Consider the following 144,179-nt stretch of genomic DNA (forward strand, 5'->3'; position numbering starts at 1 on the left):
CCATGCTCATGGCTCATAAGCCCTCCTCCGCAAGAATTTACCACCTTACTTGGCGGTCTTATTTTTGTTGGTGTGAAGCTCAGGACGTATCCCCTGTAACCTTCTCGGTTCCCCGTCTTCTTTCCTTTTTGTAGTCTGGTTTGGAACTGGGGTTGTCTCTCAGTTCCCTTAAAGGTCAGGTTTCGGCCCTTGCTATTCTCTTCCAGCGGCCCCTGGCTTCTAATTCTCATGTCCGGACCTTCCTTCAAGGAGTGGCACATGCTGTGCCTCCTTATCGGTCACCCTCTCCCCCTTGGGACTTGAATTTGGTTCTGAGTGCCCTCCAGGGTGCACCCTTTGAGCCCCTTAGAGAGGTGTCTCTCCGCCTCCTTCCTTGGAAAGTGGCGTTTCTTGTTGCTATCACCGCCATTCCGGAGGGTCTCTGAATTGGCAGCTCTCTCCTGCCGTTCTCTGTTTCTGGTGATCCACCAGGACAAGGTTGTTTTCCGGCCAGATCCTTCCTTTTTGCCTAAGGTGGTTTCGGCCTTTCATCTTAATGAGGACATTGTCCTCCCGTCTTTTTGTCCTGCTCCTTCTCATCCTAAGTAGCGCTTACTACACAAGCTGGATGTAGTTCGGGCTGTTCGGTCTTATCTCTCTATCACTTCTTCGTTTCGTCAGTGTGATTCCTTTTTCGTCCTTACGGAAGGTCGTCGCAAGGGAGCACCTGCTTTAAAGGCCACCATTTCTCGGTGGATTAGGTCCGCCATTTCGGAAGCCTATCGCTGTAAGGGGAAGATTCCTCCTTTCAGGGTTGTGGCTCATTCTACCCGTTCTGTTGGGGCATCTTGGGCTCTCCAGAATAGAGCCTCTGCCTCGCAGATTTGCAAGGCGGCTACCTGGTCGTCTTTGCACACTTTCTCGAGGTTCTACCGAGTTCATACCTTCGCATCGGCTGATGCTAGTCTGGGACGTAAAGTGTCTGCCCACCCAAGGGACAGCTTTGGTACGTCCCACGGTCTGTGTCCTCCAATGGAGCCGATAAAGAAAAGGAGATTTTTTAACACTTACCGTAAAATCTCTTTCTCGAAGGATCCATTGGGGACACAGCTCCCACCCTTTTTGGGGTTTCCTTTGGTTCTCTGTCCGAGGGTGTGCTCAGTTATGTTTTTTCTTTTGGTTCTCGGACAGTTTTGGGGTTTTTCTTTGACCTGTTGGTCTCCTCCTATTGCTCTGGAACTTAAACTGATTACCTCAGGGCCTGAAGGCGGGTATATGCTGCTGGGAGGAGCCGACTTTTTTTATTACCATAGTGTCACACCTCCTAGAGACAGCAGCATACACCCACGGTCTGTGTCCCCCAATGAATCCTTCGAGAAAGAGATTTTACGGTAAGTGTTAAAAAAATCTCCTTATTAGTTTTTCTGCTGTATACTTCTTGCCACCAGTGGTCTCCCATCTTGGCCAGAACACATTCCGTCTGGTCAGAATCTGATTTTGGTCTCTTGCTTGTAATGGCAGGAGACCAAACTCAGGAAGTGTTTCTCTGCACTGAGCTTGATTGACAGCTGCAAAGACTAAAAGCTGCACAGAGCTTGAGGTCTTCTATTCATCACAGCACTACAACCATGTGAGGGCGGAAATGGTCCCCCAGCAGGCTTCAGTTCTGTCATGTCTGCTGGGAAACACCCACTTTCTTCTGCTGGGAGATTGTACTATGTGAGCAGGAATAAGGAGTAAGATACACAGCTTTTTAAAGCTCTGAGATCTTTTCTAAGGGTGGGAGGAGTGTTAGGACTAGTTAGGGAACATAGCCTGAGTTAGTTTAGAACAGTTTATTAAGTGACAGGTACTCTTTAAGCATATTGTAACTTTGGACATTTTACCCTTTTAACCCCTTGAGGACAATTATCATTGCTGTGGTTTTGTTTAATAGCAATTTTGCAACTTCGGGGGTTGTTTTTATGCAGTGCACTTTACAGTAAAACAAACATGTTCTCTTTATTCTTTGGGTCAATCTGATTAAAATGATACCCATCTTTACACACTTTTCTATTATTGTACTGCTTTAAAAAAAAAAAAAAAAATCTAACGTTTGAACAAAAGAAGTATTTTAAAATTGCTGTATTCTGACTCCCTATACCTTTCTTATTTTTCCATATACGGGCTGTATGCAGATTATTTTTGCACCATGATCTGCAGTTTTAGTCAGTTCCACCTTTGCGTATATGGAACTTTTTGAGTACTTTTGGAAATTGATTTATATCATTTTTTTTTTTTTACAAAAAATGGGAAAAGTGGGGAATTACATTTTTTTTTTTTGTTGGGAGGGCAGACCAGAATATAATAGTGCAGCAGGTGAGCAGTGCTCCAGTGGCCATTTTTACTCACAGGACCCCCATGATTGTTCTGTGGGTGGTCCGATAATTTTCTGTGCGCCCCCTGCATACGTCAATGGTGGACGCCAGTGTGGTTGTTGATATCTGCCATTAGCGGTGAGCTCCTAGGCTTGCTTTATAGCCGTGTGGTGAATATACAGCACTGTGAGTGAAGTACCAGCTTGCAGCACAATATTTATAGTGATCAGATGAATCGTACCCCTGTTCCCTTTGCTTTACCTAAGACAAGCAGTGCCAGTTGTGCTAGGCAGCCACTTATCACCATAGTATATACATATTTATGGTAACTGCCTCCTTGTATTACCAGACTCCCTTCTCCCCATATAGACTCTGCAGGCCCAGGAGACGTCCAGCACATCGCAGCTGAATGAATTACTGATGGCGTCCCAGACGAGTCTACTGACCGAGGTCCCGCTGGATCTCCCTGCAGAGGCCACAGTCCTTAAAGGGTCCTTCCTCATCAACCTGGAAGGTAGGAACATTGCACCTTTACATTCATCATCATTTTGGACAAAGACCATATTGGTTTAACCCCTTCTTTTCTCTAGGTGGTGACATCTGTGAGGAGGAGACCTATAAAGTCATAATTCAGCCCAGTACCAAAGAACGCTGCCCGCGCTGCAGGAAGTTTACCGCAGGGTCAGCCCTTGCCCCCTGCCCCCGCTGCCTGGAAACCATTGCTGGAAAATGGAGTCAGTAGTCCGAATACTGCCGTAAAGCAGGTGCCTTGTGTCTCCTCTCCCTGTTGGAGACTTACAGAAGCCATAGCAGAGCGTAGACACCTATAAGTATGCACTGATTACAGGACATGTGACGTCTTCTGCTATGTCTGTACTGACGCCGGCAGCACTGCATCACTGGGGTTTGGTCTTTGCAGCCCTTTATACACATAAGATCATTAATATTCTTTATTTTCAGATGTAATATAACTGCGCACTTAATAGTACATTCTAACTTTGCTGTAGCCGCGTCTGCGTGCAGTTATACCGGGAAAATTTGGCAGTCATCGGGTGTGGTTTTTCGAAATGATAGAACAAACCCTAAATCATTTAAAGGGGCTGTCCGAGGTCATAACAGATACTTAAAATGAAAAATAAAGTGCCACACCTGTCCTCAGGTTGTCTGTGGTATTACAACTCTGCTCCATTTACTTCTATGTACCTGAACTGCAGTACCATACAGAGCCTGAGGACAATAGTGGCAGTTTCCCCTGTTATGCTTTAATATGAATGACCCCTTTATAAAGTTATATCTCTGATGGTTCAGAGGCAGGATCCCTACAGCGATCAGAATACGGATTTGCCAGAAGTTCCATAGGCTTGCATAGGACTTCTGGCAAATCCACATCCTGATCACAAGCCCATCATCAGATTTACGCTTTCATATTCCTGTTTATAGTGTCAGGTTCTCTTTAAATAACATCCATAATGCATCTGTGGGTGCTCTCCCATATTGATCATGGTGGATTGTAGGAACCATATTTTCAGCCATATTGTGACTTTAGCCGATTTAGAGCTGCAATGTGATGCACAAACCTTGGACAACACTATGAAGCAGGATGAGACCATATTGTTGTCGGGACGCTCTGCATAAACTGAGAAGTCGCTGCTCCGCAGTCAGTACTGGCCGGCCCCCTGGGCTCTTCAGTCAGTACAGACCCCGCCCCCTGGGCTCCGCAGTCAGTACAGACCCCGACCCCCGGCTCTTCAGTCAGTACAGACCCCACTCCCTGGGCTCTTCAGTCAGTACAGACCCCCGGCTCTTCAGTAAGTACAGACCCCGCCCCCTGGCCTCCGCAGTCAGTACGGACCTGCCCCCTGGACACCACAGTCTGTACAGACCCGCCCCCTGGGCTCCTTTTAATCCATGTACATCAGGCAGACACTATTGATCTGATGGTATAAGCCTCTGGGATCTGTACAGATGATATATTGAAGCACTTCCAGCTCTCACACACGTTGTATATTTATATATTGGGAAGGACAGAGACGTCCGTGTGTGCGGCTCAAGGATCTAAATAAAGTGACTATTTTATTATGTGCAATGTGGTGTTGTTTTTTTTTTTGTTTCAGTGCAGTTTTTGTCCTTCTAGTTAAAATATTAGTTCTGCGATGACCGATGCAAGATAATGGTGACTAAAGTAGCTGCCGATCCTGGTAAAAGAGCCGCACGGTACTGTAGAGAGGTACTAGTCAGCCATCACTGCATGCACCTCAGTAAGGCTGAGTTCACATCACGATTTAGGGGTACAGAAGCCAGATCAGATGGGATAATCTGAAAACCGACTGTTTCTGTATCCCTGCTGTACTCCATTTAATTAGATGAGCCGAACATTCAGCTGGTGCCTCCAGTCGGCTTATATTTGAACCGTATCAGTTTTTGTTGCCAGACTGAAACCGAAGCAGAACAAAGTATTCAATCCGGCAACAAAAACTGAGATTGTTAAAATATAAGCTTATCAGAGTAGCTGACTCCGTCCAAGTTGTAATACCATACACAACCTGAGGACAGGGGTGGCGCTGTTTTTGGAAGAAGTCAGCTCTGTTTTAATATTTCTGGATAACTCCTTTTAAAGGATTTGGGGCAAACTTTACTTCTCCACCCCTTTTGGGGCAATGTGAAGTGACGTCTGCCTCTTCTCAGCAGAGAGCGGTATGCACAATCCATGATGTACACGTGTAGGATAAGTGTCGCTGGCATTGTCGCAGGCTGTAAGCGGAGTCCTAAGCAACATATAACAGTGTCCAATGTGCCTCCAGCTGTTTCAAAACTACTACTCCTAGCATGCCCGGACAGCCTCCGGCTGTCCGGGCATGCTGGGAGTTGTAGTTTTGAAACAGCTGGAGGCACCTTGGTGGGATACACTGGCTAAGGCTGCTTTCACACCACATTTTTGCAATACAGTTCCCGTTTTAGGTTTTTGATGAAAAACTGATTCCTCAAAACCGAACTAAACTGTATCAAAACGTGTGTACAAATTTGAATCCATATACAGTTTGAAAAATTATGTCCGGTTGCAACCGTTTTTTTAAAGAAAAAACAAGGATATGTTTTTAACTTTTCACTCCATTATGAATAAAGTTTCACTTGTTGATTGAAATTCCAAGAAAAAAAACTGTGCAAAACCGTATAGTGCAAACCGGATGGAACCGTACGCACATGTTCTGTACGGTTCCCACGTTAAAAAAAAAACGTATACAGTTTAATATGGTTTTTCACCCGTACCAAAAACCGTGGTAAGCTACCGTTTTGGGTACGGGAAAAATAACGGACAAAACCGTAGAAGACGCAAAACGGATGCAACCGGACGCATCTTTCGGCATACGGTTTTCAATACGGTTCCGTAAGGTTTTCACATTGAAAATGTATATGGGAACTGTATTGCAAAAATGTGGTGTGAATGCCGCCTTAGAGGCTGTTCCTAATGAGAGTAAGTGATAATTAAAAAAAAATAACCTGACCGAAGTAACTGACTCCGAATGGGGTCCAGCGGAGATATGGCAGCAGACGATTTTGAAATTCTCCAGCTACCGTACCCCTTGTGATGTGAATGCAGCCTAATACGTGTTCACATTTGTGTTGGAGCCCCATTTGCAGAATCCATTCAAATAGCACTGGAAACAAAAATACAGCAAGCAGTAATTTTTTGACAGCTAAAATCCTAATAAGCAGACACCAGTTGGAATCCAGGCGGACCCCAATACCCCACTGTATTTTGAATGTGGTCCCAAGAAATGGTGGTCTTGCCTGAGCTTTTGTATGTGGAGGCCACTGTGTATATACAGGATACATCTGCAGCTAGATAGGTGTGGACTACAACTACTAATCCACAAAAAAGAGGCGAGAGCCGGCACTGCGGCAGCTAGTAGCCATCAAATGAACACACCCCTGCATTAGACCACAAGGAACCTCTCCTAATCCGGATACATGGGGTGCAAGTGCAAATCCAAGCAATGGAAATAAATGCAATAGAAATAAAGGCAACTGCACTCACCAATCAGTGAAAAGGAATTCTTTACTGTAGTCCATTAGGCATTAACAGCAGCGTGACAGGTATATTAAAGAGCGGAGGCAGAGGTGGTTACGGCCCCCCCTCCGCTCTTTAATATACCTGTCACACTGCTGTTAATACCTAATGGACTACAGTAAAGAATTCCTTTTCACTGATTGGTGAGTGCAGTTGCCTTTATTTTCTATTACATTTATTTGGACTACAACTAGGCCTGGGTGGTATGACCAAATGTGTGTATGACGGTATTTTTGTAACTTTTGGCGGTTCCAGGGTATATAACGGTATCGCGCCCCCCCCCCCCAAATCGGGGTAAATACTCACATATCACCCGCAAGTGCTGCCCTCCTCGTCCTCCTGTTTGTTGCGGCCGCCGGCGCTGACATTCTATATTGTGCGGTATCCCTATGCCCGGGCTGCAAAAGGTAAACAAAATAAACTAACGCATGTTCCGACGTCGGCCTTACGCTGGGGACGGGAACGTCTGAGAGCAGTCAGCCTATCACCGGCCGCAGTGATGTTCCACCTTGGCCAGTGATAGGCTGAGCGCACTGTCATGTAAGGAGCCGACTTCTTACATAACAGTGGGCTCAGCCTATCACGGGCCGAGGCAGAACATTGCTGTGGCTGGTGATAGGCTGACGGCTCTCAGACGTTCCTGTCCCCAGGAAGAGTGTACCGGACCAACGGGAGGTGAAAGTTTATTTTGTTTATTTTTTGCAGCCCGGGCATAGGTATATCGCATAGTATAGAGTGCCAGCGCCGGTGGCCGCAACAAACAATAGAAAGAGGAGGGCAGTGCTTGCGGGTGACATGTGATTAGTTCCCCCGATGGGGACAGCGCAGCGCTGATAATTAATTTGTGGAGGGGGGGGGGGCAGAACAGCGCTCGCGGGTCACATGTGATTAGTTCCCCGATGTGGGGACAGCGCAGCGCTGGGCTGATAATTCATTTCCGAGGGGGAAGGGCCAAACCACCACACCCCCTCCCATAGACTTGCATTGAGGTGGCTGGGCGCGACATCACGACACTCCGGCCCCTGTATCACTCGTCATCAGGCATGGAGCAAACTTTACTCAGTGCAGCAGATGACCGAAGTGTTGCAGGAGAGATTGTGGGGGTTCGCAGCGATCATTTTTTCCCTTAACCTTTGGCTAGGGGCTAAGATGTCCAGGAGTGGTGTACCCCTTTAAAGGCAAGTATTTAGTGCAATTACAAAAACCACCACTGGGTGTCAGTAAAGGACTAAACACAGGCACTGGATGTATAATACATCTACCAAAAAGTCTGCAATATGGAGTCCGCGTGCGCTATGGGGTCTGGAGTCCGCGTGCGCTATGGGGTCTGGAGTCCGCGTGCGCTATGGGGTCTGGAGTCCGCGTGCGCTATGGGGTCTGGAGTCCGCGTGCGCTATGGGGTCTGGAGTCCGCGTGCGCTATGGGGTCTGGAGTCCGCGTGCGCTATGGGGTCTGGAGTCCGCGTGCGCTATGGGGTCTGGAGTCCGCGTGCGCTATGGGGTCTGGAGTCCGCGTGCGCTATGGGGTCTGGAGTCCGCGTGCGCTATGGGGTCTGGAGTCCGCGTGCGCTATGGGGTCTGGAGTCCGCGTGCGCTATGGGGTCTGGAGTCCGCGTGCGCTATGGGTTTGCTGGCCGTATGATATAGAATGTTTGAGTGATTGACAATATATATTGACAGCTAACAACATGACTGATAAGTCAGATATCCTTGGCTATCCTCCCCGAAGTTTGTACATATGTCACCCATTGTATCGGCTCCGTGCAGCAGGCTGTTTATTCCCCGCTCCTGCTCCATCCGCAGCCATCACACTAAGAACTCGCATCCCGTTAAAATATTGTCCGTTTATTTAATACTTTGTACTGTTAGCAATGCAGATTAATGATTGAAAAGACAAGTTTTCCCATTCTAGCAATCCCAGGGGGGGGAGGGGGGCCTGATCAGAAGCGGCACTACAGAGGGGTCCCCACAGCTCCCTACAATGTCTATGGCTGCTATTAAGAGCACTTTGATTGTGGGCCCCAGCAGTGGATCAGGTCTTCAGTAGCATCCGGCTTCCTTATATCCAGAGACAGGAAGGATAAGGGATTGTGGGTAATCTGCTGTATAAATATTGGGGGATCTTCACGTAACAGTTCGTCCTTTATCTAACATATTTGCATATTATCCGGGGACAGAATATTAACAGCGATTGTATTAATTACACAGGGATTCTCACATAGACATCATGGCTGGTATAGACTTAGATCATTTACAAAGAGGTCACAAGGCAGACATGGCTTCCACCGCTTCTATGAGGTTCAAGGCGAGGCCGTACTGGCCGTGATTTTCTGGCAACAGTTCCACCACTTTGTCCACCAGTTTAGCTGTGGTCGGGATGGGGACGTCCGTGTTCTGGAGATCGTGGGGATCCTGGAGGAAATTGGATTACAATGGATTTAGATTGGTGTTTGCATCTACAGTTAATTGTGTCTTACTGGAGCGAACAGGTCTGACTACGACTACAAGACTCATTCAATCTATTAATCTGACTGATCTCATCCAATTTACTACATACTGATTAGCTGGATCAGGCTGAGTTTTGTAGTCGTAGTCAGACTTCCAGCCAGTCAGTAAACAGTAAACTGAATGAGAAGTCTGACTACGACTACAAGACTCAGTCTGATAATCGGTCGGATCTCGTCCAATTTACTGCATACTGACTGGCTGCGGGTCTGACTAAGACTACAAGACTCATTCAATCTATTATTCTGTCTGATCTCATCCAAATTACTGCATACTGATTGGCTGCAGGTCTGACTACGACTACAAGACACGGTCAATTTACTACTCTGTCTGATCTCATCCAGTTTACTGCATACTGACTGGCTGGATCAGACAGAGTCTTGTAGTCATAGTCAGACCGGCAGCCAGTCAGTATGCAGTAAATTGGACGAGATCCGACCGATAAGCAGATTGATTTAGTCTTGTAGTCAGATTTCCAGCCAGTCAGTATACAGCAAACTGAATGAGAAGTCTGACTACGACTACAAGACTCAATCTGCTAATTGGTCGGATCTCGTCCAATTTACCGCAGGTCTGACTACGACTACAAGACTCAAGCTACTAATCGGACTGATCTCATCCAAATTACTGCATACTGATTGAGTCTTGTAGTCAGACCTGCAGCCAATCAGTATGCAGTCATTTGGATGAGATCAGTCCGATTAGTAGCTTAAGTCTTGTAGTCGTAGTCAGACCTGTAGTAAATTGGACGAGATCCGACCAATTAGCAGATTGAGTCTTGTAGTCGTAGTCAGACTTCTCATTCAGTTTGCTGTATACTGACTGGCTGGAAGTCTGACTACAAGACTAAATCAATCTGCTTATCGGTCGGATCTCGTCCAATTTACTGTATACTGATTGGCTGCAGGTCTGACTACGACTACAAGACTCATTCAATTTACTAATCGGTCGGATCTCGTCCAATTTTCTGCATACTGATATCATGAGTCTTGTAGTCGTAGTCAAACCCTCAGCCAATCTATTAATCTGTCTGATCTCATCCAATCTACTGCATACTGATTGGATGACGTGGATTTAAAATGGCAACAACTCAAAATATTCCCCTATTTATTAAGTAGTACAGATTATTTATCAAAAGTGCTATATAGGGACAGGTAGTCTCTTATAGACCATACAATGCTCCCTGGGGGAAAAAATATGCAGAGCAGACCTTCTCCAGAAGGAAGAGCTTGTTCTCTGGTGCCGCCTATTGGGGGGATGCATTGATTAGGAGGTATGCAACCTCCAATAGGTGGCGCCAGAGAGCAAGCTCTCACTTCTGGAGGTTTACTTTGTAACCTTATGCCAGTGTTAATCAACCAGGGTGCCTCCAGCTGTTGCAAAACTACAACTCCCAGCATGCCCAGACAGCCTTCGGCTGTCTGGGCATGCTGGGAGCTGTAATTTTGCAAAAGCTGGAGGTACCCTGGTTGGAGAACAGGATTAAATGCCGGCACATTTCAAAAGCTTAATTCTTCTACGTTTGCTGTTCAGTGTGTGAACCCGGTCGGTGCCGCTCACCATTGCTTTGATCCACGTGCAGAGTGTCGGTGGCAGTCTGGCCAGAAGTTCCATCCCCTCTTTCGTCTGAGTGTGTAATAGTGCGTGCGCCAGCCGCTGCCCGGTAAGAACGAGAAGCTGAGAGGCTAAAACCTCTTTGTCCATGACTTGAAGGATAGCCTGTGAGGAGAGGATGAAACAGACTGTGTCTGCAGATAAGAAGCATTCAGCCCATCTAGTCTGCCCAATATTCTGCTTATATAAAGAATAACCTTACGCCTCTCCCTATCTTATATGAAGGATAGCTTTATGCCCATCCCTATCTTATATGGAGGATAGCCTTATGCCTATCCCTATCTTATATGAAGGATAGCCTTATACCTCTCCCTATCTTATATGAAGGATAGCCTTATTCCTATCCCTATCTTATATGAAGGATAGTCTTATTCCTATCTCTATCTTATATGAAGGATAGCCTTATACCTATCCCTATCTTATATGAAGGATAGCCTTATTCCTATCCCTATCTTTTATGAAGGATAGTCTTATTCCTATCTCTATCTTATATGAAGGATAGCCTTATATCTATCCCTATCTTATATGAAGGATAGTCTTATGTCTATCCCTATCTTATATGAAGAATAGCCTTATGCCTATCCCTATCTTATATGAAGGATAGTCTTATGCTTATCCCTATCTTATATGAAGGATAGTCTTATACCTATCCCTATCTTATATGAAGGATAGCCTTATACCTATCTCTATCTTATATGAAGGATAGCCTTATACCTATCTCTATCTTATATGAAGGATAGCCTTATGCTTATCCCTATCTTATATGAAGGATAGCCTTATACCTATCCCTATCTTATATGAAGGATAGCCTTATACCTATCCCTATCTTATATGAAGGATAGCCTTATACCTCTCCCTATCTTATATGAAGGATAGCCTTATTCCTATCCCTATCTTATATGAAGGATAGTCTTATTCCTATCTCTATCTTATATGAAGGATAGCCTTATACCTATCCCTATCTTATATGAAGGATAGCCTTATTCCTATCCCTATCTTTTATGAAGGATAGTCTTATTCCTATCTCTATCTTATATGAAGGATAGCCTTATATCTATCCCTATCTTATATGAAGGATAGTCTTATGTCTATCCCTATCTTATATGAAGAATAGCCTTATGCCTATCCCTATCTTATATGAAGGATAGTCTTATGCTTATCCCTATCTTATATGAAGGATAGTCTTATACCTATCCCTATCTTATATGAAGGATAGCCTTATACCTATCTCTATCTTATATGAAGGATAGCCTTATACCTATCTCTATCTTATATGAAGGATAGCCTTATGCTTATCCCTATCTTATATGAAGGATAGCCTTATACCTATCCCTATCTTATATGAAGGATAGCCTTATACCTATCCCTATCTTATATGAAGGATAGCCTTAGGTCTATCTTATGCATGCATGTACTGAAGTAATACAGTTTATACACAAACAAAATGGTCAGTATTATTTTTATGAGAACTATTGAAAAACGTGAAAAATTTTACATTTATGAAGCAAATAAAATGAAAAAAATAAAATAAAAAAGGTGCATAACCCTTATACACAAACCATGATCCAACCTGCTGAAATCATATGCTGAGTAAACAGACTGAATCCAGGGTGAGTACCCAATGTCACCTGCAGGTGGTGCTGTCTCCCCATAATAGAAACGACTCCTTACCTCTTCAGCAATATGATCAAAGCCGTAGTTGTACAGCTCGTACACATAATGTCGCCGCAGCGTGTCTTCGTTCACTTGCAGTTGTGTTGCCAGGTCCACAGCGACTGTCGGCCAGTCCAAGGGCTTCTGCTCCACATCCGATTTGGCATCTTCCGTCTTCACCGTAATCTGTGACTGGAACTGAGCCTGGACGGCCGCGCTGATCAGCTTCATCAAAAACTGTGACCGGGACAGATCATTTTATGCACAGACTCATCATTCGGTCCTATGGCTTTAAAGTGGTACTCCGGAGGAAATATTTTCATATCAACTGATGACAAAAAGTTATACAGATTTGTAAATTACTTCTATTTAATAATCTTAATCCTTCCAGTACTTATCAGCTACTGTATGCTCCAGAGGAAGTTGTGTAGTTCTTTTCTGTCTGACCACAGTGCTCTCTGCTGCCCCCTCTGTCTATGTCCTTAACTGCCCAGAGCAGGAGAGGTTTGCTATAGGGATTTGCTTCTACTCTGGACAGTTCCTGACATGGACAGAGGTGTCAACAGAGAGCACTGGGGTCAGACTGGAAAGAACTACACAACTTCCTGTGGAGCATACAGCAGCTGATAAGTACTGGAAGGATTAAGATTTTTATACAGAAGTAATTTACAAATATGTAAAACTTTCGGGCACCAGTTGATTTGAAAAAAAATGTTTTCCCCTCCGGAGTACCCCTTTAACCTATTACACTTATTATCATAAGAAAGGGGTCGGACGAGGCTGCCAGAACGTACCTGTTGTCGTAGACTGACTATACTGGGGTCCGGGTCTCCGCTGGGTAACAGCTGAATTGACGTAAGATCTTTGAAGAAGGCGTTTTTCCCCTGAATTTAGAGATAAAAATGTGACAGCTTATAATACTGATAAACGAAATAAATTGGAAAACAAAGATGGCCGCTTATCCAATATCATTGAGAATATAAAATGTTCATACCATGACACCAAGATCCAGTATGGAATTGACCAGACCTTACACATTGGTCTAGCACAGTGTTTACCAACCAGGGCGACTCCATCTGTTGTAAAACTACAACTCCCAGCATGCCCGGACAGCCAAAGGCTGTCCGGGCATGCTGGGAGTTGTAGTTTTGCAACAGCTGGAGGCACCCTGGTTGGTAAACACCAGCTTAAAGGGATTATCCAGGAAAAAACTTTTTTATATATATATATATATATCTCAACTGACTCCAGAAAGTTAAACAGATTTGTAAATTACTTCTATTAAAAAATCTTAATCCTTTCAGCACTTATGAGCTGCTGAAGTTAAGTTGTTCTTTTCTGTCTAAGTGCTCTCTGATGACACCTGTCTCGGGAACCGCCCAGTTTAGAAGCAAATCCCCATAGCAAACCTCTTCTTCTCTGTGCAGTTCCTGAGACAAGCAGAGATGTCAGCAGAGAGCACTGTTGTCAGACAGAAAAGAACAACTCAACTTCAGCAGCTGATAATTATTGAAAGGATTAAGATTTTTTTAATAGAAGTAATTTACAAATCTGTTTAAATTTCTGGAGCCAGTTGATATAAAAAAAAAAAAAAAAAAAAAAAAAAAGTTTTTTCCTGGAATACCCCTTTAACCCCTACAGGACCCATGACGTAACGGTACGTCCCGACACCCTGGGTCTTAAGGACCAGGGACGTACATTTACGTCATGGGCAGTTTTAGTCCCCGCCGTGTGCCGGGCGGGGATCGGAGCGGGATGGCTGCTGAAATCATTCAGTAGGCATCCCGTGCAAATGACCAGGGGGGTCATCAGACCCCCCCATGTCGGCGATCGCGGCAAATCGCAAGTGAATTCACACTTGCGATTTGCGCGATTCCGGGTCATTACGGGTCTATAGTGACCCGGTGACCCGCAATGTAAGGGGGATCGCGGGTGTCTAAGACACCCACAATCCCCCTGAAGCGATAGGAGTGAGGTGGCACGGGTGCCACCCCTCCTATCCCTGCTATTGGTGGTCTAGACGCGACCACCCATAGCAGATCGGGGGCGGGGGGGTTTACTTTCGTTTTCCCCGTCCTGCCCTCCCACAATAGGCGGGGCAGGACGGGGAAACGACGGGGACCGGCGCCGAAGATCCACTTACCGATCCGGGCGGGCGTCGGAGGCTGCAGGCGACGGAGATCGGCGGGCGGCGATGACGTGCGGCTGGATCCGACGGAAGCCGGTGAGTTGCCTAGCAACATCTGGAGGGTACAGTTTGAGACCATTATACAGTGGTCTCTAACTGTAGCCCTCCAGATGTTGCAAAACTACAACTCCCAGCATGCCCAGACTGCTGTTTGGGCATGCTGGAATATGTAGTTTTGCAACAGCTGGAGGGCTACAGTTTGAGACCACTATATAGTGGTCCCTAAACTGTAGCCCTCCAGATCTTGCAAAACTACAACTCCTAGCATGCTCAAACAACTGTTTGCTGTCAGGGCATGCTGGGAATTGTAGTTTTGCAACAGCTGGAGGTCCACAGTTTGGAGATCACTTTGCAGTGGTCTCTAAAACTGTAGCCCAACAGATGCAAAACTGCAAATCCCAGCATGTCCAAACAGCAATCAGCTGTCTCGGCATGCTGGGAGTTGTAGTTGCGTACCTCCAGCTATTGCATAACTACATCTCCCAGCATGCCCTTCGGCGATCAGTACATGCTGGGAGTTGTAGTTTTGCAACAGCTGGAGGCACACTGGTTAGAAAATACTGAGTTAGGTAACAGAACCTAACTGAAGGTTTTCCAACCAGTGTGCCTCCAGCTGTTGCAAAAGTACAACTCCCAGCATGCACGGTCTGTCAGTACATGCTGGGAGTTGTAGTTTTGGAACAGCTGGAGGTTTGCCCCCCCCCCCCCCATGTGAACGTACAGGGTACATTCACACGGGCAGGCTTACAGTAAGTTTCCTGCTCCAAGTTTGGGCTGCGGCAAATTTTTCGCCGTATCTCAAACTTCTAGCGAGAAACTCACCGTAACCCGCCAGTGCGAATGTACCCTAAAAACACTACACTACACTAACACCTAATAAAGAGTAAAACACTACATATACACCCCCTTACACTGTCCCCCCAATAAAAATGAAAAACGTATTGTATGGCAGTGTTTCCAAAACGGAGCCTCCAGCTGTTGCAAAACAACAACTCCCAGCATTTCCGGACAGCCACTGACTGTCCAGGCATGCTGGGAATTTAGCAACAGCTGGAGGCACCCTGTTTGGGAATCACTGGCGTATAATACCCCTATGTCCACCCCTGTGCAATCCCTAATTTAGTCCTCAAATGCGCATGGCGCTCTCTCACTTTGGAGCCCTGTCGTATTTCAAGGCAACAGTTTAGGGCCACATATGGGGTATCTCTGTACTCGGGAGAAATTGCACTACTAATTTTGGGGGGCTTTTTCTCCTTTTACCCCTTAGGAAAAGGAAAAGTTGGGGCTACACCAGCTTGTTAGTGTAAAAAAATAAAAAAAATTACACTAACATGCCGGTGTTGCCCTTTACTGTAAATTTGTAACGCAATTTCTCCTGAGTACGGACATACCCCATATGTGGGTGTAAAATGCTCTGCGGGCGCACAACAAGGCTCAGGAGTGAGAGCGCACCATGTACATTTGAGGTCTAAATTGGTGATTTGCACAGGGGTGGCTGATTTTACAGCGGTTCTGACATAAACCCCCCCCCAAAAAATACCCACATGTGACCCCATTTTGGAAACTACACCCCTCACGGAATGTAATAAGGGGTACAGTGAGCATTTACGCCCCACAGGTGTTTGACAGATTTTTGCAACAGTGGTCCGTGAAAATGAAAAATTTTATTTTTCATTTGCACAGCCCACTGTTCCAAAGATCTGTCAAACGCCAGTGGGGTGTAAATACTCACTGCACCCCTTATTAAATTCTGTGAGGGGTGTAGTTTCCAAAATAGGGTCACATGTGGGGGGTTCCACTGTTCTGGCACCACGGGGGGCTTTGTAAACGCAGATGGCCCCTGACTTCCATTCCAAACAATTTTTTTTCCCAAAAGCTCAACGGCACTCCTTCTCTTCTGAGCATTGTAGTGCGCCAGCAGAGCACTTGACGTCCACACATGGGGTATTTCCATACTCAGAAGAGATGGGGTTACAAATTTTGGGGGGTATTTTCTGCTATTAACCCTTGCAAAAATGTGAAATTTGGGGGGAAACACACATTTTAGTGAAAAAAAAAATTTTTTTTTTACATATGCAAAAGTCGTGAAACACCTGTGGGGTATTAAGGCTCACTTAATTTCTTGTTACGTTCCTCAAGGGGTCTAGTTTCCAAAATGGTATGCCATGTGAGGGTTTTTTGCTGTTCTGGCACCATAGGGGCTTCCTAAATGCAACATGCCCCCCAAAAACCATTTCAGAAAAACGTACTCTCCAAAATCCCCTTGTCTCTCCTTCGCTTCTGAGCCCTCTACTGCGCCCGCCGAACAATTAACATAGACATATGAGGTATGTGCTTACTCGAGAGAAATTGGGCTACAAATACAAGTATACATTTTCTCCTTTTACCCCTTGTAAAAATAAAAAAATTGGGTCTACAAGAACATGCGAGTGTAAAAAATGAAGATTGTGAATTTTCTCCTTCACTTTGTTGCTATTCCTGTGAAACACCTAAAGGGTTAAAACGCTGACTGAATGTCATTTTGAATACTTTGGGGGGTGCAGTTTTTATAATGGGGTCATTTGTGGGGTATTTCTAATATGAAGACCCTTCAAATCCACTTCAAACCTGAACTGGTCCCTGAAAAATAGTGAGTTTGAAAATTTTGAGAAAAATTGGAAAATTGCTGCTGAACTTTGAAGCCCTCTGGTGCCTTCCAAAAGTAAAAACACGTCAATTTTATGATGCAAACATAAAGTAGACATATTGTATATGTGAATCAAAATTTTTTTTATTTGGAATATCCATTTTCCTTACAAGCAGAGAGCTTCAAAGTTAGAAAAATGCAAATTTTTCAAATTTTTCATCAAATTTGGGGATTTTTCACCAAGAAAGGATGCAAGTTACCACAAAATTTTACCGCTATGTTAAAGTAGAATATGTCACGAAAAAACAATCTCAGAATCAGAATGATAACTAAAAGCATTCCAGAGTTATTAATGTTTAAAGTGACAGTGGTCAGATGTGCAAAAAACGCTCTGGTCCTGAGGTGTAAAATGGCCTGGTCCTTAAGGGGTTAAGGGAAGGCAGTGCATTCTGGAAATTGTAGTACTACTCAACCAGGAAGTACAGGACTAAAGCTTCCAAAGCAAATAGATTTTTGCTAGGGGGCAGGGAGCACCCTAGTTGGGGGGAGCAGGGAGCACCCTAGTTGGGAAACACTGTGCAAGTGAGCATCAAACAATCAGAGGCAGTGTAATGCTGTACAGGATCAGTATAGGAATCAGCAGCTCCGCGGGGGCGGGGTCAACCTGATAACTTGTAAGCCTGTTACTTTGTTGTAGGCTGCAGGGAAGAGCCTGATCAATTTAGAAGGCTACAAACATAACAATATCCAGAGTGGCTTCCAACATAAGCAAACTTTCGGGGACATAAAGGTATTTAAAGAATATATCCTGTATAGAGTTTAATATTCTCCCTGCACAGCTGTGGGGTCAGGAGAGTTTACAGACATCATGTTCCGGCAATGGACACAGAACATTAATCAGGTTAATAGCGCCTATAATGGCCTGGACAGAGGATTAATGACGACGATGAGTTCAATGAAATAAGAGCCAAAATGAGTCGTAAAATCCCCAAATTACTGACTGTAATTGAATAATGCAAGGTTGGTGCACGACCGAATGACATCATAGAGACTGGACTCGCAACGGCGAGCACAGACTGAGCTAAACCCGGCAAAGTGATGAAGAGATTATATGATCGGCCTTGAAGCTCGTGGTCATGTGTTTCTCAGCATAAATCCATGTCGTGTGTTCGCTCATTGCAGCAATTCTTAACATTAAACCACGGTATGCATTAGTACTGCGCCATTTTCTATACCGCTGCCCAAATGTGTATCATCTCTTTCTCTCTGTGCCTGCTCCTGGTGGGCGGGCTCCAGGTTGAATACTAGGTCTGGGGCCAATCAGAATTCATCCCACTCCAGCTCCGCCTCTCCTCACAGAGAGAGAAGCTGCAGCTGCATCCCCCCCCCCCCCACTACTCTCTTCTTTTCCTATTAACCCCTTAAGGATGGACCCATTTTTTTTTTTTTTACCTTAAAGGGGTACTCCGCTGCTCAGTGTTTGGAGCAAACTGTTCCGAACGCCGGAGTCGGGAGCTCGTGACGTCATAGTCCCGCCCCCTCATTATGTCATGCCCGCCCCCTCAATGCAAGTCTATGGGAGGGGGGCGTGAAAGCAGTCACGCCCCCTCCCATAGACTTGCATTGAGGGGGTGGGGCATGATGCCATGAGGGGGTGGGGCTAAGACGTCACAAGCTCCTGGCGCCAGCTCCAGCAGTTAGGAACAGTTTGTTCCAAATGCTATGCAGCGGAGTACCCCTTTAATGACCAGGCTCTTTTTTTTTTTTTTTTTTTTTTGACATATTGTACTTTATATAAGTAGAGCATTTTTGTTGACACACGCAGCATTTTTGGTAAAAAAAAATTATCCAAAATATAGTTTTTTTTTATGGTGTACACTGTGCGGTAAGAGTGATGTTATATTTATTCTGTGGGTCAGTACGATTATGGCGAAACCATTTTATGTCTTTCTATGTTCTTTTTCCTTTTCTGAGCAAAATTCTTTATCTGCCATTGATTTTCCAACAGCCGTAACTTTTTTATTTTTCGTCCGACGCCATTGAGTGAGCGGTTATCTTTTGTGGGATGAGCTGTACTTTTTATTGGTATCATTTTTGCAATATGTGCTACCATTTGATCTCTTTTATTCCGCTATTTGTACCAAAATTGGCCAATTTTTTTTTAATTTTTTTTAACGGCGTTCACCGTGTGGGATAATTGACATTATAGTTTTATAGTACACGTCATTACGGACATGGCAATACGCAGCTGCGGCGGGACTCCGGCTGTGATTGACAGCCTGGTGCTGCCGCCGATCTCCTGAGCTGCAGGAGATCGCTAGGACGTATGCACCCGACACATTTGCGCGCTGGGACGTATGCATACATCCTATAGCGGGAAGGGGTTAAAGAGTACCTGTCACCAAACTAAACTTTTAATATATTATCTAATTATAAGACACTTTGCAATTAACTTGCTGTTAAAATTCTCAACCTCTATATGTTTTCATTGTGATTGAAAAAAATTCCACTAGGTGGCTCTGTTCTGTTCCCTGCCGCAAGTCAAACAGTTAGTTTGGTCTCCTCCCGGACTTGTAGAAGTCCAACCTCAGGAAGTGGGTGTGGGGCATGACGAAGCACAGCTCTCACAGGTTTTAGTGACATCGCACCTGCTGGGGAACGCCCACTTTCCCCTGCCCGGAGCTCACACAATGTGAGCAAGGGGAAATGTATGATACACAGCTTTTTAAAGCTCGGAAAATAATTTTAAGGGCAGGAGGGGTGTTAGGAGAAGTTAGAGAATATAATCTGAGTTAGTTTAGAAAATATGGTTTGATGACAGGTTCTCTAACTGTATTACTCTAGATCAGTGTTTCCCAACCAGTGTGCTTCCATCTTGTGCAAAACTACAACTCTGTACGCCGAGGACAAGCGGGGCTCTGTACGCCGAGGACAAGCGGGGCTCTGTACGCCGAGGACAAGCGGGGCTCTGTACGCCGAGGACAAGCGGGGCTCTGTACGCCGAGGACAAGCGGGGCTCTGTACGCCGAGGACAAGCGGGGCTCTGTACGCCGAGGACAAGCGGGGCTCTGTACGCCGAGGACAAGCGGGGCTCTGTACGCCGAGGACAAGCGGGGCTCTGTACGCCGAGGACAAGCGGGGCTCTGTACGCCGAGGACAAGCGGGGCTCTGTACGCCGAGGACAAGCGGGGCTCTGTACGCCGAGGACAAGCGGGGCTCTGTACGCCGAGGACAAGCGGGGCTCTGTACGCCGAGGACAAGCGGGGCTCTGTACGCCGAGGACAAGCGGGGCTCTGTACGCCGAGGACAAGCGGGGCTCTGTACGCCGAGGACAAGCGGGGCTCTGTACGCCGAGGACAAGCGGGGCTCTGTACGCCGAGGACAAGCGGGGCTCTGTACACAGAGGACAAGCGGGGCTCTTTTTGTCACTTAAAAAAATACACATTTTTTGTCCAATATATATTACAAATATACATATAATGGTATTATCTACATTATATAAAATGTTTTTATTGACAACAGGTACACTTTAAAGAGAAGCTGCAGGAGGTAAAAGGGGAATAGGCTGCTGAAAGTTTTGGAAGAGGGCGCCACCTTTCCCTGATAATATATATTATACAGTTTCACATTGAGGCGGATTCTTTTGGCCGTGACAGAGCTAGACAGAACCAGAGATATAATCCACTCACCTTACTGTCAAAGAGAGCCAGAGGTTTCACAGACTTGAGGGAGCAGCTCATGATGGAGTACATGATGGCGCACAACACAAACTGGTGCTCCACTAAAGGATAGTGAATGTGCTTCTGCTCCAGTGCGAGCTCCACGATAGAGTTGGGCCCCTCCACCGATATCCATGCGTCTTCTACCTCCAGCAAAGGGGGAGACATCTCCTCACTGCTGACGTCAGCCTGCGGACAACAAGAGACAGGAGATGACCCATTGCCAAACCATGGGAACGAAGGGCAGGGGAAGTGTAATTCAGGACTAAGCTGTGATGTTTGAGGACCACATCACTACAGTGTTATATCCAAGTGGATCCGCGCTAGTCACCAAAATCCAGAATAGAACGTTATCTGCTGTATGACAATATAGCAGTGTTAACCCCTAAACGCACATCCCTGTATATGTACAATGGCTGTGTTCTGACTGGGCTTGTTTTATAAATGGTGGGTGTCGGCTGCTACCAGCAGCTGCCACTCACCTTTAATAACCAACATCAGTGATCATGCACCATATGTTATTAATTCTGCACATGAATTGCATAAAAAATGCTAAACACCAGAATTGATGATTTGTGGTCATATAACGTACCAGAAAAAAAAATTATAAAAATCGATCAGAAAGTCCCATCTACTCTACAGAATCAGCAAAATTACAGATCACAGCGCAAACAATAAGCCATGAAATTGGAAAAATATAAGAGTTATAAGTAAAAAAAATTGAACAGTAATACAATGATATATATAGCTTTTCTTTTATTCTAACAGAACTGGTCCATAAAGATAACATGACTGTTTTACTGTACAGTGCACTGCGTAAAAAGGAAAAACACCTTAATTAGCAAAATTGCTATTTTATTTTCAATTTCATCACACATTTTCATACTATACAGTCATGGCCATAAATGTTGGCACCCCATATATTTTTCAATAAAATGAAGAATTACTCACAGAAAAGGATTGCAGTAACACTCATTTTGCTATACACATGTTTATTCCCTTTGTGTGTATTTGAACAAAACCAAAAAAGGGAGAAAAAAAAGCAAATTGGACATAATGTCACCAAACTCCAAAAATGGTCTGGACAAAATTATTGGCACCCTTAACTTAATATTTGGTTGCACACCCTTTGCAAAATACAACTGAAATCAGTGGCTTCCTATAGCCATCAATAAGCTTCTTACACCTCTCAGCCGGAATGTTGGACCACTCTTCCTTTACAAACTGCTCCAGGTCTCTCTTATTGGACGGCGCCATTTCCCAACAGCAATTTTAAGATCTCTCCACAGGTGATCAATGGGATTTAGATCTGGACTCATTGCTGCCATTTCAGAACTCTCCAGCGCTTTGTTGTCATCCATTTCTGGGGGCTTATTGACGTATGTTTGGGGTCATTGTCCTGCTGGAAGACCCAAGATCTCGGACACAAACTCAGCTTTCTGACACTGGGCTGTACAGTGCGACCCAAAATCCATTGGTAATCCTCAGATTTCATGATGTCTTGTACACATTCAAGGCCCCCAGTGCCAGAGGCAGCAAAACAACCCAAAACATCATTGACCCTCCACCATATTTCACTGTAGGTTCTGTGTTCTTTTCTTTGTAGGCCTCATTCGGTTTACGGTAAACAGTAGAATGATGTGCTTTACCAAAAAGCTCTATCTTGGTCTCATCTGTCCACAAGATGTTTTCCCAGAAAGATTTTGGCTTCTTGCTTCTTTATGTCTCGGTGTCAGCAGTGGGGTCCTCCTGGGTCTCCTCCATAGCGTTTCATTTCATTTAAATGTCGATGGATAGTTTGCGCTGACACTGATGCTCCCTGAGCCTGTAGGACAGCTTGAATATCATTGGAACTTGTTTGGGGCTGCTTATCCACCATCCGGACTATACTGCGCTGACACCTTTCATACATTTTTCTCTTCCGTCCACGCCAAGGGAGATTAGTTACAGTGCCATGGGTTGCAAACTTCTTGATAATGTTGTGCACTGTGGACAAAGGCAAATCTAGATCTCTGGAGATGGACTTGTAACATTGAGATTGTTGATATTTTCCCACAATTTTGGTTCTCAAGTCCTCAGACAGTTCTCTTCTCCTCTTTCTGTTGTCCATGCTTAGTGTGGCACACACAGACACACAATGCAAAGGCTAACGGAACTTCTCTCCTTTTTATCTGCTTTCCGGTGTGATTTTTATATCGCCCACACCTGTTACTTTCCCCAGGTGAGTATAAAGGAGCATCACATGCCTGAAACAATCTTATTTTTCCACAATTTTGAAAGGCTGCCAATAATTTTGTCCAGACCATTTTTGGAGTTTGGTGACATTATGTCCAATTTGCTTTTTTTCCTCCTTTTTTGGTTTAGTTCCAATACACACAAAGGGAATAAACACGTGTATAGCAAAACATGTGTTACTGCAATCCTTTCCTGTGAGAAATTCTTCATTTTCTTGAAAAATTTCAGGGGTGACAACATTTACGGCCATGACTGTATATTAAGGCAAAATGAATGGTGTCATTACAAAGTCTAATTGGTCCGGAAGAGTTACGTTCATTAGAAGGCGAGGAGGAAAAAATGAAACCTGGCCCAGTGGTTAAGGGGTTAAGCTTAAATATCTAGCGGAGCCATTTACAAGCCACAATTATGTATATGAGCTAAAGCACTGTCTCTCTATTACATAGGTTTCAACCCCATTTATTTCTCTTTGTGATAGTTACCTCCATCATTGTCTGTAAGAGGTCATAGCAACTTCCCAGGAAGGTGGTCAGAGATGTATCGCTCATCCCAACATCCTGAACAGCGTAAGGAAAAGACAGTCAATGTAATGTGTAAGAGCCGTATACAATCATATCCACACACTCCTGATAGGGAGGAGGGGGCCTGTAAATGCCTTAAAGTGGTTATCCAGGCCAAAACTTTTTTTTTTATATATCAACTGGCTCCGGAAAGTTAAACAGGTTTGTAAATTACTTCTATTAAAAAATATTAATCCTTCCAATAGTTATTAGCTTTTGAAGTTGAGTTGTTGTTTTCTGTCTAACTGCTCTCTGATGACTCACTTCCCGGGAGCTGTCCATCTCCTATGGGGATATTCTCCCATCATGTAAGGGATATTCTCCCATCATGTAAGGGATATTCTCCCATCATGCACAGCTCCCGGGACGTGACATCATCATTGAGCAGTTAGACAGAAAACTTCAGAAGCTAATAACTATTGGAAGGATTAAGATTTTTTAATAGAAGTAATTTACAAATCTGTTTAACTTTACGGAGCCAGTTGATATATATATTATATATATATATATATATATATATATATATATATATATATATATATATAAAAAGTTTTTGCCTGGAATACCCCTTTAACTACAGAAACATGGCACTGGAATCATATAAAGATAGATAGATATGAGATAGATAGATATGAGATAGATAGATATGAGATAGATAGATATGAGATAGATAGATAGATATGAGATGGATAGATATGAGATAGATAGATATGAGAAAGATAGATAAATAGATATGAGATAGATAGATAGATATGAGATAGATATCAGATAGATACATAGATATGAGATAGATATCAGATAGATAGATATGAGATAGATAAATAGATATCAGATAGATATCAGATAGATATGAGAAATAGATAGATAGATAGATAGATAGATAGATAGGAGATAGATAGATGGATAGATATGAGATAAATAGATATGAGATAGAAAATAGATAGATATGAGATAGATAGAAGATAGATAGATAGATATGATATAAGATAGATAAAAAGAGAGGGGGGGTGAGAGGAGTAGGAGTGGGTAGGAGAGACACAGTAAACCTATATACACTGAGAGAAAACTTATATACAGGAGGTATTAAAGAGTAGCTCCCACCATCCTTTTTTTTCTGTCCCTGCCTATTGCCCATCTATCCCTAACCCCCTCCTCCCTGCCTTACATTTTTTTAAACAATTTTAGAAATAGCTTTTTGTTTACCTGGTAGTGTGCTCACTTACCAGGCAGACTTCCCCAGCAAGCACATCATCACTGATGCCTGCTGGGGCCCGACTTCTGCCCTTAGCTCATCTATACACCCTTAGCTTATCTATAAAGGCCATGATTGTTTTCCTAACAGTGTACCTCCAGGTGTTTCACAAACACAGACTCCCAGCATGCCCTGACATCTATTGGTTGTCAGGCATGCTGGGAGTTGTAGTGGTGAAATAACTGGATGCACCCTCTGTTGAAAGCAATCTATCTTTGTTACGGCCCCCGAAACAACTCCCCCAACTCCCATGCAGTGATTATATTGTTTTCTTTTATTTTTTGAAATTTTCTTTCATATAAGACCTCAGATCAGAAATACCAAAGTATGAGGCAGCAGCAGCGCAGCACTGAGATTCAGTGCACACTGCCGCACATATATTCCGGGAGGCGGGGCTGGCGCACGAGACCAGGGAGCCAATGCGGGCAGCCCCGGCGTTCACATCGCTCGCTCCCGCCTGTCTGATTGACAGGCAGGGAGCAAGCGCAGGCTGACTGAATTCGGACTGATGCCCGGTCGGGATCAGTCCGAATTCAGCTGTGACGTCACAGCAGGCTGCAGCCAGCCACTAGGAGGGAGACCCCTAGTGGCCAGATTTTCAACAGTAAATTAAAATAATTGACACAAAGAAAAAATAATAGAAGTATATTAGAGATATATTGTAGTACATGAGTACTACAACACACACACAAACATATATATATATATATATATATATATATATATATATATATAATGACAGTGCCTATTTAAAGGATACCTTTGCACTCTGTGTATTAGGTGGAACAAAGCATTTTTAAAACTGGTGTCAATTCAGTTTTCATTCCATTTTCCTTCAGCAGCTTATATGTAATATAATACAATACAAGCTGCTTAATGCCATTCTGTGTCAATCTCAACAGCTTACCCCTTTTCAGCTCAGTCCCCACTAACTTCTATCATGAATGCTGATCTAAGACACTATTTTATCTGAAGTTAGATGAGCACTCAGGAGAAAACAGGAGGGTCTGGAGACTGAGCTAACAAGGAGCCAGCTGTTGGGATTGTCACTCAATGGAATCAAGCAGCATGCAATGTATGGTAATACATGCAAGCTGCAGAATAAAAATGAAATACAAACATGGATTAAAACAAACTGCAGAAATGGTTTATTTCATGTAAATACTTGAAAAGCACACACAAAAAAATGCAAATGTGTCTGTGACCTGTCTTATGAAAAAAATAAAATAAACTTTTGGTATATTGTAGAAACATATATGTTTTGGTTGGTCAAGATCTGAGTGTTCAGACTCCATATAAGTGAGGAGTATTGCTCTAAGTACATTCTTTCCCAGCTATGTGTCACTTGACCTGGATGGATTTATTTAAGTCTATGGGGTCGTCCAGGTCTCATAGACATAGAAGGGTGCAGATTCCCCACCCTGCTCCTTCTTATCAATGGTCATGGTGTAAACGAACGATAAACACTTTTGACATGTCCCTACGTCAAAAGTTTTTTTTTTTTCTAATTGATAGGTACAACTTTAAGCCTGATAAATATGGGGCACCGAAAGGGGAGGTTTCACATACCACCACAATTGTCAGCTGTACCTACCCGTCTACACAACCGATCCTTTGGCGATTTCCCGACCTAAGAAGAAAAAAAGCCCCAAAAAAAAAAAAAAGCAGATAAAATAGAGGTCCAGGAGGCCACACTCCAACATTTTGATACTTTAGTGCAGTGTTTCCCAACCAGGGTGCCTCCAGCTGTTGCAAAACTACAACTTCTAGCATGCCCAGACAACCAACGGCTGTCCAGGCATGCTGGGAGTTGTAATTTTGCAACAGCTGGAGACACACTATTTGGAAAACATTGCTTTAGTTATACAGTGACAAATGGCAACATGTGGGCCTTGGGCCCCCAGTGAGCCATTCATGATATTATACATTGTCATTTGCCTAAAAAAAAAAAAATAATAATAATAATAAAAAAAAGACACTCACCTTATCCATGAGATACGCAGCAGCTGAGAATCGCTTAATAATAAATGTATTCCACATCATCAGGGACAGCCCTGAAAAATACAAGTACACAGAGCAACGTTTTAACACAAGACCAGGATCCTCACTCATAAATATGAAACTAGAAGGTATATAGACGACGTTTTTCATAAAATACTGTCTATTTTTGTACCATCTGATACAGACATATAGCAGAATTGTACATTACGGCAGCATGTTATGGACAAATCTGCAGGCATAACATATAAAACCGAACAGCCATAACATTACAATCATCTGCCTAATGCTGTGTAGTTTTCATTCGTGTTCTCCATAGACTTCTATAGATGTTCTGTCGTATCGGCAACAGATCCTGTAAGCTGTGAGGCGAGGCTTCTATGGATCGGATGATCAACAGGATTGAGATCTGTTGTGCTGCTCACATACCCGATGTAGACATTTTCGCTGGTGGACAGGGGTCTGCACAGCTTCAAGTCCATTATTGTCACTTGAGATGAGCGAACTTACAGTAAATTCGATTCGTCACGAACTTCTCGGCTCAGCAGTTGATGACTTATCCTGCGTAAATTAGTTCAGCCTTCAGGTGCTCCGGTGGGCTGGAAAAGGTGGATACATTCCTAGGAAAGAGTCTCCTAGGACTGTATCCACCTTTTCCAGCCCACCGGAGCACCTGAAAGCTGAACTAATTTATGCAGGAAAAGTCATCAACTGCCGAGCCGAGAAGTTTGTGACAAATCGAATTTACTGTAAGTTCGCTCATCTCTAATTGTCACTACCGACAATAAGGGACTGATCCAATTAACAGTCCCAGCTGTCTCTTAGGTAACTGTGGACCGAACCAATGCACAGTCACTACCTACAATATGGGACTGATCCAATGAACTGTCCCAGCTGTCTCTTAGCTAATTGTGGACTGAACCAATGCACAGTCACTACCTACAATAATGGACTGATCCAGCACAGCAGCACATAAGCTTATATCTAGGATACTTGAATTCTTCCCCTTCTTCTTGACTGATTTCAGCCAAATGTGATAGTGTTGTGTATCCACCTCCAATATGTTATAATGTTACATTAGAGACAAAGCTATCAAGGTATTTTCATGTTATCACAGAATATACACACAACATATCACAGAATATACACACAACATATCACAGAATACACACACACAACATATCACAGAATACACACACAACATATCACAGAATATACACACACAACATATACAGTGGGGATCAAAAGTTTGGGCAACTCAGGTAAAAATTTGTATTAATGTGCATAAAGAAGCCAAGGAAAGATGGAAAAATCTCCAAAAGGCATCAAATTACAGATTAGACATTCTTATAATATGTCGACAAAAGTTAGATTTTATTTCTATTATTTACACTTTCAAAATAACAAAACAAAAAACAAAACAAAAAATGTCGTCTGCAAAAGTTTGGGCACCCTGCAGAATTTATAGTATGTTCTGCCTCTTTGCAAAGCTGAGACCTGCCAGTGTCCTGGATTGTTCTCAATCATCATCTGGAGGACCGGGTGATGTCAATCTCAAAGGTTTTAAATGCCCAGACTCATCTGACCTTGCCCCAACAATCAGCTCCATGGGTTCTTCTAAGCAGTTGTCTAGAAATCTGAAACTGAAAATAGTTGACGCTCACAAAGCTGGAGAAGGCTATAAGAAGATAGCAAAACGTTTTCAGATGTCAATATCCTCTGTTCGGAATGTAATTAAGAAATGGCAGACATCAGGAACAGTGGAAATTAAAGCAAGCTCTGGAAGACCAAGAAAAATATCAGACAGAACAGCTCGCAGGATTGTGAGAAAAACAATTCAAAACCCACGTTTGACTGCACAATCCCTCCAGAAAGATCTGGCAGACACTGGAGTTGTGGTACATTATTCCACTATAAAGAGATACTTGTACAAATATGGTCTTCATGGAAGAGTCATCAGAAGAAAACCTCTTCTATGTCCTCACCGCAAAAATCAGCGTTTGAACTTTGCAAATTAACATAAGCCTGATGCATTTTGGAAACAAGTTCTGTGGACCGATGAGGTTAAAATTGAACTTTTTGGCCAGAATGAGCAAAGGTACGTTTGGAGAAGAAGGGGAACAGAATTTAATAAAAAGAACCTCTGTCCAACTGTTAAGCATGGGGGTGGATCAATCATGCTTTGGGGTTGTATTGCAGCCAGTGGCACAGGGAACATCTCACGAGTAGAAGGAAAAATGGATTCAATAAAATTTCAGCAATCTGTGAAAAAGCTGAAGTTAAAGAGAGGATGGCTTCTACAAATGGATAATGATCCTAAACACACCTCGAAATCCATGGGGGATTACATCAAGAGGCGTAAACTGAAGGTTTTGCCACGGCCTTCACAATCTCCTGACCTCAACATAATCGAAAATCTATGGATAGACCTTAAAAGAGCAGTGCGTGACAGACAGCCCAGAAATCTCAAAGAACTGGAAGACTTTTGTAAGGAAGAATGGGCAAAGATACCTCAAACAAGAATTGAAAGACTCTTGGCTGGCTACAAAAAGCATTTACAAGCTGTGATACTTGCCAAAGGGGGCAGCACAAGATATTAACTCTGCAGGGTGCCCAAACTTTTGCAGACGCCATTTTTTTGTTTTCTATTATTTTGAAAGTGTAAATGATGGAAATAAAATCTAACTTTTGTTGACATATTATAAGAATGTCTAATCTGTAATTTGAGGCCTTTTGGAGATTTTTCCATCTTTCCTTGGCTTCTTTATGCACATGAATACAGATTTTTACCTGGGGTGCCCAAACTTTTGATCCCCACTGTAGCAGAATATACACACAACCTATCACAGAATATACACACACAACCTATCACAGAATACACACACACAACCTATCACAGAATACACACACACAACCTATCACAGAATACACACACACAACCTATCACAGAATACACACACACAACCTATCACAGAATACACACACACACAACCTATCACAGAATACACACACACACAACCTATCACAGAATACACACACACACAACCTATCACAGAATACACACACACACAACCTATCACAGAATACACACACACACAACCTATCACAGAATACACACACACACAACCTATCACAGAATACACACACACAACCTATCACAGAATACACACACACAACCTATCACAGAATACACACACACAACCTATCACAGAATACACACACACAACCTATCACAGAATACACACACACAACCTATCACAGAATACACACACACAACCTATCACAGAATACACACACACAACCTATCACAGAATACACACACACAACCTATCACAGAATACACACACACAACCTATCACAGAATACACACACACAACCTATCACAGAATACACACACACAACCTATCACAGAATACACACACACAACCTATCACAGAATACACACACACAACCTATCACAGAATATACACACACAACCTATCACAGAATATACACACACAACCTATCACAGAATACACACACACAACCTATCACAGAATACACACACACAACCTATCACAGAATACACACACACAACCTATCACAGAATACACACACACAACCTATCACAGAATATACACACACAACATATCACAGAATACACACACAACATATCACAGAATACACACACAACCTATCACAGAATACACACACAACATATCACAGAATATACACACACAACCTATCACAGAATATACACACAACCTATCACAGAATATACACACAACCTATCACAGAATATACACACACAACCTATCACAGAATATACACACACAACCTATCACAGAATATACACACACAACCTATCACAGAATATACACACACAACCTATCACAGAATACACACACAACATATCACAGAATACACACACAACATATCACAGAATATACACACAACAAATAACAGAATATACACACAACAAATAACAGAATATACACACAACAAATAACAGAATATACACACAACATATCACAGAATATACACACAACATATCACAGAATATACACACACAACATATCACAGAATATACACACAACAAATAACAGAATATACACACAACAAATAACAGAATATACACACAACATATCACAGAATATACACACAACATATCACAGAATATACACACAACATATCACAGAATATACACACAACATATCACAGAATATACACACAACATATCACAGAATATACACACAACATATCACAGAATATACACACAACATATCACAGAATACACACACACACCAAATGACAGAACATACACACACACACACAACATATCACAGAATACACACATATCATATCACAGAATATACACACACAACATATCACAGAATACACACATATCATATCACAGAATATACACACAACCTATCACAGAATACACACACAACCTATCACAGAATATACACACACAACATATCACAGAATACACACACACCATATCACAGAATACACACACACAACATATCACAGAATACACACACAACCTATCACAGAATACACACACAACATATCACAGAATATACACACACAACCTATCACAGAATATACACACAACCTATCACAGAATATACACACAACCTATCACAGAATATACACACACAACCTATCACAGAATATACACACACAACCTATCACAGAATATACACACACAACCTATCACAGAATATACACACACAACCTATCACAGAATACACACACAACATATCACAGAATACACACACAACATATCACAGAATATACACACAACAAATAACAGAATATACACACAACAAATAACAGAATATACACACAACAAATAACAGAATATACACACAACATATCACAGAATATACACACAACATATCACAGAATATACACACACAACATATCACAGAATATACACACAACAAATAACAGAATATACACACAACAAATAACAGAATATACACACAACATATCACAGAATATACACACAACATATCACAGAATATACACACAACATATCACAGAATATACACACAACATATCACAGAATATACACACAACATATCACAGAATATACACACAACATATCACAGAATATACACACAACATATCACAGAATATACACACAACATATCACAGAATACACACACACACCAAATGACAGAACATACACACACACACACAACATATCACAGAATACACACATATCATATCACAGAATATACACACACAACATATCACAGAATACACACATATCATATCACAGAATATACACACAACCTATCACAGAATACACACACAACATATCACAGAATACACACACAACATATCACAGAATATACACACAACATATCACAGAATACACACACACAACATATCACAGAATATACACACAACATATCACAGAATATACACACAACATATCACAGAATATACACACAACATATCACAGAATACACACACACAACATATCACAGAATACACACACACAACATATCACAGAATACACACACAACATATCACAGAATATACACACAACATATCACAGAATATACACACAACATATCACAGAATACACACACAACATATCACAGAATACACACACATACATGAGTAAATCCATCTGGGGTAAATAGTGAGAGTATTTTATAAAAGACCCCCCCAGTGTTGTATGGTCAGATGGGACAAAGATCGACAGAACTGATGACTTGTATTCCACTTACCAAACTGTACATGAGCATTAGTAATGTTCTTTAGATGATCCACAGACCGGACAAGAAAATGCGCCTCCTGCGGGGATAGAATGGTATCTTCTGACTCTATTTACATACACAATATACAATCAGAATCTACCATCAATTGTTTGCTTTGCCTTCTAGTAAGAAACATACTGATAAAGTAATAGTGACAGTAATTAGGCCCCTTTCACACTACAGGTATCATCCGTTATTACTCCCGGCAAAAAGTCCTGAAAACGGGTGTCAAAAATTCTCATTCATGTCAATGGGATTTTTTGAACATCCTTTTGCATCAGGTATGTGCGTTATTTTTGCCGGCACAAAAGAAGGTGCATGCACAAATTTTGGGTCCGGCAAAAAAAAAATCGTGAAAAACCGGACGTTAAAATTTAAACATTGAAGTCTATGGGAATCGGATGTTCAAAAAAAAATAAAAAAAACATACATTATCAGTTATTGTCAGGGTTTTTTAACATCTGTTTTTTGTACTGAGCATGCTCAGTACAGCTTTACAAAACAAGGGTTAAAAACCTGATAAAACGGATGTAACTGGTGATAACGGATGAACAACATCAGGTTTTTTAAGAATAAAACCCATTAAAAATAACTAGAGATGAGCGAACTTACAGTAAATTCGATTCGTCACGAACTTCTCGGCTCGGCAGTTGATGACTTTTCCTGCATAAATTAGTTCAGCCTTCAGGTGCTCCGGTGGGCTGGAAAAGGTGGATACAGTCCTAGGAGACTCTTTCCTAGGAATGTATCCACCTTTTCCAGCCCACCGGAGGACCTGAAGGCTGAACTAATTTATGCAGGATAAGGCATCAACTGCCAAGCCGAGAAGTTCGTGACGAATCGAATTTACTGTAAGTTCGCGCATCTCTAAAAATAACATATGATGGTCATCAGTTATCATCCGTTATTACCAGTTTTTGCATCCATTTTTTTTTTTATCCGTTATTGTAAAATAACGGCAGTAAAAAAGCAGGATGATAACAGTAAGTGTGAAAGGGGCCTAATAAAGACAACACATAACCCTACTGCCGGAGCCTCCACATCAGTGTTTTTTCAACCAGGGTGCCTACAGCTGTTGCAAAACTACAGCTCCCAGCATGCCCGGACAGCCAAAGGCTGTCCGGGCATGCTGGGAGTTGTAGTTTTGCAACAGCTGGGGGCACCCTGGTTGGGAAACACTGCTCCACACATAAATATATAGATGTATCACTGAATGTAAGATGAGTTTGTTACCTCTGGATCCTTGTTCCATTGAACCATATACTCCCAGCAACAGTGGGCGAGCAACACGTCTAGATCCAGACTACACGGGAAATGCTGGTAAACCAGATTCATCAGCTCCACCACTGAGGAGAAACACAATACAATCAATATGGATCAATATGTGGTCAACCACAGTTTTAGGTCCGGTTGTAAAAGCGCATACGGCGCAAAAATGAGCCGACCGGACCGAACGTTTCACTCCGGCCGGCTCATTGAAATGAATGACATACGGGAGCGCATACGGTGACATACGGGAGCGCGAGGTTTTAGCTCCCCCCTGCCGTATGCGCTCCCGTATGGGAGAAAACGTAGTGTGAACCCAGCCTAACTCTTCCTCATCTTGTAGCTTTATCGAGGCAGTGGCCAAAAGTTACAGCTGGTATTTTATCATATAGTTTCCCTGTCTCCGAAATAGAACACAGTCCCCCTGCCGCCACCGCTTCCTTTTCTCTCATCTATCTGGGGGGGGGGGGGGGGCTTCCACTGAGGATGTTCAACCTTAAAAAGGGGTATTCCGGTATCAGAAAAATGTATTTAACCCCTTAAAGGAGTAGTCCAGTGGTGAACCCAGTGGTGAACAACTTATCCCCTATCCTAAGGATAGGGGATAAGTTTGAGATCGCGGGGGTCCAACCGCTGGGGCCCCCTGCGATCTCCTGTACGGAGCCCCGACAGCCCGCGGGAAGGGGGCGTGTCGACCTCCGCATGAAGCGGCAGCTGACACGCCCCCTCAATACAACTCTATGGCAGAGCCGAAGCGCTGCCTTCAGTAATCTCCGGCTCTGCCATAGCGATGTATTGAGGGGGCGTGTAGGCCACCGCTTCGTGCGGAGGTCGACACCCGCTATCTGGCCGGAGAGCCTGGCCCCCGTACAGAGAGATCGCAGGGGGCCCCAGCGGTCGGACCCCCCGCGATCTCAAACTTATCCCCTATCCTTAGGATAAGGGATAAGTTTTTCACCACTGGACTACCCCTTTAAGGACTCAGGGTTTTCCCATTTTCATTTTTTTCCTCCTCACTTTCTAAGGCTGTGTTCACACGGCAGTCTAGACCCTTCCCGTTCTTCTGCCGTCAAAAAAACGGACAATAACTGATGTAAACGGATGTTATCTGTTTGGATCAGTTATTGTTCAGTTAATAAAGTAAAAAAAAAATATTCTTTTTGTTCTGAGCATACTCGGAAGTAAAAACGGATCAAAAAAATTGACTGAAAAAGTGGATGCAAACGGATGACATTAAAGGCTCATCCGTTTTCCATAGACTTCAATGTTTTTTTCTTCTGTTTTTTTTTTTGACGGAAGAAAAAATACTGCATGTGCCGTTTTTTCTGCCGTCAAAAAACGGAAATTAGTGCAGACGGGTACAAACGGGTGTAAACAGATTGTAAAAAAAATCCCATTGACATGAATGGGATTTTAAAAACAGTTTTTAAACCGTTTACAAAAAAACGGGGATAGACAGCCGCGTGAACGCACCCCAAGGCTGCTTTCACAATGTAAAGTTGCTCATTTTTAAAAGACCCGTTAGAAAAACCCTTCAAAACATTAAAAATCCTATACGGCAGTTACAAAATTCCATTAAAGTCCCGGGAGCTGTGCAGTTCCTATGGGGATATTCTCCCATCATGCACAGCTCCCGGGACGTGACATCATCATTGAGCAGTTAGACAGAAAACTTCAGAAGCTAATAACTATTGGAAGGATTAAGATTTTTTTAATAGAAGTAATTTACAAATAAATTAAATGATTAAATGATTAAAATGATAGCCATCAATATAGGTTTGATTCGTTTTACTTCTGTTAAAAATTATAACTTTGTGCACGAAAATAAGTACATTTAAAAAATGTCCTTTTCTGACCCCTATAACTTTTTTAGTTTTCCACGTACGGGGCGGTATGAGGGCTCATTTTTTGCGCCATGATCTGTAGTTTTTATTGGTACCATTTGTTTTGATGGGACTTTTTAAACATTGTTTTATAGTACACAAAATGACCAAAAATACACAATTTTGGATTTTGGATATTTTTATACGTATACGCAATTGACCGCGCGGTTTAAATAAGGTTATATTTTTTAAAGTTTGAACATTTACGCACGCAGTGATACCACATGTTTATGTTTTTTTTTTCACTTTTTTTTTAAAAATGGGAAAAGGGGGGTGTTTCAGGGGTTAATTAACATTTATTTAAACTTTTTGTTTTATTTTTTACACCATTTTTTAGTCCCCATAGGGGACTATTACATGCAATCCTTTAATTGTATACACTGATCAACGCTATGCCATAGCATAGCATTGATCAGTGTTATCGGTGCTCAAATACTCCAGGCTGCTGAGACCTCCTGGAGCAAGAGAGCACCGATTGGATGGTGAGGAGGCAGGTAAGAGCCCTCCCGCCATCTTCTCAGCTGATCGGCACACTGAGATTTTACCGTGGTGGTCCCGATTAGCTCCACTGAGCTGCCGGGAATGTTTTTTTTATTTTTTTTTATTTTAGATGCCGTAATCAACTTTGATTGCGGCGTCTAAGGGGTTAATGCCGCGATTAGACACAGGTCCCGAAGGGTTGATTGCCGCCAGGACCACCCCGCTATGACAAGGGGTCAGTATCTCCTATCTGAATCTATCACTCTCCTTCACAGCGGAGCACCACGTCCCCTCCATATAGCTCTATGGGGAGAGCCGTTCAGCAATCATCTTCTGCAACGAAGGAGAGCCGGGGCTCTAAAGAGGAGATCGTGGGGGGCTCCAGCACTCAGACCCCCCCCCCGCAATCTTTTTTTTTTTCAGCATGCTTGTCCTTAAAGAGGTTAAATATAACAATCACCAAGATATATTACTTACTAATATAGTGTTATCACAAATTGTACTGGCTTCAGCATGCTTTTGCATGAATTATACTTGTCAGGAAGTTATGTAGCCCTCTTATTGACAGTGTGGTTCTGTCTTAATAGCTTCTGGCTCCTCCCTCTCTCCTGTCAGTATAATGTTGTCTCAGCAGCTCTCAAGCTCATCCCTTTCTCCCAAGACAACGTATTATCCTCTGCTGCCTTGTATCTGGGAACTAACAGGAGTGCTGTGGGAGGACTGTGGTAAAGAGCTTAAGGCAGTGTTTCCCAACCCGGGTGCCTCTAGCTGTTGCAAAACTATAACTCCCAGCATGCCTTTTTATTAAATGGGAAAAGGGGGGGGGGGGGGGGGGGGGCGATTCAGTACATCCTAACTTCCTTTGTGCATATCATAGGATTGCAACCAATACCTTGTGCAGTGAACATCCTGCATGTTATCTTCTCACCTTGACATTCCTCCTTGGCATCTTCTGATTGATTGGTCTCCACAGTAGCTACGGCCATACTTGTCTCTTCTGGCTCCGGTCCACTGCATCCCTGTGATTCCCTCTTCTCCTTAGCCAGCTTTAACAACCCAGGGCATATATCTTGTTTAAATACCCACTTGGCCACTGTGTCCGCTACACCGCCTGGATAGAGTACAGCACAATGTGAGGATTATAATAATATATATATATATATATATATATATATATATATATATATATATATATATATAGCTCACTGTGTGTGTGTATGTGTGTTTAGGGAACACCACTTCTGGTGTATGGAGATTTAAAAAAGGCCATTAGCACTCCAGGGGCCTTCTGGGAAAAGGAATATGGTAGCATCACAGGTAGCATTCACGAAAATCAGCTTTAGCTCCAATTACAGAGTCTCAGAAACTGATCGGGATTTTATGCCAAGCCAGAATTCTCCCCAGAAGGGAAGAGGACCCATCTGCAGACAGCTGTATATGTGTGTTTATATATATATATGTGTGTGTGTGTGTTTATGTTCCAGCATAACATCCAAATGGCTGGAGATATTTTGCTGAATCTTGGTCACATGTTTCTTATATGTCAACTAAAAATATAGAATACTTAAATTAACCCTAACCCACCCCCTCATGCAAGGGTGGAGTTTTTTGTCTGACGTCCCATGCAAGTCCATGGAACTTTCGATACTTCCCTTGATAGTGTTACTCTTGGGCTGCAGAGATTGCCCGGGACTTTTAAACATCCTGTCGACTGTCCAACAGGCAGGTGCAGAGAATAGTTAGTGTGAAGGACGGGATGGGGGGACGGGATGGGGGGACGGGATGGGAGGACGGGATGGGAGGACGGGATGGGAGGACGGGATGGGAGGACGGGATGGGAGGACGGGATGGGAGGACGGGATGGGAGGACGGGATGGGAGGATAGGAGGACAGGATTGGAGGACGGGATGGGAGGACGGGATGGGAGGACGGGATGGGAGGACGGGATGGGAGGACGGGATGGGAGGACGAAATGGGAGGACGAAATGGGAGGACGAAATGGGAGGATAGGAGGACAGGATTGGAGGACGGGATTGGAGGACGGGATAGGAGGATGGGATAGGAGGAAGGGATATAAGAACGGGATAGGAGGATGGAATGTGAGGAAGGGATAGGGGGATAGCATGTGAGGGCAGGATAGGAGGACGAGAAAGGAGGATGGGATATAAGAACGGGATATAAGAACGGAATAGGAGGACGGGATGTGTGGACTGAATATGTGGGGGGATATGAGGACGGGATAGAAGGAGGGCATTATAAGGATGAGAGCGTCATTGTTGCTTTTCCTCTCCCACAAGGTTTAGGTAGGAATACTGGGCAGTGCTGGATACTCTGCTAGTACACTATAAAACAGTATGAGAGTTATGTAATAAACCAATAGCTCTGTTCACCTTTCCCGCCTTCCAGCAGTTTCTTCACAGAGAGTTTCCCGAGAGGCTCCGCCTGCAGGGAGGATATTTTCGTCGTCTTTGACAACCCCTTACAGTGCAGAAGGGTCTGGAGGATGAGACAGTCTTCCAGCTGCTTCAATAAGAGCTTCCAGTACTCCGTGTCTAAGGAGAGAGCTTCCCAGGAGTCGGTCATGGACTCGCCGTCATCTTCCTGAAATGATTTTTGAAACTAGGAAAAGATCTAATGTCAGGTCAGTGGGAACAAGAGGCACAATGACTGGTACTGCTTCCCTCCGCTATATACGTCCTGACTCCAAGCCATCACCACCGTAGAGATTCTAGTACCAAACTAGACATTACGGTAAGGATTCCTTCTAAGGAGACGCAGCCTGAGATCTAACAGGAAGCCAGCGAATATGTGAACGCAGCAGTGACCGGGTAATGGAGAAGAAAAGGTAGTCATAAGTACTAGTAAAGCAAAGTATGAACAAGCAGCAGCTATAACACCATCTATGCTTACCCTATAGCATTGTTTCCCAACCAGGGTGCCTCCAGCTGTTGCAAAACTACAACTCCCAGCATGCCCGGACAGCCAAAGGCTGTCCGGGCATGCTGGGAGTAGTAGTTTTGCAACAGCTGGAGGCACCCTGGTTGGGAAACACTGCCATATAGAGAAGACAGAGTTGTCAAAGAACAGAGTAAGACTTTTCCTATGATATAGTATAGCTCACGTCTTGCTTTGCAAAGAGAAGACCCCTCACCAGAAAAATAATTATCCACTTAAAGGGGTACTCATGTGGAAAACATTTTTTTTTTTAAATCAACTGGTGCCAGAAAGTTAAAACAGATTTGTAAATTACTTCTATTAAAAAATCTTATTCCTTCCAGTATTTATTAGCGGCTGTATACTACAAAAAAAGTTCTTTTCTTTTTGGTTTTCTTTTTTTTCTGTCCACAGTGCTCTCTGCTGACACCTCTGTCCGTGTCAGGAACTGTTCAGAACAGGAGCAAATCCCCATAGCAAACCTATCTTGCTCTGGACAGTTCCTGATACAGACAGAGGTGTCAGCAGAGAGCACTGTGGACAGAAAAAAAAAAAAAAGAAATCCAAAAACAAAAGAACTTTCTCTGTAACATACAGCCGCTAATAAGTAATGGAAGGATAACGATTTTTTAATAGAAGTAATTTACAAATCTGTTTAACTTTCTGGCACCAGTTGATAAAAAAAAATAATTTCTCTGATCACGTGACCAGTTTATGTCCAAAAAGCGTAAATCTGCTTTTACAACAGAAGTTGACAGCAATAACCCCCTAAAAGAATAAACCTCATGACAGAAAATGTCAGTAATATATTACCATATACTGGTAATCTATATAACTGATAATATATTACCTTCTTCTCTGCCAGGGCATTAGTGATGTTGGCGGCCACGGAGTGCCCAACATGGGCAGACAATAAAGCGGCTCCGTTGCTGGTTGACTGTACGCATGCAGTTCGCATCTTCTGCCACCAGGGGGAGACAGACTGCAGATCCCAAGTCTCATCTATGGCCACTAAATAGAAAAATAAACAGTATTATGCAAAATTACCTGCCAAAGATTGTATTAGAGAAGCGGTAATCACAAAGTATACCTAATAAAGTGGCCAGTAAGGGTATCCCCCGCATCACAGAGTCCAATATCCCCCTGTCACCCACCTTTCATGTTGCTCAGTCGAGACAGCATGTTATGGAGACAGCAGAGAGACTTCGTGTTTTCCAGGATCTCCCTCTCCTTCCAGAGCCAAACTTTGAGAAGCAGGGACTGCAACGAGACACATGTAGAGAGGATCAGTGAACAGGACGGAGCTGCCATACTAGGCTCAGCCACTACTAAAAGTATGGCGCTGTCACGCCTCTCCCTGGAGCACGGCAGCATTACAACAGGCAGATCGGGGAGGCTGTTAAAGGGTTACTCCGCTCGCCAGCATCTTGAACTCAATGTTCCGAACGCTGGGTGCGGGCTTCCGTGTTCACGCAAACCCCCTCGTGATGTCACGTCCTGCCCCCTCAATGCAAGTCTATGGGAGTCACACCCCCTTAACATAGACTTTCATTGAGGGGGCAGGGTGTGAAGTTACGGGGCAGGGCGTGATGTCACGATGGGGCAGGCGTGAACACGGAAGCCCGCACCCAGCATTCTGAACATTGAGTTCCGAACGCTGGGGAGTGGAGTAACCCTTTAAGAGTCGGACCCCCATTCATCTAATACTGATAGCCTGTTTGAATGTTAGGTGTTAAGTGCCAGATTGGTTGAGATCTGACTGCTGGGACCCCCATTGATCATGAAAACAGGTGTCCCATGACCCCGTGAGAATGAAGCGACAATCTGTCACGGGAGCTGCCTAGAAGCAGCGTCAGATTGCATACTCAATCGAAGCTTCATTCACACAGAATATACAAGGGACCCCCGGTTCTTGTAACTGGTGGGGTCCCAGCAATCAGAATAGTCGTGGCAAAGTGATGCACAGTGTTGCCCAATGATCGCTTGCTATACCAATACATCAGTGTTACGTGGTGGCACAACTACAGTGTAACCTGACCTAGTCCATGATCTATATATATATATATATATATATATATATATATATATATATATATATATATATATAAACAAAGAATAAGTTGGCCAGCACTATTGATTCCAAACTATTATATGGACCTGGCTTACAGGTGCACGCTGCTGGGCTAAATATACAGCAACAGGAGAATACAGCAGCACACTGCTAGCACAAAGATATAGATAAAACATATAATAGTTTGGAATCAATAGTGCTGGCCAACTTATCCTTTGTTTGTATTACACATATGGGGGAGTGGCTACCTCCATGTTGGCTCTTGCACCCCACCCACCTCTATCAGGTGTATATAAGGTGTATTGGATGTTTCAGATCCTGCAATGCCTGCTGAACTGTTCACACAGAGGCATATTCACAGTGTAGGGTCCGTCCCAATGAGGTTACCTTACCGTGGTGGGACGGTCCAAGCTATTTGGCCGCCAAATTGCAAGCTAAGTACCTCATAATTTCATAACTTCATAATTTTATCTGTCCATTTCTGGCACCATAGCTGTATAGTTTTCATGTTTTATCTATATACTCATGTTTTATCTATATCTTTGTGCTAGCAGTGTGCTGCTGTATTCTCCTGTTGCTATATATATATATATATTTCACCACTCCTGGTGTGACGGAGCTTTCAAGGGCCACTAAGCACTCCGCAGGCATTCTGGGTAGGGGAATATGCAAATCAGCTCATCCCGATTAGCTTTTTATATTCCGTAACTGGAGCTAAGCTAATACCAGGGAACATCGCCTGAAAAGGTGATGTAATGAGCTGATTTGCATATTCCCCTATATATATATATATATATATATATATATATATATATATATATATATATATAAATAGTTACTATATACAGCAGTGATTGTTAACCAGGGTGCCTCCAGCTGTTGCAAAACTACAACTCCCAGCATATGTGACATTATATCATATAAACACACGTAGGATGCCATGTAGGATGTAGTCATTTTGGGGGAGATTTCTTAAAACCTGTCCGGAGGAAAAGTTGCTAAGTTGCCCATAGCAACCAATCAGATCGCTTCTTTAATTTTTAAAGAGGCCTGTGAAAAATGAAAGAAGCCATCTGATTGGTTGCTATGGGCAACTGGTCAACTTTTTCCTCTAGGCAGGTTTTGATAAATCTCCCCCTTTATGGTTTTGATATTAATAAGCTTAGAATGTGTGTTTCGGAGTGGATTTGGCGACATAACATACCAGTAGTAGCTGCGGGCTCAGTCCTGCCTTCTCCAAGGTCTCGCACATCTGCTCTGTGGAACATTCACCGTGTAGACACTTCCGGAAAAAGAAGGATCCTGTGCGAAATACAATGAATAACAATCACACAGGGCACGGATGCTGTTCACGCTGCATAACAATAATGTACAAGGTAAAGGAAAAAGACAGAATAGTTACTATATACAGCAGTGTTTGTTAACCAGGGTGCCTCCAGCTGTTGCAAAACTACAACTTCCAGCATGCCCGGACAGCCTTCGGCTGTCCGGGCATGCTGGGAGTTGTAGTTTTGCAATAGCTGGATGTACCCTGGTTAACAAACACTGATATAGAGTATATACATGTTGGGGAAACATTGCTCGATTTATTGGAAGCACATGGCTAATGCCCTAACATACAATGCCCAGCGAGTTACATACACATGCCACTGGGCACGGAACTCGCTGGGTGACATACAGTTGCCTTGGTAACCCAATCAACATAGCGTAAGCTGCTTCTTCCCACATTGAACTGTGCAGCGTGCATAGCACTGCACCTCTGGAATTCTGCTTTAAAGGGGTACTCCGGTGGAAAAAAGTTTTTTTTTTTGTTTTTTTTTGTTAATCAACTGGTGCAAGAAAGTTAAACAGATTTGTAAATTACTTCTATTGAAAAAAATCTTAATCCTTCCAGTACTTATTAGCTGCTGAATACTACAGAGGAAATTATTTTCTTTTTGGAACACAGTGCTCTCTGCTGACATCTCTGTCCATTTTAGGAACTGCTCTGGACAGTTCCTAAAATGGACAGAGATGTCAGCGGAGAGCACTGTGGTCATGATGTCAGCAGAGAGCTCTGTGTTCCAAAAAGAAAAGAATTTCCTCTGTAGTATCCAGCAGCTAATAAGTACTGGAAGGATTAAGATTTTTTTTTTATAGAAGTAATTTACAAATCTGTTTAACTTTCTGGCACCAGTTGATTTAAAAATAAAAAATAAAAAAAAGGGTTTTGACCGGAGTGCCCTTTTAATCTCTTTTCACACTTGATATCAGCATCCGTACGTTTGCGCCGTGATCTGTGGTTTTGATCAGTACCATTTTTGTTTTGATGGGACTTATTTGACCTCTTTTTATTCATTTTTTTCTGGTATATGAAGTGAACGAAAATCAGCAATTCTGGACTTCTTATATCTGTCGACTTCAGTCAAGCAAGGTCAACGACTCGCACAGAGCCGGGGATAGGGGACAAGTGTCTAAGACTGCAGTACTCCTTTAGTCGTAAGATAGTTAACACTGTAGCAGTGATCAATATTATCAGTGCGCCACTTATACAAGTTGCCTGTATTCTTCAATCGCCGATCAGATGGCACAGAGGCAGGTAAGGACCCTCCGGCCTTCATCTCAGCTGATCGGGACCCTGTGATTACCCCTCTGTTTATATCAAGATTGGAGTACTATACACAGGCACTAGGGGGAGGGGCATTTATCATTGTCTTTAGAGCTGTGTGTATATTTGTTTCTCCTTTGGCGCAGCACTGCACCTCAGGCTATTATTTTTTTTGGTTTATACTTTTTTAAATTTTTTTTTTTTTTTTAAGTGTGTACAGACTAGCTGTTAGGGTTAGTGTTTTGCAGTGGTAATGAATTTAACAACGGAGACTTTTTGTGAAAAGGCACAAAAAAAAAAAAAGACACCAAAAAGTCTCAAAACTACACCAGCCCAGACTTAGCTTAGCTTTTTGGTGTACGTGAAGAGTGAAATTTCAGAAAATGTGACCTGCACAAAGTGTATCAAATGTCCTGCAACAATTTAATAAAAATTTGTTGCTCCTACACACAAAAAAAAGGTGTAAAAAAATGCTTCACTTACACCTACAATGATGAATGCTTCACTTACACCTACAATGATAAAAGCTTCACTTACACCTACAATGATAAATGCTTCACTTACACCTACAATGATAAATGCTTCACTTACACCTACAATTATAAATGCTTCACTTACACCTACAATTATAAATGCTTCACTTACACCTACAATGATAAATGCTTCACTTACACCTACAATGATAAATGCTTCACTTACACCTACAATGATAAATGCTTCACTTACACCTACAATTATAAATGCTTCACTTACACCTACAATGATAAATGCTTCACTTACACCTACAATGATAAATGCTTCACTTGCACCTACAATGATAAATGCTTCACTTGCACCTACAATGATAAATGCTTCACTTACACCTACAATGATAAATGCTTCACTTACACCTACAATGATAAATGCTTCACTTACACCTACAATGATGAATGCTTCACTTACACCTACAATGATAAATGCCCCCCTAGGTCCCTAAATGTCACTGTGTATACCATCAGTCCTTAACTTGACACTTCGGCATAGTTCGGTAGCATACTGTACAAGAAAACTGCACTGGAGTCGGTGCTGATAATACATCTGTCCTAGTGAAAGGTTCTGTACCAGGATGGTGCTGCTGTGGATGTGCTCACCTAATGCAATATATTCCTCCTCACTTATCTTCTTTACATTGATCATTTTCTGCTCACACTCCAGGTACTCCAGGAACGCCTTTACTGGCAACACTCCGTCCTCATCGTCAGCAAAGCGCACGCCTGTCCTAGTGTGCTCCTGCTTGTAGTTCCGTATTAGAGTCTGTAGTCTTGTCAGCTCCTTCTCCTCCAGCCTCAGCAGCAGAGCCAGCTCCTGGAAGGAGAAAACCGTGTGCGACACTCATGTACAGTCACTAGGATGTGCAGCAATGGCTTCTGTCCCACTTGCCTCTAATGTGTCTCGGACGAGACCGGACCCAAGTCTCATGTACTATGGAAGACAAACGAAAATGTCCAGTCTAAATGCAATACGTGTATTTTTATTCAGCAATTAGCAAACATGATGAACAGGTGACGCGTTTCAGCCACAGTATGTGGCCTTGAAGAGTACCTCTCATCAAAAGATTTTTTTATATTTTATAGTTTAATATATATAGATTAAGTTTGTAATTGGATTCTATTAAAAAAAGGTTTTCCTTTCATGTGCTTTTTACTTTTGAAAGTAGGAGTCTCCCTAGGAGTCCCCGTTTCAGTGATTTCGGACTCCGAGTGCCGAGTCCGAAATCGCATACTAAGTGCAGCTCCCAGCCTGTCAATCAGACAGGCGGGAGCGAGCGGTGAGCGTGAATCCCTGCAGGACACGGCAGCTCAGTCCTCCGACATTCCTCCTCTCTGTATGGCCGGCCCTGGCAGGCATCAGATGACGTTGCGCCTGCCGGGCCACGCCCACTTCCTCCCCACGCACACAGCTCCAAACTGAGCTACCAAAGATAGATGTAAAAAGGTATTTACTGGGGGGGGTTAAACTTGAAATAATCACAGGGATAGAGATAGTTAGAGTCAGCGACAGACGGGGAGGGGGATTAGGGAAAGTTTAGTTGATGAGAGGTACTCATTAAGGCCACATACTGTGGCCGAAACGCGTCACCTGTTCATCATGTTTGCCAATTGCTGAATAAAAAGACACGTATTGCATCGAGACTGCGCTGGACATTTTCATTTGTCTTCCAAGTAACTAGGATATATCCAGTATAAGATCCATATGTACACATTTGTAGCATCAGAAGCTTTCCCGAGATAGATATATATATATATACACACACGCTATGGGCCACAGTTCACCTATTTTTCCTACTTACTTTGGTAGAAGGCGAGTTATCTGTTTCCACAGCAAGAGAACTGATATTCTGGACAGATTCATAGATGTGTAGAAGTTTCAGTCGGTCCTCACAAAACCCAAGCAGACCCTCGTCCACATAGTCCACCTCTGCAGGAAAATATACATTGCAAGAATGAGCAAAGCCTTCATCAATATAAGATATATGTCTTTACAGTACAGGGAGGTAAAGGGTTATCTCGTGTAGAAAACCTATAGTCATATAACCTAATAGGAACATGGTCCTCGGCTCAGGATCCTCCTCTCTTAGCCAGAATAGAGATCAGCTGCATAAAGAGTCTCTTGCTCTGGAGCAGCGTTTCCCAACCAGGGCGCCTCCAGATGTTGCAAGACTACAACTCCCAGAATGCCTGGACAGCCATCGGCTGTCCAGGCATGCTGGGAGTTGTAGTTTTGCAACACCTGGAGGCGCCCTGGTTGGGAAACACTGCTCTGGAGGACCTGTCCTGTGTTGTATTACATAGACAACACATTGATGTTTGTACAGTGCAATGCTTCATTTATCCTGTGGTGGCGCTGCAGGGAAGCTGAACACTTACTCACAGGTTTCCTCACTAAAGGCTGCATTCACACCACGTTTTTGCAGTACAGTTCCCGTATACGTTTTCAATGTGAAAACCGTATGGAACCGTATTGAAAACCGTATGCATTGACTCTCCATTGAAAACCGTATGACAAACGATGCATCCGGTTGTGTCCGTTTTGCACCTTGCACGGTTTTGTCAGTTTTTTTCCCATACCCAAAACCATAACCTACCACGGTTTTGGGTCCAGGCGAAAAACTGTATTAAACCGTATACGTTTTTTTAAAAACATGGGAGTCTATGGGAACTGTACAGAACTATATGTGCATATGGTTCCATCCGGTTTTCACCATCCGGTTTTTGACTTTGCACAGTTTTTTTTTCTTGGAATTTCAATCAAACAAGTGAAACTTTATTCATAATGGAGTGAAAAGTTAAAAACGTATATGTTTTTTTCTTAAATGGGCACTCTCATTAAGACTAATTTTGGCTATGGCACTCCTTATGGTAAATAAAAAATATTTCTAATATACTTTGGTTAAAAAAATGAAGTTTTCTATGTTTTATTTGTGCTTAAAAAAGCTCAAGAGCACATTTTCCCCCATCTCATCCACAGACTTTGGACCAAAGCCCAAACACAGGAAGTGCAGCCTGGAGTGCTGAGGGGGGGGGGGGGGGGGTCCAACCAACAGCATATGGCAGTTAAGTGTGAGAGGAGCTATGATTGGATGAGGTTGGACCCCCCCCCCCCCCTCAGCACTCCAGGCTGCACTTCCTGTGTTTGGGCTTTGGTCCAAAGTCTGTGGATGAGATGGGGGAAAATGTGCTCTTGAGCTTTTTTTAAGCACAAATAAAACATAGAAAACTTAAGATTTTTCAAAGTATATTAGAAATATTTTTTATTTACAATAAGGAGTGCAATAGCAAAAATAAATTTTAATGAGAGTTACCCTTTAAAAAACGGATGCAACCAGACATTATTTTTCAAACCGTATACGGGCTAAAATTTGAACACACGTTTTCATACAATTTAGTCCGGTTTTGAGGAATCCGTTTTTCATCAAAAACCTGATACGGGAACTGTATTGCAAAAACGTGGTGTGAATGCAGCCTAACTACAACTGACCGCTGGAGGTCCCAACAAAAAGACACTTTGGGGGGAGATTTATCAAAACCTGTGCAGAGGAAAGGTTGCTGAGTTGCCCATAGCAACCAATCAGATCGCTGCTTTCATTTTGCAGAGGCCTTTTTAAAAATGAAAGAAGCGATCTGATTGGTTGCTATGGGCATCTGGGTAACTTTTCCATGCACAGATCTTGATAAATCTCCCCTTTGTGTCAGCTCACTGTCAAGAGACCCTCCTTACCCAAGGATTGTCCAAAGTTTTGAAATTCCTTTTCCTTGATGTGAACTAAAACTTCCACAACAGGCCAGAGCGAGGTGCATTTTCAGTAATATTTTAATGTGTTTTCAATGACAATGTTACCTTGGCTCCTGAGAGAGTCCAGCAAAGTCTGCGTGATGCTGGTGAGTGAGGAGAGCGGCACGCGCTGACTGGCGAGGATGTTCTCCAAGGCCTGAAGACCGGAAACGCCATTGATTAATATTCTCTTTATAGGAGTATATCAAGCGCGAAATAGAAAAGCAACAAAAACTCCTGAAAAACAATCCAGGACTCTACCTGTTTCTTGGTGGCAGGATATTTAATATCTAGGAGAATCTCCTTTGCTTCGGCTTCCAAGCGGTCTACAACATAAGAGAATAGATATAACAAATTCACTATCAACATAACCTTCATCACAATCCTTACTGAGGTTATATGTTAACGGCTTTTATTTTATTTATTTATTTTTTTTAAATCAACTGGTTCCAGAAAGTTAAACAGATTTGTAAAATACTTCTATTTAAAAATCTTAATCCTTCCAGTACTTAGCTGCTGTATAAACAGAGGAAGTTATTTTCTGTTTGAATTATTTTCTGTTTTTCTGTCTGAGCACAGTGCTCTCTGCTGCCACCTCTGTCCATGTCAGGAACTGTCCAGAGCAGGAGAGGATTGCTATGGGGATTTTCTCCTGCTCTGGACAGTTCCTAACACGGAGAGAGGTGTCAGCAGAGAGCACTGTGGACAGAAAGAAAAGAAATTCAAAAAGAATAGAACTTCCTGCGGAGCATACAGAAGCTGATAAGTACTGGAAGGATTAAGATTTTTTAAATAGAAATAATTTACAAATCTGTTTAACTTTCTGGAACCGATTGATTTAAAAAAAAAGTTTTCCACCGGAGTACCCCTTTAAAGGTTATATGTTACACTATTTATATCAAATTGTAGACATTTATGACAAATACACAGGGTATTTCATGAATATCCAATTGGTAGGAATATTTCCAATTGGGAGTATGAAGGTCCCTGACCATAGTTCAGCAAGGAGAAGCGGGTGACCACTGCGTGGTTGTGCATGTGTCAAGTCAGCCGAAGCCATCAATTTCAGAGGGATCCATAGTCCTTTGTGTATGGGAGCCTTCTGACTGACAGCTGTCACGGGACAGAAAGATGTCTCTAATCCTGATCCTTTTGTTCCTAAAATGCCCCCAGAAGTCTAGCAGCATCTTATCCCCCTCTTCCAGTTCAGAACACATGCATGCTCAGCCAAATAGAAGGTGCACGTGTATGAGGAGAAGTGGTTGACGGAAGGAATAGGTGTCAACTAAAAGCTATGTAACAATTGATGCCAGCCTTATAGTGATAATCCCACTTACCATGGTTTGTAGCTTTAGCTTTTAGCAATGTGGTCAGCTTCTTTACTAAATGCATGTCTTTCGCCCTTTCACATTTCTTATCACTGAAAAAAATAAAAGACTTGTATATACAGCTCCATTATCCTTAAAAACATAACCATAATGGCAAAGATACAATATTCTGGATACGACCACTGCATCCTGGCACAGAAACATTTTAGGTGTACCTGACGTTATAAAAGAATGTTAATGTGTCCTAGGGACAAGTCAATAGTTTTTATCCGGTCGGTGTCTGAGGATTCAATCTTTAACCCATCATTAAAACAAGTCAGGAAAGAAGTGTGTGGCCTCAAATTCTCTTCTTGCTCGGAGTCTATGTGAGCGAAATGGCCCCATAGACTTACATAATAAGTCCTCCCTGGTCATGTGACAGAGTCAGGGGACTTCTCCTGGCTCGTTCTTGTGTTCGGTCTGTACACTCAGCCCCTGACCGTCAAAACTTTTAATACGTCTCTTTGACATATCAAAAGTGTTTGCTTAAAAAAAAAAAAAAAATCAGTGCCCATTGAAAATAAGGTTTATATAAGGGTGTAAATCAAAAAATCTAGGAGCCCAAAACATTTGAAAGGGATCCCGCTGGTGCGGCAGGATCATCCCTGATCATGCAAGTTTCTGGATTTTCAATGCTATCAGAATTGTCCTATACAGGTCCTAGCAGGACTTTAAATGGGTACTCCGGTGTAAAACATTTTTTTTTTTTTTTTTTAATATCAACTGGTGCCAGAAAGTTAAACAGATTTGTAAATGACTTCTATTAAAAAATCTTTACCCTTCCAGGACTTTTTAGCAGCAGTATGCTACAGAGGAAATTCTTCTCTTTTTGAATTTCTTTTTTTGTCTTGTCCACAGTGCTTTCTGCTGACACCTGATGCCCATATCAGGAACTGTCCAGAGCAGGAGAAAATCCCCATTGCAAACCTATCCTGCTCTGGACAGTTCCTGACACGGACAGAGGTGTCAGCAGAGAGCACTGTGGAAAACCCAAAAAACTAATTCAAAAAGAATAGAATTTCCTCTGTAGCATACAGCTGCTTATAAGTACTGGAAGGGTAAAGATTTTTTAATAGAAGTAATTTACAAATATGTTTAACTTTCAGGCATTAGTTTATTTAAAAAAAAAGTTTTCCACCGGAGTACCCCTTTAAGCCTGCTTGTGCTGGGACTCAATGTCACATTGCTGCTCAGCCAATTACTGGCCGAGGTGGGACACAGCTGCGGCGTACGATTCACTGAGCTGCACTGAAACACATTGACCCCCGTCACCAGGAAGCGGATAGCATTGGGCACTGGACCAGTGATACCGGAGAAGTGTGGGAGGACTGGGCATCTTTATTAAAAATAAATTAAAAAAAAACACCCTTCTGCTGGAATACCCCTTTAAGCCTTGGCCAAGCCACATGGAGTTGTTCTTTTTGAGTAATAGTGGTCAGTCGACTTACCTGAGAGCCAGATGGAACGGGATGTTGACCGTCCTCACATTCCCAGACACTGGGTCTATCAGGCAGATCTGATATGTCTGCGGCTGCCAGCCTTGGCTTGTCACATTGTTCAACCCCATGATCTTATACCCGGGGTACAGCAATCTAAAAGGGGAAGCATCCAGTCAGTCTACATCTAGGGACAGACACTGTCATTTCACTTCACAATCTAACCTAGATTAATGTTAATATCAGCCCGCACCATCCATTACTTAACGCTATGCCTCACAATACACAACTTAAAGGGGTACTCCGCTGCTCAGCCTTTGGAACAAACTGTTCCGAACGCTGGAGCCGGGAGCTCGTGACATCATAGCCCCGCCCCCATGATGGCATGCCCCACCCCCTCAAAGCAAGTCTATCGTGGGGGCCGGGCGTGATGTCACGAGAGGGCGGGGCTATGACATCATGAGCTCCAGCGTTTGGAACAGCTTGCTTCAAACACTGAGCAGCGTAGTATCCCCTTGAGGGTGCGTTCACACGCTATTTGTTTTTGCGGGTTTTCTGATGCGTATGTGAAAGGGTGCGGGCTCTTTTTGGCTGTCATCTTGCGATCACGGGGCCGGAGTATCTTGACATTACGACTCCGCCCCCGTGTGACGTCATGCCACGCTATGCAAGTCTATGGGAGGGGGCGTGACGGCTGTCACGCCCCCTCCCATAGACTTGCATAGCGGGGGGTGACCATGAGCGATTGTGTTGTAAGGAGGAGAGCGAGTATTCACACATACACCTCCTGCAAGTCTATAGGGCTATTAAAGGGAATGTGTCATCACAAAATGATCTATTGTATAAATGATGTTTTTTATGTTAACCATAATCTTTTAGAATTTTTTTTTTTTTTTCAATTTACCTTTTTACTATCTATGCTTTAAAATAATCCTGAAATGTTGCAGTTTCCATTCTGGCCACTGTGCCTAATACTAAGCTGAGACTTCCTGTTCTATACAGATCACTCCCCGGCAGTCTCCTCTTTATCATCACAGACAGGAGTACAGTGAAAGGTGACACCAGTGTATAGATAACAGGGGAACACACAATATCTGTTATTCACAGATCATTATCCCTGTAGAATAACCTCTGCAAAGGTCACGGAGCATGCTCAGACAACGTTTCCATTCATGCGAAAAGGGCAGCTCCAGTCTATTGTTGCCTATGCCCATGGGGCTTGCTGTAAAGCATAACTATATATGCTGTTTGGCAATATTGCTGTCTCGGTCTAGTACAAACAAAAGGAAAAAAAATAGAAAATATAAACTGATTAGAAAAAAAGTATGTGGATCTAATCTGGAAAAAAAAAATCTAGGTGATACATTACTCTGTTTATACACTGCACAGTCAATGAAAGAGCCAGAGATACACAAGTACAGCGCTTGTGCATCTCCAGCTCGAGCTAAAAGGGTGCATCAACCACAGCCGCTCTGTGCACGAGAAGATCCAATGCCACAGCCGCTCTGTGCACGAGAAGATCCAATGTTCAGAACAGAAGGCTTCAGAACATCGGGACGCCAGGCAGGAGATCACAGGGTGTCTTAGCATCATACACTTAGGGGGAGATTGATCAAGACGTGCACCGAGGAAAAGTTGACCAGTTGCCCATAGCAACCAATCAGATCACTTCTTTAATTTTTCAGAGGCCTTTTCAAAAATGAAACAAGCGATCTGATTGGTTACTATGGGCAACTGGTCAGCTTTTCCTCTGCACAGGTTTTGATGACTCTCCCCCTTAACCCCTATCCTGTGGATAGTACCGGAGTTCCCCTTTAAGTACAGTGGAGCTCAGTAGATATTTATATGAACATAGTATTGCAGCAAATATGTCAATTGCGCATCAGTACAGCATTCTGTGCTTTTATTTCCTGTCAAATCTGATAAAACTACCAATAGAACCTCTGACAGCAGTGTGAACAGAGCCAAAACTATAGGGATTGGAGTTTACCCACTGTATGGAGACATCTGATCACATAAAACCATTAACCCAGAACATAAACACCACCAGTAGACCTTACCTGCAGTGTTTCCCCACATTAAAAGCCCCAACGCGTGGACCTTGTTGGGTGCTCCACACCTCCAGAATCCCGCGTCTGGGAGCATAAATGACCAAGAACTGGGCGACTCTACATGGCCCCTGGGTGCTCCCAAAGGGAGAGAAGTGTCCTCTGTCAGCTTCCCGCTCATGCAGGTCCTCCACTATCTGCATCCATCCGATCTGGGCATCTCGATAACCTTCAAAGTATAAGGACAGAAAAATGTGAGAAACGACAGTGTCATCGAATACAGCAGCATATTGTGAGTAATCCTCCTCACCATATGGTCCATAAAAATGGTGTACATCTGCAGTTTCAGATCAACTTGATTCAATAAAAAGAATTTTCCAATATAGTTCTGTGCTACACAGTCAGGATATTAGATTGTAAACTCTGTTGTCAGATTAACTGGTAAGGCCAGAACTATATATATCTAAGCAAACCTTAAACCCATCAGCAGGATTATCTACAGTTCACCAGACTACACCAGTATTACCTTTCCACATGCGTACTGCAATTCCTCTTCCTACATCCAGCAGAATCACTCTCCCAAAGTCATCGGTCACCGCGGCGAGTGTGTTACAGGGAGACAGAGTGATGCTCTCCCCATGACGTCGAGAATCTGGGAGGCCAAACCTAAAGGCAAAGGTCAAGGAGACTTATAGTAAGAGGCAGGGCTATAAGTCAGTGATCACTTAAAAACACACCACCAGTCTATGGCCGCATGGGATTTGGTCCCTATTTTGAGACATTTGTCCACCTCCTGTATAGGGATGGGCAGGGTTAGAGTTTTTAGGCCACTAACATATTTCCTCTCCAGCATGGTGCCCATCAGGGGCCTCTTTTGTCCCCATTGCTCTTCACCCTGGCCATAGAACCCTTGGCAGGTCTTATTCGATCCTCCTTTCCCTGGTTGGGTTTAGGTGTGGTGGGTTGGAGGAAAGAGTGGCTGACGGCACGTTTAAGAGTCATAGAGTGACGACAGAGCGAACTCCCTGCTGTTGGGTAGCTCTGGGTGTCTGCTTGTGACTGCCAGTGGGAAATCTACTGTTACAAGAAGACACACAGAGCTACCTGGCCGCAGCAGAGAGCTCGCTCTGCAGTCACTATGACTGTTGTCGGCTCATGCGCAGTGTGAAACATGTTGCGAATGCGCTGTGTGTAACCCTATTCTATTACTGATTTTGGTTCCTATTCTGGCTTGCATATTAACATGGACAAATAAGCTCTTATGCCCCTTGACCCTCTCCCTCCCTTACCACGGGTACAGGAGTCCCAGATACAGGTAGTTTCAACCTTCAACTATCTGGGTATCCAGGTGACTCCCCCATTACATGACTAGGTTTCTCTTTACCTTGCTAGATAAGAGTGCTTAGAAAGTTGGACAGGCTAACCTAACTAAAATGGTGCTTATACGCCAGCTTTTATACATCTATCAGAATTTCCCTGTCTGGGTTGCGATGCCCCACTTCACTAGGATACAGCACCTTTTACGACAACTGGTGTGGTGAAGCGGTGGTGAAGCTGCACAGCAAAAAAAAAAACTAATAAAATGTAAACTAGCCAGTACAACTACCTAATACATGGGTGCGTGCTTCTGAGATGAAGCTGCCTTGAATTAGACTGGGTGGTGAAGTTGCTTTCAATTAGACTGGGGACTCTGCAAAAGGACCTCTTACAGTAAAAGCTGCAGTGCAGTCCCAGAATCAGTGTCACAGGGTGAAGTTAGGAGAGGGCACTATTCTTCATATAAGGGACATTCATAAAGTGTTAACACTTTTTAACTCTGTTTCTTTCAAAACGAATTATAGAGATCCCTCAACTTACAATGGCCTCAGGTTCCAATATTTTCACTATATATACAATCGTCTTTTCTAGACCAGTGTAACTTGAAACCAAACTCAACATACAATGCGATGGACAGTGCAGATCTAAGAAATGTGTCAGTGGCTGCTCCTTTGGGCACCAGGTGAGGACGGCTCCATTTTACTTTTTTAGGACACTGTGTACTGTACAGGACCCTGAAGAAGCTCCTGTCCTCTAAATAGACAGTGATTACAGTTCCCAGAAGATCTTTCTTACTTTTATATGTAAGGATTTGCTTTATCTGTATTAGTTATCTACTTATTTTGGTTTAATCCTCACTTTATCCTATTTTTGGATGAAATTTTGGGGCTTCAGAACCAATTACCAGGTTTCCATAGAGTTATGGTCTCAACATACAATGGTTTCAACATACAATCGTCTCAAGTTACAATAGTGATCGTGGAACTAATATTTTAAGTCCCTTGAGGGACCACTGTACATCACTTTTCCACATAGTCACCTTGCCAGACAGAACTAGTCGCTAACTCTCTCACTCACTAAGTCAAGACCAATTACTCCTCCTCCCGCCTTCACCGTTTCTAACGAAAATATAAAGGCCGGCATTTATCATTGTAGGTGTAAGTGAAGCATTTATCATTGTAGGTGTAAGTGAAGCATTTATCATTGTAGGTGTAAGTGAAGCATTTATCATTGTAGGTGTAAGTGAAGCATTTATCATTGTAGGTGTAAGTGAAGCATGTATCATTGTAGGTGTAAGTGAAGCATTTATCATTATAGGTGTCATTGAAACATTTATCATTGTAGGTGTAAGTGAAGCATTTATCATTGTAGGTGTAAGTGAAGCATTTATCATTGTAGGTGTAAGTGAAGCATTTATCATTGTAGGTGTAAGTGAAGCATTTATCATTGTAGGTGTAAGTGAAGCATTTATCATTGTAGGTGTAAGTGAAGCATTTATCATTGTAGGTGTAAGTGAAGCATGTATCATTGTAGGTGTAAGTGAAGCATTTATCATTATAGGTGTCATTGAAACATTTATCATTGTAGGTGTAAGTGAAGCATTTTTCTACACTTTTTTGTGTGCTGGTGATGAGACGAGCACCAAATTTATTGAGCAGAGCATTTGATAGATTTTGTGCAGGTCACATTATCTGAAATTTCTCTTTTCACATACACCAAAAAGCTAAGCTATGTCTGGGCAGGTGTAGTTTTAGAGACTTTTCGGTGGCTTTGCGCATTTTTCACAAAAAAGGTTCAGTTCATAAAACCCGTCCATATTATGTGTATTGTATAAAATCAGTGGATTGCAACTCAAAATCAGCAGAAATGTGTAAAGCAAAAGGCGCAAATAAACCCTGCTTGAGCCTTTTGTAGACACAAAAAAACAGTCTAAAGACAATGATAAATGTTGGTCAAAGTGCGGAAAATTGTTGAACGTCCTTCGTAATAGCCATGGGATACTTACCGGACAGCCAGAGGGGTAGCAGGCTCAACTTTAGGTTTTTGCTTCTGCTGTGGTTCTTCCTCGTGTTTGCTCTTCCAGCCTAGCCAGCCACTACAACACAGAGAGAGATGGAAATAGATCACAGATTATACAGCCGAACGACATAAAATACAACTACCGTAAGCAAGCGCGTACAACAGACCAACAAAATCGGCAATGCAAAATTTATAGAAAGTACCTGGCAGCACTAAAGAGGGCTGAGGTCAGTTTACTGGCAACTGCGAGAGCCACGTGGGATAATAATGGCTGCGTACTGCCCTGCAGAGACAGACAGGTAACACTGTTAGGACAAAAAAAAAAAAAAAACATCCAAAAGGAATACATCAAATACCGTACTATCACAACACTGACCTCCAGGGCAAAAAAGAAGCCGGTGAACGGATTAGAACCCACAGTAATATACTGAGACATGGTGGGAGGGCTGCTCTTTATGGCGGCATTAAAGCCCCCCAAAACGGAGGCAGTCTTCATCTGATCAAATGGAGAGAGGGCCGTGATGCCTAGGAACAGAGGAAATAAAGTAATAAATATATTATAAAACATCAAACATATATTTTATGTAGAACATTATTTAGGGCATAGGCCACAGCGCTACTATATGCCACCGATGAACAGAACTGCACCTCGGTATATGTGGCTTTGCCTGGTACTAAAGCGATATGTCGGGTACAACAGATAGGTCCCGGAAATGTATCCACTGTGTTTATATGGAGAGGAAAATGTCCCAGGGGACAGCTTCGAGCAGTGTTTCCCAACCAGGGTGCCTCCAGCTGTTGTAAAACTACAACTCCCAGCATGCCCGGACAGCCTTCGGCTGTCCGGGCATGCTGGGAGTTGTAGTTTTGCAACAGCTGGAGGCACCCTGATTGGGAAACAATGCCTTGGACCATGTGTATGAAGCAGATTTACTCACCAACGCTGACATGATCAACTATAGTGTCAATATCCTGCAAACCCCACTTCTTATAGGCCAGAGGAGGGGGCTGGACGTTTTCGTTGCCAGAAGCAGCAGCTGATTTTTAAAAAGGAACATAAAAAATAAAAAAGTATAGAACATGATTTAGCATTGGTTCTTGGAACAAACAACGATATGTTAAATAGAAATGAATGTAATTCAGTGTTTATAATCCTAGAAACATTAGACTATTCACGGTGTTACGTAAGTGTTACACTGCCGGGTACAATGCTACAACCCAGTGCGGCGGTGCCAAGAGAAGAACAGGAGCCGACATGTAAGTGGGGAGGGATACGGAAATGTAAGGGCTCATTCACACTACGCAATATTCCAGGCGGAGGTTCTGGAGCAGGCGGCAGCAAAACAAGCCGGGAGATGTGATCGGGGGAGGGGGGGGGGGGGGGGAATGTGACAGGTTGGGAGACAGAAATGGGGGAGATGTGAAATGGGCGGCATAAAATAGGGGTATAGATTTGAAATGGGGGGATTTCACCATTTATTTATTATATCGCATTGCATATCGAAATCGCAATATTTAGGCCCATAATCGCAATCGCTAATTTTCCCCATATCGTGCAGCCCTAGTGTGAATGGGCCCTAAGGGTCTGATCTGGATAGATTTTAGGATCTGGTCTGAAGAAAGGAGTTATTTGGGGTCTCTATTTAGAAGTCTAGTCTGAGATAAAAATTTTCAGGGTATAGATACATTTTTGGGAGATTGGCTTGGAGTCTGGATCAAAGGGGTTATTCCAACAAGAAAAAAATATTCCCTATGCACAGGATAGATTCTAAATAGGTGACCAGTGGGGGTCTGGCCACTGGGACCCCCATTGATCATGAGAGCGGAGGTCAATTAGGATCAATTGCCATAGCATTAATCAGTGTTATTGGTGCTCTGCTTATACAGCCTGCTGAGGTTGCCTGTATTCTCAGAGCACTGATCCAACAGAACAGAGGCATGTAAGGGACCTCCCGCTGTTAGGTTAACTGATTGGGACCCCGCGATCTTGCGGCAGAGGTTCCCATCAGCACCCTGAGCTAACTGCAATTTTGCGCACAATCTCCAGAATGGGGCTCTGACTCTTCACACTGCAAAAAGCAATGGGTCGGCCTCGCACTCCAAACATTGTCAATGGGAACCCAATAGGTCGTCCTCGCACTCAAAACATTGTCAATGGGAACCCAATGGGTCAGCTTGCACTCCAAACATTGTCAATGGGAACCCAATGTGTCGGCTCGCACTCCAAACATTGTCAATGGGAACCCAATGTGTCGGCTCGCACTCCAAACATTGTCAATGGGAACCCAATGGGTCGGCTCGCACTTCAAACATTGTCAATGGGAACCCAATGTGTCGGCTCGCACTCCAAACATTGTCAATGGGAACCCAATGGGTCGGCTCGCACTTCAAACATTGTCAATGGGAACCCAATGGGTCAGCTTGCACTTCAAACATTGTCAATGGGAACCCAATGGGTCAGCTTGCACTTCAAACATTGTCAATGGGAACCCAATGGGTCAGCTTGCACTCCAAACACTGCCAATGGGAACCCAATGGGTCAGCTTGCACTCCAAACACTGCCAATGGGAACCCAATGGGTCGGCCTCGCACTCCAAACATTGTCAATGGGAACCCAGAGAAAGGTCAGATTTCCCTTAGTATCAGACACTTATCCCTTATCGTGTGGATAAGTGTTTCCCAACCAGGGAACCTCCAGCTGTTGACAAACTACACTTCCCCGCAGGCCCAGACAGCCAAAGGCTGCCAGGGCATGCTGGGAGCAGTAGTTTTGCAAGGGGTAATTTCAAGATTAAAAATTATTCTTATTCCACAAGATAGGGGATAAATAGGTGATTGGGGGTGGGGGTCTGACCACTGGGACCCCCAATGATCAAGAGAACAGAGGTTAATTGTCTCCAAGGTAAATGGAGAGGCAACGCACGTTCTGGGTAATACGGAAAAGCATTACAGATGGGGAGGTACGTGCTAATGGCAGATGACGCATTCCCCGCGGCCTTCGCTTAATCTCTCTTGTACCAGCTGTCACTTTTTTCCTTTATGCCACATCTGCTAATAAGCAAAATCCTAATGATCTCGTAGAAGTGAGAACTTTTTATCAGTTTTTCCGCATTCCAAGGGGAAGAAATAAACCAAGAAAAAAAAAAGCTACAACTAAACATTGGATGCGCTAAATTAACTTCCACCCACACAGAAATAAATGGACGTCATGGAAACGTTCCTACAAATGGATGGACACTGCATCATGGGCACGTAAGGGAGAGATCTAAGAGCGTCAACCATGTGGGCAACGAGGCGAAATCTCTAGAATGTCTACAGATTTAACTCTCTAGTGTTGTACTATTTAATGACTACATAAATACAATTTTACCACTGTCTTTAAGAAGTTTGTGTAATTTTCTACCATACTTAATTTTCTAACATACATATTTCAATTCCCCAGCATTTTGAAGGGGTACTCCACTCAGTGACATCTTATCCACTTTCCAAAGGATAGAGGATAAGATGTCTGATTGCAGGGGTTCCGCCACTGGGACCCCCCCGCGATCTCCGTGCAGCACACGGTATTCTATGCCAGGTACTGCTCAAGTCACGGAAACCCAGCATTCCCGGGACTGGAGATGTGACGTCATTACGCCCCCTCCCATAGACCTGAATCGAGGGTGGGCATGGAGTGATGTGACGAGGGGGCAAGGCGTGACGTCATGTCTCATGTCCTGGAAACATGGTGTTTCCGAGACTGGAGCAGCATTCGGCACAGAACACTGTCCCAGCAGCGGGACCAATCCTTTGGATAGGGGATAAAATGTCTATGGGTGGAATACCCGTTTAAAGAGTACCTCTCATGATCTTGTTAAATTGTATAATCCTCCCAGTTCATGGCCCCCATCATGATAAACCACCCCCTGCTTTTATATTTATTATTTTTTCGTTTTCTACCTTGATGTTGCTCTGTATTTTCTGCTCAGTCTCAGATTCACAGACTTGGAAGGGGCGTTCCCCAGCAGGCGTGAAATCATCTGAAGCCATACAGGGGAGAACTTCCTCCCTCACTCTGCTACACACAGCCCAGAGCAGTTCAATGTGAGATGAGCTATGATTGGCTAAGGCTGCACAGGCCAGCCAGCAGGAATCCAAAGTCTGTTCAAGAGATTGGGGGGGGGGGGGTTATGTGCTCTGGACAAGTAGGGAGACACCTAGTGACAGCTTCTTTAAACACAAAACACAGAAAACTTTTTTATTTTTTTATTTTCTTTTAAACAAAGTACATTAGAAAGATTTTTTTTTATTTACCATAAGGAGTGCAATAGCAAAAATAGTGTCCATTTAACCCCTTAAGCTGTTGGGGATGGAGGGCGTACCTGTACGCCCTCCGCCCACTCCCTGTCTATAACGCGGGCCCAGCACCTAGCAACGGCTGGGACACGTGGCTAATAGCGCACGGCACTGATCGCGGTGCAGCGCGCTATTAACCCTAAAGTGAAAGTACACTCATGCTGGTTAGCTCAGGGGGCTGTTCGGGATCGACGCGGCGATTTTACGTTTATGCCGTTCACCATACGGGATAATTACGCGACGATACAAAATATGTTTATTAATAATTTTTTTTACATTTTTGGGGGGTAAAATGGGAAAAAACGGGTGATTTACATTTTTATTGGGGGAGGGGATTTTTTACTTTTTTTTTACTTTTTTAGTCTTTTACTTTAATAGTCACCATAGGGGACTATTTATAGCAATCATTTGATTGCTAATATTGTTTAAGTGCTATGTATAGGGCATAGTACTGATCAGTGTTATCGGCGATCTTCTGCTCTGGCCTGCTCGATCTCAGACCAGAGTAGAAGACCCTAGGAGACTGCTGGAGCGCTAGAGATTCTCCATTTGAAAACTTTTTTTTTTTCCTCCAGCGTGCTCCTTTAACCTCTAACTCAATAGTAGGTTACTTGCAGTCCTACATCAAACCACCCAAAAAATATCATGTGTTGAAACAAGATGAGCAGGACGGACAGCAGGTATGTTCCAACCTACCTCGTGCTACTTGATTGCGACAAGCCCTGAGTGACTGGAAGAGGCTGAAGCCATCGATGGTCACAATAGCAGATGGGTAAAGGATGCTCATTTCTTCATGCTACAGGAGGAAAACAGTGAAAAAGTGAGAAAACGCAAATAATAATAATCTGCAAGCAGTCGGCAGTCAGGACAGCTGTCGTGGTTAATATGCCCTGCTCCTTATAGCAACTCATTTTCGCTATACATTATTATTGTTAATAATTATATTAATTAATAATAATTATTGTTAATAATTATATTAATTCATAATTATATTATATATATTATATCATCATCATTATTTATAATAATACTAATACTGTAAAATCTCCCTTGTACCCAGGGCCGCTGTCAGGGGGGACAGCCAATACCCCAGTAAGGGGCCCAGGCCCCCGCTGCAGAAGCCCCAGTACAGAGCAGAAGACCAATGTTTAAACAGTGATCTCCTGCTTCAGTACGTCCACCGGCCACATCATTCACCCCCATGATCCCCTCCATGCCACTTTATACCCCTGTGCCACATCATTTCCTCTTGATTCCCCCTTTATTGCCCTCTGTGCAAATTCATCACCCCCTCTTTACCACCCCCTGTGCCATTTCTTCTCCCTTTATCCCCCTCTGCCACTTCATAAAGGGGGGTGAAGAATTTACACAGAGGGTAATAATGGGGGAATGAAATGGCACAGGGGGGAAATCAAGGGGAAATGATGTGGCACAGTGGGTTATAATTGGGGGGGGGGGGGTAATTTGGGACAAGAGGAATAAGGTGGCATAGGGTATAAAGGGGGGATGAAATGATACAGGGGAGGGAGGTGATTAAATGACACTGGGAGATTCTACTGTAATATTTCTTTTCATCATGTCTTATAGGTAACTACACTCTGCAGTTAGTACAGGACAGTATTTGGTCATTTAGAAAGATTTTTGAGCCTTTTTTCCCCCAATATTGGACATCTCTCAATAGTGGACACTTTTTTATTCCCCGTGAGTGTCTGCTATTGGGAGATTCTACTGTAATAATTACATCAATAATTATTATTATCAATCATTCAATAAATTTAATAATAGAAATGAATTATTATTAATAAAAACAACAACAATTAAATTATTATTATTAACAATGTCGCAAAAAATGAAGGGTTCACTGGTATTTTATTCACAAGATAGAACTAACTAACCATATTTTCAGATCACGGGTAGTACATTTATATAGAAGTATCAGCAGCATAAAAACAAACATAAAAAATAAAAAATTAAAACACAACAACAAAAAGCCAGTGCTGAAACTATCTCATGGCGGACACCAGAATGACACCATTGACTTTATAGGTATATTCCCAACATCAAAATGTATGAAGGAACGTTCACCCTGCGGAATCCCCGTGGAATTCCGCGCAGTGAACAGTATCATTAGTGTGAATGGGTCTTCCGCGAGACCCGTTCACACTGCGGAATTTCAGCGGCGGCTGAACAAGGCAAAGTGTTCTACATCCCTATTGAGGCTCTCTGTAGCCCAGAAATCCATTTAAAAAGCCATTTTTAATAGCGATTCGCTGTGAATAAATTTAGAATGAACTGAATTGTTTTGGAAAATTTAGTGAATCTCTAATTACTTCTTATAATTACTATTATATAATAATAATAATAATGATAGATAATAAATCATATATACATATATATATATATATATATATATATATATATATACATACATATACAGTGACCCCCCCGACCTACGATGGCCCCGACATACGATCATTTCAACATACGATGGCCTCGCAGAGGCAGCATCAACATAGGATGCTTTTGTATGTCGGGGCCACCGCATAAACGGCTATCCGGCAGCGCAGACTGCTTCAGCTGCCACCGGATAGCCGTTTACGGTGCCCCGTGTGGTCCGCTGACGATCACTTACCTGTCCTCGGGGCTCTGGCGCGTCGTCTTCGGGATCCCCTGCATCGTCGGCGCTCTCCATCGTCGCCATCACGTCGCTGCGCACGCCGTCCTGTCATCCAATAGGAGCGGCGTGCGTAGCGACGTGATGGCGGCGACGGAGAGCGAGGATGCCGGGGAAGCAGAGGCCTTGCCGGAGCGTCGGGGACACCCCGGGGACACGGCGACAGCGATGGACGGCGACATCCCGGGCAGCGGTGACGATCCGGAGCAGCGGGGACAGGTGAGTATAACCTCCAATACCAGTGGTCTTCAACCTGCGGACCTCCAGATGTTGCAAAACTACAACTCCTGGCATGCTGGGTGTTGTAGTTTTGCAACATATGGAGGTCCGCAGGTTGTAGACCACTGTCCTATACTTTACATTGCACGGATCCCTCAACATACGATGGTTTCAACAAATGATGGTCCATTTGGAACGGATTACCATCGTATGTTGAGGGACCACTGTATGTATGTATACATACATATATATATATATACACACACACACACACACAAACAGTACAGAGCAAAAGTATGGACACACCTTCTCATTCAGAGTTTTCTTTATTTTCATGACTATGAATATTGTAGATTCACACTGAAGGCATCAAAACTATGAATTAACAAATGTGGAATTATAGACATAACAAAAAAGTGTGAAAATATGTCATATTCTAGGTTCTTCCTTTTGCTTTGCACACTCTTGGCATTCTCTTGTTGAGATTCAAGAGGTAGTCACCTGAAATGGTTTTCATTTCACAGGTGTGCTGGTGTGGAGGAGGAGGTGTGATGGTGTGGGGGGGGAGGTGTGATGGTGTGGGGGGGAGGTGTGATGGTGTGGGGGGGGGTGCTTTGCTGGTGACACTTGGGGATTTATTTAAAATTGAAGGCATACTGACCCAGCATGGCTACCACAGCATCTTGCAGCGGCTGCTATTCCATCCGGTTTGCGTTTAGTTGGACCAACAGGACAATGACCCCAAACACCTCCAGGCTGTGTAAGGACTATTTGACCAAGAAGGAGAGTGTTGGGGTGCTGCGCCAGATGACCTGGCCTCCACAGTAACCGGACCTGAACCCAATAGAGATGGTTTGGGGTGAGCTGGACCGCAGAGTGAAGGTAAAAAGACCAACAAGTGCTAAGCATCTCTGGGAACTCCTTCAGGACTGTTGGAAGACCATTTCAGGTGACTACCTCTTGAAGCTCATCAAGAGAATGTCAAGAGTGTGCAAAGCAGTAATCAAAGCAAAAGGTGGCTAGAACCTAGAATATGACAGATTTCAGTTGTTTCACACTTTTTTGTTATGTCTATAATTCCACATTCATAGTTTTGATGCCTTCAATGTGAATCTACAATTTTCATAGTCCTGAAAATAAAGAAAACTCTGAATGAGAAGGGGTGTCCAAACTTTTGGTCTGTACTGTATATATATATATATATATATATATATATATATATATATATATATATATATATATCTATCTATCTGTCTGTACTGTGTATATATATATATATATATATATATATATATATATATATATACACATACACACAGTACAGACATATATATACATACACATACACAATATTTTTTATAATAGGTATCCCAGGAAGTTATGAAGCATTCACATTCTCTACTGTAACCGTGTACAAGGTCACTTTAAATTTGTGTATGGAACGGAAGAAGAAGAGGAAACGCGGCTATTTATATGCATTGGTGAGAAATGGTGAAGATGTCCGTAGCCAGACACATTACCTGCTCAGTGACTCCTGGGTGTCTTGGGATCTCATAGGTCCTGCTCTTGAGCTGAAGAATTGGATCTTCATTTAAAAGTTGGGCAAGGAGCAGAACCCCACTCTGAAAAGTAAAAAGTCCATTATAAAGAAGTGAAATTAGACAGAGGTGTAACTACTCAAATCCAGACATCCTAGGAACCCGATGTGGGTTACCACAGTCAATAAAGGGGTACTCCGCTGCTCACCGTTTGGAACAAAACTGTTCCCAACGCTGGAGCCGGGAGCTCGTGACGTCATAGCCCCGCCCCCTCATGATGTCACACCCAACCACCTCAATGCAAGTCTATGGGATAACCCCTTTAAGTGGATAACCCCTTTAAGTTGAGTAACCCTTTCATGTTCAGATGCGTATAAATCTCTCTTGGTCATATGATGCATACACAGAAGCACGGCTCAATACACTTCGGGGTTATGTCTGTCCTTTTAACTTTTTGTTTTCTTTACACTTGTCCCCCTAGAGCAGCGTTTTCCCAAACAGTGTGTCTCCAGCTGTTGCAAAACTACAACTCCCAGAATGCCCAGACAGCCAACGGCTGTCTGGGCATGCTGGGAGTTGTAGTTTTGCAACAGCTGGAAACACACTGTTTTGGAAAACACTGCCCTAGAGGACTTGTATGAGCCATCATTATATGGCTCCTACAGATTGCATTGATTCATCAAATCTGTGTTCTATTGGTAGAGTCTGCCACAGGCAGAGAAGAGAAACATGGCAGCCTCGGAAGGCTAGGTAAGCCCTCAAGCTGGAGGGACAACCCAATTTTTGTTGCCAAAATTGAGCCATTTAACATCACCACATGAGTAGCAGAGATTTATATTCACTAAAAGGAACCAAAATAATGGATTCTATTAAATCACAGCAAGCAGAGATGCTGAAAACTGTGAGAAATGGATGAAGACCGTATATTGGGAAATTGTAAAACCTCTTACTAAACAAAGGAGAAAATCATTTTACATAGATGTTATTTTGGATATGGGTAAAAAAAAAATAAAAAGTCTAAACTAACCTCAGTGTAAAACCGCACGTAACCAGATGTGAAGCCGATGACGATACAGGTCCAGTCCGGCCTCCCGGTAGAGCTCCTGTATAATAAAGACAAGTGCAGCTAAATACACATAGAAATATATGTACATACTAAAGCTGCCCATACATATTAGCGTAAAGATGGCCAACCCTGGCAATATCCTGACAGCCTGAAAAAAAAAATATATATATGGGATGATGTCAGCGCGTCAGGTATGTTTATTCACAACGCCCGATCCTGATGTTCTACACTTCTCATGAGGCTGTGTTAACACATTGCATTTTTTTTCTACATTTCATTGTTTTTTGTTCTATTTTTTTATATGATTTTCGCAACATCGCTGCACAAAAAGGTGCAAAACGCAGCAAAAACAGATAAAATGCAGCAAAAAATGAATTTGAACACTGCCTAAAGACTTCATCTCTTCATAAAACACTAAAATTGTGATAATGTTAAAGGGGTACTCTGGCGCTAAGACATGTTATCCAAAAGGATAGGGGATAAGATGCCTGATCGCGGGGGTCCCGCCGCTGGGGACCCCCGTGATCTTCCATAGGCTTGCATTGAGGGGCGGAGCGTGACGTCACACTGGGCGGAGCCGTGACATCACTATGCTCCGTCCCCGTGATCGCTAGTAATCAGACCCGGAGCGAGTACACTCCGGGGGCTGATTTTAACGGGGTGCGGTGTGGAAGAACGCGGGGGTCCCCAGCGATCAGGCATCTTATCCTCTATCCTTTGGATAGGGGATAAGATGTCTTAGCGCCGGAGTACCCCTTTAAAATCACTTTCACCTCATGGAACAATTTTTCTGTTGCACTATGTGTACTGACCTCAACCCGCTCTCAACCCAAGTCGAATAAGCACACCTAGGTGAAGTCCAGCATCAGCATCCTGATAAGATGACCAGGTGCAATGATCAAACGTCTCACCCTCAGCTAAAGGCATCATGGGAAATGTAGGCACAACATTACACAACCGCTTCGGTGAGGAATTCACATCTAAAATGCAGCCTATCACATGCCTGCCACATCAGCTTAACAGGTAAGAACAATGCATACACAAGAACCTCTACATTATTCTCTAAATCAGTGTCTCCCAACTAGGATGCCTGCAGCTGTTGCAAAACTACAACTCTCAGCATGCCCAGACAGCCTTCGGCTGTCTGGGCATGCTGGGAGTTGTAGTTTTGCAACAACTGGAGGCACCCTGGTTGGGAGACAGTGCTCTAAATGATAACCTATTGCACTATATATATGGTACATCAGGCCATATGTACAATTGTAGCAAATGCTTTAAAATGTTGCAACTCTAGTGTATGGCTTTAGCCACAAGGTTTTAGACAATACATTTTGTTTGGGCCGACATTCTCTTACAAATTCTGCGGATGCGTTTCATTAACGCTATTACCTTTTCTGGCTCGCCAACGGGATGCACAACGCGCTGCTGATAAACTCGCTGCAAAACAAAAAATACAGCCACAGATTACACTGATGTCATCAGCCACTGATGGGGCCTACAGGCTCTTCCACCGTGGGTGTTCAGTCACTACCTCTTCTGCCAGGTATATAGGTGACGCCATTAAAGGGGTATTTCAGGAAGAAACTTTATTTTTTATTTTTTATATCAACTGGCTCCAGAAAGTTAAACAGATTTGTGAATTACTTCTATTAAAAAAATCTTAATCCTTCCAATAATTATCAGCTGCTGAAGTTGAGTTGTTCTTTTCTGTCTGGCAACAGTTCTCTCTGCTGACATCTCTGCTTGTCTCGGGAACTGCACAGAGTAGAAGAGGTTTGCTACGGGGATTTGCTTCTATTCTGGACAGTTCCCGAGACAGGTGTCATCAGAGAGAACTTAGACAGAAAAGAATAACTCAACTTCAGCAGCTCAAAAGTACTGAAAGGATTAAGATTTTTTAATAGAAATAATTTACAAATCTGTTTAACTTTCTGGATCCAGTAGAGATAGATATATATATATATATATATATATATATATATATATATATATATATATATATATAACAAAAGTTTTTCCTGGATAACCCCTTTGAAACCATGAAAAACTTCCCCTCTCAATTTGAGGAGGGCAATTTTTTATGTTTTTAATTGCATCACCTGTATACCTGTCAGAAGAGGTAGTGACTGCTCACCCACGGTGGAAGAGCCTGTAGGCCCCACCAAGAAAATAATAAATTGTGTAGTAGGTGCAGATCCATTATGGTGTAAGAGCCTGTAGGCCACGCCACATACCCATAATCGTGCTGGTATCTACAACAGTAATATATATATATTCAGGATATAGTGACGACAATTTTAACAGTACTAATCACCAGGTCTTAATGTATGTGGCGTTCATTAAAAGTTAAGTTTTAAAGGGGTACTCCGCTGGAATTTTTTTTATTTATTTACATTTTTAATTTTCTCAAATCAACTGGTGCCAGAAAGTTTAACAGATTTGTAAATTACTTCTATAGAAAAATCTTAATCCTTCCAGTATTTATTAGCTGCTGAATAGTACAGAGGAAATTCTTTTCTTTTTGGAACACAGAGCTCTCTGCTGACATCATGACCACAGTGCTCTCTGCTGGCACCTCTGTCCATTTTAAGAACTGTCCAGAGTAGGAGAAAATCCCCATAGCAAACATATGCTGCTCTGGACAGTTCCTAAATTTGGACAGAGATGTCAGCAGAGAGCACTGTGCTCGTGATATCAGCAGAGAGCTCTGTGTTACAAAAAGAAAAGAATTTCCTCTGTAGCATTCAGCAGCCAATTAATACTGGAAGGATTAAGATTTTTTAATAGAAGTAATTTTCTAATCGGTCTAACTTTCTGGCACCAGTTGATTTAAAAAAAAAAAACTTGTTTTTCACCGGAGTACCCCTTTAAGGTTGTCAGTTCCAAATGGGACTTTAGTGCCCCGGACTTTTGTCCTGGGGCAATTGTGATTATATAGTGAATGTAGTCCCAGACTTACCTGGGTTTTTTGTGTTTAATTGCTTCTATTTAGAAAGACTAATTCTTCCAGTACTTATCAGCTGCTGTATGTTCCAGAGGAAGTTATTTTCTTTTCGAATTTCTTTCCAGTCTGTCCACAGTGCTCTCTGCTGACACCTCTGTCCATATCAGGAACTGTCCAGAGCAGAAGCAAATCCCCATAGCAAACCTATGCTGCTCTGGACAGTTCCTGACATGGACAGAGGTGTCAGCAGAGAGCACTGTGGACAGACTGGAAAGAAATTCAAAATGAAAAGCACTTCATGTGAAGCAAACAGCAGTTGATAAGTACTGGAAGAATTAAGATTTTTAAATAGAAGTAATTTACAAATCTGTTTAACTTTCTGGCACCAGTTGATTTAAAAAAAAAAAAATAAAAAAAATGTTTTCCCCTGGAGTACCCCTTTAGGTCTTTCTGATTTCTTCAGCACTATATAAACACTAGAGGAGGAGGTAAATAAAATCTAATTTTACCTGATACAATCCCTGGATTACACTCAGATGTTACGTAAATAATTAAGATGATGTTGTTGCTTTAAATCAATGGATGACATAGCGGGGGGTGCCCATTAACCAAGTCAATGGAAGACATAATGGGGGACCCCCAACTTGTTACCATTAGCAACAGCGATGATTTGTTGCAAAGAAAAGCTCTCACTCTGGGGGAGCGGTCACGACCATGCAATAAAGGGGAACTAAACAGCTGTGTATATGTACGACAGACAAAAGGGTGCAATGCTCTTCACAAGCCCCCATGGGTATTGCAGTGTGTACCGGCTTGAAGAAGCGCTGTGAAAGCGTGAAACAGTCTGTCCCGGTCTTGTCCCCCCCACCGCTGCCTCTGCTTGTCACCACCGGAATGCTTCAATAAAGCCTTGTTGTAAGGTGAGTGCTGTCCCGTCTTCTATACAGTGGTCCCTCAAGTTACAATATTAAAGGAGTACTCTGGTGCAGAGTATTCCTGCTCCGTCCTGCCCGGGCTGCAAAAAAATGAAAATAAACCATCTCTCACCTTCCTGGGTTCCCGTGGAGCGCCACTACAGCTGATCGGTCCTCCGGTCCATCTTCTTCATACTTCCGTGTGAACGAAGTGTCACATGGCGCTCAACCTATCGCCGGCCGCCGCGATGTTCAGCCTCGGCCCATAATAGGCTAAGCACCATGTGACGCTTCGTTCACATGGAAGTATGAAGAGGATGGACCGGAGGACCGATCAGCTGTAGTGGCGCTCCACGGGAACCCTGGTAGGTGAGAGATGGTTTACTTTCATTTTTTTTTTTTGCAGCCCGGGCAGGACGGAGCAGGAATACTCTGCACCAGAGTACTCCTTTAATTGGTTCATGGATGACCATTGAATGTTGAAACCATTGTATGTTGAGACCAGAACTCTATGGAAACCTGGTAATTGGTTCTGAAGCCCCAAAATGTCATCCGAAAAAAAGAAAAAGTGAGGATTAAAGAAAAATAAGTAGATAACTAATAGAGATAAAGCAATTCCTTACATATGAAAGTAATAAAGATCTGCTGGGAGCGTATATCTCTGTCTATGTCAGTGTTTCCCAACCAGGGTGCCTCCAGCTGTTGCAAAACTACAACTCCAAGCATGCCCGGACAGCCGTTGGCTGTCCGGGCATGCTGGGAGTTGTAGTTTTGCAACAGCTGGAGACACCCTGGTTGGGAAACAATGGTTTATGTAGAGGACAGGAGCTTCTTCAGGGTACTATACAGTACACACAGTGTCCCAAATGGAGCCGCCCTTACTTGGTGTCCAAAGGAAAGGAGGAGCTAATTCTGGCACGGTTAAGGAGTAGTACAGAACTTGTAGTTCCTCCCTGTACTGTAGGGGGCGCTACCAGACACCAGTCAGTGCATGCACCTCAGTAATACAGGTGATTTACCAGTAAAATGCCCATTCTGATTGGTCGGTTCTTCCAGTTGTGACAGGTATCACAGATCTGGACTGTCTGTAGCATTGCATGCTGAGTCTGGTTTCAAGTTACAATGGTCCAGAAAATACCATTGTATGTTGAAACTATTGTATGTTGAGGCCATTGTAAGTTGAGGGATCACTGTATTAGCATTCAGAATTCAACTTTATCGGGCATTGCACCGCCGACATCAACTCCAGTCTGGCCGTTACTACCGCACTCCTCCGTCATTTATATATACACAGCCTTAGTCCTGTATGTGCCGGACCACCTTACTCTGTTTCAGTCTATGTACAATGCAATGTAATGCCACAATTTTTTGGGAAACCTACTTCTCTTCAACATTTAGAGAGCCGCTCCAGACCACTTCATACTGCATCTCCTCCCGGCCTTTCCCATCAGCCTTCCATTTAGCTGCAAAATTAAAGCAATAAATTATATGTAGCAATATAAGAGCGGAAAGAATCTCAGTCTCTGTATACGAGGTGTATCAATAAAATATTCTAAGGCAGACATGGGGTATGAGAGAGATAAATACTCCTCAACACTGAAGTGCAAACCAAGAAGGAAAAGTCATGGAATTGTAGAAAGCATAGGACCAATAGAGATGTTCATGATATGGAAACCCGGGCCGTGGAGTCGGTAGATAAATGTTCCGACTCAGACGTTTTTTGTACTTCCGAATCCCCGACTCCGACTCCTCTGTATTCATATGCGAATGTATTTTATACATTCCTTGAAGGTAAAAAAAAAGGCAACATACATGTCATTACCACAGGACTACTGGCTGGGAAGGCAACAGTCTACTGTATTGAACAGTTTGTGTGCTGATCTGCTGCTGAAGATAGAGCAGTGGGAGGATCCAGGAAGGGGCATTTATTATAAAACATGATTTCCCTAGTAGAATCCCATAGTCATGTTTAAAATTTAAAGCAGAAAGGATTGGCTGCTTCTCAAGGACTGGGTAAGAAATAAATAATTAACAAGTAATAAGGTAATAAATAAGTAACTTATTAATTATTTATTTCTTTCCCAGTCCTTGAGAACCAGCCAATCCTTTCTGCTTTATATTATTTTCTCCAGTAGTTTGAGGATACCATTTTAGGCTAATTTCTCGGACAATACACTACCTAGATAGATAGAGTACCCCCACCTAGTGTTATTTGATATTATGTTTAAAATGTAAGCTAATAAATCGAGTTCACAAGTTTTTATAGCCTTAGCTGAATGACAGCAGTTTTTCCAATGGTTTACAGCTTCAGTCTTGAACTATTGACCCTCCATTCCCTTCATTTATGCAAGTGTCTCTAGTCCTGCAAAAAATATATTTACTTAATCCCTTATCAGTGAGAGGCTAGGTTACCCATGGGTTCCCTGTAACAGCAGAATACAACACTATGGAAAGTATGTGTTACCGCTCCTAATTGTGCGTTGCGTGCCATATAGTGAAGCACATGAAAAGCATGCTTCTTCACAGTCACTTAACGTGTTTGTTTTGCGTTACGTGAGGCACTGCATGCATTGGTCTTTATTCTTACAGTAGAGAAGTCATTAATTATAACTTTTTGTGAATTGGGACATTTAAACTTGCTTTTTTGTTATTTTTTATTCCAATCTAAATTTAGTAGGAGTCGGAGTATTGTTTGCCGACTTCGACTGACTCCACGTACCCAAAATTTAGTCCGACTCCACAGCCCTGATGGAAACCGTGAAAAAAAAAAGTAAATATTAAAAAACATCTCGACTATGATCTCAAGTATGAGCAACACGCGCAGAAATACATGTCCTTACATGCCTTTGCAAACTATTAATAAGGATTAATGAGGATATAATTGGTTGTCTGAGGAATGTCCTGCCATGCTGAATGAACAAAACATCAAGATCTTGATCAAAGAAATGTCCGTATCATTGGTTCTGCATACGAATCAGTAGAGGGATCTGAATACTGTACATTAAAGGTGTACTCCACTGGAAAAAAAAAAATTTTTTTTAAATCAACTGGTGCCAGAAAGTTAAACATATTTGTAAATGACTTCTATTTAAAAAAAAAAATCTTAATCCTTCCACTACTTATTAGCTGCTATATGCTCCACAGGAAGTGATTTTCTTTTTGAATTTCCTTTCTGTCTGACCACAGTGCTCTCTGCTGACACCTCTGTCCATTTTAGGAACTGTCCAGAGCAGGATAGGTTTGCTATGGGGATTTTCTCCTACTCTTGACAGTTCCTAAAATGCACTGTGGTCAGACAGAAAGGAAATTCAAAAAGAAAATAACTTTCTGTAGAACAAATGGCAGCTAATAAGTAGTGGAAGGATTAAGATTTTTTAATAAAAGAAATTTACAAATATGTTTTACTTTCTGGCACCAGTTGATTAAAAAAATAAAATAAAAAATGTTTTCCAGTGGAGAACCCCTATAAGCCACCCTACACTATTATCCAAGGAGGAGGACTGGTGTGATGTTTTCTCAAAGTCCTCTTCACGGTGTTTGCATGGTTTCCAGACCAATCTCTGCAATCCTCCATTGCAGCCTTGCTCTGCACCATGATAGACTGTGAGAGTGGCATAGTGAGTACAATGAAACACTAGTAGATGAACGTCTAAGGCTGCATTCACACTGCGGTTTAAGCGTACCGCTGCCGGATCCAGTTGGGGGAGGGGAAAACTGCGCGCTTCCTTATCCCCAGGCGGACCAGCACCAAACTCCATTGACTTTAATGAGCTGATTGGAGTCAAATAGTGACTCCGGTCGGCTCATTTTTGCCCTGTATCCGGTTTTATGACCTGACCTAAAACTGTAGTTTACTGCGGTTTTAGGTCCGGTCACAAAACTGGATATGGGCCAGAAATGAGCCGTCCAGAGTCACTGTTTGACTCGGGTCGGCTCATTAAAGTCAATGAAGTTCGGCGGGGGAGGCTACGTTAGTGCTTGTACTACAACCCCCATTATGAAACAGTCTGTTCCATGTTGGGGGTAGTAATACAGGGGCTGAGGGTTTGATCGCAACGAGGCTCACTTCTGAGACACGATGCGATCAGAAGCTGTTATCCAGGGGAGCAGGCAGCATGCTCCACTCCCCAGCGATGTATATAGTGTCTTTAATTTTTAAATACCTCGCCGGGAGCCCTGAATGTCTGGCATCGAGGGTCAATTCATCGAGGGTCAATACTATAAACATCACAGGGGAGCGGAGCATGCCGCCTGCTTCCCTGGTTAATAGCTTCTGATCGCTTCGGGTGTCAGAAGTGAGACCAAGTTCGATCAAACCCTCAGCCCCTGTACTACTACCCCCAACATGGAACAGACTCTATTCCATGATGGAAATATTAGTACAAGCACTAATGTAGCCTCCCCAGCCACCTGCAGCCGGGGGAACTACTGCTCAAATCACGGAAACAAGTCTGTTCCATGATGGGAGTAGTAGTAGTCCCCCAGCACTGCAGGAGTCCGCTGTTTTCACCTCTTCTGAACATGCTCAGAAGTAATAACGGATATTAAAAATGGATAACGGATATTCAAAAACGGGTATTAAAAACGATGCAAACATTTTCCATAGACTTCAATGTTAAATTTATAATATCCATTTTTATTCTGTTATTTTTGACGGGGAAAAAAAATACTGCATGCAAAGTCTTTTTTGCTATCAAAAATACCGGATTAGGAACAAAACGGTGCAAACGGCTTGCAAAAGGACAGTAAAAAATAATTCCATTGACATCAATGGGATTCATTTACAGCCGTTTGCAAAAGGCTTTAACAGATTTGAGAACGAGCATGAAGTAACGGGGACAAACGATAATGTGAACGAGCCTTTACTTCAGTGTTTCCCAACCAGGGTGCCTCCAGCTATTGCAAAACTACAACTCGAAGCATGCCCGGACAGCCAAAGGCTGTCCGGGCATGCTGGGAGTTGTATTTTTGCAACAGCTGAAGGCACCCTGGATGGGAAGCACTGCCTTACTTAACCCCTTAAGGACGCAGGGGTTTTTCCGTTTTTGCATTTCCATTTTTTTTTCTCATCACCTTCTAAAAATCATAACGCTTTCAATTTTGCACCTAAAATTCCATATTATGGCTTATTTTTTGCGCCACCAATTCTACTTTGCAGTGACATTAGTCATTTTACCAAAAAATCCACGGCGATACGGAAAAAAATTCATTGTGCTACAAAATTGAAGAAAAAATGCCATTTCTCTATCGGCTCCATTGGGGGACACAGACTCTGGGGACACAGACTCTGGGTATATGCTGCTGTCTCTAGGAGGTTGACACTATGGTAACCAAAAAGTTGGCTCCTCCCCGCAGGATATACCCGCCTCCAGGCCACTGAGCAATTCAGTGTTTGTTTGTACGGGCACTTTTATTAAGAAGTGTGTGTTTCACTGTACACGGCGCAGGCTTCTCCCTGCGGGCGGCTTGTGTCTTTTTTACTTTCACTTTCGGCAGCCGCGGTTGCCGACGGCACTTCGCCTGCTCCGTTCCCGGGCGCACAGGTCTCACTACAGGCGGCGGACGTTAGCTCCTCCCACCTGGCCGCATAAGCGCCTCAGCAAAAGGGCCACTAATCAGCGCTGTGCACGCGTGGGGCCGTACAGGGGCCAATCACAGAGCTCCTTGCCCTGACCCGGCCTTTTCCTCCTATTGGCCGGCGTCTTTTCTCTCTCCCTCAGCACGGTGCAGAGTTCTCCTCACAGCAGCTGCCTTGGGACACACTCTGGGTAAGACTGTTCATTTTTTGACTATGTCTGTGCCCAAAACTGTTCCTCCCTCTAAGCAGATTCCGGGAATATTAGTTACCCATTAGGCTTGTAAAAGCAGCTCTGCAAAAATGCCAGGTTCTGCTGAACCCTTTTGTTCTGCCTGCTCCACTACTCCCCCAGACCCCCCTGCTATTTCTAACCCAGGTGCCCCTTCAGACCTGGTGGGTTCGGCCACCCCTCCAGCCTGGGTTTCCTCCCTCTCCCGGTCTATATCCGACTTGGCACAGGTCTACCGTTCTGTGGTGACTGCCTTGGAGAGGTCTACCCTTCAACGGCCCTCTAGAAGGTCCTGTTCCCCTTCTCCCTACGCTTCGCATAAGCGTAATAGGGGTGCCTCCTCTGACTCTTCCCAGGAGTCTACTGGTAGGCACGGGCGTTCCTCTCACAGGTCTCGCCCAACCACTTCTTCAGGCCACACGCATCCCTCTTCTAGAGGACGTTCCCGCGGCCGCCACTCTGGCTTTCCTGAACCAAGTACCAGGTCGGAGTTCCCCTCTTCCAGGGCCACCTCCACTCGTTCGCACTCTCCTGGAGAGTTAGCGGCCGAGGGTTCCGATTCGGCATCCGATTCGGAGGACCGTTCGGACTCAGTGGACACGGTGAACTCATTGGTTATGGCCATTAGAGACACCTTTAACCTAGAGGACCCAGGAACTTCGGACGCAGCTCCAGAGGTATCCTTTCATCGTGCCCGACCGGCACCCAAAGTGTTCAGCTCTCACGCTGAATTTGAGGCCATTCTAGAATCTGCCTTGAAGCACCCTGAGAAGAAGTTTCAGGGACTGAAGAAAGTCCAAGCGCGATATCCTTTCGCCAAGGACCTTGTTTCCAAAGTAACTTCTTCTCCATTGGTGGATCCTCCCGTTTCCCGCCTCTCAAAAGCTACTACCTTGCCTCTAGCGGATGCAGCGGCCTTCAAGGATCCTGCAGACAAAAAGGTTGAGTTGTTAGCGAAGTATGCCTTTGAAGCAGCAGGTTCTTCCCTGCTCCCTGCCCTCGCCTCCACCTGGGTGTCTAAGGCCCTCTCGGTTTGGCAGTCCCAACTCCGTCAGGGCATTCTTTCAGGTTCTCCCCGGAAGAACTGTCTGCTCTGGCCCTCCAATGTTACAAAGCTGGAGATTTCTGCTTCCTTGCACTCAGCTCGCTGCGCTGCTTATGCCACCGGTAATCTAGTGGCCCTCCGTCGTTCCATTTGGCTTAAAACTTGGAACGCGGACGCTGCATCCAAGAAGCGTCTCACCGAGATTCCTTTTACTGGTTCCCGTCTTTTTGGCAAGCGCCTGGATGAGATTATCTCTGAGGCGACAGGGGGCAAGAGCTCTTTATTACCTCAAAACAAACCTAGCACTTCTTTCCGTAGGAAGTCTTCTTCCTTTCGGTCCTTTCGGACGTCTGGCCCCTCTAAAGGGTGCAACCAGGTGCCTCCACGGGAAAAGAAGGTTCCCTTTTTCAAGGACCGTCCTTCGGGGAAGTCGGACACCAACCGTCCCGACCGTTTTGCGGCCAAACGCAAACCCACTTCTGCATGAAGGGACGCCCCCGCCCGCAGCTTTTTTCCGGGTGGGTGGTGGTCTCTTGTTTTTTCGAGACGTTTGGACCACGCACATTCAGAACTCCTGGGTAAGGGACGTGGTGTCCAACGGATACCAGATAGAATTTGCCTCTCTTCCGAGGGATCGTTTTTTTCCAGTCTCCCTCGCTTGCAAGGGAATTTCGGGAGGCTCTTCAGTCCCTTCTCGTCCAGGGTGTCATCGTCCCAGTTCCTTCAATGGATCTCTAACGTCTCAACCACCATCTTCTTATCCGCCATTTCCGAATGGAATCTCTCCGCTCGGTGGTGGCATCTATGTATCAAGGGGAGTTTCTTTCCTCGGTGGACATCAAGGATGCCTACCTCCACGTTCCAATTTTTCCCGGACACCAGCGGTACCTCCGCTTTGCGGTTCCGGGAGGTCATTATCAATTTGTGGCTCTCCCCTTCGGTCTGGCCACAGCGCCACGAGTCTTTACCAAGATTCTGGCCCCTGTGGTAGCTCTGTTACGGTCAAGAGGGGTCTCAGTGATACCCTACTTGGACGACCTTCTCATCAAAGCCCCAACCAGAGCCCAGGCTCTGGAGAATGTGAGCCTCTCTCTTCAGACCTTATGTCGCTTCGGGTGGATGGTCAACCGAGACAAGTCTGTTCTCTCCCCCACCCAGTCTCTGGTCTTCTTGGGGCTTCAGTTCGACTCTGCCTCGGCTCGGATTCGCCTTCCGCCGGACAAACGTCTGGCCCTCTTGTCGTGAGTCCGCTCCGTCCGGACACCATCCCCGGTCTCCATCAGTACTTGCATGGAAGTCTTGGGTCGGATGGTGGCAGCCATGGAGGCCGTACCCTTTGCCCAGTTTCATTACCGTCCTCTTCAGCTGGCGATTCTTGCACGATGGGACAGGTCCCCCCTCTCTCTCTCTATAGCAGGATTCTTCTTCCGCTCCGGACTCGGCGGTCTCTGCGCTAGTGGCTCCGCTCCCCCCTTCTTCTTCAGTGGCGTTCGTTCCTCCCCCTCCACTGGCAGGTGGTCACGACGGACGCCAGCCTGTCGGGCTGGGTGGGTGTCTTCAGGGATCAGACGGTTCAGGGCCTCTGGCCTCCCCAAGAAGCCCTTCTTTCCATAAACATTGTGGAGCTGAGGGCGATTTATCTTTGTCTGAAGCATTGGGAGTCCCTGCTTCTGGGTCACCCTGTCCGTGTCCAGTCGGCAGCACTCGCAGCTCAGCCGCCATGTCCAAGGTGTCAAAGATCCTCCTCTAGGCGGAACAAGCGGTTCCAGCCATTTCGGCGATTCACATTCCAGGAGTTCTCAATTGGGAAGCGGATTTCCTCAGTCGGTCCTCAGCCGACCCCGGAGAGTGGTCTCTTCTTCCGGAGGTGTTGGTGCAGATCTGCGACCTCTGGGGGACCCCGGACAAGGAAGAAGTCCCCACCATTCTGGTGGCTCCAGACTGGCCTCAAAGGGCATGGTACGCCGACGTGGTCTGGCTTCTGGACGACGTTCCGTCCCGCCTTCCTCTTCGTCCAGACCTACTGTCACAGGGTCCCCTTTGCCACCCCAATTTACAGTCGCTGCATTTGACGGCGTGAGGGCCCGTTCTCTTCCCAGGTAATTCGCACCATGCTTAGGGCTCGCAAGCCCTCATCTGCGAAAATTTACCACCGAACCTGGCGGTCTTACTTTTTCTCCAGTTACCTTTTCCGTGCCCCGTCTCCTTTCCTTTTTACAGTAGGGGTTGGAACTAGGGCTGGCTCTCAGTTCCCTTAAGGGTCAGGTTTTGGTCCTTTCTATTCTTTTTCTTATAGCTATTACCTCCATTAGGAGAGTTTCTGAACTGGCAGCTCTCTCCTGCCATTCTCCTTTCCTGATAATTCATCAGGACAAGGTTGTTTTCCTACCAGATCCGTCTTTCTTGCCTAAGTCGTTTCGGCTTTTCATCTCAACGAGGTCATCATCCTTCCGTCTTTTTGTCCCGCTCCTTCTCATCCCAGGGAGCACCTGCTTCACAAATTGGATGTGGTTCGAGCAGTTCGGACTTATCTTTCCGTCACCTCTTCCTTTCGTCAGTGCGATTCTTTTTTCGTCCTTACGGAAGGCCGTCGGAAGGGACAACCTGCTTCTAAGGCCACCATTTTTCAGTGGATCCGATGTGCTATTTCGGAAGCTTACCGCTGCAAGGGGAAGATCCCACCTTTCAAGGTTTTGGCTCATTCCACCCGCTCTGTGGGAGCATCCTGGGCTCTCCGAAACAAGGCCTCGGCCTTGCAGATCTGTAAAACGGCCACTTGGTCGTCTTTGCACACTTTTTCAAAATTCTATCAGGTTCATACCATCGCATCGGCTGATGCTAGTCTGGGCCATAAGGTGTTGCAGGCGGCGGTGGTACAGCCGACTGCCTGACCATTTTATTCTCTGCCCACCCAAGGGACGGCTTTGGTACGTCCCAGAGTCTGTGTCCCCCAATGGAGCCAATAGAGAAAAGGAGATTTTTTTAGACTTAACTTAACCTTTGAGAAAGAGATTTTACGGCAAGTCTAAAAAAATCTCCTTTTCTCTATTGGCTCCATTGGGGGACACAGACTCTGGATATATGCTGATGTCTCTAGGAGGTTGACACTATGGTAACCAAAAAGTCGTCACCTCCCAACAGGATATACCCGCCTCCAGGCCACTGAGCAATTTAGTTTTGTCTCAGAGCAATAGGAGGAGACCGACAGGTTAAAAGAAAAAAACTGTCCGAGAACTCGAAGAAACAATAACTTAACTTAACCTTTGAGAAAGAGATTTTACGGTAAGTTATTGTTTCTTCGAGTTCTCGGACAGTTTTTTTCTTTTAACCTGTCGGTCTCCTCCTATTGCTCTGAGACAAAACTGAATTGCTCAGTGGCCTGGAGGCGGGTATATCCTGTTGGGAGGTGACGACTTTTTGGTTACCATAGTGTCAACCTCCTAGAGACATCAGCATACATCCAGAGTCTGTGTCCCCCAATGGATCCTTCGAGAAAGATTTTACGGTAAGTCTAAAAAAATCTCCTTTTTGTAACTTTTGGGGGCTTCCGTTTCTACGCAGTGCATTTTTCGGTAAAAATGACACCTTCTCTTTATTCTGTAGGTCCAAACGATTAAAATGATACCCTACTTATATATGTTTGATTTTGTCGTACTTCTGAAAAAAAATCATAACTACGTGCAGGAAAATTTATGCGTTTAAAATTGTCATTTTCTGACCCCTATAACTTTTATAATTTTTCCACGTACGGAACGGTATGAGGGCAAATTTTTTGTGCCATGTTTTGAAGTTTTTAGCGGTATCATTTTTTTTATTGATCAGACTTTTTGATCGCTTTTTATTCATTTTTTCATGATATAAAAAGTGACCAAAAATACGCTGTTTTGGACTTTGGAATTTTTTTGCGCGTACACCATTGACCGTGCGGTTTAATTAACAATATATTTTTATAGTTTGGAAATTTCCGCCCACAGCGATACCACATATGTTTATTGTTATTTACACAGTTTTTTTTTTTTTTTAAATGGGAAAAGGGGGGTGATTCTTATTTTTATTAGGGAAGGGGTTAAATAATCATTATTGACTTTTTTTTTTTCACTTTTTGGTGCATGATGTCCAATTTCACCCGCAGAACAGAGTGGATCACAATTCTTCTATTCTGAGGATCCACCATGAAGGTTCACCTCTGTGCACTTCTTGCTGTCATTCCAGCTCATCATTAATCTCCCAAACACTGGGCCCCGCAACATTAAACAGCGCTGACATCTTGGCCCATAAACGTACTGATCTGCTGGAGTATTGAACCATGGTATCTCTCTTCAAGGATTCTGTCCATCTTAGTTTGCAACAATAACTGGTGCCTAGAAGAACAGGAGGCCTTGCACATACTGGACTGACCGGATCCGATTTCTGAGGTTTCACGTGACTAAAAAAAAAAATCGCTTTCAATCTGGAGGTCGGTGCTTAACAATTTTATTATTTTCAGATTTCAAAGATACCAGCATAACCATACGGCTTGTCCTTCTTGGTGCTGTTATAATTATGATGAGGAATGTAAATACTCGAACGAAAAGACAGATCGAAGTACTCCAGCTCCAGTGAAGCAACAGCAAGGTCTTTATCTTACGCTCCAAAACGAGAGACTTTTAGTAGCCCCTTGGGAGTTTTATCAAGCTTGAACTTGAAATAAATAAAAACAATTATTATTTCGTCATTGGAGCTGGAGTGAAGCGACATCTAAATTGTGGCCTGTGATGTAGTATGGATGGCTGGGCACCAACTTTACATGTGTAGTGCTGCCTTGTACCTGCTGTTTTTACATGATAGATATTAGAGAGATAGATAGATAGATAAGAGATAGATAGATATGAGAGAGATAAGAGATAGATCGATAGATAAGAGATAGATCGATAGATAAGAGATAGATAAGAGATAGATCGATAGATAAGAGATAGATATGAGACAGATAGATACGAGATAGATAGATAGATATGAGATAGATATGAGACAGACAGATAGGAGACAGATAGATAGGAGACAGATAGATAGGAGACAGATAGATAGGAGAGAGATATAAGAGACAGATAGGAGACAGATAGATAGGAGACAGATAGATAGGAGACAGATAGATAGATATGAGATGGAAAAAAGACCCCCCCCCCCCCCTCAAGGTGGAGGTGAGATTTCCTTACGTGCTAAGAATACAGCTTTCTGTTCATGGGCGATCACCATGAGATCGTTGGTGGGTGACAGGGAGAGCACGCAGTCCTGCAGCCAGTACACAGACGGGGCTTTACCGGAGACTTCTTCTTCCGCCTGCGCACAATACATCACATTACTAAGATGGAGCAGGTTTATGAAGTGTGGTGGTGCATTTAACATTATCACGTAAGTGATCGGAAGCAGGGGATTTGGAGAACAGTCATAGAAAAAAAAAACCTCTGCAGCAAACCTTGCAGCATTTTACTCCTGTGTGAACATGGGGTGAATACCGTATATACTCGAGTATAAGCCGAGTTTTTCAGCACGATTTTTCGTGCTGAAAACACCCCCCTCGGCTTATACTCGAGTGAACTCTCCACCCGCAGTGGTCTTCAACCTGCGGACCTCCAGAGGTTTCAAAACTACAACTCCCAGCAAGCCCGGGCAGCAATCGGCTGTCCGGGCTTGCTGGGAGTTGTAGTTTTGAAACCTCCGGAGGTCCGCAGGTTGAAGACCACTGCGGCCTTCGACATCATCCAGCCCCCTCTCACCCCCTTTAGTTCTGTACAGTACTCGCCTCCGCTCGGCGCTGGTCCGGTGCTGCAGGACTGTCCGGTGAGGAGGTCGTCCAGTGGGATAGTGGTTCCGGGCTGCTATCTTCACCGGGGAGGCCTCTTCTAAGCGCTTTGGGCCCGGCCCCAGAATAGTCACGTTGCCTTGACGACGACGCAGAGGTACGTTCATTACCAACGTACTTCTGCGTCATCGTCAAGGCAACGCCTCAATTCTGGGCCCGAAGCGCGGAGAAGAGGCGCCCCCGGTGAAGATAGCAGCCCGGAACCACTATCTTCCACACATAAAGGAATTAAAGGAATTATTTAATCTACCAGTGTGCCTCCAGCTGTTGCAAAACTAACTCCCAGCATGCCCGGATAGCCAAAGGCTGCCCGGGCATGCTGGGAGTTGTAGTTTTGCAACAGCTGGAGGCACACTGATTGGGAAACACCAACACATTTACTTATCTGCTGCCTAATCCCTGCACTTCCTGTTCTCTGTCCCAACATAGGAAGTGCCTGCTCAGCCAATCACTGGGTAAGGTGGATCAGCGCTATGACCAGTGATCAGCTGACCAGGTACTTCATGTGTTGGAACGGAGAACAGAAAGAGCAGAGCAGCAGAAGGATATGGTGGAGGATCGGTGGCAAATGAATACTTATTTTCTCCATCTACCCCGTGCACACATATATATATATATATATATATATATATACACACACATACATACACACACACACACACACACACACACCCCTCTATATCTCTGATACAAATAGGAGCAGCACATCCACTAATTGATCACAGAAGCAATGGGCGAGTGCAGGCACACTAGAACCTCGGCTCTCCGGTTTACCACAATAGAACGGATAAATGCAGCACACCAATTTATGGTACGTGGAAAATTGTGTGGTTTATTCCATGATGCAGCAGACAACGTTTCGGTAAGCTCTTCAAGTGAAAATGGTGAAGTGAGGTCACCGACACATTGTCTGCTGCATCTTGGAATAAACTACACAATTCTCCACGTATACTGGTAAGTTGCATTTATCTGTTTTATTTATATATATATATATATATATATACCGTATTTATCGGGGTATACCACGCACCGGCCTATAACACGCACCCTCATTTTACCAAGGATATTTGGGTAAAAAAAAGTTTGAGGATAGTTTGAGGAGCTGCAAAAGTTTGAGGAGCCATTCAGGGCTCCCGGCGAGTTTTTCAAATAGAGGTGCTGCGGTGAGGAAATATATATAGAATCGCTGGGGGGGTTGGGGGGGGTAATATGTCTGGCCCCCGCAGTGCTTCTATATATCTTGCCCCCAGCTGCGCTATTTAAGTCTTGCTCCCCACAGCACATTTATATAGGTATTGTCCCTGCAGCGCAATCATATGCCCCCCGCAGTGCATGTGTACAGTCATGGCCATAAATGTTGGCACCCCTGAAATTTTTCTAGAAAATGAAGTATTTCTCACAGAAAAGGATTTTGGACAAAATGTCACACCAAACTCCAAAAATGGTCTGAACAAAATTATTGGCACCCTTTCAAAATTGCGAATAAATAAGATTGTTTCAAGCATGTAATGCTCCATTAAACTCACCTGGGGCAAGAAACAGGTGTGGGCAATATAAAAATCACACCTGAAAGCATATAAAAAGGAGAGAAGTTCACTTAGTCTTTGCATTGTGTGTCTGTGTGTGCCACACTAAGCATGGACAACAGAAAGAGGAGAGTAACAAGTCCATCTCCAGAGATCTAGATTTGCCTTTGTCCACAGTGCGCAGCATTATCAATACGTTTACAACCCATGGCACTGTAGTTAATCTCAATGGGCGTTGGCGGATAGAAAAATTGATGAAAGGTGTCAATGTGGATAATCTGAATGGTGGATAAGCAGCCCCAAACAAGTTCCAAAGATATTCAAGCTGTCCTGCAGGCTCAGGGAGCATCATTGTAAGTGCGAACTAGCCTTCGACATTGAAATGAAATGAAACACTATAGCAGGAGACCCAGGAGGACCCCACTGCTGACACAGAGACATAAGAAAGCAAGAATACATTTTGCCGAAATGAACTTGAATAAGCCAAAATCCTTCTGGGAAAGTGTCTTGTGGACAGATGAGACCAAGATAAAGCTTTTTGTTAAAGCACATCATTCTACTGTTTACCGAAAACAGAATGAGGCCTAAAAGAAAAGAACACAGAACCTACAGTGAAATATGGTGGAGGTTCAGTGATTGTTTTGCTGCCTCTGGCACTGGGTGCCTTGAATGAGTGCCCTTCCAATAAGAGAGACCTGGAGCAGTTTGCAAAGGAAGAGTGGTCCAACATTCCGGCTGAGAGGTGTAAGAAACTTATTAATGGTTATAGGAAGCCACTGATTAAGGGTGTGCAACCAAATATACAGTGACAATAATTTTGTCCAGCCCATTTTTGGAGTTTGGTGACATTATGTCCAATTTGCTTTTTCCCCCTCTTTTTTGGTTTAGTTCCAATACACACAAAGGGAATAAACATGTGTATAGTAAAACATGTGTTACTGCAATCCTTTTCTGTGAGAAATACTTCATTTTCTTGAAAAATTTCAGGGGTGCCAACATTTACGGCCATGAATGAATGAATATATATATATATATATATATATATATATATATATATATATATATATATATATATATATACACATACATATACTCCCCCCCCCCCCCCCCCCAGCAATTCTATATATCTTTCTCCACCACTGGTGGGGTAGTACTACAAGCACTAATGTAGTCTGAATTTACAGAGACAGATGGCTGTGTGAATGCAGCCTTTCAACATGTTACATTGTACAACTTTTTTTTAATTCTTTTTGACCCATATATCTTAATCTGTTCTGTGTGTTTGCTTCTCACTTTCCTGTCTTTAATTGGATGCTTCTGTAATCATCTTGGCAATTCTGCCTGTAAGGGAAGAATACATTTCGTGCAACGGTTTTAAGTGGTACTCCGGCGCTTAGAACCCGGTGATCTTGCACGCCGCACTCCGTAAAAATCAGTCCCCGGAGCGTGTTCGCTGATTACTGTCGATCACGGGGCCTGGAGTGTTGTGGCATCACGGCCCTGCCCCCGTGTGACATCACGCTCCGCCCCCTCAATGCAAGCCTATGGGAGGGGGGGCGTGACAGCCGTCACGCCCCCTCCCATAGACTTGCATTGAGGGGCGGGGGCGTGACATCACACGTGGGCGTAGTCGTGATGTCACGCTCTTTTGCTCGCGTGGTCGGGACCCGAAGCCTCCAGCGTTGCCTGAAGCCGTTGAGGTGGGTGCTGCAGCAGAGATCCCGGGGGTCCCCAGCGGCGGGACCCCCGCGATCAGGCATCTTATCCCCTATCCTTTGGATAGGGAATAAGATGTCTAAGCGCCAGAGTACCACTTTAAACCCGCACGACACCCCAAAAAAAAGAAGACGGGTGACAGATTAGTAAATTAGGGGGGGGGGAAATAAACAAAGTAAAAAAGAAAAAACACTCCACATTAAACACTCGGGTTGCTATTGGCAACTGGGCAACTTTTCCCCTGGACAGGTTTTGATAAATCTCCCCCATAGTCTCTGAATGGAGATGAACGCTAATGTGCACTATGCCTAAGACCTGCCCCCAATAACCGCAGCAGGACAATGACTGTATTAACCTTACCGGTACTTCTTTGATTTCTTTCTCCTCCCACGATCCCCAGTCTTCATTTTCCCAGCTGGATAAGTTTTCTGTATAAAATGAATTAGAAAAAAAAAAATATAAAATTAAAATAAAATATTTCTGCATACTTGTAGCCCAAATGGCGCACAAAACATAAAAGAAACATGTCAGAATTTTTTTTTTGATTGTACAGTAAGAGAGGTCCACCCAAAATCGTGTTGAATATAATGGTCTTCTATGGAGGCGGTCTTCTCAAAGAAAATAACCACTAGGCATAATGCATGGTGGACAGAAAATCTGTCGCATGAGTGTTTTCCAAACAGTGTGTCTCCAGCTGTTGCAAAACTACAACTCCCAGCATGCCCAGACAGCATGCTAGGAGTTGCAGTTTTGCAACAGCTGGAGGCACACTGTTTGAAAAAAAAAAAACACTGTGGCGGGAGATTCTCAAAGAATTTTGCGTAAAAAAAAATCAATTTCCCGCCACAATTTTGGCGCCAAAAGTATCAACCACATTTTCAAAGAGCTTTGTGACGCGGTTTACACTGTTTACGTCAGTTTTGTAAAAGTAGGCGTGTCCAGGTATACTGTCTGCTTAAGGGTACGTTCACACGGGCAGATTATAACTTCTATTTTAAAAATCTTAATCCTTCCAGTACTTATCAGCCGCTCTATGCTTCACTGGAAGTTCTTTTCTTTTTGAATTTCCTTTCTGTCTGACTACAGTGCTCTCTGCTGACACCTCTGTCCATGTCAGGAACTGTCCAGAGTAGGAGCAAATCCCCATAGCAAACCTATCCTGCTCTGGACAGTTCCTGACATGGACAGAGGTGTCAGCAGAGAGCACTGTGGTAAGACAGAAAGGAAATTCAAAAAGAAAATAACTTCCTGTGAAGCATACAGCAGCTGATATGTACTGGAAGGATTAAGATGTTTTAATAGAAGTGATTTACAAATCAGTTTAACTTTCTGGCACCAGTTGATAAAAAAAAAAAAAAAAAAAAGAAGTTTTCCAGAGTACCCCTTTAAAGTGCCATTGTCTCTGTAATGTACATTCAGTAGGTAAGCAAGAAGTTGGAGTGGAGAGTGTGAGGATCAGATTACACAGGTGAGCAAACCTTCATAGATATGTGGTGCACGTCACCAGCATGACAATTTTTTTCTTAAAGGGGTTCTCCACCAGAAGGTGATTTTAGGATGTACCTGCCAGACAGCAATGGACATGCTTAGGAAGGATCCGTGCTTGTCTTAGGGCTACGTGGCTGTGTTGAGAGTCCACTATAACGCTACTGCTTTATTTTTGTGAAATGGCTATATCCTGTTTGGAGTTCCTTCCCTCCAACTACAAGTCCCAGGATCCCTTGTTTGTAAGGTCACTTATCTCCCTCCCACACACATCAACCACCTCACCCAATGCAGCGCAGCTAGTCTCCCTAACATGCATGCTGTGCTAGAAACTACAATTCCCTGCAGCCCTGTGGAGAATGATCTCCCTCCACCCATTGAAGCACAGACAGGCTCCCTTTCAACTCCTGACTGGTGAAGTAATGTCTCGGGCCGCACTGATACCTGGGAAAAGCTGGGATGACACTCATTTTGTTTGCTGCTAAAAATGAACATCAGGGCAAAGATCACATAAGCATTGCGAGACCAGCATCACACACAGGTACAGACACTATAATATGAACTACACTAACTTTACAGCCCCTGTAGCATAGTCAAATAAAAAGAATCCCAGAATACCCCTTTGATGGCGAGAACATGAAGCATACGCCCTCTATCCGTGCCAGGGACACAAAGAACTGTCAGTTTTGCTATATTCATCCATGTTCTATATACAGCTCTAAGGAGTCACGGTGTCCTTCACCCACAATTCATAAAGACAGGGAGAACATTATATGTTCTCTGCAATGGATTGTACATGGGAGGAGGGAGGTCTCCAGTGTGTGGGCGTCTATTATGCAAAGCCTGCGCTGACCTGTGTGTGTGTATATATATATATATATATATATATATATATATATATATATATATATATAATATAGTGGCGGGGCCCACCCATCAGCCCCATAGACTGTGATACCATTGTCACTGCCGTCCTATGTGCTGAATCACTCCACAAGGGAATGCAAAAATGTGTGCGGGAAATGCTGTCGGGAATCACACAGTTTAACCCCTTCAAACCTTTAGTAAATCTCTAGGATTTTTTGCATATGTTGGTATAAGGCAGTGATGGCGAACCTGTGGCACACCGAGCCCCTCTGTGGGCAAGTGGCCATAGTTCGCCATGGTACAGGGATGTGGAAATTGTATCGCCTGACGCCTGGGACATGCAGTTCCGGGCGCCGGGCTTCGGGCAAGCAGGGCTAAATGCCTAAAGAATTCACATATAAGGGGGCAATCAAATTTGCCCTGTAACTAAACTCCTATAGACTGCAGCTGTGCGCTGCAGCCTATAGCGAGCCTCGCAGGACGACAGCATCCCGGCGTAGGCGCGTGCAATGATGTCTCTCATCGTGCACCCCTCCGTCCAGACCGAGGATGCGGTCCAGTAACAACAGTGACCGCCGTGCCCCTGACACTGCCGGAGCGAACCTGGGGCCGGAGGACAGGTAGCAGGGGATCGGAGAGGAGGGGAGGTTTGGTAAATAATGTGGTACAGGAGAGGAGAGGGGGATGGGCTGAAATATAATGACATGGGGGGGGGGGAGGGGGAGAATATAATGACACAGGGGGCATCGGGGGGGGTGGTATAATGACACAGGGGGCATCAGAGGGGGGGGAATATAATGACACAGGGCATCAGGGGGGGGGTATAATGACACAGGGCATCAGGGGGGTAATATAATGGTGCAGGGGGAATCGGAGGGAGGGGGGGAATATAATGATGCAGGGGGCATCAGAGGGAGGGGGGGAATATAATGGTGCAGGGGGCATCAGAGGGGGGGGAATATAATGATGCAGGGGGCATCAGAGGGAGGGGGAATATAATGATGCAGGGGGCATCAGAGGGAGGGGGGGAATATAATGGTGCAAGGGGCATCAGAGGGAGGGGGGGAATATAATGGTGCAAGGGGCATCAGAGGGGGGGGGAATATAATGATGCAGGGGGCATCAGAGGGAGGGGGGAATATAATGGTGCAGGGGGCATCAGAGGGGGGGGAATATAATGATGCAGGGGGCATCAGAGGGGGGGGAATATAATGATGCAGGGGGCATCAGAGGGGGGGGGAATATAATGGTGCAGGGGGCATCAGAGGGAGGGGGAATATAATGATGCAGGGGGCATCAGAGGAAGGGGGAATATAATGATGCAGGGGGCATCAGAGGGAGGGGGGAATATAATGATGCAGGGGGCATCAGAGGGAGGGGGAATATAATGATGCAGGGGGCATCAGAGGGAGGGGGAATATAATGATGCAGGGGGCATAAGAGGGAGGGGGGAATATAATGATGCAGGGGGCATCAGAGGGAGGGGGGAATATAATGATGCAGGGGGCATCAGAGGGGGGGGAATATAATGATGCAGGGGGCATCAGAGGGAGGGGGGAATATAATGATGCAGGGGGCATCAGAGGGAGGGGGGAATATAATGATGCAGGGGGCATCAGAGGGAGGGGGGAATATAATGATGCAGGGGGCATCAGAGGGAGGGGGGAATATAATGATGCAGGGGGCATCAGAGGGGGGGGGAATATAATGATGCAGGGGGCATCAGAGGGAGGGGGGAATATAATGATGCAGGGGGCATCAGAGGGAGGGGGGAATATAATGATGCAGGGGGCATCAGAGGGAGGGGGGAATATAATGATGCAGGGGGCATCAGAGGGGGGGGGAATATAATGATGCAGGGGGCATCAGAGGGAGGGGGGAATATAATGATGCAGGGGGCATCAGAGGGGGGGGGAATATAATGATGCAGGGGGCATCAGAGGGAGGGGGGAATATAATGATGCAGGGGGCATCAGAGGGGGGGGGAATATAATGATGCAGGGGGCATCAGAGGGGGGGGGGGAATATAATGATGCAGGGGGCATCAGAGGGAGGGGGGAATATAATGATGCAGGGGGCATCAGAGGGAGGGGGGAATATAATGATGCAGGGGGCATCAGAGGGAGGGGGGGAATATAATGATGCAGGGGGCATCAGAGGGGGGGGGGAATATAATGATGCAGGGGGCATCAGAGGGAGGGGGGAATATAATGATGCAGGGGGCATCAGAGGGGGGGGGGAATATAATGATGCAGGGGGCATCAGAGGGAGGGGGGAATATAATGATGCAGGGGGCATCAGAGGGGGGGGGAATATAATGATGCAGGGGGCATCAGAGGGAGGGGGGAATATAATGATGCAGGGGGCATCAGAGGGGGGGGGGGGAATATAATGATGCAGGGGGCATCAGAGGGAGGGGGGAATATAATGGTGCAGGGGGCATCAGAGGGAGGGGGGAATATAATGATGCAGGGGGCATCAGAGGGAGGGGGGAATATAATGATGCAGGGGGCATAAGAGGGAGGGGGGAATATAATGATGCAGGGGGCATCAGAGGGAGGGGGGGGAATATAATGGTGCAGGGGGCATCAGAGGGAGGGGGGAATATAATGATGCAGGGGGCATCAGAGGGAGAGGGGAATATAATGATGCAGGGGGCATCAGAGGGAGAGGGGAATATAATGATGCAGGGGGCATCAGAGGGAGGGGGGAATATAATGGTGCAGGGGGCATCAGAGGGAGAGGGGAATATAATGATGCAGGGGGCATCAGAGGGAGGGGGGAATATAATGATGCAGGGGGCATCAGAGGGAGAGGGGAATATAATGATGCAGGGGGCATCAGATGGAGGGGGGGGGGATATAATGGTGCAGGGGGCATCAGAGGGAGGGGGAATATAATGATGCAGGGGGCATCAGAGGGAGGGGGGATATAATGGTGCAGGGGGCATCAGAGGGGGAATATAATGGCACAGGGGCATCAGGGGGGAAAAATAATGGCGCAGGGGGCATCAGAGGTGGGAAATATAATGGTGCAGGGGGCATCCGAGTATTCTGATTTAATTGCTGTGCTGGCACTTTGAGGGAAAATAAGTTGGCGTGCATTACTGTTAGGGCACTCGGGCTCAAAAAGGTTCGTCATCACTGGTATAAGGTAAATCCTTGCCAATGCAGAATTGCACTGGGTTTATTAGGAGCCGCACATATCTGAATAAGTCTAGGCCAGGATTTCCCAACCAGGGTGCCTACAGATAATGCAAAACTACAAGCCTTTGGCTGTCCGGGCATGCTGGGAGTTGTAGTTTTGCAACACCTGGAGGCCCCCTGGTTTGGAAACACTGGTCTAGGCGCATGTGAAGCTGCCCTGTGCAACAGCCTCAGAAATCTACATCAGCTCAGAGCTGGCATAGTTATTTTAGTGCAATTTACCCCTGTTGGCAAGTGTAAACTTTAGCAAATTAGGCACGGGGGCGCGGGGGCGCGGGGGGCTCTGCAGACAGTCCCGCCAACTTGGCAAGCACAGCAGAGAATGGCAAAAAGTCGAAAAATGTGTGACCTTCTAATGATCTGCGCTAGGTGCAGATTAGATACATGTCCTTCTTTGTTTACAGTTATAACATTTTTATCGCTCTAATGCATTTAAATAAAAGGAAATTTTGTAAAGGGTATTTAAAAAAAATTAAATAATAGTAATAAAAATAAAAATAATATATTAGGGGACAGTACAGAGATCTCTCCCATGATCTATTTATACCCAGGACTGTATCTATAACAAGGGGGCATCCTCTACGTCTAGAGGAAAGAAGGTTTCTACACCAGCACAGACGGGGGTTCTTTACTGTAAGAGCAGTGAGACTGTGGAACTCTCTGCCTGAGGAGGTGGTCATGGTGAACACAATAACAAAAAAGTTCTGGAAAGTAATAACAGAACGTTGATCCAGGGATTTTTTTTATTTTTATGCCATATTGGAGTTGGAAAGGTTTTTTTTCCCCTGATATGGGGCAATTGGAATTTGCCTCATAAGGGATTTTTACCTTTCTCTGGAGCAACACAGTAGGGACACTATTGGGATATAGGTTCAACTTGAGGGAATCTTTTTTATTTTTATACATTTTTTTATTTTTTTTTAGCCTTATGAACTATGGGGGGAGATTTATCAAATCCTGTCCAGAGGTAAAGTTACTGAGTTGCCCATAGCAACCAATCAGATCGCTTCTTTCATTTCTGAAAAGGCCTCTGCAAAATGAAAGTAGTGATCTGATTGGTTGCTATGGGCAACCCAGCAACTTTTCCTTTGGACGGGTTTTGATAAATCTCCCCCATGATACTGCAACCTGTATTGTCCATAGGACGTAGTAACAATCAGCAAAGCCCTGATAATAAACAAGCACTTCGGCGGAGGTGCGTATATTTGAAGTCCCTACAATCATAACATGAATAAAGAAGATGATCGCACTCACCGCGCCGGTACCACAGCAGTCAGTGCCATCATCTTTCTTCATGTTATGAGAAATGCTACAATGATTTATCGATGTTTGGTGCATAATTCGTACAAAATCAGCATAATACACTGCTCAAAATAATAAAGGGAACACTTAAACAACACAATGTAACTCCAAGTCACTGACACTTCTGTGAAATCCCACTGTCCACTCAGGAAGAAACACTGATTGACAATCAATTTCACATGCTGTTGTGCAAATGGAACAGACAACAGGTGGAAATTATAGGCAATTAGCAAGACACCCCCAATAAAGGAGTAGTTCTGCAGGTGGTCACCACAGACCACTTCTCAGTTTCTATGCTTCCTGGCTGATGTTTTTGTCACTTTTGAATGCTGGCGGTGCTTTCACTCTAGTGGTAGCATGAGACGGAGTCTACAACCCACACAAGTGGCTCAGGTAGTGCAGTTCATGCAGCATGGCACATGTGAGCTGTGGCAAGAAAGTTTGCTGTGTCTGTCAGCATAGTGTCCAGAGCATGGAGGCGCTACCAGGAGACAGGCCAGTACATCAGGAGACGTGGAGGAGGCCGTAGGAGGGCAACAACCCAGCAGCAGGACTGCTGCCTCCGTCTTTGTGCAAGGACGAGCACTGCCAAAGCCCTGCAAAATGACCTCCAGCAGCCCACAAATGTGCACGTGTCCACTCAAACAGACAGAAACAGACTCCATGAGGGTGGTATAAGGGCCCGATGACCACAGGTGGGGGTTGTGCTTACAGCCCAACACCCGACAGGATGTTTGGCATTTGCCAGAGAACACCAAGATTGGTAATTTCCCCACTGGCTCCCTGTGCTCTTCACAGATGAAAGCAGGTTCACACTGAGCACATGCGACAGACGTGACAGAGTCTGGAGACACTGTGGAGAACGTTCTGCTGCCTGCAACATCCTCCAGCATGACCAGTTTGGCGGTGGGTCAGTAATGGTGTGAGGTGGCATTTCTTTGGGGGGGGGGGGGGTTAGCACAGCCCTCCATGTGCTTGCCAGAGGTATCCTGACTGCCATTAGGTGTCAAGATGAGATCCTCAGACCCCTTGTGAGACCATATGCTGGTGCGGTTGGTCCTGGGTTCCTCCTAATGCAAGACAATGCTAGACCTCATGTGGCTGGAGTGTGTCAGCAGTTCCTGCAAGAGGAAGGCATTGATGCTATGGACTGGCCCGCCCGTTCCCCAGACCTGAATCCGATTGAGCACATCTAGGACTTCATGTCTCGCTCCATCCACCAACGCCACCACAGACTGTCCAGGAGTTGGCGGATGCTTTAGTCCAGGTCTGGGAGGACATCCCTCAGGAGACCATCCTCCACCTCATCAGGAGCATGCCCAGGCATTGTAGGGAGGTCATACGGGCATGTGGAGGCCACACACACTACTGAGCCTCATTGGGACTTGTTTTAAGGACATTACATAAAGTTGGATCAGCCTGTAGTGGGGTTTTCCACTGTGATTTTGAGGGTTACTCCATATCCAGACCTCCATGGGTTGATACATTTGATTTCCATTGATAATTTTTGTGTGATTTTGTTGTCAGCGCATTCAACTGTGTAAAGACGAAAGTATTTCATACGATTAGTTCATTCATTCAGGTCTAGGATGTGTTATCTTAGCGTTCCCTTTATTTTTTTGAGCAGTGTATAATATCTCCACCCCATAATACTGCCCCATTCCTTTCATGTCATCCAGAGCTGAGCTATTCCACACACGCACAGTAAGTAGGTCACACACCACACACTGCATAAGGTACAATGGCGCGGAAGGAAGAGCAGACAACAGGAGCGACAGAACTGGAGCCACAATGGACAGAACTAGTGATCACACGGCCTGCAACGTCTCCCCAGCCGCTGATTGATCATGTATTATATAAGGATATATGTAAGTGTTGCTGAGAATGCTGGGAGTTGTAGTTTTGCAACAGCTGGAGGCACCCTGGTTGGGAAACACTGATATATGTATATGGTGGCATTTTGTTATGTAAAAGTTTTTTGGGGCATATATCAAACCTATCCACAGGCGGTTGTGCTGGTATATATCATAGATATATACATACATACATATACACACAAATATGTGTGTGTGTGTGTGTGTGTGTGTGTATATATATGAGATATATATATACATATACATTAGGGATCGACCGATATCGTTTTTTAGGGCCGATACAGATAATCGGTGGAGGTTAGGGCCGATAACTTATACCGATATTCCGGTATAAGTTATCGGCTATTTATCCCCCTGCGACACCGCTGCAGATCATTGATTTAAAGCGGGCGCTTTAAATCAATGCACTGCAGTGGCTTTCGCGGTGCCACAGGCCGCCGCCACCCGCTACTCTCCCCCTGCCTGATCGGGGGTCCTGAGATCTATCACCGCCACCGCTCCCCCCGCCGCGCTGCACCGCGCCTAGGAGTGCCTCACGCTGTTGCAAAACTACAACTCCCAGGATGCTGGGATTTGTAGTTTTGCAACAGCTGGAGGGCCTACTGTAGGTCCGGGGAGGGTGGTCCGGGCCATCCATCCTTCCTTCCTGTAGTGTCCGGCGGCATTCTGGGTGGAGGGTGAACCGGTCTGGACTGTCCTTCTCCGGGGGTCCTCTTCTCCACTCCGAGCAGGCTCCGGCCTAGTAACGCTGCATAGACGCCGCTGCGCAGCGATGCACCTGACGTCACGGCGTCTATGCAGCATACTAGGCCGGAGCCTGCCCGGAGTGGAGAAGAGGACCCCCGGAGAAGGAGGACAGCCTGGACCGGTTCACCGTCCACCCAGAATGCCGCTGGACACTACAGGAAGGAAGGATGGATGGCCCGGACCACCCCCATTACGGGTAAGTTAAATTTTTTTTATTGACTCGGAGGGTGGGGGAGGGGCCCGACCGGTATAGCGATATGGGCAAAAATCCATACCGGTATACCGCCCAGCACTACGGTGGGAGGTGCGACGCGGTGCGGTGGGTCGGGGGGGCGGTGCGGGAGGCATTATCGGCAAGGTAATTGCCGATATCGATAATGCCCAAAATCGTGATTATTGGCCGATAATCGGTCGATCCCTAATATACATACATACACACATGTATAAAGCCTGCAGGGCTGTGTTTGTGTGAGGGGCGGAAGTAATTATCGCTCCCTGCACTTCCAGGTGGGGCTTATTGGGAACAGGTGGGGGCGTGTGTATATAACTCCCCCCCCCCCCCCTCTCCTACAGGGGCGGAGCACGTGTCGTTTATGGAACCCTCCCTTATGTTATGCCTTCACTATAGGGCGCACCCCCATTGCGAGGTTAAGGCACAACTCAGACCGCTATGCTCGGGCAAGATCTTGTATAGGTATGTAGGCAATCTTTCCTGTCACATGTATGGAGCCCTGAGCACGAATATATATATATATATATATATATATATATATATATATATATATATATATATATAAATGTTTTTATTGAACACCGGAGTTGATGATCGAGGAGTCCCAGGGCAAGGTGTTATAAGGTCATATGGGGGGGGGGGGGGGGTGGACTAAGGGAACTTGCCAGTGTTTGGATTGGTTTTTCTTTTTAGAGGCATCTCATCACAAAAACCTGTTTCACATTGGCACTAGGATATGTTCACTGCTCGGAGATTCTGCTGATCGAATCTAACATTGGGGTAAATGGGTTTTCCACTGACCCATTCAACCTGCAAAAATTCTATAATGTATATTAAAGGGGTACTCCGGTGGAAAACATTTTATTTTAAATCAACTGGTGCCAGAAAGTTAAACAGATTTGTAAATCCGTTTAGTACTTAGCTGCTGTATGTTCCATAGGAAGTTCTTCTCTTTGAATTTCCTTTCTGTCTGACCGCAGTGCTCTCTGCTGACACCTCTGTCCATGTCAGGAACTGTCCAGAGCAGGAGAAAATCCCCATAGCAAACCTCTCATGCTCTGGACAGTTCCTGACATGGACAGAGGTGTCAGCAGAGAGCACTGTGGTCGGACAGAAAGGAAATTCAAAAAGAAAAGAACTTCCTCAGGAACATACAGCAGCTGATAAGTACTGGAAGGGTTAAGATTTTTAAATAGAAGTAATTTACAAATCTGTTTAACTTTCTGGCACAAGTTGATTAAAAAAAAAAAATTATATATATATATATATATATATATATATATATATGTTTTCCAGTGGAGTACCCCTTTAATCTATAAAAAATAAATAGCTAAAAACTGCAGCATTAAATGTCCTGCAATGAATTTCCAAGCGGATTCCACAGAAAGAATTGAACTGTCCACCGGAAGCACGATGCAGCAGAATCCCATTAAAAACAACAGGGATTTGCTGCAACGGAATTTCTAAGCAGAATTTTTCGAAAATTCCACCGTGTTACTGTCTTCTGCAGCAAATACACCATGTGTGACATAAAACAGTAGAGAAGAGTCTCTGTCCCCTCCACCGCCCCTCACACATCACAAGCAGCTCTGCTATATACACCGTGGGGGAGATTTATCAAAACCTGTGCAGAGGAAAAAATGCTGAGTTGCCCATAGCAACCAATCAGATGGCTTCTTTCATTTTTAAAAAGGCCTCTGGAAACTGAAAGAAGCGATGTGATTGGTTGCTATGGGCAGCGTAGCAACTTTTCTTCTGGACGGGTTTTGATAAATCTCCCCCCGTGTGTGCAGCGATGGGCACGACATTTCCATTCAGGATGAGTCACTGCTATTCCGACGTGCATTCCCATACCCACTGATCAGATGAGAGGGAGATCAGCGTGCCCACAGCAACCCATCTGCTGAACGAAAACAGGACGTGGCAGAACAAACACCTTTTTACTATTACCCAATATTTATATGATATACTAGGAGAATATATCCATTGCTATTAGACCTTATAACAGTGTTTCCCCAAGCAAGGTGCCTCCAGCTGTTGCAAAACTATAACTCCCAGCATGCCCGTACAGCCTTTGGCTGTTCCGGGAAGGCTGAGAGTTGTAGTTTTGCAACAGCTTAAGACCAATGTGCCTCCAGCTGTTGCAAAACTACAACTCGCAGCATGCCCAGGGAGCCTCCAGCTGTTGCAAATCTACAACTCTCAGCATGCTCGGACAGCCATTGGCACCTCCTGCTGTTACTATAACTCTCAGCATGCCCAGACAGCCATTGGCACCTCCAGTTGTTTCAAACCTACAACTCCCAACATGCCTGGACAGCCTTTGGCTGTCCGGGCATGCTGGGAGTTGTAGTTTTGCAACAGCTGAAACCAGTGAGCCTCCAGCTGTCGCAAAACCATAACTCTCAGCCTTCCCGGACAGCCTTTGGCTGTCCGGGAAGGCTGAGGGTTGTAGTTTTGTAACAGCTTAAGACCAGTGTGCCTCCAGCTGTTGCAATACTACAACTCCCAGCATGCCCAGTAAGCCTCCAGCTGTTGCAAAACTACAACTCTCAGCATGCCCAGACAGCCTTTGGCACCTCCTGCTGTTGCAAAACTATAACTCCCAGCATGCCCAGACAGCCATTGGCACCTCCAGTTGTTTCAAACCTACAACTCCCAACATGCCCGGACAGCCTTTGGCAACAGCTGAAACCAGTGTGCCTCCAGCTGTTGCAAAACTACAACTCCCAGCATGCCCAGTAAGCCTCCAGCTGTTGCAAAACTACAACTCTCAGCATGCCCAGACAGCCTTTGGCACCTCCTGCTGTTGCAAAACTATAACCTACACTATAACACTACAACTATGCCTCCAGCTGTTGCAAAACTACAACTCCCAGCATGCCCAGTAAGCCTCCAGCTGTTGCAAAACTACAACTCTCAGCATGCCCAGACAGCCTTTGGCACCTCCTGCTGTTGCAAAACTATAACCTACACTACAACTATGCCTCCAGCTGTTGCAAAACTACAACTCCCAGCATGCCCAGTAAGCCTCCAGCTGTTGCAAAACTACAACTCTCAGCATGCCCAGACAGCCTTTGGCACCTCCTGCTGTTGCAAAACTATAACTCCCAGCATGCCCAGACAGCCATTGGCACCTCCAGTTGTTTCAAACCTACAACTCTCAACATGCCCGGACAGCCTTTGGCAACAGCTGAAACCAGTGAGCCTCCAGCTGTTGCAAAACTACAACTCTCAGCCTTCCCGGACAGCCAAAGGCTGTCCGGGAAGGCTGAGAGTTGTAGTTTTGTAAAAGCTTGAGACCAGTGTGCCTCCAGCTGTTGCAAAACTGCTGGAAGTTGTTGTTTTGCAACAGGTGGAGGCACCCTGCTTGGGAAACACTGCCTCATGGCCTCATGTTATTTTGATGGGGGAGAAATGTATGGAAACTCTCATGGAGATTAGTATATCATCTATATAGAAGTAAGCCACGGGTTTGATGGAGAGGTTGGCAAATAGCGGTGCCATTGTGCCACCCATGGTGGTTCCAGTACATTTCAGGTATATTCCTCCATAGTATATTAGCAAAATAATTAGCTGCTAGTGTATAACTATTCATTCCAATACTCCAGAATATCATGGGATTATAGGGGTATTTTTTGGGAGCTGATGTTAAACATGTCGATCTGGAAATGAAGAGTTTATTGATGACATTTACCGCACACGTCACCCGTCTCCTCCTTGTTAAAGCGGACTCGGCTGCTTCAATGTCGAATTCACTTTCATCCCGAATCCGCTGGCGTCACTAACGGGTTTTCAGCCCATCGAGGTGCTAAAAAGCAATCGCTTAATATCTGGTTGACTATCACCGGGCCGAGTGTGTATAGGACGAGCTGAGTCACCGCGAGGTCTACAAGGAAGCATCAATCTGCACATAGGATTAGTAATGCAGATTGCGTACTGGGGGTGATCACGGCCTTCACAGGAGCGGATACTAGATCAGATACTTAACCCCTATCCTGTGTATTAATTGTCAGTGGACATCCCCTTTAAATCCCATTCAGATTCCCATACAGGATCCTCTTTGCCAGCAGCCACGCCGTAACCACACCATAGCCAGCAGCCACACAAGAACCCACACTGTAACCACACCATAGCCGGCAGCCACGCCGTAGCCACACCATAGCCGGCAGCCACGCCGTAGCCACACCATAGCCGGCAGCCACGCCGTAGCCACACCATAGCCGGCAGCCACGCCGTAGCCACACCATAGCCGGCAGCCACGCCGTAGCCACACCATAGCCGGCAGCCACGCCGTAGCCACACCATAGCCGGCAGCCACGCCGTAGCCACACCATAGCCGGCAGCCACGCCGTAGCCACACCATAGCCGGCAGCCACGCCGTAGCCACACCATAGCCGGCAGCCACGCCGTAGCCACACCATAGCCGGCAGCCACGCCGTAGCCACACCATAGCCGGCAGCCACGCCGTAGCCACACCATAGCCGGCAGCCACGCCATAGCCACACCATAGCCGGCAGCCACGCCGTAGCCACACCATAGCCGGCAGCCACGCCGTAGCCACACCATAGCCGGCAGCCACGCCGTAGCCACACCATAGCCGGCAGCCGCGCCGTAGCCACACCAGCAGCCACAGCATGACCAGCAACCACACGGTGACCAGCACCCAAGCCGTAATCACACCATAGCCACAACATAACCAGCACCCACATCGCAACCACACAGTATCCAGCACCCACACTATACCCACACCACAGCCAGCAGCCACACCGTAACCACACCGTAACCAGCAACCACACCGTAACCACACCATAGCCACACCATAACCAGCACCCCCACTGTAACCAGGTGTTACCCAACCAGTGTGCCTCCAGCTGTTGCAAAACTACAACTCCGAGCATGCTCAGACAGGCGACGGCTGTCCGAGCATGCTGAGAGTTGTAGTTTTGCAACAGCAGTAGGCACCCTGGTTGGGAAACACTGCTGTAACCACACCAAAGCCAGTGCACACACCATAGCCAGCATCAGTATATGTGACTATAAACACGACCAGAACATATTTTTACCATCTAGAAAATAACAATGAAGTCCTCCATCCAATGACAGCAAGCAGGGATCTTGAAAACTGTAAGGACTTAGTAAAACTTCTCATTACATAACAACAAAAAAAGAAGATTTGCTGAAAGCAGAGAACATTCTCCCAGCAGGTCCCCACCACCCACCAGCCTTGGCTGCCATGTTTCTCCAGGCTCTGTGCAGGATTACTGAATGGAGGAGACACAAGTGCCAGGGACACCCACACTCCTCACATGGCAGATTCTGGCAGTGCCCGCGCACGTTGGCTTCAGCAGACAAGAATCACAAGAATCAGTCCAAGAAATGCTTATAGGACAGACAAATAATAAAGGTTTATGTCAGCAAAGGGGGCGCTACAGCAGGACAACCAGCAACCCATAGACCCCCCCATTCGCCTCTGTATCCTGACTAACAGGGTGACCGCGGACAATGCTCTGCACAGTACGGGGCTCCGCACTATTATACTGTGGGTGTAATGTCGGTTCTGCAATTCCCAACAAGTCTGTAGATATTTATTACTAGGAGGAGTAAAATAGATGGAGGAGTCCTCCCGTCACCATGGAAACTCCTCAGCACTCATGGCCGGATATAATCAGACCACAGGACCCTCTCCTGCCCCTATGGCTTAAAGTGCTGTCTGTCAACCTCTGGCTCTTCAGCAGTTGCAAAACTACAACTCCCATCGTGCTCCGTCAGTCATAGGGCAGTGGTACCCAAGCAGTGGCTCTACAGCAGTTGTGAAACTACAACTCCCATCATGCTGTGCTAACAGCGGAGAAGTGTTCCTCAAGCTGTGGCTATCCAAATGTTGCAAAACTACAGCTCCCATCATGCATGGACAGCCGAAGGACAGTGTTCCCCAACCTATGGCTTTGTAACTGTTTCAAAACTACAACTCCCATCATTCCTGCACAGCTGTAGAACAGGGTTTCCACCAACTGTGCCTCTACATTGGCTGCCAAACTACAACTCACATTATGCCCGGACAGCCTTAGGGCAGTGTTCCCCATCATATGGCTTTACCGCCATTGCAAAGCTACAACTCCCATCATTCCCTGACAGCCATAGAGCAGTGTTTCCCAACCTATGGCTCTAATGCAGTTGTAAAACTACAACTACCATCATTCCCCGACATCCATAAAGCAGTGTTCGCCAACCTGTGGCTCTACAGATAATACAAAACTACAACTCTCATCATACCCTGATGGCAGTGTTCGCCAACCTATGGATCTACAGCTGTTGCAGAACTACAACTCCCATCATACTTTAACAGTTACATGGCAGTGTTCTCCAACTTAGGGTATGTTCACACTGAGGAATTGGGGCGGAAATCAAGCAGAAATTTTCTGCCTCAAAATAGTCACTTTTCCACAAGAACTCACAGAGATTGGTGCGGAAATCGCGCAGAATTCCGCACGGAAATGCAGGTTTCATGCGGAGGAGGAGTATCAAGTATTTCTATTCATAAAAATATTATTTTTTCATGCACAAATTCCGCGCCAATTCCGCGTGGAAATGCTTCTGACTCAAAAAAAAATAATAATAACATTGATCTCGATGGGAGAACGACGCTGATTTTGCCTGAAAGAAAGAACATGTGTCACAGCGAGCGCTCCGGTCTCCACCTCTGGACCGGAGCGCCCGCTGCCTCTGTCCCCTGCTCCGGGGTCCCGGAGCGCGGGTCTCACTGTGGCAGGGACGCGGCTAGCGTGGCGGCTGGTCCCCGCTCACGCGCCGCGTCCCCCGTTAATCTTACCTGCTCCCCGCGCGGCGCTCTGTTCTCCTGGATCCCGGCACGTGCGGCCCCGCTCTCTAGGGCGCGCCGGCTGCAGTAAATTTAAAGGGCCAGCGCTGGTTGCTCACCTCCCACTGTGTTCTCCCAATAAAAGGCACCTGCCCCTTCCTGCCCTTGCCGGATCTTTGTGCCTAGTGCCTCTGAGAAAGCGTTCCCTACTGTGTTTATTGCCTTGCCAGTTGCCAAACCTATTGCTACCGTATACTCGCCTGTGAACCCTTGCTGCCTGCCCTGACCTCTGCCACGTCAGACTACGCTCTTGCCTGCTCCCTGTGTACCACGCCATATCAGCTGCCAGAGAGGTAGAGTTGCTACTGGAGGATACGACCTGGTGGTTACCGCCGCAGCAAGTCCATCCCGCCTGCGGCGGGCTCTGGTGAAAACCAGTAACCACTTAGAACCGGTCCTCTGGTACAACCCGCGTCATCGCCTCTCTGGTCCAGAGGATCCACTACCAGTCCTGCCGGCACGTGACAACATGTTCTTTCTTCAAGCGGAACAGACGTCCTCGTCAGAATTCTGCTTGAGGAAATTCCTCAGTGTGAACTGAGGGGCAGAAATTCTGCACAACTCTATGGGAATTTTCACTGCTGAATGAATTGGAGAGGAAAAAGCGAGCAGAATTACTCGTGGAAATTCCTCTCCAATTCCTCAGTGTGAATATACCCTTATGGATCTACAGCTGTTGCAAAACTACAACTCCCATCATACCCTAACAGTCATATGACAGTGTTCTTACCCCACACAAAACAGCTTCAAACATACCCCGAGTTGAACTTTTGCAGGTTTGGGGGGGGGGGGGGGGGGACACTGGCTTAGGCTATGTTCACACAGTGGAAATTTTGCAGAATTTCCGCCTGGAAAACATGGGCCGGAAATTCCGCAAAAAGCAGATGCCGGCAGAACATGATGGTGCTAAAACCTCTCAGAAATGTGCAGTGGCTATAGACGGCAATGCACTTCCGAGCGGATTTTGCTGAAATGAACATGCCAATTAGGAAATCAGTGAGTACTCCTGTATTTCCCCACCATATAGTGTCTCAGGCTGTTGCAAAACTACAAATGCGAGTTGTAGTGTTGCAACAGCTGGAGGCACCTTGGTTGGGAGCCACTGGAGTACACACTGTTTTTTTTTTTTTTTTTACAGAATCCATGCAGAAATCTCTGTCAAATCAGGCAGGTGTAAACAAGGATTCCCCCTCGTGATCAGCAGATCACAGCGGCACAGGGTCAAGGTGTTCAACTGTAATGTAGCACCCACTCAGGAGAAATGAAGGATTACACAGATCCTGATTAAATGAAGGGGACGTTCAAGTACTTGCCCCCTTGTAATGAGGATCCAGAACAGAAGACTTTGAAGTCCAGACAATACCACTAATAATATCACATACAGTCATGGCCGTAAATGTTGGCACCCCTGAAATTTTTCAAGAAAATGAAGTATTTCTCACAGAAAAGGATTGCAGTAACACATGTTTTGCTATACACGTGTTTATTCCCTTTGTGTGTATTGGAACTAAACCAAAAAAGGGAGGAAAAAAAAGCAAATTGGACATAATGTCACCAAACTCCAAAAATGGGCTGGACAAAATGATTGGCACCCTTTCAAAATTGTCGGAAAATAAGATTGTTTCAAGCATGTGATGCTCCTCTAATCTTACCTGCGGCAAATAATAGGTGTGGCCAATATAAAAGTCACACCTGAAAGCAGATAAAAAGGAGAGAAGTTCACATAGTCTTTGCATTGTGTGTCTGTGTGTGCCACACTAAGCATGAACAACAGAAAGAGGAGAGAGAACTGTCTGAGGACTCGAGAACCAAAATTGTGGAAAAATATCAACAATCTCAAGGTTACAAGTCCATCTCCAGAGATCTAGATTTGCCTTTGTCCACAGTGCGCAACATTATCAAGAAGTTTGCAACCCATGGCACTGTAGCTAATCTCCCTGGACGTGGACGGAAGAGAAATATTGATGAAAGGTGTCAACACAGGATAGTCCGGATGGTGGATAAGCAGCCCCAAACAAGTTCCAAAGATATTCAAGCTGTCCTGCAGGCTCAAGGAGCATCAGTGTCAATGCGAACTATCCATTGAAATTTAAATGAAATGAAACGTTATGGCAGGAGACCCAGGAGGACCCCACTATGGAGGAGACCCAGGAGGACCCAACTATGGAGGAGACCCAGGAGGACCCCACTGCTGACACAGAGACATAAAAAAGCAAGAATACATTTTGCCAAAATTAACTTGAGTAACCAAAATCCTTCTGGGAAAATGTGGACAGATGAGACCAAGATAAAGCTTTTTGGTAAAGCCCATCATTCTACTGTTTACCGAAAATGGAATGAGACCTACAAAATAAAGAACACAGTACCTACAGTGAAATATGGTGGAGGTCAATGATGTTTTGGGGTTGTTTTGCTGCCTCTGGCACTGGGTGCCTTGAATGTGTACAAGACATCATAAAATCTGAGGATTATCAATGGATTTTGGGTCGCACTGTACAGCCCAGTGTCAGAAAGCTGGGTTTGCGTCTGAAATCTTGGGTCTTCCAACAGGACAATGACCCCAAACATATGTCAAAATGCCCCCAGAAATGGATGGCAACAAAGTGCTGGAGAGTTCTGAAGTGGCAGCAATGAATCCAGATCTAAATTGATCACCTGTGGAGAGATCCTTAAATTACTGTTGGGAAAAGGCGCCTTCCAATAAGAGAAACCTGGAGCAGTTTACAAAGGAAGAGTGGTCCAACATTCCAGCTGAGAGGTGTAAGAAGCTTATTGATGGTTATAGGAAGCCACTGATTTCAGTTGTATTTTCCAAAGGGTGTGCAACAAAATATTAAGTTAAGGGTGCCAATAATTTTGTCCAGCCCATTTTATGGAGCTTTTATTCTCCTTTTTTGGTTTACTTCCAATACACACAAAAGGGAATAAACATGTGTATAGCAAAACAAGTGTTACTGCAATCCTTTACTGTGAGAAATAAGTTTTCTTGAAAAATTTCAGGAGGTGCCAACATTTACGGCCATGACTTTATTACGATAAACAATATTATGGGCGTACAGTTTATCCAATAAGACATGGAGATTACTATGGGGGTACAGTACAGTATATCCAATAAGACATGGAGATTACTATGGGGGTACAGTACAGTTTATCCAATAAGACATGGAGATTACTATGGGGGTACAGTACAGTATATCCAATAAGACATGGAGATTACTATGGGGGTACAGTACAGTATATCCAATAAGACATGGAGATTACTATGGGGGTACAATACAGTATATCCAATAAGACATGGAGATTATTATGGGGGTACAGTACAGCATATCCAAGACATGGAGATTACTATGGGGGTACAGTACAGTATATCCAATAAGACATGGAGATTACTATGGGGGTACAGTACAGTATATCTAAAGACATGGAGATTACTATGGGGGTACAGTATATCTAATAAGACATGGAGATTACTATGGGGGTACAGTATATATAAGACATGGAGATTACTATGGGGGTACAGTATATATAATAAGACATGGACATTACTATGGGGGTACAGTACAGTATATATAAGACATGGAGATTACTATGGGGTACAGTACAGTATATATATATATATATATATAAGACATGGAGATTACTATGAGGGGTACAGTATATATAAGACATGGAGATTACTATGGGGGTACAGTATATCTAATAAGACATAGATTACTATGGGGGTACAGTACAGTATATCCAATAAGACATGGAGATTACTATGGGGTACAGTACAGTGTATATAATAAGACATGGAGATTACTATGGGGGTACAGTACAGTATATATAAGACATGGAGATTACTATGGGGGTACAGTATATATAAGACATGGAGATTACTATGGGGTACAGTATATTTAATAAGACATGGAGATTACTATGGGGGTACAGTACAGTATATATAAGCCATGGAGATTACTATGGGGTACAGTACAGTATATATAATAAGACATGGAGATTACTATGGGGGTACAGTATATCTAAGACATGGAGATTACTATGGGGTACAGTACAGTATATAATAAGACATGGAGATTACTATGGGGGTACAGTACAGTATATAATAAGACATGGAGATTACTATGGGGGTACAGTACAGTATATATAATAAGACATGGAGATTACTATGGGGGTACAGTACAGTATATCTAAGAAGACATGGAGATTACTATGGGGGTACAGTACAGTATATAATAAGACATGGACATTACTATGGGGGTACAGTACAGTATATATAAGACATGGAGATTACTATGGGGTACAGTATATCCAATAAGACATGGAGATTACTATGGGGGTACAATACAGTATATCCAATAAGACATGGAGATTACTATGGGGGTACAGTACAGTATATATAAGACATGGAGATTACTATGGGGGGTACAGTACAGTATATCCAATAAGACATGGAGATTACTATGGGGGTACAGTACAGTATATCTAAGACATGGAGATTACTATGGGGGTACAGTACAGTATATCTAAGACATGGAGATTACTATGGGGGTACAGTACAGTATATCTAATAAGACATGGAGATTACTATGGGGGTACAGTACAGTATATCTAATAAGACATGGAGATTACTATGGGGGTACAGTACAGTATATCTAATAAGACATGGAGATTACTATGGGGGTACAGTACAGTATTTATAAGACATGGAGATTACTATGGGGGTACAGTACAGTATTTATAAAACATGGAGATTACTATGGGGGTACAGTACAGTATATCTAATAAGACATGGAGATTACTATGGGGTACAGTACAGTATATATATTAGACATGGAGATTACTATGGGGGTACAGTACAGTATATCTAATAAGACATGGAGATTACTATGGGGGTACAGTACAGTATATATAAGACATGGAGATTACTATGGGGGTACAGTACAGTATATCTAATAAGACATGGAGATTACTATGGGGGTACAGTACAGTATATCCAATAAGACATGGAGATTACTATGGGGGTACAGTACAGTATATCCAATAAGACATGGAGATTACTATGGGGGTACAGTACAGTATATCCAATAAGACATGGAGATTACTATGGGGGTACAGTACAGTATATCTAATAAGACATGGAGATTACTATGGGGGTACAGTACAGTATATCCAATAAGACATGGAGATTACTATGGGGGTACAGTACAGTATATCTAATAAGACATGGAGATTACTATGGGGGTACAGTACAGTATATCTAATAAGACATGGAGATTACTATGGGGGTACAGTACAGTATATATAAGACATGGAGATTACTATGGGGGTACAGTACAGTATATCTAATAAGACATGGAGATTACTATGGGGTACAGTACAGTATATCTTATAAGACATGGAGATTACTATGGGGGTACAGTACAGTATATCTAATAAGACATGGAGATTACTATGGGGGTACAGTACAGTATATATAAGACATGGAGATTACTATGGGGGTACAGTACAGTATATCTAATAAGACATGGAGATTACTATGGGGGTACAGTACAGTATATCCAATAAGACATGGAGATTACTATGGGGGTACAGTACAGTATATCTAATAAGACATGGAGATTACTATGGGGGTACAGTACAGTATATATAAGACATGGAGATTACTATGGGGGTACAGTACAGTATATCTAATAAGACATGGAGATTACTATGGGGGTACAGTACAGTATATATAAGACATGGAGATTACTATGGGGGTACAGTACAGTATATCTAATAAGACATGGAGATTACTATGGGGTACAGTACAGTATATATATAAGACATGGAGATTACTATGGGGGTACAGTACAGTATATCTAATAAGACATGGAGATTACTATGGGGGTACAGTACAGTATATATAAGACATGGAGATTACTATGGGGGTACAGTACAGTATATCTAATAAGACATGGAGATTACTATGGGGTACAGTACAGTATATATATAAGACATGGAGATTACTATGGGGGTACAGTATATCTAATAAAACATGGAGATTACTATGGGGGTACAGTACAGTATATATATAAGACATGGAGATTACTATGGGGGTACAGTACAGTATATCTAATAAGACATGGAGATTACTATGGGGGTACAGTACAGTATATGTAATAAGACATGGAGATTACTATGGGGGGTACAGTACAGTATATATAAGACATGGAGATTACTATGGGGGTACAGTACAGTATATCTAATAAGACATGGAGATTACTATGGGGGTACAGTACAGTATATGTAATAACACATGGAGATTACTATGGGGGTACAGTACAGTATATATAATAAGACATGGAGATTACTATGGGGGTACAGTACAGTATATCTAATAAGACATGGAGATTACTATGGGGGTACAGTACAGTATATCTAATAAGACATGGAGATTACTATGGGGGTACAGTACAGTATATCTAATAAGACATGGAGATTACTATGGGGGTACAGTATATATAAGACATGGAGATTACTATGGGGGTACAGTATATATAAGACATGGAGATTACTATGGGGGTACAGTACAGTATATCTAATAAGACATGGAGATTACTATGGGGGTACAGTACAGTATATGTAATAAGACATGGAGATTACTATGGGGGTACAGTACAGTATATCTAATAAGACATGGAGATTACTATGGGGGTACAGTACAGTATATGTAATAAGACATGGAGATTACTATGGGGGTACAGTACAGTATATCTAATAAGACATGGAGATTACTATGGGGGTACAGTACAGTATATGTAATAAGACATGGAGATTACTATGGGGGTACAGTACAGTATATATAAGACATGGAGATTACTATGGGGTACAGTACAGTATATATATAAAACATGGAGATTACTATGGGGGTACAGTATATCTAATAAGACATGGAGATTACTATGGGGTACAGTACAGTATATATATATATATATATAAGACATGGAGATTACTATGGGGGTACAGTATATCTAATAAGACATGGAGATTACTATGGGGGTACAGTACAGTATATCTAAGACATGGAGATTACTATGGGGGTACAGTACAGTATATCTAATAAGACATGGAGATTACTATGTGGGTACAGTACAGTATATCTAATAAGACATGGAGATTGCTATGGGGGTACAGTACAGTATATCTAAGACATGGAGATTACTATGGGGTACAGTACAGTATATCTAATAAGACATGGAGATTACTATGGGGTACAGTACAGTATATCTAATAAGACATGGAGATTGCTATGGGGGTACAGTACAGTATATCTAATAAGACATGGAGATTACTATGGGGGTACAGTACAGTATATATAAGACATGGAGATTACTATGGGGTCACAGTACAGTATATCCAATAAGACATGGAGATTACTATGGGGGTACAGTACAGTATATCTAATAAGACATGGAGATTGGTATGGGGGGTACAGTACAGTATATATAATAAGACATGGAGATTACTATGGGGTACAGTATATATAATAAGACATGGAGATTACTATGGGGGTACAGTATATCTAATAAGACATGGAGATTACTATGGGGGGTACAGTATATATAATAAGACATGGAGATTACTATGGGGGTACAGTATATCTAATAAGACATGGAGATTACTATGGGGGGTACAGTATATATAAGACATGGAGATTACTATGGGGGTACAGTACAGTATATCTAATAAGACATGGAGATTACTATGGGGGTACAGTACAGTATATATATAAGACATGGAGATTACTATGGGGGTACAGTACAGTATATCCAATAAGACATGGAGATTACTATGGGGGTACAGTACAGTATATCTAATAAGACATGGAGATTGGTATGGGGGTACAGTACAGTATATCTAATAAGACATGGAGATTGGTATGGGGGTACAGTACAGTATATGTAATAACACATGGAGATTACTATGGGGGTACAGTACAGTATATATAATAAGACATGGAGATTACTATGGGGGTACAGTACATCTAATAAGACATGGAGATTGGTATGGGGGTACAGTACAGCATATCCAATAAGACATGGAGATTACTATGGGGGTACAGTATATATAAGACATGGAGATTACTATGGGGGTACAGTATATATAATAAGACATGGACATTACTATGGGGGTACAGTACAGTATATATAAGACATGGAGATTACTATGGGGTACAGTATATATAAGACATGGAGATTACTATGGGGTACAGTACAGTATATCTAATAAAACATGGAGATTACTACAGTACAGTACAGTATATATATATAAGACATGGAGATTACTATGGGGGTACAGTACAGTATATGTAATAAGACATGGAGATTACTATGGGGGTACAGTACAGTATATCTAATAAGACATGGAGATTACTACAGTACAGTATATATATATATATATATAAGACATGGAGATTACTACAGTACAGTATATATATATATATAAGACATGGAGATTACTATGGGGGTACAGTACAGTATATATAAGACATGGAGATTACTATGGGGGTACAGTACAGTATATATAAGACATGGAGATTACTATGGGGTACAGTACAATGTTGTGAATTGAAAAACTACAACTCCCATCATGTCCAGACTCTGGGTATGACGGGAGTTGTATCTTTGCCCCACAGTATACATAGGAGACGCGGTTGCGGTAGAGCACAGTTCACACCAGCACATAACACAGTAGACGAACAGGACTGACAGCCATCACTCACCCACTTCCTTCTTCTCCTCTCTCAGCTGGGGGAACAGGAAGTCCCGGACCTGCCGAATGTCCTGGAAGCGGCAGAACTCCAGCAGGGTGCACGCCATCCTCCTCCCGGTACCGGTTCCCGGCTCCCGTCACCCTCCTCCAGCTGCGGACATCCACACCGGAAGTGCGTCATCCTGGTGAGTTGTCAGTGAGAAAGTCAGGAGAGCTCCGCGCATGCGCACACTTCGCTCCCTGCTTCCCAGTGACATAAATCTTATGCAGCTTTTTCTATTTCCATGGCGATAGAAGGGGGGAAGTCACATGACCAGCAAAACTTCCGCCGCTTGCGCCGTCATTTTTATTTTGGGCAAACTTTGCCAATACATACAATTTTCCCTTTAGGGATTGACGACAACTGGGGACATTTAGAGTTGGTACAATGTAACGGAACTGAAGCTGTGAAGAAGGAATGCAGTACAGTGGGAGTTCTTATAATGGAAAGGATAATCATTTCAATTCACTGACAGGAAGCAGGCACTGTGAAAGTAGCGAAAAAATCCTATGTAGGCAAAATATCAGAATAGTGCAATAGTACAGTGGGGCAAAAAAAGTCAGCCACCAATTGTGCAAGTTCTCCCACTTAAAGGGGTAGTCCAGTCGTGAAAAACTTATCCCCTATCCTAAGGATAGGGGATAAGTTTAAGATCGCGGGGCGTCCGACCGCTGGGGCCCCCTGCAATCTCTCTGTACGGGGGCCAGGCTCTCCGGCCAGTTAGCGAGTGTCGACCACCGCACAAAGCGGCGGCCGACACGCCCCCCTCAATACATCTCTATGGCAGAGCCGGAGATTGCCGAAGGCAGCGGTCGGAACCCCCGCGGTCGGAACCCCCGCGATCTGCAAACTATCCCCTATCCTTAGGATAGGGGATACGTATTTCACCACTGGATATCTCCTGTAAATGATGAGAGAGGCTGTAATTGTCATCATAGGTATACCTCAACTATGAAAGACATAATGAGAAAAAATATCCATAAAATCACATTGTCTGATTTAGAGATGAGCGAACTTACAGTAAATTTGATTCGTCACGAACTTCTCAGCTCGGCAGTTGATGACTTATCCTGCATATTATTTGGGCTGGAAAAGGTGGATACAGTCCTAGGAGACTCTTTCCTAGGACTGTATCCACCTTTTCCAGCCCATGGGAGCACCTGAAAGCTGAACTAATTTATGCACGATAAGTCATCAACTGCCGAGCTGAGAAGTTCGTGACGAATCTAATTTACTGTAAGTTCTCTCATCTCGAGTCTGATTATTTATTTGCAAATTCTGGTGGAAAATAAGTATTTGGTCAATAACAAAAGTTCATCTCAATACTTTGTTATATACCCTTTGTTGGTGATGACAGAGGTCAGACGTTTTCTGTAAGTCTTCTCAAGGTTTTCACACACTGTTGCTGGTATTTTGGCTCATTCCTCCATGCAGAGCTCCTCTAGAGCAGTGATGTTTTGGGGCTGTCGGTGGGCAACACGGACTTTCAACTCCCACCAAAGGTTTTCCATGGGGTTGAGATCTGGAAGCTGGATAGGCCACTCCAGGACCTTGAAATGTTTCTTACAAAGCCACTCCTTCATTGCCCGGGCAGTGTGTTTGGGATCATTGTCATGCTGAAAGACCCAGCCACGTTTTATCTTCAATGCCCTTGCTGAAGGAAGGAGGTTTTCACTCAAAATCTCACGATACATGTCCCCATTCATTCTTTCCTTTACACGGATCAGTCGTACTGGTCCCTTAGCAGAAAAACAGCCCTAAAGCATGATGGGGGTGATTTATCAAAACCTTTCCAGAGGAAAAGTTGCAGAGTTGCTCATATGAATCAATCAGATAGCTTCTTTAATTTTTGAAAAGGCCTCTGAAGAATAAAAGAAGCGATCTGATTGGTTGCTATGGGCAATTCAGCAACTTTTCCTCTGGACAGGTTTTGATAAAACTCCCCCGATATTTCCACCCCCATGCTTCACAGTAGGTATGGTGTTCTTTGGATGCAACTCAGTATTGTTTCTCCTCCAAACATGACGAGTTGAGTTTTTACCAAAAAGTTCTACTTTGGTTTCATCTGACCATATGACATTCTCCCAATACTCTTCTGGATCATCCAAATGCTCTCTAGCAAACTTCAGACGAGCCCGGACATGTACTGGCTTAAGCAGGGGGACACGTCTGGCACTGCATGATTTGAGTCCCTGGCAGTGTAGTGTGTTACTGATAGTAGCCTTTGTTACTTTGGTCCCAGCTCTCTGCAGGTCATTCACTAGGTCCCCCCGTGTGGTTCTGGGATTTTTGCTCACCGTTCTTGTGATCATTTGACACCATGGGGTTGGGATCTTTCATGGAGCCCCAGCTTGAGGGAGATTATCAGTGGTCTTGTGTGTCTTCCATTTTCTAATAATTGCTCCCACTGTTGATCTCTTCACACCAAGCTGCTTGCCTTTTGCAGATTCAGTCTGCCCAGCCTGGTGCAGGTCTACAATTTTGTTTCTGGTGTTCTTTGACAGCTCTTTGGTCTTGGCCATAGTGGAGTTTGGAGTGTGACTGTTTGAGGTTGTGGACAGGTGTCTTTTGTACTGATAACAAGTTCAAACAGGAGCCATTAATACAGGTAACGAGTGGAGGAGAGAGCAGACTCTTAGGCTAGGACTCCACTGAGATTTTTGCCCTGCAATTTCTGTGTCATAAAAACGCCAGAAAAAACGCCTGAAAAATTGCCACAGTTTTTCCCTACGTTTTTGCGTTCTTTCTGGCGTTTTTTCTTGCATTTTTACCATTGTGTGGAATTTGCCGGTTTTGGCCCCTTTGGCGTTTTTTTTTACAAAATAGTTGGGTACCAAAAAAAATGTATAAAAAGGATGCAGTAGGGATGTAAAAATGTATTTAACTAAATGTTTATTTTTTTTAACAACATTTTGATAAAAAATGTTATAAAGTGTGTGTGTGTGTGTGTGTGGTGTTTAACTTTTTTTTTTTAAACGTTTTTTATGTAGTACTACTACTCCCAGCATGGAACACACTGTTCCATGATGGGAGTAGTAGTACCTATACTATAGACATATCGCCCCGGGTCTCAGTCTGACACCCGATGCGATCGTCCATTATATAGCAGAGAAGCGGAGCGGCTCTATACAGCGCTCACATCTCTGCTCTATTCACATCACTGGCCGTTCATATTTTCCGCCCAGAGCTGTGATTGGCCGGACGGTTGCAGCCAATCACAGCTCTGAGGAAAAGATGAATGAATGAGTGGCCGGCCCAGAGTATAGTACAGAGCAGGGATGCGAGCGATGAATACAGCCGCTACATCTCTGCTATAGACAGGACGATCACAGCGGGTCTCAGTAGTGACACCCGCTGTAATGTGCCCTTAACTGCAGGTACTCCTACTCCCAACATGGAGCACACTCTGCTCCATGCTGGGAGCTGTAGTACCTGCATTAATAGACAGATCGCAGCGAGTGTAACTTCTGACACCTGCTTCGATCTGTCTATTAATACAGGTACTACAGCTCACAGAGTGTGCTCCATGTTGGGAGTAGTAGTAGGAAAGATCACAGCGGGTATCACTCCTGACACCCGCTGTGATCCTCCGGTATAATGTATGGATGCGGCCGGCGCTCTTATGGTCCCCTTCACGCCGTATATACACATTCTGATTTCTCACAGAGAGCTGTGATTGGCTGGAACCATCCGCCCAATCACAGCTCTCTGGGAGGAAATATGAATATGTGTATATATACGGCAGTGCAGGGACCATAGAAGAGTGGCCGGCCGCATCTATAAATTATACAGGTGGATCGCAATGGGCGATCTGTCAATTAGTACAGGTACTACTACTCCCATCACTACCTAAAAAAGGTAAAAAAATAAAGGGAAAAACACACACACACTACATTTGTACTATTGTCGGCTACATTTTTAGTGCTTTACCCGCGCACATAAATTGATCCCTGTTTAAAAATGAATAAACATTTCATAATAAAAAAGATAAATTTCGTTAGGTACAATTTTTTCCATCACTACTGTATTTTTTATTTTTTTTAATGGTACCCTACGACATTTTAATAAAAAAGGTATCTCCATCACTTTTTTGGATCGCTAAAGTCCAAAAAATAATAAAAACACCACGATTTCAGGGCAAAAAACGCCAAACTAGGTTGTCGGGCGTTTTGAAAATAAGATGCCTGATCGCGGGAGTCCCGCAGCTGGGGACCCCCGGAATCATGCACGCGGCACCCCGTCATGCACGCGGCACCCCATTTGTAATCAGACCCGGAGTATGTTCGCTCCGGGTCTGATTATGGTCGACCGCAGGGCGGGCGGCGTGTGACGTCACGCCTCCGCCCCCGTGTGACGTCACGCTCCGCCCCTCAATGCAAGCCGACGGGAGGGGGCGTGATAGCCGCCTGCCCTGCGGTCGACCATAATCAGACCCGGAGCGAACACACTCTGGGTCTGATTACAAACGGGGTGCCGCGTGCATGATCCCGGGGGTCCCCAGCTGCGGGACTCCCGCGATCAGGCATCTTATCACCTATCCTTTGGATAGGGGATAAGATGTTTAAGCACCGGAGTACCCCTTTAAAGAAGAAGTTACAGGTCTGTGAGAGCCAGAAATCTTGCTTGTTTGTAGGTGACCAAATACTTATTTTCCACCATAATTTGCAAATAAATTCAAAAAAATCAGACAATGTGATTTTATGGATATTTTTTCTCATCATGTCTCTCATAGTTGAGGTTATAACCTATGATGAAAATTACAGGACTCTCATCTTTTTAAGTGGTAGAACTTGCACAATTGGTGGTTGACTAAATACTTTTTTGCCCCACTGCATATACACATATAGGGGGAGATTTATCAAAACCTGTGGAGAGGAAAAGTTGCTGAGTTGTCCATAACAACCAATCAGATCGCTGCTTTCATTTCTGAAAAGGCCTGTGAGAAATGAAAGAAGCGATCTGATTGGTTGCTATGGGCAACCCAGCAAATTTTCCTCTCCACAGGTTTTGATAAATCTCCCCCTATATGTGTAATTCTTTATACTATAGACCAGTGTTTTCCAACCAGTGTGCCTCCAGCTGTTTCAAAACTACAACTCCCAGCATGCCAACGGCTGTCCGGTCATGCTGGGAGTTGTAGTTTTGCAACAGCTGGAGGCACACTGGTTGAGAAATGTTGCTATTGGGGATAAGTGTCACTTCTAGGGCCCCAGACAGTCACAGAAAACAAAGGTCCCATGTCCACCCAGTTGAATGGAGCAGTGGTCAAGTACACAGAAAAACAGCACCACTCCTGACCTCAGGTTGTGTGTGGTATTACAACTTGGATCCATTCACTTCAATGGAACTGAGCTGTAATACCACACAAAACCTGAGGATTGGTGTGGGGCTGTTTTTAGAGGGAATCCAGCTCTGATTTTCTTATCCTTGATAACCTCATTAATGAATAGGGCTAATTTCCACAGCAAATAAGCAGAATAAGCTGAATATCCTCATTGTGATTATATCCTAAGGGCTCGTTCACACAGGCGGATTTATGTGCGAACTTGTAGCATATTTTCCGCTGCGAATATGAATGGGGCAGGCTCTCCACTGCAGATCTTCTGTAGCGGGATTTCCTCTGTAGAAACCCCATTAACTTTAAATGGACACTCTCATTCAAACTAATTTTGGCTATTGCACTCTTTATGGTAAATAAAAAATCTTTCTATTGTAATTTGTTTTAAAAAAAAATAGAATTTTCTATGTTTTATTATAAAAGGGTACTCCGATGGAAAACCTTTTTTTCTTTTTTTTTAATCAACTGCTGCCATAAAGTTAAACAGAGTTGTAAATTACTTCTATTAAAAAATCTTAATCCTTCCAGTACTTATTAGCTGCTGAATACTACAGAGGAAATGGTTTTCTTTTTGGAACACAGAGCTCTCTGCTGACATCATGACCACAGTGCTCTCTGCTGACATCTCTGTCCATTTTAGGAACTGTCCAGAGCAGTTTGCTATGGGAATTTTCTCCTACTCTGGACAGTTCTTAAAATGGACAGAGACATCAGCAGAGAGCACTGTGCTCGTGATTCAGCAGAGAGCTCTGTGTTCCAAAAAGAAAAGAATTTCCTCTGTAGTATTCAGCAGCTAATAAGCGCTGGAAGGATTATGATTTTTTAATAGAAGTAATTTACAAATCTGTTTAACTTTCTGCCACCAGTTGATAAAAAAAAAAAAAAAAAAAAGTTTTCCACTGGAGTACCCCTTTAAATGGTGTCTCCCTACTTGTCCAGGGCACATTACCATTACCAGGGCCATTTTGTAACTTTTGGGGGCTTCCGTTTCTACGTAGTACATTTTTCGGTAAAAATGACACCTTATCTTTATTCTGTAGGTCCATACGATTAAAATGATACCCTACTTATATATGTTTGATTTTGTCGGACTTCTGGAAAAAATCATAACTACATGCAGGAAAATGTACACGTTTAAAGTTGTCCTCTTCTGACCCCTATTACTTTTTTATTTTTCCGTGTATGGGGCGGTATGAGGGCTCATTTTTTGCGCTGTGATCTGAAGTTTTTAGCGGTACCATTTTTTGCATTGATAGGACTTATTGATCGCTTTTTATTCATTTTTAAATGATATAAAAAGTGACCAAAAATGCACTATTTTGGACTTTTGAATTTTTTTGCGCATACGCCATTGGCCGAGCGGTTTAATTAACTATATATTTTTATAATTCGGACATTTCCGCACGCGGTGATACCATGTATGTTTATTTTTATTTACACAGTTTTTTTTTTTTTTAATGGGAAAAGGGGGGTGATTCAAACTTTTAATAGGGGAGGGGTTAAATGATATTCATTCCCTTTTTTTTCCACTTTTCTTTTGCAGTGTTATAGCTCCCATAGGGACCTATAACACTGCACACACTGATCATTGTTATCCCATAGGGACCTATAACACTGCACACACTGATCATTGTTATCCCATAGGGACCTATAACACTGCACACACTGATCATTGTTATTCCATAGGGACCTATAACACTGCACACACTGATCTCTTATACTGATCATTGTTATCCCATAGGGACCTATAACACTGCACACACTGATCTTTATCATTGATCACTGGTTTCTCATAGGAAACCAGTGATCGATGATTCTGCCGCTTGACTGCTCATGCCTGGATCTCAGGCACTGAGCAGTCATTCGGCGATCGGACAGCGAGGAGGCAGGTAGGGGCCCTCCCGCTGTCCTGTAAGCTGTTCGGGATGCCGCGATTTCACCGCGGCTATCCCGAACAGCCCACTGAGTTAACCGGCAGCTTTTACTTTCACTTTTAGCCGCGCGGCTCAGCTCTGAGCGCGCGGCTAAAGGGTTAATAGCGCGCGGCGCCGCGATCGGCGCTGCGCGCTATTAGTGGCGAGTCCCGGCTTCACTATGACGCCGGGCCTGCCGTGATATGATGCGGGGTTACCGTGTAACCCCGCGTTATATCACGGGAGCAGGACCAAGGACGTACCTGTACGTCCTTGGTCCTTAAGGGGTTAAAGAATACCTGTCACCAAATAAAACTTTTAATATAGCGTTCCTTGTGTAATTAGCAGACACTTTCCCATTCCCTCGCTTTTAAAATTATCAACATAAATATGTTTAAAATGTAATAGATTAAACGGCCACTAGGTGGCACTGTTCTGTTCCCTGCCACAATTAATACAGTGAGTTTGGTCTCCTCCTGGCCTGGCAGGAGTCCAAACTCAGGAAGTGCTTCTCTGCACTGAGCTCGATTGACAGCTGCACTGAAAGTGAAAGCTACACAGATTCTCACAGAAAGCTGCACAGACTTAAGGGGGTACTCCGGTGGTTAATTTTTTTGACTATATGGCATCTTCTTTGTAAGTTTAGTTTTTTTGCAATATACATGTGTTATATGTTTTGGCAGCATGTGTGTGTTTTTCTTACCTGTTTGTTGGGCAGGAAGTTCTGTAGTTCAGAGGGTTTTCTTTACTGTTGTCGACAGTTCTGAGTCTGTTGTGGACAAGATGTCACAGCTTTTTTTATTTCTTTGTCTGCATGAGAAATAAGCCACGCCCCCTCATCTCATCCAGCTGAGTACACAGCTCCTCACCTCCCCTCCCCCCTGCTCTGTATTCTAAGGACGCAGGTCTGCACAGGAGAAGGACCTCACAGAGAAAATAAGTGTTATCTGAAGGGGAGGATGAGAAGGTGCACGGGCTGGGGGTGTATGGACTGCAGGGGAATAAATCTCATACTGGGAATGATCTCTATATGTGAAGGGGGAGGGGGGGGGGGACTCCTGAATGACACATGCTGGGAGTTGTAGTCCCTGTTATGTTTGTGTATGCTAGTGTTTACAAACCAGTGTGCCTCCAGCTGTTGCAAAACTACAACTCCCAGCATGCCCTGACAGACTTTGGGCATGCTGAGAGTTGTAGATTTGCAACAGCTGGAGGCACACTGGTTGGGAAACACTGTTCTAGCATATTCAGCATACACATCATGTTACACCAGTGTTTCCCAACCAGTGTGCCTCCAGCTGTTGCAAAACTAAAACTCCTAGCATGCCCAAAGGCTGTCAGGGCATGCTGGGAAATAGTTTTGCAACACCAGGAGGCCCCCTGGTTGGGAAACACTGGTGTATGCCCTACAGAGGTGTGGTGAACTACAACAACCAGGAGACTACAGAGGCAGCATGCTGGTGTTATACCACAGACTGAAGACTCCTGAATGACACATGCTGGGAGTTGTAGTCCCTTTTGTGTGTGTATGACAGTGTATCCCAAACAGGGCTGATTATATTAGTGTGCTGTGTATAAGGGGGCTGACCCGGGAAAATAGTAGGGTGGGTAAAGGGCGGAACAAACAAACAAAAAATAAGGAGCCGCCCCAAACCAGCAAGGCATGTGGCATGCTGGGATTTGTAGTTTTCAGCCCAGCGAGAAACACAAAATAGAAGGAAAGATAGGAAAACAAAGAGGGGGATAAAAAGACAACAAAGAACGGAAATAGAGTAGGCTAAACAACAAGAATAGAAAAAAATTAATAAGGTAAGTAAAAAACGGAAAAACACGTTGACCACCGAAGTACCCCTTTACAGAGTACCTCAGGCTATGTTCCCTAACTACTCCTAATACTCCTCCCACCCTTAAAAAAATTTCAGAGCTTTAAAAAAGCTGTGTATCATACCTTTATTCTTGCTCAATCTCCCAGCAGGAGAAAGCGGGCGTTTCCCAGCAGGCATGACATCACTGAAGCTTGCTTGGGGACCACTTCTGCCCCCTCATATCATTGCAGAGCTGTGATGAATAGAAGACCTCAAGCTCTGTGCATGTTTCAGTCTGTGTTGCTATCAGTGAGGCTCTCCAGCAGGTTTAAAGGGGTACTCCGGTGGAAAACAAATGTTTTCAAATCAACTGGTGCAAGAAAATTATACAGACTTGTAAACTACTTCTATTTAAAAATCTTAATCCTTCCAGTACTTATCAGCTGCTGTATACTACAGAGGAAGTTGTGTAGTTCTTTTCAGTCTGCTGACACCTCTGTCCATGTCAGGAACTGTCCTGAGCAGACACACAGACAGAGGTGGCAGCAGATAGCACTGTGGACAAACTAGAAAGAACTACACAACTTATTATGAAGCATACAGCAGCTGAAAAGTCATGGAAGGCTGCAATTTTTTTTAATAGAAGTAATTTACAAACCTTTATAACTTTCTGGCATCAGTTGATTTGAAAATATTTATTTTTCACTGCAGTACCCCTTTAAGACAGTGTGCCTCCAGGAGGCTGCCTGTTTGGATAATACTACTCTTAGGCTAAGTTTCCACTTGGTTTTTTTTCTGGCAGTTTTTGGAATACGGCCACTGCAGTATTTGAGACAAAGCCAGAAGTGTATTCAAATCGAATAGGACATATAAAGGAAGGACTTACACTTCTCCCCCCTTATGGATCCACTTCTGACTTTGGCACAAAAACTGCCAGAAAAAAAAAAGTGGAAACCTAACCTTAGGCCAGGTTCACACAGTGGAATTTGTACAAAATTTCCTCATGGAAAACACGTGAGGATATTTGGCACATTTTCCCAATCCGGCGGGCGCTAGGATCGCTCGAAAATGCGCCGTCTCAAAGACAGCAATGCATCTTCTTGCAGTATCCGCCGAATAAATAGACATGTCTATTCTTTCTGCGGACACCGGAATCGGAATTTCCAAGGCAGAAACATCTAGTGGGGGAAATTCTGCTGTGTGAACAGTGCAGCAGAATTCCATTGATATCAATAGGACTCTTCTGAGCGGAATGTCTATGCGTAATATTCTGTGAGGACATTTCAGTAAATTCTGCCGTATGAACATTTCCTAAGGTTACGTTCACACTACGAAATCTCCAATCTGATGGAGACTCTATATTCTGCTGCTGTCGAACTGCTAGAATCACGTGGACATGTGCCATCACATGTACCGTATAAGCCGTCCCGAATACAAGCCGAGGCCCCTAATTTCACACCAAAAACCCAGGAAAAGTTATTGACTCGACTATAAGCCTAGGGTGGGAAATACATCATCCCCCCCTGTCATCATCCAGACCCCCGTCATTAACACCCCCGTCATTATCATCCCGTCATCACCACCGCCTGTCAATCCCGGGCCTTCGTCATCATCCAGACCCCCCTTTTGTTTTCTACTCACCTACTCTCGGTGGGAAGGAAGGGCGTGCTGGTTCGGCCGTCCATATTCGACTACCTATGCTGCAGGTGGGGAGGGTTAGTCGTTCCGGGCTGTCGGGTTAGTCGTTCCGAGGCCCTCTTCTCCGCTACAGGCCGGCCTCTGACTAGTGATGTTGCCTTGACGACGACGCACAGGGACGTCCATGCGCAGCAGATGTCCGTGAGGTCCCTGGGCATGAACGTCCCTGCGCGGTGGCGTCAATGCAGCGTCACTAGTTCGGGGCCGGCCCGGAGCGGAGATGAGGGCCTCCCGGTGAAGATGGACAGCCCGGAACGACTAACCCTCCCCACCAGACGGGCCCTGCGGCATAGGTGGTCAAATATGGACAGTCCGGACCAGCTCACCCTTCCTTCCCAATGAGGGGAGGTGAGTAGAAAACAAAAGGGGGATCTGGATGATGACGAAGGCCGCAGTGGTCTTCAACCTGCGGACCTCCAGATGTTTCAAAACTACAACTCCCAGCATGCCCGGACAGCCACCGGCTGTCCGGGCATGCTGGAAGTTGTAGTTTTGCTACATCTGGAGGTCCGCAGGTTGAAGACCACTGAGAAGGGATTGACAGGCGGAGATGGACAGCCGGGACCATCCTCTCACAGCTAAAGCCAGAAACGTTTTTTTGTTCACTCGAGTATAAGCCGAGGGGGGCGTTTTCAGCACCAAAAATTGGCGTATACTCGAGTATATACGGTACATTCTTTTGTCAAGTCTTTAATTTTCATATTTTTCAGCAGAATGAATGAGTGATGGGAAAACCCATTCACACTAATGTCAGATTCATGCGGAAATTCAGAAGTGTGAATGGGAGTGCGGAATCCCATAGAAGTCTGTGGGATTTAATTTGAGGCAGAATTCCGCAAGCGGAAATTCTGCCATGTTAAGGCTAGGTTCACACTACGGAATCTCTGGGCAGAATTTCTGCAGGAGATTTAGCCGGCGGCACTAGGACCGCACAGATTGTATTGCCCTCCCCATAGATGGCAATACATTTCTGGGTAGATCTTTTGGGAGATCTGCTCAGAAGTGCATTGACATCTATGGGGACGGCAATGCAGTCCGCGCGGTCCTAGTACCACCAGCTTAGTCTCTGGCAGAAATTCTGCCCAGAAATTCCACAGTGTGAACCTAGCCTAATAGATCCTACGTGGAATTCCGCTCGAAAATTCATGTGAATTAGTGTGAACGAAGGCAGGAGAGTCATGAACTGCCCAGAAAACTTTTTGAAAACCAGAGAACAGAGAATAGAAACATGGAAACTTTTGGGGAACTGGAGAGAAAAAGCAACTTCAGGCGGGAGGAGACTAGATTTCTTGAGAATTGACGTAGTCCAATAAAGGAGCAAAAGGAAGGAACTACAAAGGTTGGGTAACTCTGAGGATGGTAAATGGAGGAAAAATCCAAGAAAGACTTCATGGCCCTCTAAAATGCCCTCAAGGGTCAGAGACAGTTCATTGGGATAGACCGTAAATATGGAAGAAAATATCTTAGCCCGGTTATGGTGACTCCTTGAGCTTGTAGGAAACCCTTGACAAACTCCTTGGCAATCTCAGTCCAATATTCGGTAGAAATACAGTGATCTTTCAACTTACAATGGCCTCAACATACAATAGTTTCAGCATATAACGGTCTTTTCTGGACCATTGTAAGTTGAAACCAGACTCAACATACAATGCTACGGACAGTCCAGATCAGTAAAATGAGTCAATGGTTGGAAGAACTGACCAATCAGAATGGGCAACTTACTGGTAAAACACCTGTATTACTGAAGTGCATGCACTGACTGGTGTCTGGTAGCTCCCCCCTACAGTACAGGGAGGTATTAAATGTTCTGTACACTTTACCTGTATTACTGAAGTGCATGCACTGACTGGTGTCTGGTAGCGCTCCCTACAGTACAGGGAGGTATTACATGTTCTGTACTCTTTACCTGTATTCCTGAAGTGCATGCACTGACTGGTGTCTGGTAGCGCCCCCTACAGTACAGGGAGGTACAACATGTTCTTTACTCTTTACCTGTATTACTGAAGTGCATGCACTGACTGGTGTCTGGTAGCGCCCCCTACAGTACAGGGAGGTACAACATGTTCTGTACTCTTTACCTGTATTACTGAAGTGCATGCACTGACTGGTGTCTGGTAGCGCCCCCTACCGTACAGGGAGGTACAACATGTTCTGTACACTTTACCTGTACCAGGGTTACCTATTCCTTTGGACACAAGGTGAGGGCGACTCCATGTTACTTTTTTAGGACCTTGCGTGTACTGTACAGGACTCGTAAGAAGCTCCTATCCTCTACAGTGTTTCCCAAGCAGAGTGCCACCAGGTGTTGCAAAACTACAACTCCCAGCATGCCCGGACAGCCTCTGGCTGTCCGGGCATGCTGGGAGTTGTAGTCTTGCAACAGCTGGAGGCACCATAGTTGGGAAACACTGGACTAGGCTATAGCTGTAAGTATGATGCATTGCTGGGAAGTGGAAAGGTTAGTAATAGAACAGATCCATGAGGTTTTGGGATTTCTTGTCTCCATCAGTAACTTTTCTGGCATGGTCCTAAATAATAAAAACAATTTTGCTTAATTAAAATGTTAGTTTTTTTCTTTCTTTTTGAAATATAAATTCTGCGCTTCAAGATTGACTAAAGGCTGATTTATGGCAGCAGACAATGGAGGTGCAGTACTATTCTCATCACCCAGATGGCACTATAATACATGTAATAGGCATTGTCACTTATGCAAAAAATGAGAAAAATACCATATGTCTGCATTATGACATAATCACATTTTTTTTTTATAGTTCATGGCCCTAGTAGGAAATAATAAAATACAGATAAATAAAGTAAATAATAATATATAGAAATAGATCGATGATATAGATATTTCATAGACATTTGACTGACTTTTTTACATGTTAGAAGGTTTATGTTTTCTGTAGGATTGCATTAAGTTTGTCCCATTTATCCTCATTCTCCCCCTTGGTGAACTTAATGAACATTATTTTCTTCATCCATACAGTGTAATTGCCATCGCTCATGGCTGATGTTACCGCCATACTGTTATTGTTTATTAACGTCGCTCTACAGCAGCAACATACACCACCGCGCTGTACAGAGATTTGTCTTCAGTCAGATCAGTCCCTGTTCAATGTGGCTCACAACCTAATCACTTTATCTCATATACACACTATTCATGCTGTACACACTGGATGATGTCATTGGGATTGGCCAACCATCTATCACGTATGAGGACCTCCTCAACTACCAACTGACGATGTCAAGAAGAGTAGGACCAGGTTGTGGGATTTCAACCTGCCCAATCCTTTTGTTCTCAAGGGAGATATGCTGCCACCAATTCCTAACCCCACCAATAGCTAACCCCACCAATAGCTAACCCCACCAATAACACACCCCACCTATAGCTAACCCCACCAATAACAAACCCCACCATAACAAACCCCACCATAACAAACCCCACCATAACAAACCCCACCATAACAAACCCCACCATAACAAACCCCAATAAATAACCCCACCAATAGCTAACCCCACCAATAGCTAACCCCACCAATAACAAACTCCACCAATTAATAACCCCACCAATTAATAACCCCACCAATTAATAACCCCACCAATTAGTAACCCCACCAATTAGTAACCCCACCAATTAGTAACCCCACCAATGACTAACTCCACCAATGACTAACTCCACCAATTAACAAACCCCACCAATAACAAACCCCACCAATAACAAACCCCACCAATAACAAACCCCACCAATAGCTAACCCCACCAATAGCTAACCCCACCAATAGCTAACCCCACCAATAACAAACCCCACCAATAACAAACCCCACCAATAACTAACCCACCAACAGGGTCGGACTGGCCTACCGGGATAATGGGAAAATTGCCGGTAGGCCACCTGGCCCTCATTAGCATAAATAGAAAAACGCCATTTGTGGCGGAACGGCTGGGTGAATCTGGACAATGTGAGTACCGTTTTAATCAGCATCAACCGCACTATAAGCCTATGTGACAGGTTTAGTGCGGGTGATACTACTGACAGATTTCCTTTTAACTATTTTTTTATATTAAACTACAGTTAAAGGACAAATCTCACATTTAAAAACCGAAGGATAGGGGATAAGTTTTAGATCGCAGGGGGTCCAAGCACTTGGGCCCACCGCAATCTCCTGTATGGAGCCCCTGAGAACGTCACCCCATCAATGACTAACCCCACCGACTAACTCAACCAATAACTAACGCCACCAATAACAACCCCCACCAAAAACAAACCACATCAATTAATAACCCCACCAATTAATAACCCCACCAATAACAAACCCCACCAATAACTAACCCCACCAATAACATACCCCACCAATAACATACCCCACCAATAACAAACCCCACCAATAACAAACCCCACCAATAACAAACCCCACCAATAACAAACCCCACCAATAACAAACCCCACCAATAACAAACCCCACCAATAACAAACCCCACCAATAACAAACCCCACCAATAACTAACCCCACCAAAACTAACCCCACCAACAGGGCCGGACTGGCCTACCGGGATAATGGGAAAATTCCCGGTAGGCCACCCGCCTCAGGCAGCCTCAGGGTCGACAGGCTGCCTGAGTACCGACAAGTCACTGTGTCAGCCTTTCAGGAGTGTCAGGACCTGTGTGCTGCGCAGCTGCAGCATCACACACAGGTCCTGACACTCCTGACAGGCTGACACAGTGAGCGGAGGTCCGGAGGCTACAGAGTCTGTACTGGGAGCTGTACAGACAGGACACTCACATCGGCCTCTACTCTCTGTCTTTTCACTGCTCCTGGCTTCTCCTCCTGTCGACACACACAGTGACTGCAGCTGCTCGGGGGAAGATCTGCAGCCCTGGGTGAGAGGAAAGGGGAACCGAATGTGTGAGTTAGAGGGGTAGGAGTCCTGTTATGTGGGTTGGTTTGGGGGTCAGGCTTGCTGCAGAGGGGGAACCTGTGATGTGGATGGGGGATTGCTGGACAAGGGAGACATGTTATGTCGGGGGCTGAAGAGGGACTGGACCCGTGATGTGGGGGATGGAGAGGGAGGGACCTGTGATGTGTGGGGGGAGGGAGGTTTGTTGGAGAGGGGGGACCTGTGATGTGTGGGGGAAGGGGGTTTGCTGGAGAGGGGGGACCTGTGATGTGGAGGCTGGAAAGGGGGTCCTGTGATGTGTGCGGGGGGAGGGTTTTCTGGAGAGGGGGGAGGGAGGGAGGTTATGAATATTGATGAGCCGGGCGGAGCGGGCGTCCAGCGAAGATAACGTCAGCGTGACCCAAGCTCGGATCGGAGCTCCGCCCATGCCCCGAGGCCCTCATTAGCATAAATAGAAAAACGCCATTTGTGGCGGAACGGCTGGGTGAATGTGGACAATGTGAGTACCGTTTTAATCAGCATCAACCGCACTATAAGCCTATGTGACAGGTTTAGTGCGGGTGATACTACTGACAAATTTCCTTTTAGCTATTTTTTTTTATATTAAACTACAGTTAAAGGACAAATCGCACATTTAAAAACCGAAGGATAGGGGATAAGTTTTAGATCGCAGGGGGTCCAAGCACTTGGGCCCACCGCAATCTCCTGTATGGAGCCCCTGAGAACGTCACCCCATCAATGACTAACCCCACCGACTAACTCAACCAATAACTAACCCCACCAATAACTAACGCCACCAATAACAACCCCCACCAATAACAAACCACATCAATTAATAACCCCACCAATAACAAACCCCAAAAATTACTAACCCCACCAATAACTAACCCCACCAAATAATAACCTCACCAATGACTAACTCCACCAATTACTAGCCCCACCAATTACTAGCCCCACCAATAACTAACCCCACCAATTAATAACCCCACCAATTAATAACCCCACCAATTAATAACCCCACCAATAACTAACCCCACCAATAACTAACCCCACCAATAACTAACCCCGCCAATAACTAACCCCGCCAATTACTAACCCCACCAATTACTAACCCCACCAATAACTAACCCCACCAATGACTAACCAAACTAATAACTTATAACTAACCCCACTAATAACTAAACCCACTTATAACTAACCCCACTAATAACTAACCCCACCAATAACTCACCCCACCAATAACTAACCCCACCAATAACTCACCCCACCAATAACTCACCCCACCAATAACTCACCCCACCAATAACTCACCCCACCAATAACTCACCCCACCAATAACTCACCCCACCAATAACTCACCCCACCAATAACAAACCCCACCAATAACAAACCCCACCAATAACAAACCCCACCAATAACAAACCCCACCAATAGCAAACCCCACCAATAGCTAACCCCACCAATAACAAACCCCACCAATAACTAACCGCTCCAATAACAAACCCCACCAATAACAAACCCCACCAATAACTAACCCCACCAATACACCAATAACTAACCCCACCAATAACTAACCCCGCCAATAACTAACCCCGCCAATAGCTAACCCCACCAATAACAAACCCCGCCAATAGCTAACCCCACCAATAACTAACCCCACCAATAACTAACCCCACCAATACACCAATAACTAACCCCGCCAATAACTAACCCCGCCAATAGCTAACCCCACCAATAACAAACCCCGCCAATAGCTAACCCCACCAATAACTAACCCCACCAATAACAAACCCCAGCAATAACTAACCCCACCAATAACTAACCCCTCCAATAACAAACCCTGCCAATAGCTAACCCCACCAATAACAAACCCCACCAATAACAAACCCCGCCAATAGCTAACCCCGCCAATAGCTAACCCCGCCAATAACTAACCCCGCCAATAACTAACCCCACCAATAACTAACCCCACCAATAACTAACCCCACCAATAACTAACCCCACCAATAACTAACCCCACCAATAACAAACCCCACCAATAACTAACCCCTCCAATAGCTAACCTCACCAATAACAAACCCCACCAATAGCTAACCCAACCAATTACTATCCCCACCAATAACTTACCCCACCACAAACTCCACCAATGTGTTGGGATCTGCTGGCCCTGTCAAGTTATGGTGGTGTGCCAACTCTCCTCCCAAAGGCAGATGCAAATGTTGGGGAAGAGATGGATATCAGCATGGCAAATCTTTTTGTTCTAAAATAAGGGAAGTCAGGCAAGATGTCTGGCAGCAGTAACTCACCTCTCACCATTCAGAAAAAATGCATTATCAGGCCAAGCCCAGTGAGCATGTGTATGGGAATATCTGAAGAGAGAGACAGCTGTCAATGACTGTCTATTGCAGTGGTCTCAAACTGTGGCCCTCTAGATGCTGCAAAACTTCAACTCCCAGCACGCCAGGACAGCCAACGGCTGTCCGGGCATGCTGGGAGTTGAAGTTTTGCAAGATCAGGACATCCACAGTTTGAGACCCCTGGTCTAAGGTGTATAGCCTGACAGTCTCTGTTCCTGGCAATCAACACCCCAAAACTAAAGGGACTATCTAAATTTAATGGCATGGACTACAGACTGATACATTGTAACAAACTAGAAGAGAAAAATAAGTGTGACACAAGAGGAAATAAGTGTGACACAAGATGAAATATGTGTGACATCACAGTTAAAAAGTGTGATACAAAAGGAAATAAGTGTGAAACCAGAGTAAATAAGTGTGACACAAGAGGAAATAAGTGTGACACAAGAGGAAATAGCTGTGACACCATAGTTAAAAAGCATGACACAAAAGGAAACAAGTGTGAAACCAGAGGAAATAAGTGTGACACAAGAAAAAATAAGTGTGACACCAGATGAAATAAGGGTGACACCAGAGGAAGTAGGTGTGACACAAGAGGATAAAAGTGTGACACCAGAGGAAATAAGTGTAACACCAGAGGTAAAAAGTGTGACAAAAAAAGGAAATAAGTATGACACCAGAGGAAATAAGTGTGACACAAAAAGGAAATAAGTGTGACACAAGAGAAAATAGGTGTGAAACCAGTGGAAAAAGTGTAACACAAGAGGAAGTAGATGTGAAACAAGAGGATAAAAGTGTGACACAAGAGGAAATAAGTCTGACACCAGAGGAAATAAGTGTTGCTACACTTTTTCCTCTGGTGTCACACTTTTTTCCTCTGGTGTCACACTTATTTCCTCTGGTGTCACAGTGGAAATAAGTGTGACACAAGAAGAAATTTGTCTGACACAAAAAGGAAATATGTGTGACACCAGAGGAAATAAGTGTGACACAAAAAGGAAATAAGTCTGACACAAGAGAAAATGGGTGTGAAACAAGAGGAAAAAGTGTGACGTATGAGGAAATAAGTGTGACAAAAGAGGAAATAAGTCTGACACAAGAGGATTAAAGTGTGACGTATGAGGAAATAAGTGTGACAAAAGAGGATTAAAGTGTGATGTATGAGGAAATAAGTGTGACAAAAGAGGAAATAAGTGTGACAAAAGGGGAAATAAGTGTGACACAAGAGGATTAAAGTGTGATGTATGAGGAAATACGTGTGACAAAAGAGGAAATAAGTGTGACACCAGTGAAAATAGGTGTGACGTATGAGGAAATAAGTGTGACACAAGAGAAAATAGGTGTGAAACAAGTGTGATGTATGAGGAAATAAGTGTGACAAAAGAGGAAATAAGTGTGACAAAAGAGGAAATAAGTGTGACACAAGAGGATTAAAGTGTGATGTATGAGGAAATAAGTGTGACAAAAGAGGAAATAAGTGACAAAAGAGGAAATAAGTGTGACACAAGAGGATTAAAGTGTGATGTATGAGGAAATAAGTGTGACAAAAGAGGAAATAAGTGACAAAAGAGGAAATAAGTGTGACACGAGGATTAAAGTGTGATGTATGAGGAAATAAGTGTGACAAAAGAGGAAATAGGTGTGACGTATGAGGAAATAAGTGTGACACAAGAGGATTAAAGTGTGACGTATGAGGAAATAAGTGTGACAAAGAGGAAATAGGTGTGACGTATGAGGAAATAAGTGTGACACAAGAGGATTAAAGTGTGACGTATGAGGAAATAAGTGTGACAAAAGAGGAAATAAGTGTGACAAAAGAGGTAAAAGACATTGATTCACACTATGGTGCAGCCATCTTTTGTACATAAATCAGGAAAGACACATAAAGCTGGATGGCCCGGCTCCCAGACAGCATCACTGTAGGTAACATTGACATAAACACTGACATTTTTGGAAACCAAATTGCAATCCTGAAAGAATTCCTCCTAGGTAATGAGGCGGAGACACGATGTCTGTAAAATGTCATTACTTCCATCTATCCTTTGGCCGTTGTCACTTGTGGATGGGTCGGAGCTGCGTACTGTAAGTACACGGCCGATGGTAGAAATACCGGGTTTTGTTTCGCTTCACATACTGTGAAACAGAAAGAAAAATATTTGTCTAGACCGGTGACTTGCAGACATTAATTGTTCTACCTCCAGGGTCTCCATTCATTTTCAATGGACAATGTCGGCTAAGCTACTTACATTTTCCATAGGAAGGAAGGATGTCTACGGTTAGAGATGAGATCATGGTGAGGCAACCAGCATTGGAATCCATAGTGCAGACCCCCATACTGGTGGAGGTCAGGTTATTTGCCACCTGTAGAGTTTTACAGGTCATAAGGTGAGATCTAGTTCTGCAGACGCTGAAGGGATAAAGTTTAGGGAACAGTCCCTCCTAGAGATATCATTTTTTTTTTTGGGGGGGGGGGGGGGGGGGGGGTGAGTTGTGGCCATCAGGTTCTGCACCCCCTTGTATCCTCAGCCAACCTCGAAATATGGCTCCTTGGCTGAGCAGACCAGGTTGAAGCCAGGAGCAAGATGGGCTCTTTTATAAGTTTAAAGGGGTACTTCGATGGTAAACAATTTTTTTTTCCATATCAACTAGCTCCAGAAAGTTAAACAGATTTGTAAATTATTATATTAAAGAATCTTAATCGTTCCAGTACTTATCAGCTGCTGTATGCTCCAGAGGAAGTTGTATAGTTCTGTTCAATCTCACCACAGTGCTCTCTGCTGCCACTTCTGTCCGTGTCAGGAACTGTCCGGAACAGGAGATGTTTGCTATGGTGATTTGCTCCTGCTCTGGACAGTACCTGACACAGACAGAGGTGTCAACAGAAAGCACTGTGGTCAGACTGGAAAGAACTACACAACTTCCTCTGGAGCATACAGCAGCTGATATGTACTGAAAGGATTAAGATGTTTTAATAGAACAAGTTACAAATCTGTTAAACTTTCTGGAGCCAGTTGATATGAAATTTTTTTTTCCCACTGGAGTACCCCTTTAATGATTGTTGGCTAGTGATCCCAAACTCTTGCAGATGCCAACTGATCTAAAGGGAAAGAGAAGGTTGGTGGGGGCCCATCTTGTTTTGGTTAAAGGGTACCTCTCATCAAATAAACTTTTGATATATTTTAGATTAATGAATGTTGAATAACTTTCCAATAGCATGTTAATGAAAAATATGCTTCTTTCTATTGTATTTTTCCCGATCAGTCCTGTCGGCAAGCATTTCTGACTCATGCTGGAGTCCTAAACACTCAGAGCTGCCAGCCTGCTTTGTTCACAGCCAAACAGGCTGTGAACAAAGCAGGCTGGCAGCTCTGAGTGTTCTCCTTTGGGAACAAAGCAGACTGGCAGCTTGTAGTGTTTAGGACTCCAGCATGAGTCTGAAATGCTTGCTGCCAGGACTGGTAGGGAGACCCCTAGTGGTCATTTCTTCAAAGTGGAAAATTAAATAGAAAGAAGCATATTTTTTAATAACATGCAATTGTAAAGTTATTCTGCATACATTAATCTATAATATATCAAAAGTTATTTTGATGAGAGGTACCCTTTAAGGCTGCAGTTTTTCATGAACCTGGAAGATAGCACTGACCCGTCAGTAGTCCCAACATAGATCAGTATAAGACAGAGAGGCCCTTTTGCAGCTTCTTTTCTCTTAAAAGACACAGGGGGAGATTTATCAAGACCTGTGCAGAGGAAATGTTGACCAGCAACCAATCCAATCGCTTCTTTTATTTTTAAAAGGGACTCTGGAAAATGAAAGAAGCGATCTGATTGGTTGTTAGGGGCAACTGGTCAACTGTGACATGACAAACGTGTGACCTTTGTGTAGGTCCACTAGACTTGGTCTTGTGGACACGTAGTTCTGGATTAAACCCAAGGCCAGATTTCCTAGAACAGATTTAGATCCCCCACTTCCCTAGGAGAGAAAGGTGTGACTAGGGACTTTGCAAATATTGGTCAGAAGCTTACATGTGACTTAATGACTATTCAGTAGTATAGTCAGTACAGAACGTGTCAGAAATATTAACCCTTAGCACTCTGGACACCCCAGTGTATGATAATCTTTAAAAGGGCACTCTGATGAAAAACATTATTTTTTTTATCAACTGGTGCCAAAAAGTTAAACAGATTTGTAAATTGCTTCTATTTAAAAATCTTAATCCTTCCAGTACCTATTAGCTGTTGTATGCTCCAGAGGAAGTTGTGTAGTTCTTTTCTGTCTGACCACAGTGCTCTCTGCTGACACCTCTGTCCATGTCAGGAAGTGTCCAGAACAGGAACAAATCCCCATAGCAAACCGAGGTGTCAGCAGAGAGCACTGTGGTCAGACAGAAAATAACTACACAACTTCCTCTGGAGCATACAGCAGCTGATAAGTACTGGAAGGATTGAGATTTTTAAATAGATGTAATTTACAAATCTGCTTAACTTTCTGGCATCGGTTGACTTAAAAAAAAAATGTTTTTCCACCAGAGTACCACTTTAAAGGGATGCTTTGGTGGGAAAAAAATTTAACAGATTTGAAAGTTAAACAGATTTGCAAATCACTTTTATTAAAAAAAATATTTACCCTTCCAGTACTTTTTAGCAGCTGTATGCTTCAGAGGAAATTCTTTTCTTTTTGAATTTCTTTTTTGTCTTGTCCACAGTGCTCTCTGCTGACACCTCTGTCCATGTCAGGAACTGTCCAGAGCAGGAGAAAATCCCCATAGCAAACCTATGCTGCTCTGTGGACAGTTCCTGACATGGACAGAGGTGTCAGCAGAGAGCACTGTGGACAAGACAAAAAAGAAATTCAAAAAGAAAAGAATTTCCTCCGTGCCATACAACTGCTAAAAAGTACTGGAAGGGTAAAGATTTCTTAATAGAAGTCATTTACAAATCTGTTTAACTTTCTTGCACCAGTTGATTTACAGATTTACAGTACTTATCAACTTATGTATGCTCCAGAGGAAGTTGTGTAGTTCTTTCCAGTCTGACCACAGTGCTCTCTGCTGACACCTCTGTCCGTATCAGGAACTGTCCGGAGCAGGATAGGTTTGCTATGGGGATTTGTTCCTGCTCTGGACAGTTCCTGATTTGGACAGAGGTGTCAGCAGAGAGCACTGTGGTCAGACAGAAAAGAACTACACAACTTCCTCTGGAGCATACAGCAGCTTATAAGTACCGGAAGGATTAAGATTTTTAAATAGAATTAATTTACAAATCTGTTTAGCTTTCTGGCAGCAATTGACTGAAAGAAAATAGTTTTTCCACCGGAGTACCCCTTTAAGTGCAATGCAAATACATATACACAATTTTCCAGTACACAAAATACTCAATAATATATCCAGCGGACCTTTAGCATCAGAGCTACTTGCCAACTCTCAGTGTGCCTCCAGCTGTTGCAAAACTGCAACTCCCAGCATGCCCGGACAGCCTTCGGCTGTCCGGGCATGCTGGGAGTTGTAGTTCTGCAACAGCTGGAGGCTCACTGGTAGGGAAATACTGCTCTAATGGATAGCAGCTGGAACTGTGATGAAAATCAATACTTATCGGAGACAAGTTACCTCTCATTTACTTCAATGTGGTCTCGAAAGCAAGGGGTTAATTCTGCGCAAGGTCCAGGCAAAGTTTTTTAGTGCAATCTCTATGGTAAGTGAAGTGAAAATCAATGGTAATAAATATTACACTGCAGTGAAAGGCAGTAAATAGATTGTGCTGGGTCATAACTTCGGAGCCTGCGAAATGAAACAAAAAAGCTTTTATTACTCCAGACAAGACAATAGCAGGTGGACGGCAGTGCTGGTAAATGGCGTAAATCGGAATCGCCAATCCCTAATCACAAAAAAAAACGGCACGTTTGCCGCAAAGGTCAAACCTGAGCCATCTCCTGTCTGATGCTTGGGAAGGAGTCTCCATTTTATTGGGGCTCTTTGTTGCTTAGGAGGTGAATAGTCCCTTGTCTGCGGAATGTCCGCCGTGTGAACATAGCCTTAAAGGGGTACTCTAATGGAAAACAAATTTTTTAGCTCCAAAAAGTTATTCAGATTTGTGAATCACTTCTATAAAAAAAAAAAACGTAATCCTTCCAGTACTTATGAGCTGCTGTATGCTTCAGAGGAAGTTGTGTAGTCCTTTTCTGTCTGACCACAGTGCTCTCTGCTGACACCTCTGTCCATGTCAGGAATTGTCCAGAGCAGGAGCAAATCCCCATAGCAAACATCTCCTGCTCCGGACAGTTCCTGACACGGATTTGTAAATTAATTCTATTGGACAGTTTCTGATTTGGACAGAGGTGTCAGCAGAGAGCACAGTGGTCAGACAGAAAATAACTACACAACGTCCTCTGGAGCATACAGCAGCTTATAAGTACTGGAAGGATTAAGATTTTTAAATAGAATTAATTTACAAATCCGTGTCAGGAACTGTCCGGAGCAGGAGATGTTTGCCATGGGGATTTGCTCCTGCTCTGGACAATTCCTGACACGGATTTGTAAATTAATTCTATTTAAAAATCTTAATCCTTCCAGTACTTATAAGCTGCTGTATGCTCCAGAGGAAGTTGTGTAGTTCTTTTCTGTCTTACCACAGTGCTCTCTGCTGACACCTCTGTCCAAATCAGAAACTGTCCAGAGGAGGAACAAATCCCCATAGCAAACCTATCCTGCTCCGGACAGTTCCTGATACGGACAGAGGTGGCAGCAGAGAGCACAGTGGTAAGAATGAAAAGAACACACAACTTCCTCTGGAGCATACAGCAGCTGATAAGTACTGGAAGGATTACGTTTTTTTATAGAAGTGATTTACAAATCTGTATAACTTTTTGGAGCTAAAAAATTGTTTTCCATTAGAGTACCTGTCACGATCCCGGCTGGTAGGAGGTGGATCCTCTGTGCCAGAGAGGGATTGGCGAGGACCGTGCTAGTGGACCGGTTCTAAGTCACTACAGGTTTTCACCAGAGCCCGCCGCAAAGCGGGATGGTCTTGCTGCGGCGGTAGTGACCAGGTCGTATCCACTAGCAACGGCTCAACCTCTCTGACTGCTGAAGATAGGCGCGGTACAAGGGAGTAGACAAAGGCAAGGTCGGACGTAGCAGAAGGTCGGGGCAGGCAGCAAGGATCGTAGTCAGGGGCAATGGCAGGAGGTCTGGAACACGGGCTAGGAACAAACAAGGGAACGCTTTCACTAGGCACAAGGGCAACAAGATCCGGCAAGGGAGTGCATGGGAGGAGGTTAGATATAGTCAGGGACCAGGTGGAAGCCAATTAAGCTAATTGGGAAGATTGGGCCAGGCACCATCATTGGTGCACTGGCCCTTTAAATCGCAGAGACCCGGCGCGCGCGCGCCCTAGGGAGCGGGGCCGCGCGCGCCGGGACAGGACCGACGGAGAGCGAGTCAGGTACGGGGACCGGGGTGCGCATCGCGAGCGGGCGCCACCCGCATCGCGAATCGCATCCCGGCTGGAGGCGGGACCGCAGCGCACCCGGTCAGTGGATCTGACCGGGGCGCTGCAACAACGAGGATGAGGCGAGCGCTCCGGGGAGGAACGGGGACCCGGAGCGCTCGGCGTAACAGTACCCCCCCCCCTTGGGTCTCCCCCTCTTCTTGGGGCCAAAGAACCTGAGGAAAAAAAACTCAATTTTTCCGTGATGAGGTCCGATGCACATTAGGAGGGGTTCCGTGCGGTAACGCACGAGACAGTCCAATCTTTCATTGTAAACACAATTGATGTAGAGGGGTCTGGCGAGACTGGTCACAGGGACGTTGAACCTGTTGATAAGAGAGGCCAAAAAAAAATTTCCTGCAGATCCGGAATCCAAGAAGGCCATAGTAGAGAAGGTAGAGGCAGATATCCGCACAGGCACAGTAAGGCGTGGAGAAGCAGAGTTGACATCAAGGACTGTTTCACCTTTGTGCGGAGTCAGCGTACGTCTTTCCAGGCGGGGAGGACGGATAGGACAATCCTTCAGGAAGTGTTCGGTACCGGCATAGTACAGGCAAAGATTCTCCATGCGGCGTCGTGTCCTCTCTAGAGGTGTCAAGCGAGACCGGTCAACTTGCATAGCCTCCGCGGCGGGAAGCACAGGAACGGATTGCAGAGGACCAGAGGAGAGAGGAGCCGGGGAGAAAAAACGCCTCGTGCGAACAAAGTCCATATCCAGGCGGAGCTCCAGACGCCATCCGGAAGAACGCATGTCAATGCGAGTGGCAAGATGAATGAGTTCATGTAGGTTAGCAGGAGTTTCTCGTGCGGCCAGAACATCTTTAATGTTGCTGGATAGGCCTTTTTTAAAGGTCGCGCAGAGAACCTCACTATTCCAGGACAACTCGGAAGCAAGAGCACGGAACTGAATGGCGTACTCGCCAACGGAAGAAACACCCTGGGACAGGTTCAGCAGGGCAGTCTCGGCAGAAGAAGCTCGGGCAGGCTCCTCGAAGACACCACGGACCTCAGCGAAGAAGGACTGGACTGTGGCTGTGGCAGGATCATTGCGGTCCCAGAGTGGTGTGGCCCCAGACAAGGCCTTTCCAGAAAGGAGACCACGGCAGAGTCTAGAGTCCTCATCAAATTTGTCCGGCAGGGACAAGCAGGGGTTAGGAGCGGCCGGTTGCTGCGGAGGAGTTGCAGGAGCCGGCGGAGGAGATGGTTGTTGCAGTTGCAGCTGCTGTGACAGTGACAGCAGCTGCTGTAACTGTGACTTCAGTTGCTGTGTCACGGTGGACAAGTATGCCAGCTGGTGATTTTGTTGGGTGATCATCGTGGAAATGTCGGCAAGACTTGACAGCGGCACCTCAGCGGAATCCATGGCCGGACGCTGCGGAGGAGTTGCAGGAGACGGCGAAGGAGATGGTTGTTGCAGTTGCAGCTGCTGTGTCAGTGACAGCAGCTGCTGTAACTGTGACTTCAGTTGCTGTTTCACGGAGGACAAGTATGCCAGCTGGTGATTTTGTTGGGTGATCATCGTGAAAATGTCGGCAAGACTTGACAGCGGCACCTCAGCGGAATCCATGGCCGGATCTACTGTCACGATCCCGGCTGGTAGGAGGTGGATCCTCTGTGCCAGAGAGGGATTGGCGAGGACCGTGCTAGTGGACCGGTTCTAAGTCACTACAGGTTTTCACCAGAGCCCGCCGCAAAGCGGGATGGTCTTGCTGCGGCGGTAGTGACCAGGTCGTATCCACTAGCAACGGCTCAACCTCTCTGACTGCTGAAGATAGGCGCGGTACAAGGGAGTAGACAAAGGCAAGGTCGGACGTAGCAGAAGGTCGGGGCAGGCAGCAAGGATCGTAGTCAGGGGCAACGGCAGGAGGTCTGGAACACGGGCTAGGAACAAACAAGGGAACGCTTTCACTAGGCACAAGGGCAACAAGATCCGGCAAGGGAGTGCAGGGGAGGAGGTTAGATATAGTCAGGGACCAGGTGGAAGCCAATTAAGCTAATTGGGAAGATTGGGCCAGGCACCATCATTGGTGCACTGGCCCTTTAAATCGCAGAGACCCGGCGCGCGCGCGCCCTAGGGAGCGGGGCCGCGCGCGCCGGGACAGGACCGACGGAGAGCGAGTCAGGTACGGGGACCGGGGTGCGCATCGCGAGCGGGCGCCACCCGCATCGCGAATCGCATCCCGGCTGGAGGCGGGACCGCAGCGCACCCGGTCAGTGGATCTGACCGGGGCGCTGCAACAACGAGGATGAGGCGAGCGCTCCGGGGAGGAACGGGGACCCGGAGCGCTCGGCGTAACAGTACCCCTTTAAGGCTATGTTCACACGGCGGACATTCCGCGGACAAGGGACTATTCACCTCTTAAGCAACAAAGAGCCCCAACAAAATGGAGACTCCTTCCCAAGCATCAGACAGGAGATGGAAGATTTAGGATTTTTTAATAGAAGTAACTTACAAATCTGTATAACTTTCTGGCACCAGTTGATTTGAAAAAAATTGTTTTTCACCAGATAACCCCTTTAACCCCTTAAGGACGCAGCCAATTTAATTTTTACGTTTTCATTTTTTCCTCCTCGCCTTCAAAAAATCAGAACTCTTTTATGTTTTCATCCACAGACTGGTATGAGGGCTTGTTTTTTGCGCGACCAGTTGTCCGTTGTATTGCCATCACTAACTTTACCATAAAATGTATGGCGCAACCAAAAAAAATACTATTTGTGTGGGGAAATTAAAAAGAAAACCGCAATTTTGCTAATTTTGGAAGGTTTTGTTTTCACGCCGTACAATTTATGGAAAAATGACGTGTGTTCTTTATTCTTTGGGTCAATACGATTAAAATGATACCCATGATAACATACTTTTCTATTACTGTTGCGCTTAAAAAAAATCGCAAACTTTTTAACCAAATTAGTACGCTTAAAATCCCCCTATTTTGAAGACCTATAACTTTTTCATTTTTACGTATAAGCGGTGGTATGAGGGCTCATTTTTTTTAGCCGTGATCTGTACTTTTATTGATACCATATTTGCTTATAGAGAACTTTTAATCCATTTTTTATAAATTTTTTGGGGAATAAAATGTTATAAAAAATTTATTTTCTATCTATTTTGGACTTTTTTTTATTTTTACGTTCACGACGTTCACCATACGGTATCATTAACATTTTATTTAAATAGTTAAGATATTTACGCATGCGGTGATACCAAATATGTATATAAAATATTTTTTTAACACTTTGGGGGTGGAATAGGGAAAATGGGACAATTTACGTTTTATTAGGGGAGGGGGTTTTTCAAATTTTTTTTACTTTATTTTTTTAAAATCCGATCATCCATTTTAGTGACCGCGATGCTGCAGATGCCGTGATCTGTATTGATCACGGCATCTGAGGGGTTAATGGCGGACATCCTCGGGATCGCGGATGTCTGCCATTACGGGCGGGTCCCTGGCTGCTATCAGCAGCCGGGACCTGCCGCGCATGATCCGGGCATCGCTCTGATGCCCGCGGTTATGCTTAGGATGTAAATGTATGTCCTGGTGCGTTAAGTACCACCTCACCAGGACGTACATTTACGTACTGCGTCGTTAAGGGGTTAAAGGGCATACAGTTTGTGTGGGATCCCTGGGGGAATCTGTCATTCTTATTAAAGGAGATCTCCGGTATAGAATAATTTATCCCCTATCCAATGGATAGAGGATAAGTTTCAGATCATGGGGGATCCGACCACTGGGACCCCCGTGATCTCCCGTACGGCGCCCCGGCTCCCCTAATGAACGGGGCGTGTCAACCGCCGCACAAAGCTGCTGACACGCCCCCTTAAAGCATCTCTACGGGAAAGTGGGAGCACTGCAATCGGCAATCTCCGCCTCTCCCATAGAGATGCCTGGATGTGGCATGCCGGCCTCCGTTTCGTGTAATGGTTGACATGCTCCATTTGGAGAGTTGGGGCGCTGTGTGGGAAATCATGGGGGGGGGGGTCCCAGCGGTTGGACCCCCCTGCAATCTGAAACTTATCCTCTATCCTTAGGATAGGCGATACTTTTTTCTATCCCGGAGATCTCCTTTAGGGTAAGGTCACACGTAGCACATCCGCAGCGTATTTCCTGCTCTGGACAGTTCCTGACACGGACAGAGGTGTCAGCAGAGAGCACTGTCAGACTGGAAAGAACGACACAACTTCTTCCTCTAGTGCATACAGCAGCTGATAAATGCTAGAAGGATTAAGATTTTTAAATAGAAGTAATTTATAAACCTGTATGACTTTCTGGCACCAGTAGATTTGAAAACATCTGTTTTTCACTGGAGTACTCCTTTAAGGCAACAAATTAATATACCAGAAGTAGAAAATTCTGTGCAGTGAAAAAATACTGTGCACCAAAAGAAGAGCATGATCACAGATATGTAATAAAAAAATGCAATACCTTATTAAAGACACACAGAAGCACACATGCATAAAAAAATAATAAATAATGGCACCCCACCCAACCACACAAACAGCATGCAACCCTTGGATAAGAGGAACAAAACATAACTGGAGCGGACAGTCATCCAAAGTCAGGTAAAGCATAGGACATACATTTGGCTTACAGACCGGCCAGTAAACTGCCCCATAGCACAGAAAACCTTGTGGTGGCCCAGTACAAGAGTTGCACCCCTGTACCCCTGTCGGGCAGCCTCCATGCAGTGACCCCTCACGCACTTGTGCTCTACCTACTCCCTTAAATGCCTATGTTATGCATAAATTGTGTTATAGCTTTAAAGGGGTACTTTGGCGCTAAGACATCTTATCCCCTATCCAAAGGATAGGGGATAAGATGCCTGATCGTAGGGGTCCCGCCGCTTGGGATCCCCGTGATCTTGCACGCAACACCCCGCTAAAATCAGTCCCTGGAGCATGTTCGCTCTGGGTCTGATTACTGTCGATCATGGGGCCCGGAGCATTGTGACGTCACGGCTCTGCCCTGTGTGATGTCACGCTCCGCCCCCTCAATGCAAGCCTATGGGAGGGGGCGTGACAGCTGCCATGCCCCCTCCCATAGGCTTGCATTGAGGGGGTGGAGCTGTGACAATGCTCCGGGCCCTGTGATCGACAGTAATCAGAACATTTCCCTTGGGGACTGATTTTAGCAGGGTACTGCATGCAAGATCACAGGGGTCCCCGCAATCAGGCGTCTTATCCCCTATCCTTTGGATAGGGGATAAGATGTCTTAGCACCGGAGTACCCCTTTAAGGCCTGTTGTCATGTGATTGTAACCCAGTGAGGTATCAGTGACCATGTGACCTCTCCTAGTCTTCCCCCATATAAGCCCTGGGTGCAGCACTTATGCTCTTTCTGCTTAGCTGCATTGCAGTGAGGTCAAGTCCTAGGAGTCCAGAGGAAGCCTAAAGTCAGTCAAGCAGCCATGGATTCTAAAGTCCATTGCCCCACAGGTCAAGTCCAGGCCTGCTAAGCAACAGAAGGGGTGAAGTCAGTCATAGTCAAGTCAAGTTATCCTGTCTCAAGTCAGTATGGCCTGCATCCATCTGCTCCTAGGTTAATTCCATCTGCCCTGCATCACACTCTCACCACATTTGTCCTTCTTACAAGGTGTATGCACATCTTGCCCCTTCTGAGCATTGTCCCTGCCTGTCCACATTACGAATTTGTCTTTTGGAGTGTGGAGGGAAACCCACAGACACAGAGGGAGACCATATAAATACCAGATGTGGTCTTTGGTCAGATTTGAACCAAGGACCCCAGCACTACAAGAAAACACTGCTAACCACTGAGCCACCACACTGCCCCTTTTGTATTGCTCAGGGGTCATTTTGATATTCAAAGGGGACCCATCATCTCACTTCACACTATCCCAGCCCATATCCTCCACCTCCTTGCTGATGTTTTGTTGGAACAAAGTGGCTATTCACCAGCCATAAACTAGCTATCCAAAACTCCATCCACTCCATCCACTCCATCCACTCCATCCACTCCATCCACAGTGGCTCAGTGCTTATCACTATTGTCTTGCAATGCTGGGGTTCCTAGGTTCAAATCCCACCAAGGATGGACTATTTTTTCCCTGTGTTTGACTGGTTTTCCTCTCACATATTATAGGGGCACTCTGCCACTCAGCGTTTGGAATAAACTGGAGCTGGTGCCAGGAGCTTGTGATGTCATAGCCCTGCCCACTCAATGCAAGTCTATGGGAGGGGATGTGACAGCTGTCACACCCCCTCCCATAGACTTGCATTGAGGGGGCGTGGCATGATGTCAGGAGGGGGCGGGGCTATGATGTCACAAGCTGCCAGCTCCAGCGTTCGGAAAAGTTGGTTCCAAACACGGAGCAGCTGAGTACTCCCCTTTTTTTTTTTTTTTTTTTAAATCAACTGGTGCCAGAAATGTAAACAGATTTGTAAATTACTTCTATTTAAAAATCTTAATCCTTCCAGTACTTATCAACTGCTGTATACTACAGAGGAAGTTCTTTTCTTTTTGAATTTCCTTTCTGTCTGACCACAGTGCTCTCTGCTGACACCTCTGTCCATTTTAGGAACTGTCTGGAGCAGGATAGGTTTGCTACGGGGATTTGCTCCTACTCTGGACAGTATCTAAAATGGACAGAGGTGTCAGCAGAGAGCACTGTGGTCAGGCAGAAAGGAAATTAAAAAAGAACAGAACTTCCTCTGAAACATACAGCAGCTGATAAGTCCTGGAAGGGTTAAGATTTTTCAATAAAAGTAATTTACAAATCTGTTAAACGCTCTTGCACAAGTTGATTAAAATTTTTTTTTTTCTCCAGTGGAGTACCCCTTTAAAACATATATTAGGTGAATTTAAATTGTATGGGCACAGTGACCAATATTAGAAGCAAACTTCTGTACAGTGCTCTGGAATATGTTGGTGCTATTGGTGAATAAAAGAGTTTGACAATTAGCTTTTACGTATTTCTGAGGCCACTGTAAATGCTTCTCTTTGCGAGAAGGAGGATCCTACATTGAGAAGTTTATGGCGCATTCACATCACGTTTCCACCCTCCAGCAGTGAAGAATTTCAAAACCGTCCGCTGCTGTGTCCCTGCCGTATCCCGTTCATTTCAGGGAGCTTAATGGAGTCACGGTTTTCAGTCCGGATTAACAGCCAAATACAGTTGTAAAATGAGCCGACCGGAGTCACTAGCTGACCTCATTCGGCTCATTGACATGAATGAAATATGGCAGGGATACAGCAGCAGGCAGTTTTAAAGTTCTCCCGCCGGATCCGGTTGCCAGAGAGTGGAAACGTGATGTGAATGCAGCGGTAGTGACACTACGGAGACACCTACAGCTTCAAATACCGGGTTGCTGCTCAACAGTGACATTTTTACAGCTGCCCTTTTAATACTATAAATTTGTCAGGCAGAAAGTATTCTTAATAAGCCTTCATCGGATCGTAGTCGCCTGCGCTATGAATCACTCACATATTTGT

At 44.4% G+C, this 144,179-nt stretch overlaps 2 protein-coding genes across 3 annotated transcripts in view; one reads left to right on the top strand and one right to left on the bottom strand.

The window, feature by feature from the left end:
• Nucleotides 1–3,472, top strand: part of IARS2 (isoleucyl-tRNA synthetase 2, mitochondrial) — a 100,315-nt gene extending 96,843 nt beyond the window's left edge. The window contains exons 23-24 of the mRNA XM_056568374.1: nucleotides 2,706–2,850; nucleotides 2,927–3,472. Coding sequence (XP_056424349.1) covers nucleotides 2,706–2,850; nucleotides 2,927–3,078 — 297 coding nt within the window. The 3' untranslated portion in view covers nucleotides 3,079–3,472. The remainder of the gene's footprint in view (nucleotides 1–2,705; nucleotides 2,851–2,926) is intronic.
• A 4,741-nt stretch (nucleotides 3,473–8,213) lies between these two features.
• On the bottom strand, nucleotides 8,214–111,401 carry RAB3GAP2 (RAB3 GTPase activating non-catalytic protein subunit 2). Of its 2 annotated transcripts, none has more exons than XM_056568376.1 (35): nucleotides 111,213–111,401; nucleotides 86,219–86,286; nucleotides 81,970–82,093; nucleotides 71,307–71,388; nucleotides 67,457–67,504; nucleotides 66,029–66,104; nucleotides 64,984–65,085; nucleotides 61,267–61,366; nucleotides 57,174–57,272; nucleotides 56,612–56,760; nucleotides 56,439–56,518; nucleotides 56,222–56,311; nucleotides 53,426–53,565; nucleotides 52,912–53,128; nucleotides 50,864–51,007; nucleotides 49,386–49,468; nucleotides 48,310–48,374; nucleotides 48,115–48,205; nucleotides 46,067–46,194; nucleotides 44,868–45,081; nucleotides 42,355–42,452; nucleotides 40,234–40,339; nucleotides 39,930–40,090; nucleotides 38,536–38,746; nucleotides 37,074–37,256; nucleotides 33,750–33,862; nucleotides 32,487–32,553; nucleotides 26,740–26,810; nucleotides 26,351–26,386; nucleotides 23,427–23,501; nucleotides 20,680–20,898; nucleotides 12,971–13,060; nucleotides 12,195–12,413; nucleotides 10,470–10,628; nucleotides 8,214–8,816 (listed from the first exon to the last, which is right to left on the bottom strand). In XM_056568376.1, the coding sequence occupies exons 1-35, from the start codon at nucleotides 111,307–111,309 to the stop codon at nucleotides 8,667–8,669; spliced, it is 4,155 nt and encodes a 1,384-aa protein (XP_056424351.1). In that variant the 5' UTR covers nucleotides 111,310–111,401; the 3' UTR covers nucleotides 8,214–8,666. The 2 variants fall into 2 exon arrangements, with proteins under 2 accessions (XP_056424351.1, XP_056424350.1); XM_056568375.1 differs by having other exon boundaries at nucleotides 38,536–38,764.
• Between the last annotated feature and the right edge of the window lie 32,778 nt (nucleotides 111,402–144,179).

Source organism: Hyla sarda, chromosome 3 (assembly GCF_029499605.1).
Source record: "Hyla sarda isolate aHylSar1 chromosome 3, aHylSar1.hap1, whole genome shotgun sequence".
In the NCBI taxonomy this organism is placed as follows: Eukaryota; Metazoa; Chordata; class Amphibia; order Anura; family Hylidae; genus Hyla; species Hyla sarda.

Excerpts from the sequence above, each read along its gene's own strand:
- RAB3GAP2 (XM_056568375.1), bottom strand. The coding sequence starts at position 111,309 with ATGGCGTGCACCCTGCTGGAGTTCTGCCGCTTCCAGGACATTCGGCAG. Across the intron at positions 23,502-26,350 it reads AGGATCGGTTGTGTAGACGG|GATGTTGGGATGAGCGATAC; the intron begins GTAGGTACAGCT and ends TACGCTGTTCAG. Across the intron at positions 8,817-10,469 it reads GCACGTGGATCAAAGCAATG|GATCCCCACGATCTCCAGAA; the intron begins GTGAGCGGCACC and ends AATTTCCTCCAG.